Raw genomic sequence first — 144179 nt, forward strand, 5'->3', positions numbered from 1 at the left:
CTTGTTGATCTGGGAGCGCAGTGGGGAATGGGACTTGCTGGTCTGGGAGCACAGTGGGGACTGGGTCTTGCTGGTCAGTGAGCGCAGTGGGCAATGGGACTTGCTGGTCTGGGAGCTCAGCGGGGAATGGGACTTGCTGGTCAGTGAGCACCGTGGGAATGGGACTTGCTGGTCTGGGAGCACAGTGGGGAAATGGGACTTGCTAGACTGTGAGCGCAGTGGGCAATGGGACTTGCTGGTCTGGGAGCTCAGCGGGGAATGGGACTTGCTGGTCTGGGAGCACAGTGGGAAATGGGACTTGCTAGACTGTGAGCGCAGTGGGGAATGGGACTTGCTGGTCAGTGAGCACCGTGGGGAACGGGACTTGCTGGTCAGTGAGCACCGTGGGGAATGGGACTTGCTGGTCAGTGAGCGCAGTGGAGAATGGTTCTTGCTGGTCAGTGAGCGCAGTGGGGAATGGGACTTGCTGGTCAGTGAGCACAGTGGGGAATGGTTCTTGCTGGTCAGTGAGCGCAGTGGGGAATGGGACTTACTGGTCTGGAAGAGCTGTGGGGAATGGGACTTGGTGGTCCGGGAGTGCAGTCGGGAATGGGACTTGCTGGTCTGGGAGCTCAGTGGTGAATGGGACTTTCTGGTCTGGGAGCGCACTGGGGAATGGGGCTTGCTGGTCTGGGAGCGCAGTGGGGAATGGGACTTGCTGGTCAGTGAGTGCAGTGGGGAATGGGACTTGCTGGTCTGGGAGCTCAGTGGTGAATGGGACTTGCTGGTCTGGGAGTGCAGTGGGCAATGGAACTTGCTGGTCTGTGAGCGCAGTGGGGAATGGGACTTGCTGGTCAGTGAGCTCAGTGAGGAATGGGACTTGCTGGTCTGGGAGCTCAGTGGGGAATGGGACTTGCTGGTCTGGGAGTGCAGTGGGCAATGGAACTTGCTGGTCTGTGAGCGCAGTGGGGAATGGGACTTGCTGGTCAGTGAGCTCAGTGAGGAATGGGACTTGCTGGTCTGGGAGCTCAGTGGGGAATGGGACTTGCTGGTCAGTGAGCACAGTGGGGAATGGAACCAGCTGGTCTTGGAGCTCAGTGGGGAATGGGTTTTGATGGTCTGGGAGTGCTGTGGGGAATGGGACTTGCTGGTCAGGCAGCGCAGTGGTGAATGGAACCTGCTGGTAAGTGAGCTCAGTGGGGAATGGGACTTGCTGGTCAGGGAGCTCAGTGGGGAATGGGACTTGCTGGTCAGGGAGCTCAGTGGGGAATGGGACTTTCTGGTCTGGGAGCGCAGTGGGGAATGGGACTTACTGGTCAGTGAGCGCAGTGGGGAATGGGACTTTCTGGTCTGGGAGTGCAGTGGGGAATGGGACTTGCTGGTCAGTGAGCGCAGTGGGGAATGGGACTTGCTAGACTGTGAGCGCAGTGGGCAATGGGACTTGCTGGTCTGGGAGCTCAGTGGGGAATGGGACTTGCTGGTCTGGGAGCGCAGTGGAGAATGGAACTTTCTGGTCAGTGAGCGCAGTGGGGAATGGGACTTGCTAGACTGTGAGCGCAGTGGGCAATGGGACTTGCTGGTCTGGGAGCTCAGTGGGGAATGGGACTTGCTGGTCTGGGAGCTCAGCGGGGAATGGGACTTGCTGGTCTGGGAGCACCGTGGGGAATGGGACTTGCTGGTCAGTGAGCACCGTGGGGAATGGGACTTGCTGGTCAGTGAGCGCAGTGGAGAATGGAACTTTCTGGTCAGTGAGCGCAGTGGGGAATGGGCCTTGATGGTCAGTGAGTGCAGTGGGGAATGGTTCTTGCTGGTCAGTGAGCGCAGTGGGGAATGGGACTTACTGGTCTGGGAGAGCTGTGGGGAATGGGACTTGCTGGTCCGGGAGTGCAGTCGGGAATGGGACTTGCTGGTCTGGGAGCTCAGTGGTGAATGGGACTTTCTGGTCTGGGAGCGCACTGGGGAATGGGGCTTGCTGGTCTGGGAGTGCAGTGGGGAATGGGACTTGCTGGTCAGTGAGCACAGTGGGGAATGGCACTTGCTGGTCAGTGAGCACAGTGGGGAATGGCACTTGCTGGTCAGTGAGCACAGTGGGGAATGGGACTTGCTGGTCAGTGAGTGCAGTGGGGAATGGGACCTTCTGGTCTGGGAGCTCAGTGGGGAATGGGACATGCTTGTCTGGGAGCGCAGTGAGGAATGGGACTTGCTGGTCTGGGAGCACAGTGGGGAATGGGACTTGCTGGTCAGTGAGTGCAGTGGGGAATGGTCTTGCTGGTCAGTGAGCACAGTGGTGAATGGGATTTGCTGGTCTGTGAGCTCAGTGGGGAATGGGACTTGCTGGTCTGGGAGCGCGGTGGGGAACGGGACGTGCTGGTCAGTGAGCTCAGTGGGGAATGGGACTTGCTGGTCAGTGAGCGCAGTGGGGAATGGGACTTGCTGGTCAGTGAGCGCAGTGGGGAATGGGACTTGCTGGTCTGGGAGCGCAGTGGCGAATGGTACTTGCTGGTCTGGGAGCTCAGTGGGGAATGGGACTTGCTGGTCAGTGAGCACAGTGGGGAATGGGACTTGCTGGTCTGGGAGCTCAGTGGGGAATGGGACTTGCTGGTCTGGGTGTGCAGTGGGGAATGGGACTTTCTGGTCAGTGAGCGCAGTGGCGTATGGGACTTTCTGCTCTGGGAGTGCAGTGGGGAATGGGACTTGCTGGTCAGTGAGCGCAGTGGCGTATGGGACTTTCTGCTCTGGGAGTGCATTGGGGAATGGGACTTGCTGGTCTGGCAGCGCAGTGGGGAATGGAACTTGCTGGTATGTGAGCTGAGTGGGGAATGGGACTTCCTGGTGAGGGATCTCAGTGGGGAATGGGACTTTCTGGTCTGGGAGCGCAGTGCGGAATGGGACTTGCTGGTCAGTGAGCGCAGTGGGGAATGGGACTTGCTGGTCAGTGAGCGCAGTGGGGAATGGGACTTGCTGGTCTGGGAGCGCAGTGGGGAATGGGACTTGCTGGTCAGTGAGCGCAGTGGGGAATGGGACTTGCTGGTCAGTGAGCGCAGTGGGGAATGGGACTTGCTGGTCTGGGAGCTCAGTGGGGAATGGGACTTGCTGGTCAGTGAGCGCAGTGGGGAATGGAACCAGCTGGTCTAGGAGCTCAGTGGGTAATGGGACTTGCTGATCTGGGAGCGCAGTGGGGAATGGGTCTTGCTGGTCAGTGAGTGCAGTGGGGAATGGGACTTGCTGGTCTGGGAGCGCAGTGGGGAATGGTACTTGCTGGTAAGTGAGCTCAGTGGGGAATGGGACTTGCTGGTCAGTGAGCGCAGTTGGGAATGGGACTTACTGGTCTGGGAGTGCAGTGGGGAATGGGACTTGCTGGTCTGGGAGTGCAGTGGGGAATGGGACTTGCTGGTCTGGGAGCTCAGTGGGGAATGGGACTTGTTGGTCTGGGAGCGCAGTGGGGAATGGGACTTGCTGGTCAGTGAGCGCAGTGGGGAATGGGACTTGCTGGTCAGTGAGCGCAGTGGGCAATGGGACTTGCTGGTCTGGGAGCTCAGTGGGGAATGGGACTTGCTGGTCAGTTACCGCAGTGGAGAATGGGACTTGCTGGTCAGAGAGCGCAGTGGGGAATGGGACTTGCTGGTCCGGGAGTGCAGTCAGGAATGGGACTTACTGGTCTGGGAGCTCAGTGGGGAATGGGATTTGCTGGTCTGGGAGCTCAGTGGGGAATGGGACTTGCTGGTCTGGGAGCGCGGTGCGGAATGGGACATGCTGGTCAGTGAGCACCGTGGGGAATGGGACTTTCTGGTCTGGGAGCTCAGTGGGGAATGGGTCTTGCTGGTCTGGGAGCGCGGTGGGGAATGGGTCGTACTGGTCAGTGAACACAGTGGGGAATGGGACTTGCTGGTCTTGGAGTGCAGTGGGGAATGGGACTTGCTGGTCAGTGAGCACAGTGGGGAAATGGACTCGCTGGTCAGTGACCACAGTGGGGAATGGGACTTGCTGGTCTGGGAGTGCAGTGGGGAATGGGACTTGCTGGTCAGTGAGCGCAGTGGGGGATGGGACTTGCTGGTCAGCGAATGCAGTGGGGAATGGGACTTGCTGGTCTGTGAGCGCAGTGGGGAATGGGACTTGCTGGTCAGTGAGCTCAGTGGGGAATGGGACTTGCTGGTCAGTGAGCGCAGTGGGGAATGGGACTTGCTGGTCTGGGAGCGCAGTGGGGAATGGGACTTGCTGGTCAGTGAGCACAGTGGGGAAATGGACTCGCTGGTCAGTGAACACAGTGGGGAATGGGACTTGCTGGTCTGGGAACACAGTGGGGAATGGGACTTGCTGGTCTGGGAGTGCAGTGGGGAATGGGACTTGCTGGTCTGGGAGCGCAGTGGGGAATGGAACTTGCTGGTAAGTGAGCTCAGTGGGGAATGGGACTTGCTGGTCAGTGAGCGCAGTTGGGAATGGGACTTGCTGGTATGGGAGCTCAGTGGGGAATGGGACTTGCTGGTCAGTGAGCACAGTGGGGAATGGGACTCGCTGGTCAGTGAACACAGTGGGGAATGGGACTTGCTGGTCTGGGAGTGCAGTGGGGAATGGGACTTGCTGGTCTGTGAGCGCAGTGGGGAATGGGACTTGCTGGTCAGTGAGCTCAGTGGGGAATGGGACTTGCTGGTCTGGGAGCGCAGTGGGGAATGGGACTTGCTGGTCAGTGAGCGCAGTGGGGAATGGGACTTGCTGGTCAGTGAGCACAGTGGGGAATGGGACTTGCTGGTCAGTGAGCGCAGTGGGGAATGGGACTTGCTGGTCTGGGAGCTCAGTGGGGAATGGGACTTGCTGGTCTGGGAGCGCAATGGGGAATGGGGACTTGCTGGTCTGGGAGCTCAGTGGGGAATGGGACTTGCTGGTCTTGGAGTGCAGTGGGGAATGGGACGTGCTGGTCAGTGAACACAGTGGGGAATGGGACTTGCTGGTCAGTGAGCTCAGTGGGGAATGGGACTTGCAAGTCTGGGAGCGCTGTGGGGAATGGGACTTGCTGGTCTGGGAGCTCAGTGCGGAATGTGACTTGCTGGTCTGGGAGCTCAGTGGGGAATGGGACTTGCTGGTCTGGGAGCTCAGTGGGGAATGTGACTTGCTAGTCTGGTAGCGCAGTGGGGAATGGGACTTGCTGGTCTGGGAGCTCAGTGGGGAATAGGACTTGCTGGTCAGTGAGCTCAGTGGGGAATGGGACTTGCTAGTCTGGGAGCTGAGTGGGGAATGGGACTTGCTTGTCTGGGTGCGCAGTGGGGAATGGGACTTGCTGGTCTGGGAGCTCAGTCGGGAATGTGACTTGCTGGTCTGGGTGTGCAGTGGGGAATGGAACTTGCTGGTCTGGGAGCTCAGTCGGGAATGTGACTTGCTGGTCTGGGAGTGCAGTGGGGAATGGAACTTGCTGGTCTGTGAGCGCAGTGGGAAATGGAACTTACTGGTCAGTTCAGGTCGGCAGCAGAATTTTGGATGGCTTCATGTTTAAGGAGTGTAGAATGTGGTAGAGCAACCAAGAATGAATTGGAATGGGTGAGTCTAGAGTTTATACCAGCAGGAATGAGGGCTTTAGCACCAGTTGAACTGAGACATGGGCAGGGCCGGGCAACATGACAGAAATGGAAATCGGCAGTCTTCGCACTGACACGAATAGGACGTCAGGAGTACTTCTCAGGATCAAATGTGATCGCAGGGTTCTGAACAGGCTGGCTTCATCTCAGATGGCTGCTTGGGATTGTAATTGAGAGTGCGATCTAACCAAATTGGAACAGAGATCCTTGATTTTTAAAAAATTAATTTAGAATACCCAATTATTGTTTTTCCTAATTAAGGGGCAATTTAGCGTGGCCAATCCACCTACCCTGCACATCTTTTGGGTTATGGGGGTGAAACCCACACAGACATGGGGAGAATGTGCAAACTCCACAGAGGTAGAGACCCTTGATGAGCCCGTTTACCCGAGTGTTCCCCGACGTTCGCAGCACTGATAATCACCGCACTATCTATTGGGACTCTGTTTCAATTCTGGGCCTCAGCGGGGAACATACAGCCAAGGCGGCACTTAATCCCATTTCCTGCAGTGAGGAGCTCCCCTCGCTGGAAATCCTCAGTGCAAATGGTGTCCCGATCTCTCGACTCGCTGATGCCACCCCCAAACTCCCCCTACAAAGCTCCATCTAACCAAAAGGGGGCCCTTGATTTCCCCATCTCCCCCCTCCATACACCACCTCACACGCACAGGGCACCCCCAGGTCTGATCCCCAGTGTGGGGGAAATGCCAGCTTTGCACCTTGGCACTGCCAGCCAGGCAGTGCCCCTGCCATCTGACAGTGTCACCTGGGCAGTGATAGGTTGGCACCCAGGTGGCAGTGCCAAGGGTCCCAGGAGGCACCAGCATCTGGGAGACCTCCCGTTTGCGGGCACCAGCACTGAATGGCAGGTGCCCGAGATCTTTGAGATGAAGGGGTTCGATCACAATGCCTCTGGTAGATCAGGGGAGCGCATTTTAGAGTATAACTAACTGAATCGCTCTAGTATGCAACGGGATTCAGATCGCAATGTATCGCGGGGTTGCATTAGATCTCAGGAGGTGTGAGGAGGTGTGGTGAGCCGGGTAGATCCCGGAAGAGGGATATCCAAGCATCTTCCCGCCACATCGGCAATGCGGCCAGTAGATCGCACCCAGAGTCAGTACATAGGGAAGAGAGAGTTTGGATTGAGGGCTTCAGACTTCCCGATATTTAATTAGAGGAAAATACGGCTTTAGAACCTGGATTTTAGAAAAGCAGTCTGATAATGACAGGTGGCACGGTGGTGCAGTGATAAGTACTGCTGCCTCACGGCGGCAAGTACCTGGGTTCGATCCCGGCCGCAGGTCACTGTCCGCGTGAATTTGCACATTGTCCCCGTGTCTGCGTGGGTCTCATCCGCACAACCCAAAGGTGTGCAGGGTAGGTGGATTGGCCAAGTTAAATTTCCCCTTAATTGGAAAAAAATGATTGGCTATTCTAAATTTAATAAAAGAAAGAAAAGCAGTCTGATAATTTAGCAACAGTGGAAAAGTCAAGTGAGGTAGTGGTGAGGTAGAGCAGAGTGTCATCAGTGTACATGTGAAAATTAACACTGTGCCTTCAGATGATGTGGTTTCAGATGACACAGCTGAGAGGCAGCTAATAGTTGAGCAACATGAATAGATCCTTGGGGAAATTCAGAGATAACAGAATATGAAGGGGCAATTTTATCATGGCCAATCCACCTAACCTGCACATCCTTGGACTGTGGGAGGAAACTGGAGCACCCGGAGGAAACCCACGCACACAGGGGGAAAACATGCAGACTCCACACAGTCACCAAGGCCAGAATCGAATGTGGGTCCCCAGCGCTGTGAGGCAGCAGTGCTAACCACTGTGCTGACGTGCCACTATCCCTGAAGTATAGGTACACCCAAAGCACTGTTAGGGAGGGGGTTCCCAGATTTTGACTAAGATTAGATAGATAAGGATGGAACTAGGCAAGTTCCTTCCCACTTATACCTCATTATAATCTTGGTCCAAAATTGGACAAAAGAGCTCAATTCAAGAGATCACTGCTCTTGACATCGACGCCGCATTTGACCAAGGATAGCAAAAAGGAGCCCGAGGAAAACTGAAGTCAGTGAGAATCAGGGTGGAAAATCTTTACTGTAGGAGTAACACCTAGCACAAAGGAAAATGTCTGTGCTTGATAGACGTCATTTATCCCAGCTCCATGGCACTACTGCAGGTTTCTAAGTACAGTATCCTAGGCCCAACCATTTCAGCTACTTCATCAACATCCTTCCCTTCAACATACGGTCTGAAGTGGGGATGTTCGCTGATGATTACATAGTGTTCAGTCCCACTGTACAAAGCTGTCTGTGCCTGCATGCAGGAAGATTTGCATAGAATTCAGGCTCACGCTGATAAATGGCAAGTAACACTCACACCATGCAAATACAAGGCAAAGTCCATCCTCTACAACAGAGAAACTAACCACCTTTCTTGATGTTCTTCAACATTACCATCACTAATATCTTACCATCACCATCTTGGGTATTATCATTGACTAGGAACATAACTGGGCCGGCCATGCATTGTCTACGAGAGCAGGCCAGAGGCTGAAAATTCTCCTGATTCCCCCAACCCTGTCCACCATCTACAAAGCAAGGATCAGGAATACTCTCCGCTTAGCTGGATGAGTGCAGCTCCAACAACACTCACCGTCCTCACTTTAAAAAAAAATAAATTTAGAGTACCCACGTATTTTTTCCAATTAAGGGGCAATTTAGCATGGCCAATCCACCTACTCTGCACATTTTTTTGGGTTGTGGGGGCGGAACCCACGCAGACACGGGGAGAATGTGCAAACTCCACACGGACAGTGACCCAGAGCCGAGATCGAACCTGGAACCTCAGCGCCATGAGGCAGCTGTGCTAACCACTAGGCCACTGTGCTGCCCTCTCACTGTCCTCATTTGGAACGTCATTGCCATTCCTTCACTGTCACTGGGTAAAAATCCTGGAACACCCTCCCTTATAGCACTATGGGTGTACCTACACAATATGGACTGCAGCAGTTCAATAAGGCAGCTCACCACCACCTTCTTAAGGACATTTAAGGATGAGCAATAAATGCCTTGCCAGCAATGCTCACATGCCATCAATGAATATAGAAAAGTGGGCATTGGAAGGGGATGACGTAGTCAACCATGCCAAAGCCTTGTACAAGAAGACCAATTTATATTTATATAGTGCCTTTAACGTAATGAAACATCCCAAGGCCCATCATAGAAGCAACATAAAACAAAATACGGCACTGAGCCACAACAGGAGATATTCGGGCAGATAACCAAAGACTTGGTCAAAGTGACAGGTTTTAAGGATTGTCTTAAAGGAGGAAGTTAGTTCAGAAAGGCAAAGAGATGTCAGGAGGGAATTCCAGAGCTTAAGGCCGAGGCAACTAATCGCACATCCACCAATGGCACAGCGATTCAAATCAAGGATGCTCAAGAGGAAAGAGTGAGATAAGCGGAGATATCTGGGAGGGACGTGGGGCTGGAGAAGGTTACAGAGATAGGCAGAGGCAAGGCCAGGGAGGGATTTGAAAACAAAGATGAGAATTTTAAAATTAAGATGTTGCTTCACCAGGAGCTATTGTACATCAATAAACACAGGGATGGTATGTGAACAGGAAATGGTACATGTTAGTACATGGGCAGCAGAGTTTTGGATGACCTCAAATTTGCGGAGAGCAGACGTGGGAGACAACCAAGGGCACACTGGTCAAGTTTCGATGTAGCAAAGGAATGGATGAGGAACTGAGCAGTATATGAGCTGAGTTTGGGAGCAATGTACGAGGTGGAAATTGGCATCTGCTGCAGATGGATTGTGATGTGTGCTTCCCAACCATAGTCATGTAGGAGTTAGAAAAATGCAATCCTAACCCTCAGGAATCTGAGCTTTTGTTCTTATTTTAGCTTACTATTATTTAATAGCAGCATAGTTAACTCGGAGTTGGTGGCATTTTTATACGGTATCCTTTCTCAATAAGATCAATCTTAAGATCTTGAAACTTATGTTTTACTATTCTGGCCTCCTCGATGAGTAAGTAGTGATGTAATTGCAAAAGGAACATTTTTTGTTTTCTTTTGCCATTTTGCTTGCAAGTTATTCATTAGCAGTAAAACAAGAGGCGGGGGGAGGGGGTGTTCCGCTCCCGTTTGAGGCAGACGGGAATGGTGGAAGGGGGCGGAAAATCGAGCGGGAGATCCGAAACAGCTCTTCACCAGCGGGATTTCCTGTTTGATTGACCCCGCCCCCTGCCAATGACATAATGGGATTCCCATGACCAATGCAGAGGTGCTGGGTGTTCCGATACGTGGCGGGATGGCGAGGGGTTATTCAGTCGTGCGGTGGGGGCGGGTCCATGGTGATGGGGGGATTATTCTGTGATGGGGCAGGGGAATTACTTTTTTCTATTTTTATCTTTTTGACATTGGGGTGTCCCATCACCAGCCTGATGCCATTGCATCCTCCCCTTTGTTCTTTGCATCTTGGCATACCTATGGATAGGATAGGTATAGAAGAGTACGGCACAAGGAAGTGCTGAGGGTTTTGGCAAAGGTTGGTATCATGACCAGTACAGGCTTGGCGGGCCGAAAGGCCTGTTCCTGTGCTGTATTGTTCTTTGTTCATTTTTTTCCCCAAAGTGTCTAAAAATGTGGCGGGAGAAGCCAACACCGCAGATGGCAGGCTATACTCCACATTCCTGCACAACCAAGCTGGCACTCCGCAAAAAAATCGGAAAATTCCGGCCAAGGACTTTGCCTGTCCTGTTAATCCATTTCATCTTAAACGTGATACAGGTTTCACAGATAAGTCCCTCTGCACATTTGTGGGAGAGAGAAAACAGACCAGACCAGAAAAAAATGTTTTGCTGTCAATGTTTGCAGTTATAGTGATATACAAGGCAACATGATATTGCAAGATGTACGTTGTGCAGCAGAGCAGTATAATGTTGTTTCAGGTTCCTGATTCTCTGCACATGAGTCGCTGATTTCAGCCATGGTGTAACAAACCAAGGCAGACAATGGCTTTGAAAGCTCAGATTCGCAGAATGAGCTGGGTAATGTCTAGAATGCAAAACAATAGCTGATGAAATTTAATGCCAGCAAGTGTTAAGTGTGACGTGTAGGAAGGAAAAATAAGTAGCACATGTGTTCAATGAATGGTGCGAAAATAGCCTCGGGCAAAGCTGAAAGGTACCTATGAGGCTTAGCAGATCCAGCACTAAGAATTTCCAACAAGGCAGAGCAGTAACCAACTAAAGCCAAAAGAATTTTGAACTGTAAGGGCAGCACGGTGGCACAGTGGATTAGCCCTGTTGCCTCACGGCGCCGATGTTCCAGGTTCGATCCTGGCTCTGGGTCACTATCCGTGTGGAGTTTGCACATTCTCCCCGTGCTTGCGTGGGTTTCGCCCCCATAGCCCAAAACGATGTGCAGGCTAGGTGGATTGGCCACGCTAAATTGCCCTTTAATTGGAAAAAATGAATTGGGTACTCTGAATTTATTAAGAAGAAGAGAAAAATAATTTTTAACTGTAGAGGCAGAACATTAGAATATAAGCCAGAGGAAACTGTAACCAAAATCATATAATCATAGGACTATAGAGCACTGAGAGAGGCCATTCAGCCAATGGGTCCTGGGGTAGATTTTTGGTGGAGCTATCCAATTATTTCAACTCCCTTGTTTTTTCCCCATAACCTTTTGTTCACTTTATCCAACTGCTTTTTGAAAGTTCCCATTGAATCTTCCTCCACCACCCTTTCATGCATCGTATTCAAAGTCGTAACCACTTGCTGCACAAAAGGATGGGCAGGATGTTTCACTTATCGCAGGTGGCATGGGAACATTTGGAGAGCCATTTCCTCTGCCTTGGGTTCTTTTGCGAATTACTTTAAATTTCTGCGGCGGATTCTCCGTTGCCCGACGCCGATATTGTAATCGTCGATCAGGCGAATAATCCGATCCGACACCCAAATCAGGGCCGGCACCAGTTTGACGCCGGTCAACCATGCTCCGCCCCCACGGATGTGTCGTAATCGTGTTGCGCACCGTACGCCATTGGAGTGGTGTTGGCGCGTCACCAGAAGGCCCTCCCGCGATGCTCTGCCCCAGATGGCCCGAGTTCCCGACTGCACGGTTGACATGTGATCTGAGCAGTCGGGAACCCGCGTGACGGCTGTGGACTGTGTCCAGCGCCGCCACACTCAGCCGGGAGCTGTGCAGCTGGCCGGGGGCGGCTTCCACGAGGGCCAGGAGGAATGGTGGGGGGTAGCCAGGAGGTGGAATGTGGGGTCGCGGATGGCGGGTCGGGTCTGTGCACAGTCGGCACCGTGTTGTGCAGGTTGTCACCTTGTGCTGCCACGGACCCGGCCATTCTCTGGACATTTTCAGTGCTGGAGCCGGGAGTTTCACGCTGGCCACTGCTAGCCTCTCACTGGTTCCGGAATCGGTGAGGCTTCGCTGCCAATTTTGGCATCGTAAAACCCCTGCAAATTCTCCGTTTCAGCCAGCACTTAGCCCCTGAAACGGAGAATCCAGCCCTTGATCTCTTGTTACTGGCCTGCCTCACCATTCAATCTATCAAGGCCGTTCATGATTTTGAACCTCTTTCAAACCTCCTCCGGTCCTTCTCTGCTATAAGGCGAGCAATCCCAGCCTCTTCAGTCTCTTCATTTTGATGCACACTGCTCTGCTAGCCCATAGCTAGAGTATTGCATCTAATTCTCCCTGCTGAGACACAAGGGTGACGTTCAAGCTCGAGAGACATTGCAAAGAAAAAGTTTGAAAGCAATTCTTGCTGCCAAAGGGCTTTTTAAAATTCTTTCACGGGATGTGTGCATCGGCTGGCTAGTCCAGCATTAATTGCTGGTCCCTCATTTCCCTCGAGCAGATGGTGGTGAGCTGCCTTTCTTGAACCGCTGCAGTCCACATGGTGTTACACCCACAGTGCTGTTAGGGAGAGAGATCAAAGCTGAACTATGAGAAAGATTGGAGAGAATTGGGTGAAAATTTCATCAAAGCCCATTGGGCCAGAAACATTGGGATGGGACGACACAAAAGAGTGAGGAATTTTAATATTTTCAAAGGGCAGAACTTTTCGCACCCATGAAACTTCAGGCTTTCATACCTTTAGATAACTAAAGCAGCCAAAGATTTTGTTGTGGTCTCTACCAGTGGAAACCAATTAATAATGGACAACTGAAGTGTGATCCAGGGTGGAGAATTTGGACCCTGCCATCCATAGAATATGCGCACTCACTGTCATCATCAGATCCGAAAGGCCTGCAAATCACCAATTTGGGGAAGATGTGAGAATCGTTATTGGTTGAGACTAAAAGACTCAGAATGATACACTGAGGTAGGCCTTTAGCTTGCTGCTGGGAGGGTCGCTGGTCCTGTGGGTTGGGCGCCCATTGTAGAAACCATGAAATGTTTATGTCGATTGGGTCAACTGAAAAGACATTTTATTTTTCCTTCCTTCTTTTCTATTTCTGGAGGTTAACCTTCCATGTAAGTTTGTGCCCAAACAGCTAACTGAACATCTCGGTGTCATGCTGAACTGCGATTGTCTAATTAGAAATACTGAATAATATCACATTTGTATTGTGGAAGGAGAAAAGTCTTCTGCGTTTTATGCATTCAAAGTTCCGGCAGCAATATTTATTCTGATTTATTCAGTAACTTTCACATTTATTTTACACCATAGAGTGTGCCAAGTGACCGAGTTGGTGAGAAAAGGAAGTAAATTTAAAAAAAAAATTAAAACAAATTAACAAAGAATAAATACCATTGGGTTTCATTCTCCAGACTTTTCTTTCTCATTTTTTTGCAGACTTCATGTGATCATTTTCAGTCACGAGCAATTCTTTTCTAGGCACAGGCAGTGGATGTCAGCCTTTTGATCACTAACTTAAACCAGGAGGGCGATTACTCAGCCAGGAACAGCTGTGGATGAGTACATAATGTTTCTTTTTAAATAAAGCTCTTCTAACCCAAATCTCATGTCTCTTTCCCCTCTTCACTTCCCCTCCATCTCTCTCTGTACAACCACCTCTCCTATTCTCTTCCCCATATGTTGTTGCAATCCCGCAAACAAAGGGTAACAATCTGGCCCGAGTTAAATCTTGGGCATTGAGACCAAAGTCATGGAACGTGGGTGAGAACGTTAAATGTTTAAAGATTGCCATCTGAAGGGAAAGATGAAATAATTCAATTATTTCCCTTCCATTCTTAGCGGACTTTTACGCGGGTGAGATTTTCCAGTCCTCGTGAAGCCAATGGACTCTTGAACAGCTCGCCGCATTTTGCACCCCACCCTCAGGCCGCGATGGGGCTATAACAATCCTCCCCTTGAGCATGAATGTGCTCTCCAACAATTCATACATCGATCCTTCAGGATGCCAGCAAAAAGAGTGTATAAAAACTTTAAATATTAAGTGTACCCAATGTTTACAAACTTAACCCGCTGGAATGTGAGAATTGAAAGCCCATCCATATTTGAAGCATATAGGAAAAATATTCACCAAACATAAACATAAGCTTTATTAATAATTTCTCCTCACTTTCCTATCCAATTCCAACCAATGCGTCTCCAGTAAAGTCCTCTAGTTATTCCCACACATCTCCTGAGTAACCCCAAGGCTATGGATTCAGCCTTTTCTCTTCCTGATCTGTAGATTTCTCTTTGGTAACATATTCAGATGTTGAAAAGCAAAGATACGTATTGTATAGGGTACAGAATTTGCAGTGCAGAAGGAGGCCATTGGGCCCATCGAGTCTACACTGGCCCCTGAAAGAGCAACCTACCTAAGCCCACGCCTCCACCCTCTCCCCATAACCCAGCAATCCCACCTGACGTTTGGACACTACAGGGCAGTTTAGCATGACCAATCTTTGGACTGTGGGAGGAAACCGGAGCACCCGGAGGAAACTCACACAGAGACGGGGAGAACGTGCAGACTCCACACTGAAAGTGACCAAAGTTGGGACTCGAACCCAAGTCCCTGACGTTGTGAAGCAACAGTGCTACCATACCGCCCCATATTGTGATGGTACCCAGTGCTGTTACTTCACTTACTTGACTCTCTGTGCTGTGAGATTGTTCTTCTGCTATCAAATCTTTGATGAACCTTTCACCTTTTTCCAGCTTAATATCCATAGCACAAAAGCCATTGTCTTCAGCCCCATCACCTACTACCTTTCCTCATCAAAGATTCCATCTCCTTCCCTGAAAGCTCTCTCAGGCTCAATCGTATTTTTCAGAACTTTGCCTTCCTGTTTACCCTCGAGCCAGTCCATCACCAGGACCTCTGAATTCTGTGCCCAGATCATTGCCAATCCGTGCCACATCTCACACTTGGTCCCTCCTCCATAAAAACCTTTATTTTGCATGCCTTTACCATATCCTTGACCCCCCCAACACTGATTCATGCCTGAAATTGGCTGTAAAGATGTTACCATTAGGAGGTCACCTCGAAGGGCTCAGAGAAAAAGTCCCTGCCAACGTAAATGAAGATGTGAGAGGAGGGGGAATCAGACCATCCACAATCGCACAATCATCTTCTTCTCGCCCATAAGGAACCTGTGAAAGAAAACTTAAAATTAACTTACTTGGACCTCCTGAGCCCAGAATCTTGTTTGCCACCAGTTTTTGAAAGTAGGTTTGAGATTGTGTGGCCGTTAATCAAGCCGATGGGTAAAATGGAGTGCAAGACATGATGACTTCATCAGGGGCTTGTCACTGTGCAATGGGTGGTCTTTCCATTACCAAGTTCCGGCTAGTTCAAATGATTGGGGGTGGTATTGAAATGCAAACACCTCTCCCCCAACTTAAACAGGTTTATTCACACATCACCCCCGTCCTCATTGACCTTCGCTGGCTCCCATCCCACCATTAAATTTAAAATTCTCATCTTTAGTTCCCCACATCCTCGCTGTGATCTAACACTTCAACCTTCCCCAGCTCTATATCCCCCTCCCTGAATATTCCATTTCCGTGTCTCCGGCCCTTGTGTGTGCCCTCACTCTCATTTGACCCCCCCCCCCCCCCCCCAGTTGTCAGTTGTGCAGTCAACCACCAGAATGGATCCACACTCTGGGGTTTCCTCTCCATCACCTTCTCTGTCTTTTAAAAAAAATACATTTAAATACCCAATTTTTTCCAATTAAGGTCTAATTGTTTGGGTCTTGGGGTGAGACCCAAGCAGACACGGGGAGAATGTGCAAACTCCATACGGACAGTGACCCGGGGCTGGGGTCGAACCCGGGTCCTTGGCGGGGTGAGGCAACAGTGCTAACCATTGCCCCACCGTGCTGCCCTTCCCTCTCCTTCTTAAAACCTTCTAATAGCAATTATCTCTTTCTTTGGCTCTGCCTTCATTCCTTGATACACTTCTGCGAAGCACCTTGGGACAATTTTCTATATTAGAAGTTCTATTCCAATGCAAATCAATGTTGCTATAATGCAATTTGTGAGTATCAATGTGTGTTTGTGATTGTCGATGTGTGTTCGTATGGTATGGGAAAGACAAAAGACCAGACGTTAAGTCAACTCCTAACAATGACTATTCCTGTCGCTTAACCAATGGAAGTTTTGTGATGTCAGTAGATCTGGAAAAGAATAAAAATTATATATTCGGTGCACCACTTTGAAAAAATGTTTCAAAAATAAGGCAACAATCATGTTAAAATGTATCTAGAATGCTTGGAATTTCTCCGGTTACAAGGAGAGGATATCGGCATTTTGAAGTGAGGATATCTCCACAGGTCTCCCAAAGCGTCCATGAACATCTATTTTAGTTTGTAATCATCTCCAACTCCTTTTTTAAAAGAAATATTTTTATTAGCTTGCGTGTATTTGTAACATTGCAAGGAACGTCGCATGAGAATGAAGAGCAATCTACAAAATGGGAATATGAAAGAAAAATGAACAGGCATGCATGCAAAGGTAACATATATATACAGATGTTACCTAACTTTGGGGGGAGGTCCCTAACTTTGAGGCCCCAGTGATCGGATACCACAACCACACCATATTATTTATATACATGTTGCCTCCTGGGATGAAACCATACCAGGGGCGTGTTCGATACCACCCAGGCGTACCCTGGTGTTGTTGCAGTCGCACCCACGTGCTTCCTTTCAATTGGTTCTCTCTGGCTCGTCCACCCTTCTTAACCTGTATTCTGATTTGTGCTTGCCCTTGCCCCTTGCCCTCCCCTTCTCCTATCCCCCTCCTCCATTTCCCTTCTTTCATTATCCATTTTGGTCGGGCAGCCAATCTGCGGCCTTGGGTGGTGCTGCTAATACCCAGCTAAGCAGGAATCTCCAGCGGGCGATCACCTCCAACTCTTGATGGGCACACATTTATTCACACCCCATTTTTAGAAAATCATACATGGCACAGGTTTCGTTGAAAACTTTTTTTTCTTAGTCAAGGCACATTTAAATCCCGCTGTTAACAAAGCAGTTACACATTTTGAGACCAAGTGCTGTGGCGGAAGCAGGAACATGAAGTGCATCTCGCTGTGGAGGTAGGTGGGAAAACAGACCAAATTTCCCAGTCCCAACCTCATTAATTATGCACCCTGGTGTTTCACGCCATAGTCAGTGGTGGGCCAGGGCTGGATGTCGTGCAGTCCGCCATTATGTTGAGGTGCCATATTGTAAAGGTGCCCAACATCCATCAAATGTATCTCCAGGAGCACTCTGAGAATGGAAGGTGGATCACCAGCAACATTTAGAAGCTGGGCCTCCTCCAGGACATCTAACCTGGAAGTTCCACCAGCAAGATGTCCTCTTAATCCACTGCTGTGGTCTTCCAGGGTCCAGGCTGTGGGTAGTTTCCTTCCTGAATTCCGGAGACTGCTCCAGGCATTGTTCAGATGAGTCCCGACATCTGCATGCAAGCGTGTTTCACGCCAGCGTATTTTCCCGCCGGCATCATGGAGAATCTGGCGTGGGTCTTCACCTGCATCCCATTAACAGGATGCGAATGAGGTCCACGCCGGTCTTTGGCGTAGGTTTTCCGAGCTGCCATGCAGGTATAGAAACGTAGAAAATAGGAGTGAGAGGAGGCCATTCAGCTCTTCAAGCCTGCCCCACCATTCGTTATGGACATGGTTGATGATCCAACTCAGTAACCTGTTTCTGCCTTTCCTCATTTCCTTTGAACCCTTTAGCCCCACGAGCTGCATCTAACTCCTTCTTGAAAACATACAAAATTTTGGCCTCAACTGTTTTCTGTGGAAATTCCACAAACTCACCACTCTCTGGGTGAGGAAATTTCAGTCCCAAATGGTTTACCCCGTATCCTTAGACTGTGGTCCCTTGGTTCTGGACAGCTCCGGGAATATCCTTCCTGCTTCTACTCTGTCTAGTCGGGTTGGAATTCTATAGGTTTCTATGAGATACCCCCTCATTCTTCTAAACTCCAGTCAATATAATCCTAACCAACTCTATCTCTCTTCATATGTCAGTCCCACATTCCAGGAATCAGTCTGGTGAACCATCGCTGCATTCTTTCTATAGCAATAACTTCCTTCCTCAGATAAGATCAAAACTGCCCACAATATTCCAGTTCATGTCTCACCAAGGCCCTGTATAACTGCAGGAAGACATCCCTGCTCTTGTTCTCTGAGGACCAAAGGAAGGTGTGAAACCGATTTCTGGGCAGCCTGCCAAATTCTACCCCCATGCCCGCCATCAAACCCGACAGTTTGAGAATCCCGCCGGACACTTTTGTGGGATTTGAAATGCAGAGAATCTTAGCCTGGTTTGCAACATCTTCTTTGGGAGTTGTATCAAAAATGTGTACTGTTCTTAGACACATTATAGAGAGGATGTCCTGTAGGTCGGCCGATATAGGAATGGGCCAGTCATTTTTTTCCCCGCCGGGCATTATCTTGATTGTTGGTCCCATCTAAAAACGAGATACTTCAACAGAGAAAAGGAGGGCAAACTAGAGGGTGAGGTATCTTGGGCCTATTTTGTACCTATTTTTAGAAGGCTGATTAAGACCTAAAAGACATTTAGCAGCTCATCATATTTCTGGATAAAGATAAGTGATATTGCCAGGATGGGGTACAGAGACAATCATAGAATCATAGAATTTACAGTGCAGAAGGAGGCCATTCAGCACATTGAGTCTGCACTGACCCTTGGAAAGAGCACCCTACTTAAGCCCCACACCTCCACCCTATCCCCGTAACCCAAAAACCCCACCTAGCCTTTTTGGATACGAAGAGCAATTTAGAATAGCCAATCCAATTAACCTGCACATCTTTGGACGGTGGGAGGAAACTGGAGCACCTGGAGGAAACCCACGCAAACATGGGGAAAAAGTGCAGATTCCACATAAACAGTGACCCAAGTCGGGAATCGAACCTGGGACCCCGGAGCTGTGAAGCAACTGTGCTAACCACTATGCTACCGTGCTGCCCTACAAAAGCTGGCCTCAGTCAGAATCGAGATTTAGGATGAAAAAATAGAAGATCGACTCTGGATCTACTTAAACAAGAGAGTGAGATTCATTTCTGGGAAACATCAAAACAGGTTCTACCAGAAAAGAGTGAAACATGAAGTAAGTGATAATTGATAGGTCTGCCTCAGGGTTTCTGAGTGAACAAGGGTAAAAACAGTTGAGGTTTCTCACTGGGGAGCCAAGAAAATAAGTGTTACTTTTATTTCATTGCTTGCTAGAGGATGGGAACACATCTTTTCTGTAGTTTATTGGCATATTCCTGCTTACAAAGTCTCAACCAATTGGAACATTACTGTTCTGGCAATGAACACAATTCCTCGACATCTCCTTCTGTCATGAAAGCACTGGTTCCAATCGATGCGATAAGCCCTCCAGGTGCTTTGTCTATTATTATAATCGTTATTAGTGTCACAAATCGCTTACATTAACACTGCAATAAAGTCACTGTGAAAATCCCTCAGTCACCACACTCCAGCACCTGTGTGGGTACACTGAGGGAGAATTCAGAATGTCCAAATTACCTAACAAGCAAGCCTTTCGGGACTTGTGGGAGGAAACTGGAGCACCCGGAGGAAACCCACACAGACACGGGGCAAACGTGCAGACTCCGCGCAGATATGTTACCCAAGCTGGGAATCAAACCTGGGTCCCGGGCACTGTGAAGCAACAGTGCCAACCAGTGTACTACCGTGCCTTTGGTTTTCATGTGAAACCCTAGGTGGTAAATGCCAGTAGGTTATTCAACCATAGGTGGCATCATAGTTGACTTTAATCCAGTTATCATGGACATCCACACAAGCACCCTGCACACATTCACATAATTGTTGCAGTGCATTAGGAGGCCATTTGGCCCATCTTGTCTGGACCGACTCTCTGAATGAGTAATTCAATTTGCTCTATTCTCCCGCCTTCTCCGCTTAACCCTGTAAATCGTTCCTTTTCAGATACTCGTCTAATTCCCTTTTGAATGCTTCAATTCAACCTGCACACTCTCAGGCAGTGCATTCCTTAACCAATCTCTGCATGAAAAGGTTATCCTGCACAACACTTTTGTTTCTTTTACAAATTACTTTAAATCTGTGCCCCTTCTCATTCTGGATTATTTCGTGAATGGGAACAGTTTCTCCATACCTACTCTTTGAAAAGCTGTATCACTCTCCTCTCAACCTTCTTTTCTCCAAGGAACACATCCTAATTTCATCCCTGGAACCATTCTCATTTTAAAAATAAATTTAAAGCACCCAATTATTTTTTTTCAATTCAGGGGCAATTTAGCATGGCCAATCCACCTACGCTGCACATCTTTGGGTTGTGGGGTTGAAACCCATGCAAACATGGGGAGAACGTGCAAACTCCACATGGACAGTGACCCAGATCGAAACCTCGGCACCGTGAGACAGCAGTGCTAACCACTGCACCACCATTATCGGATGTTGCTAAGTCATTCACACTATTTAAAAATAAATAACCATTGAGTTATTTTTGATTCTGGAATAGGGATGGTCTTTTGCCCCGTTTTCTCCTACGAAAACAACCCACACTGAACGTGATGCCCGAATAACAATAATAGCTTATTGTCACAAATAAGCTTCAATGAAGTTACTGTGAAAAGCCCCTAGTCACCACATTCGGGCGACTGTTCGGGGAGGCTGGAATGGGAATTGAACCCGCGCTGCTGGTCTTGTTCTGCATTACAAGCCAGCTGTCTTAGACCCCTGTGCTAAACCAACCCCTACTGGAACCATTCTCATGAATCTTTTCTGCACTCAGTCCAATGCTTTCACATCCTTTCGAAAGTGCTCTTGTACACTCTGCCCTATTAATTAAGTCCAGGATACTATCCTTTGTTAACCGTTCTCTCAACCTGTCCTGCCACTTTCAATGACTTTTGCACATCTATTCCCAGGTACCTGTGCTACTGTACCTCCTTTAGAATCATACTCTTTCTTGTATATTGTCTCTCTATGTTCTTCCAACCAAAATAAATCACTTTATATTTCTCTGCATTGAACGTCATCTACCACTTGTCTGTCATTTTACCAACCTGTCATGTCCTTTCAAAGTTCAACACAATCGTCCTTACAGTTCACACTGCTTCCAAGTTTTTTAAAATAATAATCTTTATTGTCACAAGTAGGCTTACATTAACACTGCAATGAAGTTACTGTGAAAATCTCCTAGTCACCACATTCCGGTACCTGTTAGGGTACACAGGGAGAATTCAGAATGTCCAGTTCTCCTAACAACATGTCTTTCGGGACTTGTGGGAGGAAACCAGATCACTCGGAGAAAACCCACGCAGACACAGGGAGAATGTGCAGACTCCACACAAACAGTGACCCAAGCCGGGAATGGAACCCGGGACCTTGGAGCTGTGAAGCAACAGTGCTACTCACAGTGCTAGCATGCTCATATCATCCTCAAACTTTGGAACGGTGCCCTGTACACCAAGCCCTAGGTCATTAATGTATGTCAGGAAAAGCAAAGGTTCCAACACTGTCTCCTGGGGAACTCCACTATAAATCTTCTTCCAGCCCAAAACGGATCCATGAACCACTTATTTTTGTTTCCTGTCATTCAGCCAATCTTGTATCCATGTTGCTACTGACCATTTTATTCTGTGACCTATAACTTTATTTGTAAGTCTGTTATGTGGCACTGTATCAAATGCCTTTTGGAAATCCATGTACAGCACATCAACAGAACTTCCCTCATCAACCCTCTCTGTTCTCTTCAAAAAATCTCCAGCAAATTAGTTATACATGATTTTCCCTGAAGCAATCCATGTTAGCTTTCTTTAATTAAGCCACATTTGTCCAAGTGACTAATAATTTAGTCCTGAATTATTGTTTCTGGAAGTTTCACCACCACAGAAGTTAATTTGACTGACCTGTAGTTGCGGTGCTTATCTTAACACCCTTTTTTGGACAAGGCGTAACATTTGTAGTTGTCCAGTCCTCTGGTACTACCTTTGTGTCTGAGGAAGACTGAAGGAAGACTGAATAATTAAGGTCAGTACCTCTGCAATTTCCACTCTCAGGACAAGATGTTGGGCAGAAATCAACAATAGGATCTTTGGCCCATAATCTAGAAATGCTGGGGCCTATTGCATTGTCCAAGTGCTGCCTTGGCTGAGGACACCTCACATAGTACAGATCACAGCTTCTACCTGGAACCTTTCTTCTCCATGTGCCTCAATTCTATATCCAACTTGCCAAGTGATTGAATGGGAACTATTCCTTTCGATATAACAATGCTAACAGGAAAGCAAAGCAAAATACATAGGGCAGGATTGTCCAACTTGAAGGGAACAGTGACGTTTTACACCAGAAAAAACAGAGCACCCACGCAGCATAAAGCCCCCGGCTTTACCTGCGGATATGGCTGGACACAGTCCGCAGCCGCCACACCGGTTCTCGACAAAAAAAGGGTAAGTGTTCCACGCTGTCGGGAACTTGGTCCATCGGGGGCGGAGCATTGGGGGACGCCCTCAGGTGATGTCCTGAGGCCGTCCTGATGTCGTGCTTCGAGTATGCCATTTTTGAGAGGGCGGAGCATCACAAAAGTGGCACCGCCCCCCATTTCGGCGCAAACGGGGACTCTCCGGCCGATCGGCGAACGTGATTCCGATGTCGGCGACTGGGGAATCCCGCCCATTATCGTCTTAGCTATGGGGGTTACTAGTTGATCTTGCATCTAGGCTAGGCCAGAGAAATCAAATGAACTCCAGAGGTGACCATTATCGGATGTTTTATGTTAAATTTAGAGAACCCAATTAAATTTTCCCAATTAAAGGGCAATTTAGCGTGGCCAATCCACCTACCTTGCACATCTTTGGGTTGTGGATGCGAAACCCACGCAAACACAGGGAGAATACGCAAACTCCACACCGACAGTGTCACTTAACTGAATGGAATGGAACTGACCAAACTGAGCCAGTAATTATGAGCACGATTTGGAGATGAAGAGCCGGGATCGAAACCTCGGCACCGTGAGACAGCAGTGCTAACCACTGCGCCACCATTATCGGATGTTGCTAAGCCATTCACACTATTTAAAAATAAATAACCATTGAATTATTTTTGATTATGGAATAGGGATGGTCTTGTGCCCAGTTTTCTCCGACGAAAACAACCCACACTGCAGATGATGCGTTCTCGCTTCGCTTCAGACTCAGTGGATCCAGTGTAACCCTTGCTGACATTACCGCATGTTAAAGTTCAAAGGGAAGCCTCTTTCATCTCCCCATTAAACGCTTGCTGAGACTTTCAAAAACCCAGTTGAAATGAAGGTGAAATCTGCTGGTTTTCTTACAGTTCCCACATCTGTGCACGGCTCAGCTGCCTGTCTTTAGGTTGCTGCGTCATGTTGCCAGACTGCTGTCTGCGATGAACGAGGACGGGTTCCCCTCTATTCCACTTATTCCACTCCAGATATGGCATAATACCTTTCCACAAGCCTTGTGTCAACATAGGCTGGAATTCTGCTCGCAGTCTCTGCTACCTTCGTGGAATGCCAGGTTGACTAAAAAAGGAAAAGAATAGGGCATTCAGTGCTAAGATAATAAGAGGCAATGAATACCTATTCAATGTTATGATAATAGGAGATGAAATTAAAAATAACAGTGACTTAAAATCACATTATGCTTCAGCGCTGTGTGTCCTTGCAGTGGGTGAGCACGGTTGCCAAGCAGACTGATTGCAGCAACACAATGGCAGCTTTGATGACCTTCAGCAGCTTGCTGCTATGAATTCAGAAGGTACTGATAATCCACGCAGAGATTTTTTTTTCTCTTAATGATTTTTGCCATCAATCGTAAAGACTGGTGGTGGCTCTGAAACCTATCACATTCCTCTTTCAACAGGAGACTGCCTGTTTTCATTCATAATTAATGACTCAGTAAACCGTGATCCAAAAATTGCAGGGACCAGTAATACTGGAATGCAATTCCTGCAAACCAGATTCTGTGAGTGAGTCGGTAATTATGGAGAAAGCAGGCAATCTCCCGTCATCCCTGAATAGAGAAGTTTCATCTCCAAATCGTGCTCATAATTACCGGCTCAGTTTGGTCAGTTCCATTCCATTCAGATAAATGGTTCTCCTGCTCAACGAGAACTCCCTGTAATTAGTGCAGCCTCCAGCGCTTTGGGGAGCTTTCCAAAAGCACACCGCTCTCCTGAAGGAGCTCACTGTTTTCCGGGTGCAAACTTGGGAACTCGCAGTGCCTCTTGCACGCATCTGTTCTTCATGCGTGTGGACAAGCTATTCAACTTTAGATTACGGGCGTGATTTAATGGCCGTGTTGGGCTGAAGGGGGAGTGGGAGGAGTGGTGACTGACCGTGGCCTTGGCTGAGGGGTGGATGGGGGTGTGGACTGGATGTGTCACTGCCTGCGGGTCAACCATGCCAAGCCCTGGATTGCGTGGTGCCATTCCGGGAGCAACCCATGCCCAGCCAGCCTGTCCCACCGAACACCCATAACTCCCACTGACCATGGAGGCCTCTGGTCGCACGGCTGAAGGCTATTGCCAATTGGGTCTGGCAATGATAGTTTAGTGAGCACTTCACATCTCCCAAGTGGTATCCCGTGGATAGGCGATCCATGTCGCATGTGAGGGTTATCTCCCAGCATCGCAATCAGACCGTGCTGCTAGGATACTGTGCCTGGACACTGCAGGAAGTCGCATCATGGGCGCAGCCACCAACATCCGAACACACAGAAGCTGGGCCTCAGCACCAGGGACATCTCCATGTCCAGAGGGTGGGTGAGTGCACCGGGGAGGGTAACGTTACATGCAGGTGTCTAGGGTACAGGGTGTGGGGTTCGGTGACCAGAGCTGGGGAAGGGGTGGAGAGATGATCCTGGACCTCCATGACTGGGGAGGTGGGGGCATCAGATTGGTACGTAGCCAGTGGTGTTATATTGGTTGAAGTCAACAGACTTTAATCATTAACAGAAGTGTCCCCAACTGCCCCAGTCTCCCGATAGTGCTGCCCCACTCTCCCATAGCCTCTGGGACTCCTCCAATCGGCTATGAACCTGCTGGAGTGTTACTGACATCTCCCTCTGAATCTCACGCCTGCACCCTATCGTCTGTATCAAGCTCCGGGTAAACCTGGTCCAGAGGCTCAGGATCTGACTGGGATCCAGCTGGGTCCCGGGATGCAGCAGACCTCTGACTGCTGTCCTGCCTGAGCTTTCCTCCTCCACCTGATGTGCATCAGCAACTGTGTGGTACTCACCAGATTGTGCCCAGAGGCCTGTCCACTAATGTCGCCCACCGAGGTGTGTGTATCTGCGCTGGTGGAGGGTGGGGTTGATAGCTGTGCCGCGATAACAGTGGCATCCTCTGAGCTCTCATCCAAAGTGTTCTCTTGGGAAATGGGAGACGGGGAGTGCAGAGGGGGAGGTGGCACGCTGGATAGGCCCTGCAGGTCCTGCGGGAGAATGTGGTCAGTGGCAGGGATGAGTCTGTGTAAGATGAACAATTCACGTTTGACAGCTCATCTGGGTGGGGGCTGGTGGATCCTCACCTCTGCGGCGGTGCCGACCTCTACAGTGGTTGCTGATCTGTCCTCGGCCATCCCCGCGACCTCCAGGGCCCATTCCTCATAGCGGGTGAGGACTCTGATGTCCAGCACACCGCCGCCCGTCTGGATCTTCTTGCGTCAGTTGTCGGCCAAGTTCTCCTGCGGGGACACAGAGGGGGCTTCATGAACTTCATGCTTCAGTCATTGTGCGGATGAGGGTGGGGTGCTCAGAGTCTGGGGAGCAGGCTTGGTGCATGGGGAGATGGGCCCCATGGGGGGGGTGGGGTATGGTGAGTATGGGGGAGTTGGGGAGAGTGGGGGGGGGTGTTGGTGAGTATGGGAGGGGATGTGGAGTATGGGCGTGAGTATGGGACGGCCTGGGCGGCACTGCTGGACATATGTGGGCCGGGGCACGGAGCGGTGCGGGGCAGTGCCAGGCGCATTCTCTTATGGTGGGGGGGGGGGGGGGGGGGGTAGTTCAGTACCAACTCACCCGAGTGGCCTGGTGGAGGTCGTTGAACTTCTTGCGGCACTGGGTGCCGGTCCTCCAGGTCACGCTTCCCAAGCTGACGGCCGCTGCCACTTCCTCCCAGGTGGCACTGGCTGCCCCGTGGCTGACCCTCCAAGACCTTCAGGGAAACACGGCATCCCGTCTGGCCTTGACCGCTTCAAGTAGTCTTCCTAGGCCTGAATCGTGTGGCTGGTCGTCTCAGCAGAATGGCTGCGAGCTGACTGGGGCAGGCCATGCAGGATCGGCTTAAGTGCTGCTTTCCCTTGTTAGCAGGGACGTGGTGAGTGTGGTCCCGGCGAATCAGCCCCCGGGACAATGATTTGCGATGAAAAGCCCATGAGGGCCTCGTTAAGTGGATCAATTAACATTTTACCACGGTGACGGCCTCATCGGGCTGGGATGAATGTTGGGAAGCTTGGTGCCGTTCCTGCTTACTATCACAATTAGAAACTTTTCCGTTAGATCGCGCTCTACATAGCAGCTGAACCTGATCTTCTCCAAAACCCAAGCAAGGTGTTGCTGTCTGATGGTCCTGACTGAACTGCCCTCCTCTTTCCCCCTCGGTCTCTAAACCCCAGCACCCCAATATCCCATCACTAATGTGGCTGGAATTAACTCACACTGTATAGTTTGGTATCAGTTAGTTGAAGGCACAGCTCAGTTTCTTCCCTGGCCCTCCCAAGACTGCGTAATCACTCGCTTCCTGATCTATAACTTACCTGTGATGTGGAGATGCCGGCGTTGGACTGAGGTGAGCACAGTAAGAAGTCTTACAACACCAGATTAAAGTCCAACAGGTTTGTTTCAAATCACTAGCTTTCGGAGCACTGCTCCTTCCTCAGGTGAATGAAGAGATGGGTTCCAGAAACATATATATCGAAAAAGTCAAAGATGCAATACGATAATTTGAATGCGAGTCTTTGAAGGTAATCACGTCTTCAGGTACAGAACTTATCTGTTCGCAATATCATACACAGGCCAATATGTGGTGAAGATACCCAGTCTGTACCTCAATTTGAAATGCTGCTTATTTCATTTTGTGCAGACGAAGAGGGTAATTTATGGTGAATTGTTTCGGAACCGTTTCAGTCAGGTGAAGCACACATCTGACAGAGGGAGTTTTTAAACTGTTTCATCTCAGTTATTTTTTTCAAATTGGAAATTGCTACACAGGAGCGCTTTAAATCCTTGATCGGCACAGCAACACATGAATCCTGTGCTTAATAACCTTACTGGGCAGGCTATTGCTGAACTTGGCACAGATCACACCACTGTTTCCATGAGGACGAGTGACTTTACCCCAAATGGCGCGAGTGTTGTTTGGTTTACCACCAGCAGTGACAGTGTTCTTAACTTTGTAGACGTCTTTGAGTCACTTGTAACCTTTATCTGTTGAAAATTGCTGCTGTCAGAATTTAAAACAACATATTTAGCTACTGTTTTCCAATGCTCAAGAGCGGATCACAGACCAGCACAGCAGCCTTCTGCCAAGGGAGGTACCAAAAGAATTCTGAAAAGAATTCAATCAATATAAGGTATAAATAAAGTACACATTTGGAACACAATGATAACTTTGCAAAATGCAGACTTGTGCTTTATGCATAATGTGACAAGCAATAAACTGTCCAATACTATCTTATATCTCTATGTAATGTTTTATAGAAACAAATAAATTATATCAGAGAGCACGTCCTCCAATTGTTCTTATTCTGGTATTAAATTTTCAATCGGAACTATCTGCTAATCTAATCCCGAAACAATTCACCATACATTTCCCGCCCTTTCTCTTGCTATATCTTAGGGATGTGGCTGATCCGTTCTATAATGGAGATTTATATATACACAAGTAGATTTCCCATTTATGGTAAGTTGGGTGGAACAGTCTCTCTCTTATGTATCTTCTGCTTTTTCCATGTTAATCCTCTTCTAATTCAGTTTATCACTGGCTTTGTCTGTCCTCTTTCCCTGTCTTTCTTGCTTTATTCTCGATGCTCTTCTGCTTCTTTTTATTTCCTTGGTTGGCTTGGCCGGGAGAGTCGTGTGACTTTCCAGAGTATGTGGGGCTGCTGAGTCTCACTTTTATGGTGGTAGATGTGGGGGGGAAATGCAGTTTCAAGACTTCAACCAGTTCCTTCACACTACCAATGAAGTCCCATCACCTGGTCACACTTCAACCCATTCCCTCTTCCACCATCTGCTGCCATCCCTCCACCATTCTTGCCTTGAACGCACATGTCACTGAGCTCATCGGTCTTGTTTGGACATACCCTCCCATCGGCTCCCTCTCAACGGTCATTGAGATTCCTGGCTGGTTGCCTCTGAGTTCAATTGCCTGTAATTGTATTTGATGAGCCCACAACCCTTCATCCCCCTTTCCCTTCACTTCATTGCGCTCCCTTTACCATACAGCCTGATGCCAACGGCTCAAGTCTTGTCATTTTTCCCTCTCCTTTCCCTGATGAATTGCTTCTTCACCAGTTGCCCGGCACTGGGAACCTACTGAAATGTTCTTGTCGGATGGCCTGATTTATATTACAAGAACACTTGTAGCTAAAGAAATAAACAATTTATTAACATCAATTGTGGGTCGGGTAGCATGGTGGAGCAGTGGTTAGCACTGCTGCCTCACGGCGCCAAGGTCCCAGGTTCGATCCCGGCTCTGGGTCACTGTGCGTGTGGAGTTTGCACATTCTCTCCATGTTTGCGTGGGTTTCACCCCCACAACCCAAAGGATGTTCAGCGTAGGTGGATTGGCCATGCTAAATTGCCCCTTAATTGGAAAAAATGAATTAATTGGGTACTCTAAATTTATAAAAAAATATATTAATTGTGGGTCAACTATGTACAAAACAACAGATGAATAACAGTATGAACATGCACAAGCAACTTCTCTCTCAGCTCCCTAGTTGGTCTGAGGTCACCAGACTCTAACATCCACTTATATACTAATGAGTCTCCTAGTGGTCAGTCGGTAAATTACAACACAACCATGATATCACTACACCTACCAATTAATTTTGTAAAAGTCTTGTAATGCTGTAATTAGAATATAGTGCTATGTTCTATTTGTAGCGTGATGCGTACTTTTAAAAAAAACTGCTTGCTTCCTAATGTTGGAAAATTGGCAACGAAAAAGGAGTTAGCAGGGAATGGGAGCAACATGTTGGGGGGAAAAGTGAGGCCTAAACCACCAAAGGGATAGAATCATTGGTGAGACATGAGGAAGGGGCATAAAGAAGCACAGGAGGAGACACTGTGGCAGAAGCAGCCAGTGACAATGTTGAGGCATTAAGAAAAAAAGGGGCTGAATTTTACAGGGGGGGGAGTGCATTTTGCTCATCACCACCCTGCAGCCCATCCCAACAGTCAGCAATAACGCACTGACAGTGGGGTAGACAAGTTGAGAGTGGGATTTCTGCCCATCAGTGGGACGTAGTGCCATCCTCGAGGGATGCTGGTCAATCTGAATGCCCTGCATCGCTAGCAGTCCCAGCAGTGCCAGGACTAAATAGTGGGAGCGGTTGGGACTGCAAGCAGGAGTATGGAGAACTCCGATAGGTCCTAGAAACAGGTACGTTCCCGGCTTTTAGGGGCAGGAGGAATTAGGCAACCAAAGGCCGGTGGGGGGGGGGGGGGGGGGGGGGGGGGGGCGGGGGGGGGGGGGGGGGGGTGAGTGTGTGAGAGAGATGGTGGGGCCAGGTGGAGAAGGAACAAAGGGGATGACCTCGGTCCGCAAAAGGGAACCCCGAATGTTATACCACCCCCCCATCCACATTTCCAATTTTATTTTCAAAAGGGGGCTCCCCACTCCTACCCGCCTGCTAACGCCAACTGTTTTATGATATGGGCAGCGTGAAATATGGCTCAATTAGCTTGGTTCTGAGCTCAATTTGCCATTAATTTATCAATCGACAGCCAATATCAAATTATGGGGTCGAAGTGGGCAGGGGGGCAGTTGGCAGTTGGGGGGTGGGCGTTCCACCCCCATATTTCATGTGTGCCCACCACTGAAAGTCTAGCCCTAAAAGAGTGGAGTCTAATGTGACTCAGAGGCTACAGAAGTAAGAGGTGGACTTCATATGGTAGACAGGCGGTAGAAATGGGAGAAAGGACCAAAGCTATCCCCTGGAAGACTTACAGTTTGGTCGATGAGGGATTGGGAGCAGAGCACTATCAAACCAATTTTGCTGCCTTCTTGGTATTTCTTCATGGGTTGTTTGCATTCCCTCTTGCTACATGTTTATTCATAATTTCCAGAGATATATTTGCAAATTTTCACGGCCTCTTAGAACCAGTCTAGGTGTGAATGCAGGTGAGAGAACAAGGATGCAGTGTAACTGTGTGGTCTGCAACCTGCACTCACAGCTAGTGAGGCATCTCTCCATCACCTACTCTTTATTATATAAATGCCCTCCTCTTGAGCAACTGTGTAAATGAGTCTAAATTAGTTGGTTGTTGGATTATTAAGGGTTGCTGGGTTGAGGAAGGTAAACATAAGGTTATGGTTTCTCTGGACAGGTGTACGAGCTTAGCAAGTGGCACTCAATTGTAACGGGGGGGGCAGCAACACATGGAGGTCTCAGTTCTCTCTCTTCCCAGGTCGGAATAGCAAACCAGACAGTGCAAGAGTGTCCATAGAAACATAGAATCTACAGTGCAGTAGGAGGCCATTCAGCCTATCGAGTCTGCACCAGCTCTTGGAAAGAGCATCCCAGTTAAGTCGACACCTCCACCCTATCCCTGTAAACTAGTAACCCAACCTAACTCAAGGGCAATTTAGCATGGCCAATCCACCTAACCTGCACATCTTTGGACTGTGGGAGGAAACCGGAGCACCCGGAGGAAACCCACGCACACACGGGGAGGACGTGCAGACTCCGCACAGACAGTGACCCAAGCCGGGAATCGAACCTGGGATCCTGGAGCTGTGAAGCAACTGTGCAAACCACTGTGCTACCGTGGTGTCCAGAAACATGCCTTGTCTTGTTTGTCCTTCAAGGCGAAGGTCACCATGTTCATTTTCAGTTTGGTAGGGTTTCAGTGGCTATGAATGTGACTGCAAGGCCGATCTGTGTTTGAAACGTTCTGCTGCAAATAGGGCAACATATCGCAGACAATTGTGTTTTGGACATTTTGCTGGATTGTGATTTCCTTGGCTTGCATTTTCTCACTGTTTCTAATATCCTCTGGCTTTCGAAGGAGGCTGCGCCACTTTTTATTTGGTTGCGACAGGTGCAGAGATCCTGGGTGATCTCCACTCAGGACTTGAAGTTGATTTCAAACGAAATGAAGCCTTTAGAATGCCATTGCAGCACTTCCTTTGACTGCCCTGAGAGCACACTCCAGCATTAAGCTACCCATGGAAGATTCGCTTTGGCAAGAGAGTGTTAGGCATTCTGGCTACATGAACAAGCCATGACTGCCTCATTATGGTGGGGGTTCTTGGCATGTCATCAAGGGGTTTGAGCATTTCAGTGTCTGGTGTTTTGTCCTAACGTCTGATCTTCAGCTCTAGTGAGAGGGGCTGAGCTTCTTGGCATGGCGCTGGTACCCAGTCCAAGTTTTGCTTGGCATAAGGTAGGTGTGGGCAGAGCGGGCAGCTCCATAGACTTTCAGTTTGGTCGACAGACTTACCCCTGATGTCGAGGCTACACTTGCTTTTGGCAATCCTTGCACGTGTCTCATCGTCAGCACAGGCAGCTCAAGAGAGTGGGCTGAAGTAAAAAGTCAGCTTATCCACTGCTGACATGCAGAATATGTGTAAAGACACAAGAGAACTAAGAAAACATTTCTGCAGCTCAAATAGAAACAGCATATAGTTTTTGGGTTGCTTGAAATTGTCCCCCATCAACTTTTTTTAAAAAGCGAGCTTAACTCTGTTTTGCTGGCTTCCTCCAACAGCCCCTCCCCCTATTGGGAAGGGACATTCTGCTGTGTTTTAAACACAGCATACAGAGAATTCAGCGAAAGATAGGTCGACCGTGAGCACAAATACTTTCTTTCACGGTCCACGATCTGAAATGAAAGGAACAAATGAAACTTGCCGTTGTCATGGCAGCTGCTTTTATCTCCCTCCCTGTTTGGCATGCATAATAAATACGAATACCGTAATTCTTTCTCCTACTGCAGCTCTTATGTAAGCCAGTGCCTATTCCAGCACCCTCAGATAACTGCTTCTATTTAGCGGCTGCTGAACATCTGAAGGGATCATTTCAGATCCAGGAGAAGATTCTGAAATTTTTCCAAGGAACGCTTCCTAAAATATCCAGTGCTCATTTCCCGAATCACAATTTTTATGCGGCAAGTTCCCTGTCTCCTGAGCTGAAGCTTAAATGTAACATTTTTCCTTTTTCTCCCTCACCAATTTTCTGCTTGGCCCACCAACACCCCATCATCTGAGGGTATTAACCCTTTATTGGAGTAGAGTCCGCCCGCACATGCTGCCCTTGCATTTTTTTTTTTTAAATTTAGATTACCCAATTATTTTTTCCAATTAAGGGGCAATTTAGTGTGGCCAATCCACCTACTCTGCACATTTTTGGGTTGTGGGGGCGAAACCCACGCAGACACGGGGAGAATGAGCAAACTCCACACGGACAGTGACCCAGAGCCGGGATCGAACCTGGGACCTCAGCGCCGTGAGGCGGTTGTGCTAATCACTAGGCCACCGTGCTGCCCCTGCTGCCCTTGCATAACTTACCCAAATGCCCCATTGCCCAGGTGTTGACAAGTTAATAATAATCTTTATTGTCACAAGTAGACTTATATTAACACTGCAATGAAATTACTGTGAAAAGCCCCTCGTCACCACACTCCGGCGCCTGTTTGGGTACACAGAGGGAGAATTCAGAATGTCCAATTCACCTAATAGCTCGTCTTTCGGGACTTGTGGGCAGATACCGGAGCACCCGGAGGATACCCACGCAGACACGGGGAGAACGTGCAGACTCCACACAGACAGTGACCCAAGCCAGGAATTTAACCTGGGACCCTGGCGCTGTGAAGCAGATGCACCCAGTCCAGCCCTCTCACGGTGAGCAAACATGTATGTGTGTGATAAAAAGATAAAAAGAGCAAGCTTGAGCCAGTTTCCCTTTGATTTCATTGAGATTTCCCCCCCCCCCCCCCGCCTCCCAAAAATAAACTTTATACATAAAATATCGAAAAGAACATTTCAAAATGGCCGTTACAGATAGTGTAATGAAGTTCAAATTTTCCCCATGCAGCACCTTACATTCTGAGGCGTCTCAATACAATTGCGATACTTACTATGTAAATTCAATGTCCAGGGACTTTATAAAGTTTCCAACCCCTCAGTGCAGTATAGCTGAAAGGCATTAGATAGTGGCCTTTTCCCTTTCATTTCACAGCTCTTTTCCAGTTCGGTATCCATTAAATTTTAATTTGTCATTTTCTATTTTTTACTTTGAACCTCACTAAGTTGTGGCCACTACAAAATTAGTGCAGCTGCAACATTACATACGCTGTGACATATAGCATAAATGCTACACTCATGGGCCAATGATACATTCCTGCTGCAGACTGTAAGTGAGCAAGAAATCTGCTGGTCTTAGGACGATTGCCAAGGTAACTTCTGTTTCATTTTGCAATGTTGATTTCCAGTGTCTGGCGATAACACTCCATTGTAAGCTTGTGGAGAAACACACACGGAAGAACGCATCCCATTCTGGCCACCGTTCACGCCCTTCCCAAATACACGGGCAAATTGCTGGCATCCCCCCACAATCTGCATTCCCACCATTACAATGAGGTTCACTTTGTGCCAATAGAAAGGTGTGAAAACTTTATGAGGATTTAACGGAATTTCTAGAGGGTAATTAGTGGAGCCACCATGGATTTCAGCAACCAGGTACATGTGATGAAAACTGACCATTCTGCCAATACACAGTGGGCTAGTCAGCAGCTGTGGCAACAGGTTATGATGTTCACTTTCATCAGAACTGAAGACAGGATGGCAAACGTCATTTATGTAGAGCTGGCAAAAAAAAAAGCTGAGAGAAAAGGTGGGCAATGGTAAGAAAAATGCAGATGTCCCAATTACAGAGAGGCTGCTAATTGGTCAAATGAAGTGCAAGCTGCTCAATAAGACTTTGACGATAAGTTCATGCAGAGGCAAAAGAATGTGCAAGTGGAATCTGAAAAGGCATGGAAAAGGTTTGCACCAATGAAAACATGAGAACATGAGGAAAAATTGGGAGAGGAAGTTGTTACAAATGAGTTGACCTGAAATTAAAACTGAAAGCAGAGGTAAAATATGATTGATCCATCAGTTGCAAGGAGGCAATAATATCAGGTCCAATGTGGTCAGACTCCTACCAGAATTACACTTTGACAGAAAGTCCACATCACAAATGTCAACCTGCCCCAATCTAGGGGCTGGTTTAGCACACTGGGCTAAATCGCTGGCTTTTAAAGCAGACCAAGGCAGGCCAGCAGCATGGTTCAATTCCTGTACCAGTCTCCCCGAACAGGTGCCGGAATGTGGTGACTAGGGGCTTTTCACAGTAACTTCATTTGAAGCCTACTTGTGACAATAAGTGATTTTCATTTCATTTCATTGCAGCAGACTGCCCTCCCAATGGCATAAGAACGTCCTCTTTGAATGTGAAAATAGGCTCTTAACCTGGTCCAAGATTGAATTGCTGGAAAACAAGATATTCAACAAGGTATATATCTAATAAATGCTTATCTGTATGTTGAGCTGGGAGGAGGGGAATTCTGTTTCTCTCGGTATTTTAAAAGAGTAAAGGCTGCGCCCTTTATCATTCATTTCCACTCATCCCAGCCTTAAGGCACATTCATACGACCAGCCCTCCTTGCCCTGCCACTGACCAATGCTCTTTGCCCCCCCCACCCCATCCCACCTCCATCCACAAATCCCCAACCTCTCTGCACCCAACAACTGCTCCCTCCCACCATGATATCGAAAGCGCCCATAACCACAATCTCCACCTGGCCTACGATCACACCCGGCCTTCCCCCAGCCACAACTCCATCTCAACACAGTCCTCAGCACACCCTCACCTGCAACCCCACACCTAACTGAGGACTGGAACAGCTTTTTCATTATCCTCCGCCAGAAGCTCTGTGAAACCCGCCTGCGTGTGGACCATTATTGACGATGCCTCGGGCCTCACCATTCAGGCACAAGGAAAGTACCAACACAACCCATCATCTCCAAAATGGGAATACCAGAAATTCTTGGCCAATGTGCGTACACCTGTAAAATACACAAATTTGCACATATACCTGTATGTATGCCCGTGTATGCGTGCGAGTGTATGCGTGTGTGCATGATGTAAAAGGAAACAACTGAAACAATTAGGTTCAGAAGACTCGCAAATATTTACACATTCATTATGAGACAAAGCCTGAAGTCTGGGTCGGAGAATCGGCGCGGCGTGGCGCGAATCATGCCACGCCACCCTGACGCCAGGACGGCATTCTTCGCAGTGCGGAGAATCGGCGCGCCATCGGCGCCGGCATGGTCGCCGCCGGTTGGGGTATGCGGCGACTCTCCGGCCTGGGTGCCGATTCTCCGGCCGGATGGGCTGAGCGGCTGTCATCAAAAAGCCGAGTCCCGCCAGCGCCATTCTAACATCCTCTGAGCCGACGGGACCTCGGAATTGAGGGGTCGGGGTCGGCCTGTGGGGGAGGGGGGGGGGTGTCCGATGCCGGGGTGGGCCTCTGTAGTGGCTTGGCCCGCGATCGGGGCCCACCAATCGGCAGGCCGGCCTCGCTGCCCCCTGGCCTCCTTTCCTCCGTGCCGGCTCCTGTAGCCCTGCACCATTTGACGTTGGGGCCGGCGCAGGGAAGAAGGCCACTGTGCATGCGCCAGTTGGTGCCGGCCCAACTGCACATGCAGGGACCCCGCGGCACCGGGTTCAGGCCAGGATCGGCAGCTGGAGCCGCATAGGCCGCTCCAGCGCCGTCCTAGCCCCTTGTAGGCCGCAGAACGGGGTCCCGGAATGGGCGTCGACGCCGGAGTAAAACGCTCCCGTTTTTGCTCCGGTGTCGGCACTTGGCCGCCCGATGTTAGAATCTTGCCCAGTGTTGGAAAAAAAACTGCGTTTTGTGGCATTTGATTAAATATTTATTTCCAAAGACAGGCTTCCCGTACAAATCTGCTCATCCCAGACCTTTTTAACAAATTATTTATTTTCCTCATTGTAGACCAGTTCAGGGTCTCATTGTTCGCCTCTTACTAATTATGTTTTTTTTTTAAATCCCTGAAAACTGCCATCTTTTTCTGATGGATCATTTCATGAATACAGAACTGGAGCAGCTGGTGTTGATTTAGGGATTTGTTAAGTGATTTTTCCAAGATGTGATCATTTTTGCCAGGATAAATTGATTTGGATGTTGGCACACAGAGTGCAGTGCAGTGCGCTGCCACACAAATTGCAGCTTTCTTTCCATAAAAATCTTTTAACATCTCCACGCATTGAACTCGTTAACGGGATAGTTTACAAAGATGTGAATTTTCCAATCTATTCAGCTGGAAATATTCAAGTGGCATTCCTTAGTTCTGATGTCTATTTCCTCAGCATTAAATGATTGGACTAATAATTGCTTTAAAATAAGTGACACTTTAAAAAATATTTGGGAGGTTTTTATTTAAAGCTTTTTTTTTTGCTGAGGGCAGCAACTTTCTCAGAGAAGTTTCTGAAAAGGTTTCTCAACCGCCCCGGCTGAAGCTGCCTCCGTCTTGGGAGGTCAAGAGGTCACACGTACTTCTTCCTGCACTCAGTTAGTGAAAAGGCATTCAAAGCATTTTAAACACTGTCGTGATATTGAATTAGAGTGAGCCTTAATTCCAGCACTCTAAGGGCCTGTGGGAAGCTGGTCTCTGGACAGGGGGATGATGGGGGCTCCTCGATTATTAATCAGTGATGAAAAACAGGCCCTGTTGGTGTAACTCAAGGATAGGCCCTTCTGTTTCATGCCGCTTCGGTTGGCTCAAATGAAAAAAAAAACAGCTCAATGAATAGTGTTGCTTGCTGTGCTTTTGTGCCTTTATGGCCGTTGCTGGCCACAAAAGGTGTTATGTAACAACCGACTATCGAAAACGTTTAGTTCGAATAAGAAGTGGACAGTTTCACACTAACGGTTTTCCTTCTTTTAGTGACTTAAAAAGTATTTCCAAATTGCCTGCGTGAATTGGCAAAAATAAAATCAACCTGTCAGTTTTCCTTCCCATTTGTGCCGATCTGCATTGTTCTTGCTCGTACAATCAAGCAGGATTCTTAGTCACAAGCTCTTTTTATTGCCCTTGCCATTTTTTTTCAACAGAACCATTGCAACTCATTAAACACAGAATGAAACACGGTTGTGTTGACACTAAAACCGACATTTGCCACGATACATAGCAAATGAAACTTCGTTCAAAGCAGCTCTCATATTGGCAAGAATCAGCGATTCCACAGAACACAGACTGCTTAATGTTTCTCCGGGTACTGAGTAACAAAATGCTTTCCTGAAATAATTTGCCCAGTGATTCAAACAATGCAAGCTGCCCTAATTGATGAAAAGTTATCAGTTTGAGTTGTGGTCAGCGAGTGAATAGGGGAGACAATGCAAACAGCAAAACAATTCAGTTTTGTTTCTACCCTAACCCCCCAACCCCCTCCCTGCTCCCTTCCACTGGCAACCCCCCCCGCCTCCCTGCTCCCCTCCACTGGCTTTTTCTTCTCCACAGTTTGTGGGTTACAATTCCACAGACTTTGGCAGCAGCTCCTGCCTCCCACGAGTGGGAGCCCAGACATTGTCTGTCAGTGGGGGTTTTTTTTGACCCTGGGAAGGCAGAACAGTTAACCTTGATCCCATTCTCTGCCAACATCTGCACATAGCAACCAGGCACACTGGGTAACTATCAGGAAAAACCCTGGCTGCTTTCGCCCTCCAAGGCCTCCTTACAGCACGGAGGCTGGCTGCAGTTCCGGCTGCTTGCTTGACTGATATCAGCAAACTCAGCAGAGACTTGGAAATCATGGGGCCACACATGTTACATGGGGTAGCACTTGTGTTCACAGTTCAAAATGCATTTGATACATATATCATATCATATTCATACTTCCCAGAGATAGTTAAGTCATAGTTTTAGCCAGCTAACAAGTAAATACAATCCCATCGAGTGATAGTTGTTAAATCTGTCACTTTATGCTGGAGTGTTAACAAGGGCCTCAATTTTAACGTGAATCAGCCTGTGAGAATTGGCCTGGTTCTGGCTCCCAAGCAGCGGAAAGAATAGTTTCGCTCTTCCTATCAAATGCTTTAAACACATCAGTTAGATCATTCCTGAACAGTTTATACTTAAGGAAATATGAAGCTGATCTCTGCAAACTTTCCTCATTACGTAACCTTTCTGGTTCCAGTGTTATTCTGTAAATATGTGATGAATTTCCTCCGTGACCAATATATCCTCTCTGGGGTGTGGGGATGAATTTTAAAAACATTCATTCATGTGATGTGGGTATCATTTTATTGCCAATCACTAATTACCTGTGAGAAGGTGGTGGTGAGCTGCCTTCTTGAACCGCTGAAGTCCATACGGTGTAGGTACATCCACAGTGCTGAAAGGGAGGGAATTGCAGGAATTTGGCCCAGTGACAGTGAAGGAACGGTGATATGTTTCCAAGTCAGGATGGTGAGTAACTTGGAGGGGAACGTCCGGTGGTGGTGTTCTCCTGTGCCTGCTACCCTTGCACTTCTGGATGGTAGTGGTCATGGGCTTGGAAGGCCCTGCCTAACGAGCCTTGGTGAGTTCTTATGGTGAATCTTGTAGATAGTACACACTCCTGCCAGTGTCTGTTGGTGGTCAAGGGAGTGAATCTTTGTGGGTGGGGTGCCAATCAAGTGCTTTGCCCTGGATGGTGTCGAGCTTCTTGAGTGTTGTTGGTTTGGAGCTGCACTCATCCAGGCTAGTGGGGAGTATTTCTTCACACTCCTGACTTGTCCTTTGTAGATTAAGGACAAGCTTTGAGGAGTCAGAAGGTGAGATACTAACTGTAGGATTCCTGGCCTATGATCTGTTTTTGTAGCCACAGTATTTATATGGCTAGTGAGTCCAGTTCAGTTTCTGGTCAATGGTAACCCCCAGGATGTTGATAGTTGGTTTTCAGTGACAGTAATGCCATTGAATGTCAAGTGGTGATGGTTGGATTCTGGCTTGGTGGAGATGGTCATTGCCTACCATTTGAGTGGCACAAATGTTACTTGCCACTTGTCAGTTCAAGCCTGGATATTATCTAGGTCTTACTGCATTTGCTACTGGACTGCTTCAGTGTCTGAGGAGTTGTAAATTGTGCTGAACATTGTGTAATCATCAGCGAATAGCCCCACTTCTGACCTTATGATGGAAGGGAGGTCATTGATAAAGCAGCTGAAGATGTCTGGGCCGAGGACACTTCCCTGAGGAACACCTGCACTCAGTCCTGGAACTGAGATAATTGGCTTCCAACCACCACAACAATCTTCCTTTGTGCCAGGTTGTCCAACCAACGGCGAGTTTACCCCCTGATTCCCATTGACTCCAGTTTAGCTCGGGTTCCTTGAAGGCACACTGGGCCAAATTCTGCCTTGATGTGAAGGGCAGTCGCCTCTTGAGTACAGCTCATTTATGCATGTTTGAATCAAGGCTGTAATGTGGTCAAGAGCTGAGTGACCCTGGCAGAACCCAAACTGAGCGTGAGTGATATTATTGTTAAGCAAGTGCTGCTTGATAGCACTGTTGATAACCCCTTCCATCACTTTACTGATGATTGAAAGTAGATTGATAGGGCGTTAAGTGGCTGGGTTGGATTTGTCCTGCTTTGTGTCTACAGGACATACCTGGGCAATTATTCACACTGCCGGGTAGATGCCAGTGTTGAAGCTGTATTGGAGCAGATTGGTTAGGGGTGTGGCAAGTTCTGGAGCTCAAGTCTTCTGTACTACAGGGCAGCACGGTGGCCTAGTGGTTAGCACAGCTGCCTCACGGCGCTGAGGTCCCAGGTTCGATCCCCGCTCTGGGTCACTGTCTTGTGTGGAGTTTGCACATTCTCCCCGTGTCTGCGTGGGTTTCACCCCCACAACCCAAAAATGTGCAGAGTAGGTGGATTGGCCACGCTAAATTGCCCCTTAATTGGAAAAAATAATTGGGTAATCTAAATTTTAAAAAGAAGTCTTCTGTACTATTGCCGGGATATAGTCAGGGCCTAGAACCTTTGCAGTATCCAGTGCCTTCAGCTGTTCCTTGATATTACTTGGTGTGAATCAAACTGGCTAAAGTCTGGCATCTGTGATACTGGGGACCTCTTGAGGAGGCCAAGATGGATCATCCACTTATTGCAAATGTTTCAGCCTTGTCTTTTGCACAGATGTACTTGGCTCCCTTATCATCGAGGATGATATTTATGGAACCTTCTCCTCCAGTGAGATGTTTAATTGTCCACCACCATTCATTACTGGATGGGGCAGGACTGCAGAGCTAAGATATCCTGGGCAGCAGGGTAGCATGGTGGTTAGCATAAATGCTTCACAGCTCCAGGGTCCCAGGTTCGATTCCTGGCTGGATCACTGTCTGTGTGGAGTCTGCACGTCCTCCCCCTGTGTGCGTGGGTTTCCTCCGGGTGCTCCGGTTTCCTCCCACAGTCCAAAGATGTGCGGGTTAGGTGGATTGGCCATGCTAAATTGCCCGTAGTGTCCTAATAAAAGTAAGGATAAGGGGGTGGGGTTGTTGGGTTACGGGTATAGGGTGGATACGTGGGTTTGGGTAGGGTGATCATGGCTCGCCACAACATTGAGGGCCGAAGGGCCTGTTCTGTGCTGTACTGTTCTATATGATCTTTCGATTGTGGAATCGGTGTCTACGTTGAAGCCTAATTTTTCGGTATGCCTGGTGTTGCTCCTGCCCTCCTGCACTCTTCATTGAACCAAGGTTAATCCACTGGCTTGGTGGTAATGGTTTATTGGGGGATATGCTGGGCCATGAGGTGACAGACTATGGTTGAGAACAATTCTGCAATTCTGCTGCTGCTGACCCTCAACACCTCATGGATGTCTATTCTTGAGTTGCTAGATCTGTTCAAAATCTGCACCTTCAGCACAGTGATAATGCCACACAACATTACAGAGGGTATCCTCAATGTGGAGACAGGACTTTATCTCCACAAGGACCATGCGATGGTATCTCTTATTGATATGGACAGGCAGATTGGTGAAGATGAGGTCAAGTTTATTTTTAGTCTCGTGGCAGCTCGGGGGCGGGTGTGGGGGTTGGGGGGGACGAACGGGGGGAGGGGAGAGCATTATTTGGTAATCAGCTAGCGGTGTTCTTGCCCATGTTTGACCTGATGCCATGAGACATCATGGGGTTCACAGTGGATATTGTGGACTCCCAGGGCAGCTCCCTCCCAACGGCATACCACTAAGCAGCCTCCTCTGCTCGACCTGTCCTGCTGATGGGGGGGGGGGGGGAGGTAGGACACACCCAGGGATGGTGATGGTGGTGTGTGGGACATTATCTGCAAGGTATGATTCCGTCAATAGGACTATGTTAGGATGTTCCTTGACTAGTCTGCCAGATAGCTCCCCAAATTCTGGCCACATGCTCCCGGATTTTAGTAAGGAAGGATTTGCAGGGTGATAAGGCGGAGCCATTTCCAGGTGAAACCAGAGGCGGACGGCTCCGCGCTTTTCCACCACTGGCTCGCATGCCGGTCTACCACCATGTTCCTGCCTCCTGGCCATTTTTGCTCCGGGAGGAATTGTGGGTATGTGATGATTACCCACCCACAATCACCAGGTAATCTATTAGGTTAATTAAAAGGCCTACTAAAGCCAATCTCCCACAAGCTGAATGGAATTTTTCAAGTTGGCATCTCCCTCCGCCCCTACTGAGGCTGAAACACAACACAGTGGCACAATGATTAGCACTGCTGCCTCATAGTGCCAGGGTCCCGGCCTTGGATAACTGTGTCAATTTTGTACGTTCTCCCTGCATCCGCATGAGTTTCCTCCAGGTGCTCGGTTTTCTCCCACATTCTAAAGATATTTAGGTTAGATGTGGTTACGGGGATAGAGCATGGGAGTGGGCCTTGGGGGGGGGGTTGCTCTTTCAGAGGGTCAGTGCAGACTCAATGGGCTGAATGGCCTCCCTCTCCACTGTCGGGATTCTATCCTATGAACTAAATGAAATGAAACCGGGGATTGAGGAGACCTCCGATCCATGCGGTAGATGAGAGAAGGAACCAGCGTTGCATCCAGCTATAGGAACTCAGCCTGACTCATTCACAAAGGCTGTTGCGCCATTGCTGTGGCCTTAGACATCCAGTTGAGAGAATATCCCTCCACAATCATGGCCTGGCAGCTCAAGGCCTTTTGAATGGTAATATATATATATTTTAAATCCCCCCACTTCTCTCTCTCTCTCATTCTCTATCTTTCATCGACGTCAGCAGCTTCCATCTTTGAAGGTGGACGACCAAGCTGTAAGTGATGGGATGCACCCTATTGTACAGCGAGCATGCACCTTGGCCACTAATTGACCTGCTTATCAAAAGAAAACCTCAGGCGCGTGATGTTGGGACCCAGAAATTCACCTGATGTCAGCGTTCAAACTCCGGAACAACATTTCAGCCTGTGGTTTCCGGAATTGAACATAGTTTTCCAGGTGAGGTCTGACTGGAGATTTACATAGTTGGGCTTTGTAAAATTCAAAATGCAACCCGAGCACCTCCCCATCACCTCAAGATTGGGAACCCTGCAGTATTATTTCCTTCGCTAGGCCAGGCATGCTTAATTTAAGTTAAGAAAGTCAGCAATCAGCACTTAAGTAGCATTGAGCCTGGAAACGGCCTAGTCTGTGTAGCTCAGTACCACGCAGCACGGAACGACTATAAGTGAGCCCATTGCAATTTACTTTCAGTAACGTGACAAGGTGATCTTTGACATAGTGCCATCAAATATATTTGAAAATGTTATGACCTCGTAGCAGAGGGCAGTCGTTTTTCAGTAGAAAACTTATCATCCCTGTGAAACCTCGTAATCTTGCAAAATAATTCTTGTTTATAATTCAGCAGTCAAGGAAGGTGGGTGGGGAATGGTAGCACCAGTCAAGGGGGAATTAGTCATATTCGTGGAACATATATAACTTTTATCCTTGCTAACTGTATTGCATAATCTAGCAGTATAGTTGTGCTCTATTCCTTTGTTTACTAAGTGGGTCAAAAGTCATTCCTGGAGCAATTTTGTTTAGTTCTGTTTATGACAGAAAATACCATGAAGTAAGACAGAAACGTGACAAATCTGTCTTGCAGCTTGTCTGCCTTGAATGAGTGAAGTTGAAGTTTTCAAAAGCAAAGCAGCCATACCCTTACATTTGCATTAGTTTATAGATTCATTTAAAAATCTTCCTCAATTCGCAACACATTTTTGCACTCAGATTTGTTCATGCAGGTGCTCAGGATGGGTTGCTTGCAGAAGAATTGAGTTCAGCAAGCTGCTGGGGTGGGTCAGCATGTTTTTGCAGACAATAACTGAACCTTTTTACTTCTTAGGCAGTTCCTTGGGATGAAGGATGTCTCTCTTCCACTCTGATGAGTCAGATGAGCTCTCAGATGGCTGATAAGACCAGTGTCTGCAGACGTGTAGGACAGGGGGTTCTTGAAGGGTCAGGCAGGTGAGATATTTGGAGATTTGCGCACTCTCTCTCACACCACAGTTCTGGCTCTCTGTGCCCCGATGAAGACTCTCAGTGTGTCCATTGTCTTCGCAAATACAACTTCTTTATTTTGGACAGTCCCAAGCCAGTGACTCCCCTGAGTCAATGGGGATGTTTGACCTCTTAGGGGATGTTTTGAGAACATTCTTAATGCATTCCCACTGCCCTCCTGGGAGTCTCCTGCCAAGTCTCCTCTGCAACCAAGTTCTGAATATAACTTCGGGAATCCGGTGTCAGCTGGTATTTGGCCTTGCAGCTCAGTGACGTTGGCTGGCTTCAGGCGGAATTCAGAGCTATTCAGTTGCTATCAACGTCAAGGCAGTTTCTAAGATGTAGACAAATGATTTACCTGTTTTTGTGGAGACAAAGAGCAGGCAGTGGATTGGGTTCTTTTTAATATCTCTGTGTGGCACATTGGTAGTCAAAATCAGCAGAAAGTGTTCAAAAACCTACAAGTTGGATGGAGAGAGAGACAAAAGGAACCCCCTCAGGGTCTCATTCCTTCAGCATCTCAGTTGCCTGCCCAATTCTGCAGAGTAAGCAGTGCTTAAAACACACAAAAGAGTTGGCTTGCTACATGACATCTCTGCAATTACCCAATGATCCAAATATGGTCAAGTCTAGTACCGCATAATTATAACTTGATTAGATTAAGGCTGGAAATTCCTCCCAACCATTGTCCACGTGATGAAGTCTCCACCCAGTTGAGTACCTAGATGATTGTCCAGATGCTTTACTAATAGGATAGGGGGTAACCCCACATTCTTCCCGTTCAGCTTTTCAGACACTTTGCCTCCATTTCAATAAATGTTTGGACTATAGAAGATATAGAGGTACAAAAGTGCAGTCATCTTTAACTGTGACCCCCAAGTCACCGAAATGTGGTTTTGCTCTTTATTTTAAAAATCAATGATCAATTATCAACCAAAAATCAACCTGCCAGTGAATTCAAAGATCAAAATGTTTTTTATTTTTGAGCATGGTTTCACAACAAGAGAAAGATCAATGGTTCCTCTTGCTGGAAAAGCACATGCGATGATAGGTTCAGGCTCAGATTGGCTTTTTAAAGCTGTTTGACATGATGTGAAGCAAATAGAAATATCGATACCTGTGTTAAACGTAAGTTGATATATAAGATTAATGATGCACCATTCATCAAAGTGAGAAACGTCAATGACGGAGAATTGGAGTCTCTTCCATTTGGGTACATTTTTTAAACATTTGTCTCTGGGATGTGGTTGTTGCTGACACTGTCAGCATTTATTACCTACCCTGAGTTGCCTTGGGAATCTGTTGGTGAGCTGCCTCCATGCAATGGTGCAACCCACATGGTGAAGGTGGTGAATCCCAAGACCTTGACCCAGCGACATCGAAGGAATATCGTTTATTTCCAAGTCAGGATAATAAGTGACTTGGATGGGAACCTGGAGCTAGTGGTGTTCCTATCTTTGCCTTGTAGATGTTGGGAAGCCTCTGGTGAGTCCGGCTGTGTTACATGTCACACCCTACCCGGCCTCTGACCTGCTCTTGTCACAAAGTGGCTGATCCAGTTTAGTTTACGGTCAATGCTGAACCCCAGGATATGCCAAAATTCCCACATAAAGTATGGCGTTGATGCATAAAACCCCTGCTATTCTTCCCCCATAAAAGTAACAACTCAACTATACCACCACCCGCCCGCCAGACCTCTTCTACCCCAACTCCAACCGGTGAAGAATGTCATAAGGAGATCTTATCTTCACCCCTCCATCATGGGTGATTTGCCAGGCTATTCAGCAAATGTGCTGTTAAAGGCTGACGCAGAACTCGTGCTAGCTGAAAACGGCCGTGATTCCTTCCGTCGGCTTCGAGAGGCCCTTAACCTGCACGAGTAAAGGATAATTTGTCATGGAGGGGCTTGATTATCTTCTTCAAGATGCCTCACTTGCTCAGTTCAGGGCAGAATGAGTGAAGAACCACAGTTACTTCATAAATCTACACAGCAGAAGAGCTGCTTCACCATTCTAACATTCTTCAACATCAAGGAAGCAGCCTTGCACATAGAAACACAGACACATAGGAAATGGGAGCAGGAAGAAGCCATTCAGCCCATTCAACCTGCTCCGCCATTCATTATGATCATGGCTGATCATCCAACTCAATAGCCTAATCCCGCTTTCCCCCCCCCCATATCCTTTGATCCCCTTCACCCTAAATGCTATGGATAACTGCTTCTTGGAAACATGCAATGTTTTGGCCTCAACTACTTCCTGTGGTAACAAATTCCGCAGGCCGACCACTCTCTGGGTGAAGAAATTTCTCCTCATCTCACATGCAGTGATGCTCACCCCACACCGGCCATGCAAATGATCTAGCCTCAGGATTGTTATCCCTGGCCACAGGCGTGTGGGAGGTAAGAGAGTAGGGGTTCCAACCTGTCACATTTGCACCTGCAGAGCATGAATCCTCATGGATTTTAGGGCCATAGTTTACGTTGCTGCCTGCATATCACACTGACGTTCTGAGGTAGCACAAAGTGAATCTGAATACTGAAGCACACATTTATCATTAGTTTTTCATTCATCACTCGACAGTCAAAAATCCTTTGTGCACCTCAGATGTCTACTTTCTGTCAGGAGCCTATCAGTTATACTATCTGTCGGTGGTCAAACCATCTCTTTCCTTCCTGTACCTTAAAACAAAACAGGTGTTGTGAATTCAGAGATCCATATCAAGGAAAGGAATTCCTGCAGTCTTCAGGACTTTCTGAGGCAGCTACATATATGTTGTTTTGCTAGGTTCTGCAGGATTATCCAAGATGATACTTCCCTCTTTCTTTCGAGTGGTTTTCCTCCCTCATCAAAAAAAAAAATGTTTGTGCTGAGCAATCGAACAACGCTCAGGTTTTCGCCGTCAAATAAGTCAGATTTACCACAGATGGGTGCAACACACTCTCTTTCAGCTGGACCTTAACCCCAGCATTAGTAAAATGCCTTCCATTGCACCAGTTGCCTATGCTTTAATTAAGCACAACAGCCATCCTTGCAGCTTCTGTGTGAGATTGCCAATTTATGCTGCATTATATCTATGGATTTGTGCTGAATATTGCTTACTGTTCAAACTCAATCCGCGTGACACTTTCAGAAATAAAAGCTGCAGCTCTTTGTGGTCACAAAGATGTTCAAAAGGTTTTTGTCAGCATAATGAGAGCCTGACCCTTGAGTTAGGGGTCACTTACATCTCCACTTTGCTGTAATTTAAGACAGTTTTCCCCCAAAAAAACTGTTTGGCTAATATGTTTCATATTAAATGTTGTGTATTATTCTTTTGGAGCAACTTACAACCCTGCCGTCAGCTGGGTTTCTACGCATAAATGAAGCTAACATTGAGAATTGAATTCATGCGAAGTATGAAGACTGGCCTTGCAGTGCTCCGGCAGGCCTGGTGATAGATTTACATAACTGCTTCAAACCCAACATTTTGTCTTTTCTTTCTTCCTCGAAGGTGGCAGGTTTTGCTGCATTACAATTCCACGGACATTTAAAGCCCTACAGTAACTTTCCAAAGTGCCCATTCTTCAGTGAATGAAACTATTCAAGCCATAAAAGGCAGCATAACTAACTCCGAGGTTGTCCTCACTTGACACCCACATGCAACGCAATAGTCATTGGGAGTAAACAAAGAGGGAAACCAGGATAGATTTTCCCTTCCCAGGGGAATATGTGCTGATCTATGAAACGGGCTGTAATCAATTACAATTGTACCATGCAAAACTTATTCATTGCTGCATGTTTGTACTTACTGCTTCCCGTCTATACTCCGTGTAACGCTCAGTTTAATTCCCAAGCCCCGGTTTTATTCCGATTTGCTATGTGGTTATACTGCCTGGGGTAAGCTCTGAGCATTATCTTTCTGTCTGTAAGCAATGCAGTTCCAACTTAAGATAAAGCAAAGAAAGAGGTGGGAGAAATAAGTACAAATAGCCGGCTTTTGATGAATGTCATGATGGTGATTTGTGTAACAAATCATTGACAGGATAATCTGTTATGGTCCCCTTCGCAGTCTTTTCATTAATGACCGCAACTGCTGTTAATAATCATTCAAGAAACTAGCCAACAGAAACCAAAAACTATTTTAATCTCATGATTCGAAGGTGCAAATATGAGTTTGATCGGTCAATCATGGGCGAGTGATTTTACTGTAAGCTTTTCAACAGGGGGAAATCACTTCTTAAAGAAACAAAGGCAGATTCAATTACTTTAGTTATAAGATTTCCCTCAGGACTTGAAACGTACACCCAAGCTGATAAATATCCATGTACAGGGGGGGAAAATAAATACTTTTAATCCATAGAGGGATTAGTTGAAGTAAAGTATGGAGTTCATTCTCGCCTTAGTCAGATTACTTAGTCAATGTCTAGAATGGGAACGGCAAATGATCTAGATTTTAACGAAACTATGCAGTTTTTTTGTGAAGGTGGCGTAGACTCCTGGTTTATGTTTCGTGTGGGAAAGATAATTTATTGAAAACGAAGAACAGTGGTATTTCTTTTTATTCAAGGGACAACCTGATTTGATTTCTAGTTTTTAACCGAGTGCGCTGATTTTACCTGGCTAAAGTTGGGTGCCTGTTCGTGGTTGGGGAGTGATTCCCCCATTGCCCCCTCAATACCCCTGATTGGGGAGGGGAAAAGCAGCCGGCATTCACATTCCTGATTTCTTCCAAGGTGTTCTTGCCGGACAGCACACATCCAAGGTTTTGGGTCAGGCGTTACTTTGATGTTAATTAGAAATGCCTATGTTCTCCTCTTAGGCTCCCACATGTGGAACGACCACAGGAGCAATGTACTGAAGGCATCCTGTACGTGTGACATCATGTACCAGCAGAGCCAACACCTTTAGGAGCAGAAAGGGGGAGGCAGGTTGGTGGGGCGGATGAATAGGGAACAATCAAGCACAGAAGAAGACAATTGAGCCCATTGTGACCATCCTAGCCCTCTGCAAAAGCAACTCACCGAGCCTCACTTCGCTACCTTTATTTCATAGGCCTCCAATCCTTATTCCTTCAGATAATTGTCTAATACCTGAACCCCTTTGACAGCCACAATTGAATTTGCCTCTGCCATACTATCAGGGATTGCATTCCAGATCCTAACCACTCAGTGCGTAAAGCAGATTTTGCTCATATCACCTCTGGTTCTTTTGCCATTCACCTCAAATCTTTGGTTCCTGACCCTTTTGCCAATGAGGTTGGCTTTGCTCCATCTGCACCGTTCCAGATGCTTCATGAGTTAAATGCCTCTGTCAAATCTGAGCTCAAACTACTTTTCTCTAAGAAGAGCAGAGCCAGCTCCGTCAATCTATGCAGTGGTTAGCACTGCTGCCTCACAGCGCCGAGGTCCCAGGTTCGACCCCGACCCAGGGTCACTGCCGTGTGGAGTTTATACATTCTCCCCGTGTCTGCATGGGTTTCACCCCCACAACCCAAAGATGTGCAGGATAAGTGGATTGGCCATACTCAATTGCCCCTTAATTGGAAAAAATGAATTGGGCACTCTAAATTTATGAAACCAAAAAAAACTCATCCAGTAGGGACTCCAGCTCAGAGACGTCCATGGTGGAAGGAAGGAGCTGAAATGTGAGGTCCAGTTGACCCTACAATTAGGTAAATTAAGCATCTTTCAGTTATATTTCTGCTGGAAGCCTCCAGTCAGCCTTCTGTCTGTTGCTTGAGCTCCTGTTTACCTGAGATAATTGACCATTACAGTAGGCACGGAGGGTGATTGTGGTGCTGTGGTGATTCACAAGCATAGTTCATGAAAGGGCCTGAAATGGATATTAAGATCCAATATGCATAGGCAGAGAACCTAACAGATGGTTTAAACAAGCTACCAGAATGACCACAACCCACCCTAACCAACGTACTACACACATGCCGCTAACCATATTAGACCCTTTCCCAACTGTTTTAGATGTGCAAAACGTGCACTGCACAATCCAATTCCTAGGCTTGGATGACAGGATGTTTACTTACAGCAACTTACTTTCATCAACACGGTTTTAAGTGGTAAAATACTCCAAGACATTTCACAGATCAGAGGCTGCACAGTAACGAAAGAATTAGAAGTGTCCAAAAAGATTGCGTTCAACAACCTCATCAATGCCTGAGAGAAAAACTGGCATGGAGGAAATGCGAAGGAATACAGCAAAGATGGCTAAAGGCATTGCCATCAATGGTGGGGTGCAAGGAGAGTGTGAGGCACAAGGCTGGAGTTGTAAATTATAAGGGTATATGTAAGCGGGAGGAGATTACAAAAGTAGGGAAGGCAAAAGCCACAGAGGAAACAAAGCTGAAGGTTTTGAATTCAATATATTAAAGAGCAGGTGTCGAGTGGAGGTCAGTGATGACAGGAGTTATAGGAAATTCTAGCAAGATGGAATGCAGGCAATCATGCTTTGGACAGTTTGGAGTCAATGTAGGTGGCAATTGAGAGGCCGGTGTGGGGTCTTTGAAGAAATGAAGTCTGGAAGTAACATAAAACAGCGATACATTTTTCTGCAGTTGTGGAGATAAGGCAGTTGAAGTGGGATAGGTTGTATATTTGTATTGATACTAATATACATAATGCTGCATGTGAGAAAGTAAAGTTCCACTCCAAGTCGCACAATATGGGCGCGATTTAACTAAATGGGAAAAAAGTCCCATCGCAGGCACGTTTAGCTGCATGTTTCCCAGCGCTCGCAGAACCGAGAAACACACTATCAAACGTCTCTCGGATTAGATACAGGGCCTCAACGGGGAACACCTGGCCAAGGCCGCACATTGCCCCATTTTCTACACTGAGGGGTTCCGCTCGCCGGAACTCTTCAGCGTAGTGAGAGATCATGGCTTGATATTGCATCTTGGATGTCACTTATAAAAAGCAGAAACAAGTGTGGGCCCAGGGCGGTACGTTGGGGCAGTCCGTTTAAGACAGGTTTCCAGTTTGAGGCTTCACTGACCTTGTTCGGTTTGTTATAAAATGTTCTCATCCATTGCCTCCGGACTCCATAATGATCTGGTTTGTCCAATTTTGAATGTGGCACATGATTGAAAGCCTTGGGAAAGTCTGGAAAAGTTAAATCTGATAAAAATAAAAATATCATATCAAGTAAAGGCGGTAAAATGCCCCTTGGAAAATGTGTAGTTAAATATTAAGGAAGTTAAATTGGTGACACATTGTTTCATGGCTATTTACATCCTCATTGATTAAAATGCTCAACCATACCATCTCCTGTGGTATGACACATAATTGTGTTGACAAGCTACAGCATGGAGTGCTCTGACTGAGTCTCCATCCCCTCGACTCACAATATTGTGTGTCTCCAATTTTAGCAGTGGCTGTCAGCAGAGGTGTTGAATGGAAGAGAAACATTCGCAAATATCCCACTGGTGCCAGATGTCGTTTGTATTTCGGGGAGGCAGTGGCGGAATGGTATTGTCGCTGGACTGGTACGCCAGAGTCCCAGGGTAATTCTCTGGGGACATGGGGTCGAATCCCACCACGGCAGAAGGCGAATTCAATCAAAACCTGGAATTAAAAGTCTAATGATGACCACAAAATCGTTGTCGATTGTGGTGAAAACCCATCTGGCTCACTAATGTCCTTTAAGAAAGGAAATCTGCCGCCCTTACCTGGTCTGGCCTACATGTGGCTCCAGATCCACAACAATGTGCTTGACTCTTAAGTACCCTCAGTGTTGGTCAATAAATGCTGGCCTGGCCAGTGACGCTCACACCCCTGCATTAAATATGGTGATAAATGTTCTGAAACGCAGTGCCTGCTTCACACGTCTATTGTTCTGTACCTTGAATTAATAATTATTCTTTTAAGCAGTAATAAAAGCACATAGGGAAGACGGATTTGGATTAGTCGAATGGCCACCTGCGAAGGGCCTATGTGAAAAAAGTTTTCCCCAAATCAGCTTGTAAATGATAATAGTCAAGGTTACTGACTCACAACTATTTAAAACTTTTCAATTGGTGCTTTTTTTTTCATTCTTACTTTGCTTTCAGGCTTTACCGAGGCTTCCCCTCTGATTTAAATGAGGAGTATTTCAGTTCCAGGGTCTGCTCTTTTCTTTAATCACAAGGAGGGGGTTCCTAATTCTGGGCTTTAAACTGTGTTCTGCAAAGCATAATGAATCTGCCTTCATATAAGCTCAGACAATGGGCTCTTTCAAGGCTCAAGCCCTTCCTCCTGAGATATTGTTATAACTAATAACTCCTGCCAGCTGTGCTGAAGGGAACCTCAACTCTGTGGGAGAATGGACAAACTCCAGCCCTCAGAGGATTTGAAGTAACTCTGAGCCCAAATTGGATTATGAAGGGGGAAAGGTCATTCTGCACTCACGACGTATCATTTATGTTACACCAAATGAGTGAGCATATTTATCCCATTACCCATGAATTAGTCGGAAGAGAAATTTGGACAAACAACTCGAAATATCTCAGAGTAAACGGAAGAGAGCAAGGGAAACAAATACCTCGGTCACAATACCAAACACAGGTAATGGCTGCGAGCAGTTTAGCTTTCATCAGATAAAGTAATGCACCCTGCAGTATTATTCCCTAAGCCGACCGACCGGCTTCTTTTACGAGCTTTGCGTAGAATGTTCTTCCCGGCTCGTGGATATCACACCGTGCAACAAAAAAAAAGAAACCTGTTGCTTCCTCAGTCCAAGTGTTGATCTGGAAAGAAAACTTTCCATGGTAACAGGTCAATGTGTTTGTATCCTAGCTCTGTGAAATGTGAGAAGATACAAGCCTGACACCATATTTCACTTTTTGTGCCATCGTTATGTTTGCATCTCACTGTAAATTATAAAGTGGAGGTGACCGCTTGTGGCGGATGGAATGTAGTGGGCATGATAAAGAATAAAGATTGAAAAAGTCTAGTTTTAAATGGAATGATTGAACAAGGAAGCAAGATTTAACAGACGAAGCACCCTGCCTCTAAATCACTCCAACGTGTATCTACCCCTCCCCCCCCACCCCTAAGCTTCATTCCCTTTAAATTCAATTTGAAGTTATTTCCTTAAGCCGTACCACCCTCTGCGGTGACACCATTTAAAGAACAAGAAAGGGGACAAGAGATCTTGAAAAATTAAAAGGGGACACAAATAACAAATAAACTAGTTGATATATTGTTCATGAGAGTCCAGATTCTGAAACACAGTCGTGATGTTTAGCTGCTAAAATAGAGTGGTGTTAAATCTAGCTCATCCCTTTCGGGGAGATCGTGTGGGGCAGTGGGTGGTGTCCCTGCCTCTGATCCAGAAATATGAGGCGGGATTCTCCGAGCCCGCGCCGGGACGGAATATCGGCTGGGGGGCGGGGCGGATCCTGCCATGCCACTGCGACTTCGGGCCGCTGATTCTCCGGCGACTGAAGAATCACTGCCAATCGCGCTGGCACATTCGCAGTGGCGCGGGTCAGGGGCCGCTGCGATTCTCCATGCTCGACAGGTCGAGTTCCGGCGAGTCCCGCTGGCACTGTTTGCGTGTGGTCTTTCCTGACAGGACCTTGGCGTTCTGGCTGGGGGGGCAGGGGGGGAGCCGACTCCGGGGGGGGGGGGCCTTCACGGTGGCCAGGCCCTCGATCGGGGGCAACCGATCGGCGGGCGCACTCATTCCGGGGGGGGTGCCTATGTTCCTCAGCAGCGGGCCCCTGTAGTGCTCCACCATGATGCCCAGGGGGCCGGCTCGGAGATGGCCGTGGCACGCATGCGTGGGTGCGCCTGCCATGTAGGGCCGGCTTTCTGTACCAAAGCAGCACACGGCACTCCGGCGCCATGATAGCCACTGAGGAAGGGGAGAATGACTGAGTCTGGAAGCCCGTTGACATCGACGTCGCTCACGCCGGATTTGACGCCGGCGTCAACACTTGGCCGGGATTTCGGAGAATCCCGGCCATGCTGTTCAATTTCCACCCCACAATATGTTGGCCAAGGAAGGTGTATTCATAATGACATGGCTACATAGGTTGATTGTCAACCTGTAAATCTTTCCAACACATGTCAAAGGCAAAAACCACAAGAGAAAATGCTGCACATTCTCAGCAGATCTGGCAGCATCTGTAGGGAGAGAAAAGAGCTAACATTTTGAGTCCAGATGACCCTTTGCCAAAGCTTTGCCAAAGTCGATGGCATGTGGTCAAAGTCAATGACATGTCAATGGCAGGTGGTAAGAGTAGCAGAGATTCTTGCTCAGCCATGTTCTGGAATGAAAGCTGGAGTCTCTCCCATCTCTCTCCAAAGGATGCAGACTACAAATATGTCTGTAAAAGTGCAATTCGCCCCAACAACTCAGACTCCATGCGTGAACTGTAACACACCACCATTCCTTTAAAACCATGCTGCAGCAAGGTGGTCTCAATTCGCCAAACCCAGCTTGAAAACAAATTCCTCCTTGTGAACTCCTTTGGACTCTTAGCCGTTAATTCTAACTATTTATACATATCTAACCACTAGGTAAGAAAAACCCATCCTTGCATAGCTGGGCTTTTGTTAAAAAGAGTCCCGTTTTGGGCGTGAATAGTGGGCTGTTTCTTGGAGACCGCAGGGCCAAGAACGACCCAGCTATTAATTTTTTGGGGGGCCTCTGCAGGAAGTGCCCCACCGAGGACACACCTACCTCGCTTTTAAATGCCGGCCCGATCACGCAACCTCAACCATGGCTTCCAGACCTCCCCAACTTACTGCTTAGGGGATCCTCGAGCCCCCCCTCACCCCACCTCATAAGACCAGGACATCCCCCCCCCCCCCCCCCCCCCCCGGTCTCAATCCCCAGCACGGGCAACCTGCCACCCAGCCCCTTGGCATTGCTAGCCTGACAGACTGGCAGTGCCCCTGTCAGTTTGGCAGTACCAACTGGCAACCCTGGCAATGCAAGGGTGACAGTGTCATGGTGCTAGGCTGGCAGCGCCAAGGTGTCCAGGTAGCATTGATGTTGCTAGGCTGCCACCCTGCCCAGAACCTGACCACCAAGGGGCCTCGGATCACCTGGGAGATCCTTCATCCTCCAAGTGCAATTGCGCCCAGTCCACATTAGTGAAAACCAGTGCTAAACGGCGCCATGGCGAGGTATTTTGTTTACCTTAGATTGGGGCATCATCACTAAAGGGTGCCCCCGATCTAAGTTAAAAATATACTTCCCCGCACCCCTCTACCCCCCACAAGCATCTGGGCAATCCCTCAACCACGCAAGAATCGGGGCACACCCCACCACGACAAAGGTACCAGGGCACTCCCCACCCCCCACCACCATGCATATATCGGGCGCTCTCCTCATAAGCATCAGCCTTCCCCTCTCATGCCACACATACTCCCCTGTTGCACTGCCCCAGGTTGGCCATGCCAGGGTTCCAGGTGTATCTCACCATCCAAGGGCTGTACCCACGTGTCCACCCCTGGCACGGTCATCATGACCGGTTTTATTTTTGAAAACCTGCAGTGATTCGCACCAGTGCGACATCACAGCGGCTGGGTGGGAAGATGCGGTGAGGGCAGATGGAACGCGGTCAAGCCCGATGATTACATTCAAATTTATTACAAAATGATGTTCTTCAGGCTCATGCTCTTCATAGACGTGAATCTGCGTGCGTCATTTGAGGGAAAGAGCGGGGAAAATTGCAAACTGAAACCTCTCGTGAGATTTAACGGCCATTACATTATTTTCCCCCATGCCTAGCGCAGCCGCTAGATCATGACCAGTATCTTTAAAAATGATTCACCAGCCTCACACATTGTTCCATTCACTCTCCATCACATCGCCATTCACTCACCTACCAACAATCTCCATCAACCTCGACTCACATTCATATCTTCATCTCACCCTCGCATGAATGTCATTGGTGTAAGCTTACACCCATATCTCACAGTGTGTACACACTGCCAACAATTCAACTACGACAGGCACTCCACCGGAAGACAATGCACCATACTCATTGATACACTTGCCTCATTTGACAGTGGTAGCACTGTTGCTTCACAGCACCAGGGTCCCAGGTTCGATTCCCGCCTTTGGTCACTGTGTGTGCAGAGTCTGAGCGTTCTCCCCGTGTCTGCGTGGGTTTCTTCCGAGTGCTCCGGTTTCCATCCGCAAGTCCGAAAGACGTGCTGTTAGGTAATTTGGACACTATGAATTCTCCCTCTGTACCCGAACAGGTGCCAGAACGTGACGACTGGGGGATTTTCACAGTAACTTCTTTGCAGTGTTAATGCAAGCCTATTTGGTACAATGAAGATTATTATTATTTCTGCAGGTCAAAGGGGCACATACCCAGAGGTAGCAGCAGAAAACTGCAGGATCCAAGCATGGCTGTCTCCCCCTCACCCTGACGGAGCAGATAATGGCAGCCATTGTTGGAGTGGCCACGACTGAAGCCATGGCTAGCAGTGAGAAGGTGATGTTATGTTCCTGATTCACATCTTACTTCACCTTATCGCACAGATTTATCGGAACTCTTCTGATTTAGAAACTGCAGATAGTGTAAGCATAGACCCCTTACTTTCCCCAACTCCTTACCACAACCTTACCTTTTGCCTTTCAAATCCCAAGAGCTGCTACCTGGTCAGGCCATGGTGCAGGCCCATGAAGGCTAAAAGACCGATGAAAGTGAAACACTGCCACCCAATCTCACACTCAGAGCCATCTGAATCTAATATTTTATTTTATTTTATTTGATTTATTGTCACATGTAGCGAAGTACAGTGAAAAGTATTTTTCTAATACTGATATAATATGAACTTTACAGAGTACAGGATCATCCTGGAATGCAAAGATAGTCTAGGCTTCTTATCTCTACTAAAAACCATCTTCTTAAACCCCTCTCTCCTTAACCCTCATGTCCAACAATAAGTGTGAGGAGCTCATAGGTTTATTTTCCATTAAGATCAAGACAATTCAAGTTTCAGTCTCTGCTGCTTCCTTCCCTTCCACTAGCCCACCAAGACAAACTAGCCCAGGCACGGCCATTAGGGCAGCACGGTAGCATTGCGGATAGCATAATTGCTTCACAGCTCCAGGGTCCTAGGTTCGATTCCGGCTTGGGTCACTGTCTGTGCGGAGTCTGCACATCCTCCCCGTGTGTGCGTGGGTTTCCTCCGGGTGTTCCGGTTTCCTCACACAGTCCAAAGATGTGCAGGTTAGGTGGATTGGCCATGCTAAATTGCCCTTGGTGTCCAAAATTGCCCTTAGTGTTGGGTGGGGTTACTGGGTTATGGGGATAGGGTGGAGGTGTTGACCTTGGGTAGGGTGCTCTTTCCAGGAGCCGGTGCAGACTCGATGGGGCAAATGGCTTCCTTCTGCACTGTAAATTCTATGGTAAATTTGTTCCCTGGCCTTGGGATAATCCAGCCCTGACATATTAAAGTGAGCCTAAGTGCTCACTTAAATGAGTAAAATCTGGATCGTGCCCGGCAAAGGTGAGATCCAGATCCCGACGTCTAGCGAGATCGCGTTAGATCCAGCAATGCAGTCCAAGCATTGCAAATCTCTCAAGTGGCCTCTCACAAGATTTAACAGCCTCATCACGCCACCAGGTCAGGTGGAATGGGGCCTTTCAATTGCACCCAATAGTTACATTCATTTACAGATAGGCTTGGGAGAGATCAGTTTTGCTCAATATTTGGCTGTCTGAGAGGCCTGCAAAAAGATCTTTGATACGTGGTCGAGGGTACTGATCAACACCTGATACAGGGTTGATATTTATCTTTAAATCCACACATATTTGTACTGAACCATCTTTCTTTAAGACGGGGATGACTGGGGTTGCCCAGTCACTGGTGGTGACAGGTTCAACGACTCCTGTCTTCAGTAACCTCTCAAATTCTTCTTTCACTTTAGGTTGAATGGCATAGGATAAGGCATTGCTTTCAAACACTTAGGAACGCTATCTGCTTTTATCTTGAGTTTCACTTCGGCCCCAGTTCATGGATCCAAGTGACTTCTCGAATTTCTTTGCATATTTTTTCAGAAATGGTTGAAGACCGTTCATAGAATTGATAAGGTGGTTCATGAGGGTCCACTTTAGCTTAATCTTCCTTACCCAAGTCTCCCAAACAATTCTAGAAAGTTTCTTTGAACAATGTGAAGAGGCAACTCCACTTTCTGCTTGTTAACTTCCAGTCACATTGATGACACCCTTCAGCGGCACAATGTCCTCAGTATATGTCCTGAAGATCACATCAGATGGTCGCAATAGCAAATACTTCAATCTCTGATGGTACATCGATTCAGGTGTAAATGACACTGCTGCGCCCACATCCACTTCCATCTTAATAGTGTTCCCATTTAATTTTGGATCGGCGCAAACAAATCTGTTGCTGATCTCCTTGTACTGCTAGAACAACAAGCTTAAATCCTTTAAGCTGACTTGACACTTTGGTTCTCGGTGAATGTTCATTAGGATCATTTAACTGGTAAACTCGCCCTGTAGCCTTTGCAGTATTTGTCTTGGCACATGCTTTTTGTGCTGATGAAGGTTGGCATGACCAACATGCCTTTACAATGTGACCAACTTTACCACAATTTTTTCATTTGTTCTCCTTGCTCCAACAATCTCAGGCCAAATGTCTCACATGGTTGCAGAGATGACATGGTAGGCTTCTGGTGGACCTGCTTCTCTCAGACTCATTTTATGGACTTTAGCTCGAACTCCAAATAACAAAACCTCCCCCACAGCAAGTTTCACAGATGTTGTGATTTCAAGGGTTAATGCACCTTCAGTCAACAATTTCCTTTGGTTGGCTTCATTCCTGAGGCCCCTAACTAATCGGTCACAAAGTACATAATCTAACTTTAAGGAACGACTGGAACCTTTCCTCATAAGTTTTCCATGTCTCCTCCCCCTCATCAAACGCGTCCATGGTGCCTTTTCATCCTGCCATTTTTGGATTGCAGTTCTGTGACCTGTGTTACTCAGCTTTCAGCCTGACTTCCCTACTGTTTCCCGATGGTGTATGGGCCTGGATCTCCATCGATGATCCCTTCTTCTGGCTCACAAGATCCTTGTCAAAAGCTTTTTTTCCTCCTGTTTTTTTAATGGCTGCGATCTCGTCGCCAGTTTGTCTTTTCATTTCATTTTTTTTGTTTTTTGTTATGTTTTTTGTTGTAGCCGCAAAGAGAAAGAACCAGAGGTGCTACACATCGAGTTTGTACAACACAGTGTAAGGGGTTTATTTACAAGATGCTGCTCAAACACGGTACAATGGTGAACTCCACAAAAGCTCGCAAAATGCTCCCTAAATCTCTCCACCCCGCTCTCTTCATTTAAAACTGTTGGACAACGGCGAGTTGCTAAGTTTTTGACCAAGCTTTTGGGCATCTGTCCTAGCATCGCCTTATGTGGCTCAGTTTTATATGTGTGCTTTATAACACCCTTGTCAAGCATTTTGTGATGTTTCATTATGTTAAAGGCACTATATAAATGTAAGTTGTTTTTGTCACTGTGCACAAGGGGCTCTCAGCCATTGGAAAATGGTCATCAGCTCCTCAGATGGCACGGCCACACACAGATTCTGCTGCAAAGGACTCAGGTGAGGACTCTGATGGATCAACGTGCAGACAGAAGCTGATGGGCACAAAAATGAAATGCTTAGTGCACTGGGAAGCCTGCTGGAAAGTGGAAAGCCATAACTGATCCAATGCTCACAATGCTATGATCACCTTTCCTGAGATATCAGGCCAAACCTCTGTGAGGGAAATGAACATCAGGAGTCAGAGAAGTTGACTCCTCAATGACATCTACATTAAGGAAATCCACCATGTTTTATTTCCCATGAGGCAGGATGGATTCAAACCATCGCCTACAGAGCCAGACGTCAGATGGGCTGATTGCAAGATTGTTAGCCTGGAATGCCCAATTCTGTCTACAGGGACATTGACCTAGCCAAATGTCAGGCCCTCAAACCATCGCCTCTCACCAGCTCCCCCCCCCCCCCTCCACCACTCAACCTGCATGTCCTCTCACTACATCCATGTTCCCATGATCCTTCCATGCCCATTCATAACCCCATGTCGTATCATATCTCCCAAGACCTTCATATCTCTCATTCCCTCTCCATGCACCCTCATACACCATGCTGCTTCCATTACCCACATGCATCTCGATACCCACTCGCCTCGTATACACTGTGTACAGAACCAGGAAGCCATTGGAAATTCTGGAAAGTCTTTGAAATGATCCTGATACTGAAGTGTTTAAATTTATACAAGCGCTTCCAAAATTTGAGGAAAATATGTGGAACCTGGGCTGTTCCCGGGAAACAGGCCGGGAGCTGCAAAAGCGTAGGGGCTGGTTTAGCTCACTGAGCTAAATCGCTGGCTTTTAAAGCAGACCAAGCAGGCCAGCAGCACGGTTCGATTCCCGTACCAGCCTCCCCGGACAGGCGGCGGAATGTGGCAACTAGGGGAGGCTGGTACGGGAATCGAACTTCATTGAAGCCGACTCGTGACAATAAGCGATTTTCATTTCATTTATTTCATTTGAAGCTATTTAGAGCGAGCGATCTGTATGCACCATTATCGGAAGAGGTATCTGTAGATTATGATGTAATAAAGAAAATTATCCTCAATGCGTATGAGTTGGTTCCTGAACCATACAGATAGAAATTTTGAAATGCAAGAAAACAACCTGGACAAACTCATATGGAATTTGAGAGGCTAAAGCAAATAATTTTGACCATTGGATATGGGCATTAATGATAGAGAGAACACATGAAGCCCTTAGAGCGGTGATCCTTAGTCTCCCAATATCATTACTCGATGGTCCTTGCACCTCTCAGTAATTTCTTCCCAAATTTCCTTCTTTATCTCCTTCCCACTATTTGGTGGTTTATAAAATGTACCATTAGCAAAATTGCTCCTTTATTGTTTTGCAATTCTAACCAATAGATTCTGTTTTAGAAAGGACGTTTCCCTTTCTCGCACTGTAATATCTTGCTCAATCAAAATTGTTCCCTCTCCTCCTTCGATTCCTTCCTTATCTTTCCCAAATATCTTTGAATCCAGGAATATGAGGCATGTAATCCTTCCTTTTCTAAGCCAGGTTTTCACCACTATATTATATTCCTACATGGCTATTTGTGTCTTCAACTCATCAGCTTTATTAAGCACACTTCATGCATTTGCATGCATGCATTCCAAGCATACTCCTATTTATATTTTCTATGATCCCGCTTAACTCTCCATTATTTCTGACTCTATCACTGCCGGTCCTCTGTGTACCTTGTTTCTACTTTTTAATACTACATTCTGATGCCCATCTAGCCACCTAATTAGTTTAAACCCTCCTCCACAGCGCAAGTTAACCTTTCGGCAAGAATTTGGTCCCAGCTTTTTCAGGTGCAGCCATCCATCTTGAACAGGTCCCTCCTACCACAGAACATGTGGCAATGTGCCAGCAATCTGGAGGACCCCAAACATCACCCCCATGTCTAGCCGCACATTCACCTCTTCTAATTTGTGCTCACAGTATGTCATGACACTGGGATCAATCCAGATTTGGCTACCTTTGGAGTGGCTGCTTTTAGCTCCCTTCCTAATGCCTTAAACTCTGACTGTAAGGCCTCAACCCTGCTATATTAGCAGAACTTTAATGTGCATCTGGCTCAATAAAAGTCCAACATGAAAATGCTCGATGTTGACAGTGGAAATTGCACGTTTTACTGCCCTCTTCTCAAAAAAGCACATTTATACGAAAACAAAATTTGAATATGCTCAGTGTTTTGTCCTGATTTTCCCTTTAGGTAAACAATATAATTTTAAGACGCATAGATAATGGCCTTTAAACATTTTCCTTTCAGGACTACTGAACTCCGATCCTCATAATATGGCAGAAACGGACAGCAGTCTTGCATGGGAGTGGGATTCGGTGGCCCGACAGACATTAACTGCCTGCCCCTCAGTTGTAACCCACCGGTCAGCTGCCCAGCCATTTTAGGTGGGACACAGCAGCTGGCATGGGGATGGATGGAGAGGAAAACTGGTCAGCCAGTTGAAATCACAGATCAACGGGGACACAATGTGATGGAGCCATTCCACCTAAACAGCTCTGCCTATCTTTTCCTGCCAACTGAGGGGAATTAAAATCATCCCTTGATATGAAAAGAATGAGGTGGAGACATTTTCTCATAACCGTTTTGATAATATCCAAAGGCAGAAAGTGTTCTTAATATCCTGTTAATGAGCTTGTTCATACACTTGAAGTACTGGAAGGCGCAGCACCAGAGTTTTGGGTTACACAATTCAGATGCCAGTCTTGACACAGCCATAAGCTCAAATGTCCTCATCATGAGAGTCTCACAAGCTAGACTTTAGGCTGTGTAAAGGAAATGAAGACATGTGGGCTTAATGGCAGAGATTAATCACAGTGGCCTAGATTTGACAAGAGGAGAAAATGCAATAGCAGGAGGTGCTACTGAGGGAGTTAAAAGGGGAACATATACAATGGGAACATGGAATGAGCAGTTTAGTGGCCACATAAGAATCCAAATGATAGGTGAAAAGAAAACTGTTTTATTGTAAAATAAACTATAAACATACCTAACTTCATGTCCCACCTGTGTCTATCCATGCTCGGCTCTCACCTGGGGCGGTTTTTATGCTCGTGTCCATTTACTCCATTAATGGGCCCCTGCCCCTCAGCGGCGGAGTTTGTATTCAACAAGGCTCATGGGGACGGTAGTTGGTCCACTCCAGTCAGTCTCATGCTGGTTATAACATTCCTCCCTCCCTAAGTCTAAAGGCCAATCGGAGGAAGGTGGAGCAGGAGGGCGCCTGCTCTTTTTCGCCTGTGGCTGTGCCTCTTGTGCCGAGGCCAGGTCAGGGGGTGTGCATCTAGATGGCGAACACCGTTTCGTTACCGATCGATTGCCGGGGTGCGGAGGTGTGTGTGTGTGGAGGGTGGCGGGGCGGCACCATTGGTAGTTGTTTGCTGGCAGGCTCATCATCGGAAACATCCGATGCCTGGGTCTCCATATTGGAGTATGGGCCCTTGACCTCCCATATCCCTGCGTCGGGTCCTCCAGGGTGAAATGCCCTTGGATTCATTGGTACCATGGCTGTCTGACGTGAAACTGGCCCCCTGAAGAGCTTCATATTGAGCTGGTCTCCTGCATCTGAGGTGGTCTACGTGATTTTTCATCACTCTGTCCTGAGCTCGAACCTGGTGTGAAACTGGCCCTGTCTGTTGAACTACCGTTCTTGGGATCATTTGACACCATCCCCAAAGTTTCTCATGTAAACTGCGTCACCTGGTCCAAACAATCTGGCCCACTTCTGCCTGTCTGGGCAACGCCCCTGCTGCTCCTGACTGCGGCATATTTTCCTGCCTATATCTGGGAATGCGAGGCTGAGGCGGGACTGGTGTCTTCGGCCCATTAAAAGCTCAGCCGATGGTACGCCGGTTGCAGCATGTGGGGTAGTACGGTAACAAAGTAAAAATCTGGCCAGTCATGTGTCGAGAGACCCCGAGATCTGCTTCTTCAGGCCACTTTTAAACATTTTCACTGCCTTCTCAACCAGCCCATTCAAAGCCAGGTGGCACGGGGCCGGACGGATGTGCTGCACCCTGTACGCCTTCATGAATCCCCCCGGAACACTTCGCTAGTAAAAGGCCTGTCTTTGTCAGTGACCGACACCTCCGAGATACTGTGTGTACTGAATGAGAGTCGCAGTTTTTCAATCGTCGCCTTCGAAGTAGTGGACGACATCCTGCTGACCTCCAGCCACTTTGGAAGTGTATCCACAACAACTAAAAATATGGAGCCCTGGAAAAGACCGGCAAAGTCGGCATGAAGCCGCACCCAAGACCACCCGGCCATTCCCATGGGTGAAAGGGTGCGGCAGGCGGGAGCTTCGGCTGCTCCTGGCAAACGTCTCACTGCTGAGCCAACAACTCTATCTCTGCATCCAGGCCTGGTCACAAATGCAGCCTCGGGCGAGCATGCTGGGTGCCTGGGTGCATGCTGTGCAGATCCCGCAGTATAAAGTCCCAACACTTGTATGGGACCACAACACAAGTGCCCCATAAAAGAATGCCGTCTTCAATGTTGAATTCTGATACTTTTGTCAAAAAAGCCTTTAACTCATTGGGCAGTTTCTGGTGCGGAGCACCTTACAGAAAAATATGGTGACGTTTAGAAAATAAAAGATCTGTTTGTAACTTCTTACGCATTTGGGCCGCCGTGACAAGCAACGTATCCATGAACTTCAACATGGCTACCACTTTGTTGCCTCTGGAGGTAGTCGAGAATCATGCTAGCAGCAGAAGTCTACTCAGTGCATCTTCGTTCGTGATCTGTGTGCCCAGTTGGCGCTGAAACTCATATTCATACATTGCCAACAAAATGACCCATCTCTGATATAGGCGGATGTGATGGGCAGGATAGTCTAATCCTCCTTGAAGAGTCCCAACAACGGTTTGTGGTCAGTCGGTATCGTTTCATCCTTACTTCAGTGAACGCCTCTTCCTGTGATGCTCTCCATGTCCAGGGCTGGTTTTCCTTTAGCAGGATGTGCGGGGGAGTGAGCAAGCTTGCACGTCAAGGGGCGAATTTGCCGTGTTAATTCACGAGCCCCAGAAACAAGCACAGCTCAGTTGTGTTCTCTGGTGTGGGGTCTATGGGATAACTCGTACCTTCTCTTCCACTGGGTATAGTCCATCCCGGTCTACGCGGGAGCCTAAATATATTACCTCACTGGCGAGGAAAACGCACTTCTCTCTTTTGAGATGATTCTGAAAAGCAGCAGATTACCTCATTGAAGTTGCTCAACTGTTCTCACTCCATCACTCGTGACCAATAGTGGACAGCACGGTGGCACAGTGGTTAGCTGCCTCACAGAACCGAGGTCCCAGGTTCGATTCCGGCTCTAGTCACTGTCCATGTGGAATTTGCACATTCTCCCCCTGTCTGTGTGGGTTTCGCCCCCCCAACCCAAAAGATGTGCAGAGTAGGTGGATTGGCCACGCTAAATTGCCCCTTAATTGGAAAAAATGAATTGGGTACTCTAAATTTTAAAAAAAATAGTCGTGACCAATATGTCATCCAAATGAGCTGCCACACGTGGCAGGCCTCTCCAAATATTTAGCATCACGCGCTGGAAAATGGTGCAGGCCAACGATACACTGAAGGACAATCTAATATACTCTTAAAGGCTCCTGTGGGTACTTATGGTCACATATTGTCTGGACACGGGGCCCAAACCGAGCTGAAGATAGGCATGACTCATATCAAGCTTTGTAAATGCATGCCAATATTGCATACAGTCCTTTATGTGTGACATCGGATATCTATCCAATCGGGAGGCCTTATTTACCGTCAATTTATAATCGCTATAAACTCGAACAGTTTTATCCGGTTTAAGGACAGGGACTACTGGAGCTGCCCAATCAACGGATTTTACCGGCCAAATGATCCCAAGGCCCTCTAATCGGTTGAGCTTTGTTTCAACCTCTGCCAGTAGCGCGTAGGGGATCGGGCGGGGCCAAAAATATTTAGGCTGTGCTTCAGGGTCGACATGAATTTTTGCCATGGCTCCCATGATTTTCCCCAGCCAGTTTGGAAAACGTCAGGGTATTTCCCGAACACCTCAAAGAGGCCTCCAGTATTCATCTGAATAATCTGCTGCCAATCTCAGCGAAGCCGTTGTAGACAATCGCGGCCTAACAGACCAGGGTCTTGTCCTTTTATCACAAACAATGCTAGTCTTACAAATTGTTGCCTGTAAATCACTGGGGGCAGTGATTGGTTTCCAATTTTGCCTCTGTTTCACGTAAGGTCAACTGTGTACACCTGACTGAATTTTGTCAAACGTTTGTTTGCCTATGACCGAGACTGCGGCTCTTGTGTCCATTTCCATTACGAAAGGGTGGCCATTTACTTAGACAGTGATCCAAATGGGGGAATCTTTGGATGCCGCAATGCAGTTCAGCCATATGTGTTCAGCGTCAGGCTGCTCCAAATGAAAAGTGCGGGCTTTGGGTTGGCGCCTACCCTGGGTGGGATACTGGGTTTGCTAGCAGCCCAGGGGTTTTTGCTTCCTGCGATTTCCCCGGCCATACACCCCACATCGTCTGAGGTCTTCCTCGAAGGATTTAGGGAAAGTGTCTGGCCTAGTCACTGTGGTCCGAGATTCCCGGCTGATGCCTTGGAGGTGTTCACCTCAAGGCAGAGTTCCAGGAATTCCTAATCTGGGGGAGGGCGGGCGCTGAATGCCCAGAGGGGGTACATCCCAAACTGTTCACTTTCATCCCTCGGAGTTCCTGCACTCCCTTTTCTGCACTTTCTATTGACAGCGAAACTTCTACGGCCTTCTTATGGTCTAACAATGACTCGGTCAGCAACTTCCATATTATTTATGCCACAAACCAAATGGTCATGCAGCGTCTTGAGAAGGGAAGAGCCTCAATCGCAAAATTCCACCAATTTCCTCAAAGTATTAAGAACTTGGTACAGATCCCTTGGTGCCCTCTCAGCTGCTTTAAATCAGTAACGTTGCACAATAATGACCGACGGCTTGGGGTCACAATGGTTTTCCATTAGTGCTACCAGCTCTTCATAGGTCCAGGGCTGCAGGCTACATGAGGCTTTTTATCAGACTAATGGTGATGGCTCCACTGGTAGTCACCTGTCTGTTGTTCATCACCAGTTCTAGCATTAGCCTTGAAAAGGTGTCACGTACACTCTGAATACTCAGTCTAATCCTCCAAGCTAGCATCAAACACATCCAAAGTGGGATCCCTGCTTCGCCGGCAGTGCACTCTTGCTCGAGGATTTCCTGACGGCATGGGAGTGGCCACAATGAGAAATCCCATTGGCTGGCTGCCGGGATGGAGGATCCCGCTGCCGGCAGGGACACGCCGCGCTAGAGAACGGGTCTGGCGGGACGGAGAATCCCACATCCAGTCTTCCAAGGAGCAGCATATTGAAATGAGTGGAAATCTTATTCTGGTAGAGCGGTAGGAGGTGATCTTTCTCTCAACGGTTAGCAACACCAACTGTAGCTCCACTTTGATCCTCGTCGCCAATTTAGTGGCCACAGAAGAGTCCAAATGAGAGGCATAAAGAAATCTGTTGTATTGTAAAGTAGTCTATGAACATAGCACCCTTAAGGTCCTAGCCAGGACTGTCCATGCTCAACTCTCATCTGTGCCGGCTTTTATGCCCCAGTCCATTTACTCCGCTGATGGGCCCCTGCCCCTCAGTTGGGAAGTTTGTATTCAACGCGGCTCATGGGGAGGATAATTGGTCCATCCCCTTGGCTCCTGTGTCGACTATAACAAACAGTAGCACAAATAAACCCGAGTGAGAATGCTCAGCTTCCATTTCACACTTCGGCAAAACTGTTTCCTGCAATCTCTTTGTTAAATTTATACCAGATCTACTAAAATTGGGCTCAAACATTTTTACTCTCTCCATGCCAAAGCCATAACTGAATGATGTGGGTAGGTCTTGAAGCAGAGGTCATGCATGAGAAAGTTCACAATTTCAATGAGTCGTCAATGGTTATCTATCATAGAGAATTGACTGAAACTCAACAACCTGACCGCCAGGTCTCTTAAGAGGTGAAGCTAAAAGCTTTGCAGCAATCACAAATTCCAGCTTCATAAACTAAAAAATATGTACCTGACAGGCATCAAATATCTGAAACTAATATGTTAGTTCCCTTCATGACAGGTAACTGACGTAATAATAGAATTTTCATCCTTAATGGGTCACGATTTACTGTCAGGTAATGGGGAGGCTAATGGAACTCATTCACTGTGGAACTTCTGACGTGGACAATTACTGTTCAATATGCACAGAAACCCTGCTATCTTCCTGAAAATGGTATCTTGCTGCCTTAATTGCCACTCAACTATATTGGACAGTGTGAGGCACATATACAAACCAAACTCTTTTTTTTAAAACAAATTTAGAGTACCCAATTCAATTTTTCCAATTAAGGGGCAATTTAGCCTGGCCAATCCATCTAACCTGCATCTCTTTGGGTTGTGGGGGTGAAACCCATGCAGACACAGGGAGAATGTGCAAACTCCACACGGATAGTGACCCAGGGCCGGGATTCGAACCCAGGTCCTCAGCACCGCAGTCCAAGTGCTATCCACTGCACCACATGCCACCCCTTCCAAACCAAACTCAATGGAGAAAACTAGATAGCGCTCATTTCAGTCTGAGGACCCATCTAAGAACAGCATGACAATTCTTGATTACTGGAGAAGAGCCATCTCTCACACTACAAATGAACTGTTATAAGTCACATCATTTCCATGCCACTTTGTTCAATGGTTTGATCAGTATTGTCTCAGGGCCTTCACACTTCCACACCCGCTGCCCAAGTTGGCCAGTGATCGGATCAACTTCAAGGATAGCCCAGGAACCAAAACTCAATTAAGAATTATGCACTTACGAGCAGCACGGTGGCGCAGTGGGTTAGCCCGGCTGCCTCATGGCACCAAGGTCCCAGGTTCGATCCCAGCTCTGGGTCACTGTCCGTGTGGAGTTTGCACATTCTCCCCCTGTTTGCGTGGGTTTAGCCCCACAACCCAAAAGATGTGCAGGGTAGGTGGATTGAACACGCTAAACACACTTAATTGGAAAAAATGAATTGGGTACGCTAAATTTATTTTAAAAATGAAAAAAAAAGAATTATGATTTAACCACAATTTTAAATAATCTTCAAAAAAGAAAAGTAATCAGGTATAATGACTACAGTGAGCATGGTACACTGCCCCTCATTCTTCTTGACCTCCTTCCATACAGTCTTTAAAATGACCCCTACTCCGTTCCATTGGCCAGTTGAGTGAGATCACCTCATCAGGTTCCATTTTTACTTATCCGATTATTGCCAGAAGTCATCTGCAATTACATCTCTTTGCTCTCCAGCGCCATTTCCTTTGGAGTCCTCCGAGAAACTATACTTGAACTCATCTGATTTCACAACTATATACTGCCATTCATTGACGTTATCCAAAGACATGGGGGGGGGGGGAATTTTCCCCCAAAATGGTAAAGTGCCACCAGGGTCTGACTGAAAACCAGCTTGTTTCTCCCCAGATGCACAGCTGAGTCTTCAGAGAACGCTTTCTGGCACTCAGTGCCCAGAAAATCTGGGGACGTGGCTTAGGCCATTACTTTGGCACGGCAGGGCATAAAGAGCTGCTAACACCAGCCCCACAGAGATCGGGGTGCCATCTTTAAAGGGCGCCTTGAGCTGCATTTAAAATAAGTTCTCCCACCCACTCCACAGACACGGAGGAACACCCCCACAAGCTTTGCGGCAAACCCCCCACCACCACGGAAGTATCGGGGGCTACAGGCCTCCCTTTTGCCCCCCCCCCCCTTCAATGGAGGTATCGGGAGCAATATCCCCCCTCTCCTCCACCCCCATGCTGTAATTGGGGCTCGTCCCTCTCTCTGCCCCACCACACATAAGGGGAAACCCCGATACAACGGAGGAGGTTTGGCCTCTGTCAGAGCCCACTTGGCAGTTGTCACAGATACAGATGTGCCATCGAGAGCATCTTATCCGGCTGCATCACAGCCTGATATGGCAACTGCTCGGTTCAAGTTCACAAGAAACTGCAGAATGTGGTGAACTCAGCCCAACGCATCACTCAAGCTTGCCACCCGCGCATTGATTCTGTCTACACCTCCCACTGCCTCAGGAAGGCAGACAGCATTGTCAGAGACCCCTCATACCCAGGCATTGCCTTCTTCCAGACCCTTCCATCAGGCAGGAGGTACAGAAGTCTGAAGACCCGCACATCCAGACATAGGAATAGCTTCTTCCCCACAGCTAGAAGACTCCTCAACGACTCCCCCTCGGACTGTTCCTGTAAGAGCACTATTCGCGACACCCTATGCTGCTATTGCTCATGTATTTGCTTTGTTTGGCTGATGTACCATTTGTCAAAGTACTCTGATGATTATTCTTTTTGTCTACTTTGTCTGTACTGTGTTCATCCCCTCGGCCGCAGAAAAATACTTTTCACTGTACTTCGGTACATGTGACAATAAATCAAATTTTAAAAAAAGTCAGGAGCAGTGCCAGGCGAGTGATCGAATATGTCCCTCACTACCAGGGGGCTTTACTCACCCACCATCCTTGGGGTGGTCATCCTGACTGATTCTCATTTTTGAAAACCAGCACTGATTCGCTGTGGCGTGACCTCGCGTCCACTGGATGGGAGGGTGAGGCATGGGAGGACGTTATGGCATCAAGTAAGAATATGTTTACATTTTATACTGTATGGAAATCAGGTGCATGCCTTTCTGGGTGAGAACATCATCATGTCATTGGTGAGGGGTGGCGAAGATCTCGCACTGAGATCTCGCCAGCGCAAATCCTGTTATGGCCCTCTCGCGAGATTTAGAAGCCATAATGGGATTTGCGCTGGTAGTGAATGGGCACAAAAAATCCTGCCCATGATTTTAGGTTTCACATGTATACTGACAGAAACCTACCTCATTACCAATCCTTCTCAACCGCTTCACTGTGTCTGCATTGTCAGCCTATTTGTTTAACATCTAGTCCTAGATAATTTAAGCCATAATTTCCTCCAATAAACAAGAGAATGGAAGCCATTGCTTTTTGCCCCTTGCCACAAACTCTGTATTATCACCATCCTCCATGACAACCATCTCAGACTGAACAAGTCTGTTCGCTACATGAGCATTCTATTTGATGCTGAGCCAACATTCTAGCCCGCATCCTCTCCAACACCTTGTCTGCTTACTTCCACTTCCATAACATCAGCAGATCCCACTCCTGCCTCAGCCTATCTATTGCTAAAATCCTCATTCCTCCTTCTATTATTTCCAGCCATGACTAATCCAATGCTCTCCTGGCCAGCCTCCCATCCTCTATAAACGTGAGCTCATTCAAAACTCTGTTGCCCATACCTTATCCCGCAGCACGTTCTGCCCGTCGATCACCTCTGTGCTCACCAACTACGTTGGCTTCTGCTGCACAAACACCTCAGATTTAAAATTCTTATCTTCAAATACCTTCATGGACTCGCCCGACCCTATCATTGTAGTCTCCAACCCTCTAACAGCTCGATGTTCCTCCAACACCAGTCTAATACACATTCCCCATTCCCTCACCCTACCATTGGCCGGCATGATTTAAGACACCTTAAGCCATCAGCTCTGAAATTGCCTCCCTAAATCTCTGCCCCTCCACCTCTCCATCTTAAAGCATACCTCTTTGAATAAGCTTTTAGTTAATCACTGCTTCTAATATCTCCTTCCTTGGATGGCAATTTTGTATGATTACTCTACTCTAAAGTGATTTGAGGCATCTTGCTCTCAGTAAAGACAAATATGAGTTCTTGTTTCTTAGAGAGATCCCACAGAAAAACTGTCAATCGATCAACACATAAAATATGAGGCCAACCGATATTTTTGAACGGTTCTATTTCGATAGGAAAGGCTGGGGGTGGGGTGGCGGCTTCTTTATCCTTTCCAGTTCCAATAGGAAAGAATGGATGATGCGTACAAATGCTGTCAAACATTGCTGGATGTGGCTCCAGCTGTTCGGAGACATCACATAACCTTGTATCTAAAGATTCAGTGCCGGGGCAGCCCCAACAGGCCTGCACCACCCAACAGCAATCTGACACCACAGTTGTTTCTCCCATTCAGGGAGCACTTTGACACAGGCCGAGAATGCAGAATAGACAAACATACTTTATGATCTATGTCAATGCAAAGGTATGGCGTTGAGCCAAGAGCACATTTGCAATCCAATGCACAAAATAAATGTTGATCTTTTAATTTATCCTATATGCAGTGCTTGTTTGATGTGGCTTTTGAAAATAGCCAGAATACTGGGAAGAAGTTCAAAGATGGCAGTTAGCTTGCATCGTCTGACATGGTCTTGGAGCCTCTGTTCTCCAGGCAAAAAAAACAGAATTGCCCATTGACAAAAGATGGCCATTACTGGATATGGTTCTCAGCAGTTCAATCTAATTATCCTATATGGATATCCTATATGGGAGGTGGTGGTGTAATGATATTGCCACTGGACTAGTAATCCAGAGACCCGAGGTTCAAATCCCACCGCAGCAGGCATCAATAAACATCTGGAATTAAGAGTCTAATGGTGATTGTTTTAAAAACCCATCTGGCTCATTAATGTCCGTTAATTCCTTCTGTTAGCGAAGGAAATCTGCCATCCTTGTCTGGCCTACACATGACTTCAAACCCACAGCAATGTGGTTGACTCTTAAATTGCCCTCTGAAATACACTCAAATTAAGGACAAGGTCCACATCCATTGAAATATTTTTTTTTAAAATTCATTCATGTTGTCCTCCTCTTCCTCAATCACTTTCTGTGGCCTCCATGGATCTCCTCCATGTTCCATGGCGCAGATAGTGATGGTTTCGGAGGGACCAGCAGCCCACATGAAGGGTGGAAATTTTCCCCAGTGGGCCACGATTTCCAAGTCAGGAACCCAGCAGTGGTCATGTTGGGACTGATAAAAGAGCCCCGTTGATTTTGGGACGGTGGCCTGGGTTCTAGAACTGTGAGGGCCAAACAGCCCTACTTTATGGGTAGGGCCACCATCAACCTTCACAGTGTGGGTAATGCCAAGCCATCAGCAGGAATATCAGCAATGCTATGAAGGCACATTCAGTGAGAAGGAAGTGGCTGCCATTGAAACAGAGCATGAAGCATTAGTGGAGACTTTGATCTCCGTGAAGTGGCCACGAGGGCGCATCCACTGCCTGGGGATTGATTCCCTTTGTGCCTTACTGCCAGCAAATAAATCTATGCCTTGAAATGAATCACAGCTTGGACCGCCCGCTGTGAAGCCACCTCTGATCTATTTTTGTGCTGAGGGCCCTTGTGCCTTTGCCAAAATTGCACATCTGTGGCAAAATATGCCTCAGTTTGCTGCTTAATGAACTTAATTGACTGCTTGCCTCTTCTAGGAAGGTAGCCATCATCCAACGCCTGACACCATTTCCAGAAAAGTTACATGGAGGCAGCAAAACATTGAATTAAATTGACAGCACACCAACCTATCTCTGCCTCCATATCCCTGATAGAACTCGGTGCATAGTGCATGGCCGGGGATTCATTGTATTAGCTGGGAGCAGGGCCTAGATAGGGTGCTCTTTCAGAGGGTCGGTGCAGACTTGGGGCCGAATGGCCTCCTTCTGCACTGTAATATTTCTATGATATCTTCATTCTGATGCTTTGTAAGGGATTCTGATTGGGTTCATTGGGTTAACAAATGATAGTCTTGGACTCTGACATCCAAGCACTAATTTCCCTGAGACCTTCCAACTACTTGTGCATCCAGGATTGATGCAGAATAAAGACATTAGGCAGGGAGATTATGGGCGGAATTCTCCGTTGCCCGACGCTGATATCGTAATTGGCAATCAGGCGGAGAATCCATTCCAACGTCCAAATCGGGACGGCGGCGGAACAGCCTTGGCACGTCATCGGAAGTCCCTCCCGTGATGCTGCGCGCCCGATGGGCCGAGTTCCCGACCGCGCAGTTGACGTGTGGTCTGAGTGGTCGGGAACCCAGCATGGTGGCTGCAGACTGTGTCCAGCGCCGCCACACTTGGCTGGGATCCGTGCTACTGGTCGGAGAGGCTTCTGCGAGGGCTGGGGGGACTGGTGGGGTGCCCAGGCAGTAGCCTGAGGGGTCTCGTACGGCGGGTTGGGTCCGCGCTCGGCCGGCGCCATGTTGTACGGCGCAACCGCTGCAGGTCATCGCCATGTGTATGCGCGGCCAAGGACCCGGCCATTCACTGGCTCTTTTTGGCGCGGGAGCCGGGGTTTCACCCGGCGCTGCTGCCAGCCCCTCACCGGTCCCGGAATCGGTGAGGGTTCGGCTCTGATTTCGGCATCGTAAAACACCCGCAAATTCTCCATTTCAGCCGGGCCTTACCTGCTGAAACAGAGAATCCAGCCCAATGTTCTCCCGCCAGAGCTGAATTGCACCTGATTTGCGCTCCTGCTGGGAGCACAAATAAGGAAACGATTTCCAATCCATAGCCATGCAGATCTTTGCACGGCGAGGATTATGAGGGATTCCCGACGGATTCAGTTATTGAGCAGCCATTTTGAGTGCACCCCCGCATCGCAAATCCCCCGACACCCCACAGCATAATTCAGCCCCCCTCAGCACAATCGAGACCCTCTGCAGCACAATCCAGCCCCCCCGCAGCACAATCCAGCCCCGCTCAGCACAATCCAGCCCCTCCGCAGCACAATCCAGCCCCCCCTCAGCACAATCCAGCCCCCCCTCAGCACAATCGAGACCCTCTGCAGCACAATTCAGCCCCTCCATAGCACAATCCAGCCCCCACTCAACACAATCCAGCCCTCCCGCAGAACAATTCAGCCCCCCCACAGCACAATCCAGCCCCGCTCAGCACAATCCAGCCCCGCTCAGCACAATCCAACCCCACTCAGCACAATCCAACCCCACTCAGCACAATCCAGTCCCTCCGCAGCACAATCCAGCCCCTCCGCAGCACAATCCAACCCCACTCAGCACAATCCAGCCCCGCTCAGCACAATCCAACCCCACTCAGCACAATCCAGCCCCGCTCAGCACAATCCAGCCCCGCTCAGCACAATCCAGCCCCGCTCAGCACAACCCAACCCCACTCAGCACAATCCAACCCCACTCAGCACAATCCAGTCCCTCCGCAGCACAATCCAGCCCCTCCGCAGCACAATCCAGCCCCTCCGCAGCACAATCCAGCCCCTCCCCTCAGCACAATCCAGCCCCGCTCAGCACAATCCAGCCCCGCTCAGCGCAATCCAGCCCCGCTCAGCACAATCCAGCCCCGCTCAGCACAATCCAGCCCCGCTCAGCACAATCCAGCCCCGCTCAGCACAATCCAGCCCCGCTCAGCACAATCCAACCCCATTCAGCACAATCCAGCCCCGCTCAGCACAATCCAGCCCCGCTCAGCACAATCCAGCCCCGCTCAGCACAATCCAGCCCCGCTCAGCACAATCCAGCCCCGCTCAGCACAATCCAGCCCCGCTCAGCACAATCCAGCCCCGCTCAGCACAATCCAGCCCCGCTCAGCACAATCCAGCCCCGCTCAGCACAATCCAGCCCCGCTCAGCACAATCCAGCCCCGCTCAGCACAATCCAGCCCCGCTCAGCACAATCCAGCCCCTCCGCAGCACAATCCAGCCCCCCCTCAGCACAATCGAGACCCTCTGCAGCACAATTCAGCCCCTCCATAGCACAATCCAGCCCCCACTCAACACAATCCAGACCTCCCGCAGAACAATTCAGCCCCCCCACAGCACAATCCAGCCCCGCTCAGCACAATCCAGCCCCGCTCAGCACAATCCAGCCCCTCCGCAGCACAATCCAACCCCACTCAGCACAATCCAGCCCCGCTCAGCACAATCCAACCCCACTCAGCACAATCCAGCCCCGCTCAGCACAATCCAGCCCCGCTCAGCACAATCCAGCCCCGCTCAGCACAATCCAGCCACGCTCAGCACAATCCAGCCCCGCCCTCAGCACAATCCAGCCCCGCTCAGCACAATCCAGCCCCGCCCTCAGCACAATCCAGCCACGCTCAGCACAATCCAGCCCCGCTCAGCACAATCCAGCCCCGCTCAGCACAATCCAGCCCCTCCGCAGCACAATCCAGCCCCGCTCAGCACAATCCAGCCCCTCCGCAGCACAATCCAGCCCCCCCTCAGCACAATCCAGCCCCTCCGCAGCACAATCCAACCCCGCTCAGCACAATCCAGCCCCGCTCAGCACAATCCAACCCCACTCAGCACAATCCAACCCCACTCAGCACAATCCAGTCCCTCCGCAGCACAATCCAGCCCCTCCGCAGCACAATCCAGCCCCTCCGCAGCACAATCCAGCCCCGCTCAGCACAATCCAACCCCATTCAGCACAATCCAGCCCCACTCAGCACAATCCAGCCCCGCTCAGCACAATCCAGCCACGCTCAGCACAATCCAGCCCCGCTCAGCACAATCCAGCCCCTCCGCAGCACAATCCAGCCCCGCTCAGCACAATCCAACCCCATTCAGCACAATCCAGCCCCACTCAGCACAATCCAGCCCCGCTCAGCACAATCCAGCCCCGCTCAGCACAATCCAGCCCCGCTCAGCACAATCCAGCCCCGCTCAGCACAATCTAGCCCCGCTCAGCACAATCCAGCCCCTCCGCAGCACAATCCAGCCCCTCCGCAGCACAATCCAGCCCCGCTCAGCACAATCCAGCCCCTCCGCAGCACAATCCAGCATCTCCCTCAGCAAAATCCAGCCCCCCCTCAGCACAATTCAGCCCCTCAGCAGCACAATCCAGCCCCGCTCAGCACAATCCAGCCCCTCCGCAGCATAATTCACCTCCCCTCAGCACAATTCAGTCCTTCCGCAGCACAATCTAGCCCCCTGCAGTGCAATTCAGCGCCCCCCGCAGTTCAATTCACCTCCCGACAGCACAATTCAGCCCCCTCCTGTGGTTTTCTGGATTATCCCTCGTTTCCCCCTCCTCCGAATACAGAAGTGAGCTGACTCCGCCCCCCCCCCCTCCACCCACCACAGACCACCTAAATAAAGAGACCACCCACAGGGACTCTCTAAATAGAAAGACCGCTCCCCCCAGGGCGGCACGGTGGCGCAGTGGTTAGCATTGCTGCCTCACGGCGCAGAGGAGCCGGGTTCGATCCCGGCTCTGGGTCACTGTCCGTGTGGAGTTTTGTACATTCTCCCCATGTCTGCATGGGTCTCACCCCCACAACCCAAAGATGTGCTGGGTAGGCGGATCAGCCATGTTAAAATTTCCCCTTAAATGGAAAAACATGAATTGGGTACTCTAAATTTATATTAAAAAATAAAGTGACCCCCCCACAGAGACCCCTGAAATAAGAAGACACCCTCCAGAGATCCCTTAAATAAGGAGACCATCCCACTGACGCTCCAGAAAAGAGCTTCCTTTCAGGAAGTACCCCAGAAGTGAGACCCTTGTCAGGAAGCCCCCCAGAAGAGAGATTCCTGTCAGGAAGCCCCCGGGAAGAGAAATTCCTGTCAGGAAGCCCCCCAGAAGAGAGATTCCTGTCAGGAAGCCCCCCAGAAGAGAGATTCCTATCAGGAACCCCCCCCCCCCGCCCCCAGAAGAGAGACCCTTGCCTGGAAGCTGGAGAGCCGTCCAGACAGAGACAGTGAAAACAATCACTGCTTTAGCACTCAACTGGGCAATACACCTGCTGGCTCAGGAAGCTGTCAATTCCTGGAAAGAGGAAACCAGTCAGCTGGGTTTAAAACACTTCAGATCGTTGTCCTGCAAGCCACTCATTCATTTCTCTTTAATATTGATTTTACTGGGCTGTAATTGACAGCTTCTACACCCTGCCAGCTGGTAGCATTGTTCCATTCAACTTGCTTCAGGGTTGAGTAACTTTGAAGTGGTCAGCTGTGAAACTAACCGCAATGTTTATATTGGTCAGTTGTGAAACTAACCCGGCGGATCGGAGAATCACAAAGGCCCGGAGAATGTGCCCGGCCCAGTAATTTGATGCCAATGGGCCTTAGTGATGCCAGCGGAGGACTGGAGCGTTGGAAATGGGTCGGCGCCCGACACTGGATTCTCTGCCGCATCGGGAAATCCGCCACCTGCGCCGTGAGTCGGTGAATCGATCCGCTTCTGAAACCATCCGCACATTAATGAAGAGGCACTTCTTCTTGTGGTGCCTCTTCCTGTTCATGTATGAATTTCAATTGGCACGTGAAGCTCAAATAGCACCACCGATAATGCTCAGTGAACTCTGCCAGGTGGTAAATATTCTCCACCTTTCGGCAGATCTTCTTTCCACTGGGAAAGAAGTAGCAGGAAATATTCAGGTGAACATGATTTTTTCAGGTTGTTGGACGTATTCAGGTGCAAGCATCAGACTGGCACATCTGACAAATGTTCACTGTGGCAACCTGGACGGGTCGTGTAACAGAGACCTAATGGCCACCTGACCTTCACATTTATGGAAAAAGCTGCACCACGTCGCAGATTGTAAATAAGTTCGACTGCATACCGTGGCATATCTCTGTGTCTGCACCAGAACAGGGCAGGTCTCTGCTGATATATCCACGTCCTTCAAAGTTGGGGGTATTGATAGGAATAAACATAACACCTGAATCGGTGGTAAGTGAACAATGTTTTTGCATGCTATTTTCAGAAACCCAGTTAGCATTGTGGCCCTGATATAAGGACACATACTAGATTTATAATGCTATTATGTGAATGGTAATTTGAAGGCCCTGTCTGAAATCTTTTTGGATTCCGAACTCCACTGTTAATAGCATCAAGGGCAGGCACAGGCAAGTGGTGACACAGAGCATAAATCAGCAGAACGGTTTAATTTCTGACAGTAGTATGTTTCAAAGTCATCATGGTGCCCTTTGAATAACAACCCAGCTCTGGCCTTTGCCTCTTTCCATGAATTTGTGACCGCCTCCTCTATTCTCTGTACCCTGTTCCTCACACTTCTGATTGTGTTGAAGTCAATGTAAAGATGCATGCAATTACAATGGATTTCCATTGCTCAAAACCTTTTCCAAGTCAACAATATTTTCAGAATAATTGATTTTTGCCCTCCGCTGCCCATCGGCAGATCTGTTGTATTTGGATTTAGATTTATTGTCACGTGTACTGAGGTGCAGTGAAAAGTATTGTTCTGAGTATAGTCCAGCAGATCATTCCATACATGAAAAATATAGGACATACGATAAATACACAATGTAAATACATATACATAGAAACCGGGTGAAGCATACTGAGTGTAGTGCTACACAGTAGAGAAGATGCGGAGAGAGATCAGTTCAGTCCATATGAGGGCCATTCACGAGTTTGGTAACAGCGGGGAAGAAGCTGTTTTTAAGCCTGTTAGTGCGTGTTCTCAGACTTCTGTATCTCCTGCCTAATGGAAGAGGTTGGAAGAGAGAATAACCTGGGTGGGAGGGGTCTTTGATTATGCTGCCCACTTTCCCAAGGCAGAGGGAGGTGTAGACAGAGTCAATGGATGGGAGACGGGTTCGCGTGATGGACTGGGCTGTGTTCACGACTCCCTGTAGTTTCTTACAGCCTTGGGCTGAGAAGTTGCCAGTCCAACACAAGATGTTGTCGCCAGTCATGGCCCAGTAGACTTAGTGCAGGGCCCCACGCTATTATTAGCGGCCGAGGAATGGCTGTCCATAAGTAACTGGGGTCATCGTTGTGTCTTACTCCGTATAGGTTGCCAGCCTGGCCTCGGTGTCCCACAAACGCACTGTTGAACTCCAGTCCTGATTTTCTTGAAGGTCCACCTCACAATTACTGAGATTACAGCTTCTGTTTGGGGCAGAGTTTGTAAGGAGCATCCAGGAGGGCTTCTTAAAACAATATGGAGATAGTCCAACTAGGGAAGGGGCTATACTGGACCTGTTATTGGAGAATGAGCCAGGCCAGCTGGGAGAAGTTTCAGTAGGGGAGCATTTCGGGAACAGTGACCACAATTCAGTAATTTTTAAAGTGCTGTTGGACAAGGATAAGTGTGGACCTAGGGTGAATGTGCTAAATTGGGGGAAGGCTAATTATAACAATATTAGGTGGGAACTGAAGAACCAAGATTGGGGCGGATGTTTGAGGGTAAATCAACATCTGACATGTGGGAGGCTTTCAAATGTCAGTTGAAAGGAATTCAGGACCGGCGGAATCCTGTGCGGAAGAAGGATAAATATGGCAAATTGCGGGAACCTTGTATAACGAAAGATATTGTAGGTCTCGACAAAAAGATAAAGGAGGCATTTGTCAGGGCTAGAAGGCTGGGAACAGACAAAGCCTGTGTGGAATATAAGGAAAGTGGGAAGGAACTTAAGCAAGGAGTCAGGAGGGCTAGAAGGGGTCACGAAAAGTTATTGGCAAATAGGGTTAAGGAAAATCCCAAGGCTTTTTACATGTACATAAAAAGCAAGAGGGTAGCCAGGGAAAAGATTGGGCCACTGAAAAACAGGGGAAGGAATCTATGTGTGGAGCCAGAGGAAATGGGCACGGTACTTTGCCACCAGTATTCACCAAAGAGAAGGAATTGGTGGATGTTGAGTCTGGAGAAGGGAGCGTAGATAGCCTGGGTCACATTAAGATCCAAAAAGATGAGGTGTTGGGCGTCGTGAAAAATATTACGGTGGATAAGTCCCCAGGACCTGATGGGATCTATCCCAGAATACTGAAGGAGGCAAGAGAGGAAATTGCTGAGGCCTTGATGGAAATCTTTGGATCCTCACTGTCTTCAGGTGATGTCCCAGAGGACTGGAGAACAGTCAATGTTGTTCCTTTGTTTAAGAAGGGTAGCAAAGATAATGCAGGGAACTAAAGGCCGGTGAGCCTTACTCCAATGGTAGAGGTGAGCTTGGCACTGGAGAAACCCACGCCGCTCCAGCTGCTGATCTCGGCATCAAATGGGCACTGTGGGATCCATGGCACCGGCGCCAACGGACGCATGCGCAGTGGCTCCCTTTTCCGCGCCGACCCCGACGCAACATGGCATAGGGCCAAAGGGGCCGGCATGGAAGAAAGGAGGCCCCCAGCCCGAGAGGCCAGCCCACCAATTGGTGGGCCCCGATCGCAGGTTAGAACGGCGCTGGCAGGACTCGGGTTTTTTGTTACGACCGCTCGGCCTATCCCGGATCGAGAATCGCCGGTGGGGGGCCGCGTAGTGTAGCCCTTGGCCGGCGCTGCGCCAACCGTGCCGGCGCCAATGGCGCCGCTTCTGCGCTCTGTGGAGAGTCGCGTCCCGGCGGCCTGGCGCGAATCATACCGGCCGCGGCTATTCTCTGACCCGGCCCCGGGCTGACAAATTCCCGCCCAATATTCTTTCATGAAGAGGGATGGCAGTGCTCCAAATGGTTAACAGCGCCGACTGTAGTTCCACTTTCTCCTCATCGCCAATTTAGTAGTCATGGAGGAGTCCGGACAGGAGAGTCAAAAAATTGTTTATTTCCAAAAGAAATTATTTAGGAGTAACAGTCCCAGTCCGGACTACACTGCAGTTCAGCTCCTACCTGGGCCGACTTTTATGGCAATGAAATAATGAGGCTGCTGGGGGCCTTCGCCCCTCTGCAGGGGAGCCGGTACTCCATGAGGCTCATGGGGAGATTAATTGGGTCATCCGTGTGGGTCTCGTGGGAGTTATACCAGATTGCTAGACAGAAAGGCAAAAGCTAAGGAAATGAGTCAGTCTGTCAGAGGGAGGTCAAAGGTTATGCTGGCATGGGCAATGGAAGCATTTTACCACTGTCGTAGAGGCCAATGCATTAACGATGATGCTGAGATAAATTGTTCAGGGTGAACATAGAGACCTTGGATTCACACCTGGACTGGGCCACAGATTGCAGGACTGTTCTTGATGCTGACAATCGGTTCAAATTCTGTAATTACAAAAGCAGAGATTTTAATTATGACAATCTAATATGTGATAGGATGGCCATCCGGAATATGAGAGCTGTTATGTTGAAGGCCCGGCTGCCAATGGCAGGACAGCGAAAGGCGAGTCCATAAGGCATCGCAACCAGAGGAGTAAAGAGTACGGGGCAGGGTTATGGCACAATCAGAAGATAATGTAAATTAGCAAGACTGGATTTGAAAGGGAGACGAGAGTTGGTGCAGAAAGGGAGATGGGTGGCAGAGATTAGATTCAGCTGCAGTGAGGTAGGGCAAGAGTATCAGAGATTGCACATATGGAAGCTGACACCACCTGGACAATGGTGATGAGATGCAGCATTCTAGATGAGGACAGAAGAGGTCCCATAGGTGACAGTGTATGGTGGGAAAAACAGTCATTGCCAGAGAAACCTGGTGCATGATCAGAAAGCAATGTTTTTCTCTCTCTACATAGATGCTGCCAGACCTGCTGAGTATTTTGCCACATTTTCTGTCATTAGTTCAGGTAGTTCCTTAGAGTTGGAGAAGCACTAAATGAAGATGGTTGACTTATTAAGGGGCAATTTAGCGTGGCCAATCCACCTCCCCTGCACATCTTTGGGTTATGGGGGCGAAGCCCACGCAGACACGGGTAGAACGTACAAACTCCACACGGAGAGTGACCCAGAGCTGGGATCGAACCTGGGTCTTCAGCGCCGTGAGGCAGCAGTGCTAACCACTGTGCCATCGTGCCGCCCAGAACAACCCTATTTTGTTTATGACATTGTAATAACCCAATGATACACATTAATTGTACTCACACTTAAACACAGTTGATAATTATTTCCCAGCTCTATTCCTCTATGAGCAGCACTGACAGATTTATTTTTACCATGCTCTTCACAAACCCAACATGCAGCTGCCAAAGCCATTTTTAAGTTGGTTACTTTCTTGATCGAATCTGTTCTTAAGCGAACAAGCAGAGTAGAGGGAAACCCATAAGTGAGAAACAAAAAGCTCCAATTTTGTCAATGCTTTATTTCAGTAAGTCAACTGGAAATTGCTCGACTGTTTAATAGAAGGAAACATGAACACTATATTAGGTAAGCAATAAATGATTGGGTGTGCACTAAATATCTGGATGTGTCTAAGCTATACAATTAATTGTGTCACAAACTTCAACAGTTACTGGGAACTGCTGGTACGCCTTTCTAATTTACCTTATTAGACAGCATCAAAACCCCACAGAATGGGTGGGAGAGGGGTTGGCGGCCAAAAAACGCATTCCCACCCCACCTCACATAAGCTTCAAAGCTTATGCTTTTTAACATACCTGGATGAGCACTTGGCAAGTCATAATATTCAAAGAACGTGCCGGCAAATGGGATTAAATTGGTAAGTTTTTGTGTTGGTGCAGGTGCGATGGGCTGAAGGGCCTCTTCTGCCCCATATTTTCTATGATTCTATGTGATGACCGCCACCATTTTTTTATTTTTTTTTTATTATAAATTTAGAGTACCCAATTATTTTTTCCAATTAAGGGGCAATTTAGCGTAGCCAATCCACCTATCCTGCACATCTTTGGGTTGTGGGGGTGAAACCCACGCAGACACGGGGAGAATGTGCAAACTCCTCACAGACAGTGACCCAGGGCCGGGATTCGAACCCGGGTCCTCAGCGCCGTAGGCAGCAATGCTAACCACTGTGCCACCGTGCCGCCCTACCGCCACCATTTTTATGGGGCAGATACTGTATAGGGATGTCCGAGTGATCCATGGAGAAGGGGGATGCTGATTAATTTAATCAGCATGGATTGTAATTTAATGCGATCCAGAGATGTCTGGCCTTAAAGCAAAGCATTTGACTTTGTAGATAATGGCGACAGCAGCTATCAATTGGTTGGATTACCTTGTAGTTTCAGAAACTTTGCATAATGGCACAACTGCCCATTGTGGAAAAATCATGAACTCATTCCGATGAGTTGAATTCCTTTGGAACATTAACAATGACCCAGCAAATTCTGGCTCCGAATCCTGTGGTTTTGGGTTGGTTTTCATTGAAGCAACTTGAACAAGGTCGCATTCAGTTATCTCAGTTTTTACGTTCCAAATTCATATGCTTTACGATGTGCACTACAGGAGATTGCTTAATATGTAAATGAATCAATTATTTTCTTTCTTGCTATCACAAGCAATTTTAGAAACATTTATGCCGAGGAATTTTCAGGCAATATACACAGACCGTATTAACAGCCCGCTGCCAGATAACCTCTGAACTTTGGGCCTGATCGTGAAGCAGGTTTCACTGCAAGCGGAATCCTCACAAAAGGTTGCTGCATAAGATAAAGATGCATGGCATTAAGGGTAAAATAGTAGCATGGATAGAGGATTGGTTAATTAATAGAAAGCAAAGAGTTGGGATAAATGGGTGTTTCTCTGGTTGGCAATCAGTAGCTAGTGGTGTCCCTCAGGGATCCGTGTTGGGCCCACAATTGTTCACAATTTACATTGATGATTTGGAGTTGGGGACCAAGGGCAATGTGTCCAAGTTTGCAGATGACACTAAGATGAGTGGTAAAGCGAAAAGTGCAGAGGATACTGGAAGTCTGCAGAGGGATTTGGATAGGTTAAGTGAATGGGCTCGGGTCTGGCAGATGGAATACAATGTTGACAAATGTGAGGTTATCCATTTTGGTAGGAATAACAGCAAACGGGATTATTATTTAAACAATAAAATATTAAAGCATGCCACTGTTCAGAGAGACTTGGGTGTGCTAGTGCATGAGTCACAGAAGGTTGGTTTACAAGTGCAACAGGTGATTAAGAAGGCAAATGGAATTTTGTCCTTCATTGCTAGAGGGATGGAGTTTAAGACTAGGGAGGTTATGTTGCAATTGTATAAGGTGTTAGTGCGGCCACACCTGGAGTATTGTGTTCAGTTTTGGTCTCCTTACTTGAGAAAGGACGTACTGGCGCTGGAGGGTGTGCAGAGGAGATTCACTAGGTTAATCCCAGAGCTGAAGGGGTTGGATTATGAGGAGAGGTTGAGTAGACTGGGACTGTACTCGTTGGAATTTAGAAGGATGAGGGGGGATCTTATAGAAACATTTAAAATTATGAAGGGAATAGATAGGATAGATGCGGGCAGGTTGTTTCCACTGGCGGGTGACAGCAGAACTAGGGGGCATAGCCTCAAAATAAGGGGAAGTAGATTTAGGACTGAGTTTAGGAGGAACTTCTTCACCCAAAGGGTTGTGAATCTATGGAATTCCTTGCCCAGTGAAGCAGTTGAGGCTCCTTTATTACATGTTTTTAAGGTAAAGGTAGATAGTTTTTTGAAGAATGAAGGGATTAAGGGTTATGGTGTTCGGGCCGGAAAGTGGAGCTGAGTCCACAAAAGATCAGCCATGATCTAATTGAATGGCGGAGCAGGCTCGAGGGGCCAGATGGCATACTCCTGCTCCTAGTTCTTATGTTCTTATGTTCTAAGTTAGTGTTCCATATTCCAGCAAAGACATTAGGCACGATCTAACAAAAAAAAATAGAGTCCGTTCTTAGTGGGATTAGCTGTGTCGTTCCTGGCACGACGCCATTCTGTATTTAATGCCCCGGTGGGGAATGAAACCCCAACCTCCCCCCCCCCACCCCCCGCCCCCGCCCCCGCCCCCACCCCACACACCCCCTCGCCACCCCTCAAAGCCGCACTCAGTGACATTTCCTGCATCGAGGAGCTCTGCCGAACGGAGCTCCTCGATGCAGGAAGAGGTCAGGATATCGTCTTTAAATGCCGCCTCGATTTCCCAAACTCTGACGCAACCCCCGGACCACCACCCTCCCCCCACCAAAGCCCCAACTCACCTGAAAGGGATATGAGGGCGGCACAATAGCACATTGGTTAGCACTGTTGCTTCACAGCGGCAAGAACCCGGGTTCAAATCCTGACTTGGATCACTGTCTGTATGAAGTCTGCACATTCTCCCTGTGCCTGTGTGGGTTTCCTCCATTCGCTCCAGTTTCCTCCGACAAGTCCCGAAAGACGTGCTTGTTAGGTGAATTGGCCATTCTGAATTCTCCCTCTGTGTACCCGAACAGGCGCTGTAGTGTGGCGACTGGGGGATTTTCACAGTAACTTCATTGCAGTGTTAATGTAAGCCTACTTGTGACACTAATAAAGATTTTAAAAAAAAAATTTAGAGTACCCAATTATTTTTTCCAATTAAGGGGCAATTTAGAGTGGCCAATCTACCTACCCTGCACATCTTTGGGTTGTGGGGGTGAAACCCACGCAGACACAGGGAGAATGTGCAAACCCCACACGGACAGTGACCCAGGGTCGGGATTCGAACCTGGGTCCTCAGCGCCGTAGGCAGCAATGCTAACCACTGTGCCACCGTGCTGCCTTTGACGCTAATAAAGATTATATATTATATCGAACCCTTCCGCACCCCACCTCACATGGGCAGGGCGCCCTCAGGTCCGATTCTGCTATGGGCAATGTGCCAGCCAGGCACCCTGGTACTGCCATCCTGGAACCCTGCCAGTGCCCCCTGAGCATATTGGCAGTGCCAGGTTGGCACCCGAGTGGCACTGCCAGGTTGGCACTGCCTGGGTGTAAGGCTGGTGATGCCAAGGTACCCAGGTGGCACTAGCAGTGCCAAGTGCCATCCTATCCGGAGGTCGACCACCCAGGAGCTTCCAAACACCTGGGAGACCCCCTGTTACTGTTCCACCTGGTCCCTATCTGTGGGAGCCAAAACTGAACAGTGCCCAGCTGGGGCCTCCTTGACAAGACCAATGGGTTCCAGGTGGCCATTAGATCCGGCACGAGCACGGCTAAGTGGGTTCTTAAACTCACTTAGCCATACGAGACTGTGTCCTGGTCAAAGTGGGCGGGACCCAGATCACAATATCTTATGAGATTTGGTTCGATCTCGCTAGGTGTAACAGCCATTGGAAATCCCAGGAGAGGGTCTCCCGGTATCTACCGGCAGCATCGCGCCCCGGGTCCGCCAGGACATTGCCAGTAGATCACGGTCACAGTTGGCCTTTGGGGGCCTGAAGTCGGCCCAAGAGTGCATTTGATTGGGGTATGGTTGGCGGATCAGATTGGATGATGGCAGCCCTTGGGTGCACCCTTTGCGTTTCCTGAGTTCTGTTGGCAGGGGTTAGATTAGGTCAGGTCCAAGGCTGGAGGGAGATCAGTCCAGGAACCCAGAGGTTGGAGTCGGGAATGACTTTGAAAATCTCTTGTGGGACTGAAGATGGGAGTGGTTGTAATTATGACAAGCGCTTTACATTTTTTAAATTCTGTGTTGTTTAGAGTGGGTTTCTCCAGCAGCTATCTGCACCGCATGGCATTGGCTGTCTCAGTGCAACCCAAAGTTGGAGTGAGAAGCAGAAACAGATACCAGGCCCCCTTATTTACATATGCAAATAGTCTAATGTCTGTTTCAAAGCGAGTAAAGGTCACCCCTTTGTTTATTGCTTACCAAAATGGCGTGCTACAGAAGTGTGCATGTATCAATCGGATGCTATTTTGGGTCCAAAACACCAAACATAGTGCTCGACAACGGGATCCACCAACCCCAATTTCACACCGTGCAACCGCCTTCCCACAAACCCCCAGGTTTACAAAATAAGCATTATTTCCTCAAGGAAAATAGAAAGAGGTGAGAATGACCCTCACAGCAGAGAACATCGAAATATCTTTACTTTTATCAAGTGTCCATTCCCCGGAGCACTCTCTCATCTGCACATTTCATGCTGCACAGTCATCCATCCTGTCCCTCAAAGACGGCTCCACCTTTCCACACAGAGAACAATAATCCTATTTATTTTCATGAATGTATGTGTATTTAGTTACATCTTTGGATTTGCATCAATCCAAGTTTAGAGCTAGATTGTAATGCTCTCTCCCAACGCAGTGAGCTTCCTTTCTCTGTGATGAGTTATAGCAGCCAGCACAGAGCTTCTGTAAACAAATTATATTGAATTTTTAAAAAAATGTCTCAAAGCGGTACTGTCCTCTGACAGAATATTTTGCTCAGCGCTTTATTAGCATTGGAACACAGGTATGTGCAATGCCTTGAAATTCCTCGAGTCACTAAATACGTTCATCACTAATTCTTTTACATAGCCTAGTTTTTTCCTTAATTCCCACTCAAATGCTAATCAGAAGAGTGTCAAAAGATCTTTCAATGATGCTGCAAGTCCTGGCTTTAATGTTAGGCCCGACTGAGTGAGCTGCTTGAGCTGTGGAGCAATAAGGGTCCTCTTTGTGCCCGCAGATTAAATCGGGGAAAATTAACCAGGCTTCCTGCTCCAGGATATTAACCAAGGGCTGCAGATGGCAGGTTTGGACAAGATCTGTCTCAGCTGTAATATCTGTCCCGTGGTTGAATGTGCTTCCAAGCTTTCAGTGCCAAGGTTCACACGTGGATAATTGCGTCGTGGGCAAGATATAATAGGCTGAATTTCAAATGCCAGTGGGGGCAAGAGCGTGTGTGGTGTGCATTGAATACCACATTCCTTGGATCCTGACACCTCCAGAATGCAATGCGGTTTTAAAAAGGAGGGTGGAATTGGGGAGATGGGAATCCAGCCGCAGGTCGCCAATTTTCTGCTTTTTGGGCTCATTAACATGCCTCAAAGGGGCACATTTTCAGCCAGGAGGCATAAGAAATGCACAGTATCTGCAACACACCAGGGGCAAGTGGGGATTGTTGTCAAGAACACAATGGGGAGCCATGAGGATGATAATAGATGCAGTGGTCAACATACTGAAGAAAAGGTTGAGGGACCTGTTTGTGGAGGGGAGGTTCGCGAGCTTGGGGGAGTTAGAGGGGAAGTTTGGGCTCCCCCGGGGAACATGTTTCGGTACATGCAGGTTAGGGCGTTTGCCAGGCGGCAGATGGAGGGGTTCCCCTTGTTGCCCCCACGTGGGGTACGGGACAGGGTGCTCTCGGGGGTGTGGGTTGGAGGAGGGAGGATTTCGGACATATACCGGGTAATGCAGGAGGTAGACGAGGCCTCGGTGGAGGAACTGATGGGTAAATGGGAAGAGGAGCTGGGTGAGGAGATTGAGGAGGGGACGTGGCGGATGCCCTGGAGAGAGTGAATTCCTCCTCTTCCTGTGCGAGGCTTAGCCTCATACAGTTCAAGGTGCTGCATAGGGCCCACATGACTGGGACGAGGATGAGTAGGTTTTTCGGGGGCGAGGACAGGTGTGCTAGGTGCTCAGGGAGCCCAGCGAACCACGCCCATATGTTTTGGGCGTGCCCAGCGTTGGAGGAGTTTTGGAAGGGGGTAGCAAGGACGGTGTCGAGGGTGGTGGGATCCAGGGTCGAGCCAGGCTGGGAACTCGCAATTTTTGGGGTGGCAGTGGAGCCGGGAGTCCAGGAGGCGATAGAGGCCGGTGTTCTGGCCTTTGTGTCCCTACTAGCCCGGCGGAGGATCTTGCTCCAGTGGAAGGATGCGAAGCCCCCAAGCGTGGAGGCCTGGATCAATGATATGGCGGGGTTCATTAAATTGGAGAAGGTGAAATTTGCCCTGAGGGGATCAGTACAAGGGTTTTTCAGGCGGTGGCAGCCTTTCCTGGACTTCCTGGCAGAACGGTAGGGAAATAGGCCGACAGCAGCAGCAGCCCGGGAGGGGAGGGGGGGAGGGAGGGAGGGAGGGGGGGGGTCTGGATTGGGGGGAGGAAGAACTGTGTACATGGGTCTGTGGGATGTGGCGGGTGCTATCTCTTTCCCTTTTGTTGTTTGGGTGCTCTTTTGTTTTTTTTCTTTTTCCTTTTGTTTGAAGTTGCTCTTGAAGTTGGGGGGGGGTATTGTTCTTGGGGTGTTACCGCGGTTGTTTGTTAATAGAGTTAAGATGTTTATATTTTGTAAAAATTTCAATAAAAATTATTTTTTAAAAAACATACTGAAGAAAAGGAAAATAATGTTCAGCTGCTCAACTAATGGAGCAAATTTGCCATTACTGGTGCTGAGAGGCTTGTATTTTGGAACATCAAATATATGCTGAGAGGGGCATGAGGGTGCTGGCTCCACTTGGGCATCAGAGGTTGGCAGAGGAAGCCCCCACCCCCATGAAGGAATGACCAAATGCTGTGGAAGTTGAAATGGAGGCAGGTTACTCTGACATTGGACAGATCAGTGACAGATTAGCAGATGCATCCTCCTGGTCAGGTGGAAGACAGAGGATCATAGTTAGGGGCTGGAGTAGAAGATGCTACCCAAGACATAGAGTTTACCACAAAAGAGTCATATACCTCAAATTGACAGGGTGGAGGCAGCCATACCAGCTGTGCTCTGGTCCACAATGACCTGAGGCCTCATGGACTCCATGTCATTTCTCTACCTGAAGCCGTCAAGGTCGCTATGGCAGTGATTCTTTACGCTTCCATGTCACGACAGGGATATGCTGTGGACCTGGGTTGTACCTCACACTCAGCAGTTCATTAAGCCATCAGGCAGGTCATGGATACTTTATTTCAGAGGCCAGGGGAATACATCCATTTTGGGAAGAATGGGTCTGGCTTGGCACTGAGAGTGTTGGGGTTTGCTGCCACTAATGGGTTCCCTCAAGTCCTAGCGTCATCAATACTACCCATGTAGCCATCACGATACCAGCATTTCAGCCAACCAAATTTCTGAACAGAAAAGTCCTTCAGTCTCTGAAACTCCATCTGGACAATGTCGCCAGTAAGCCCACCCTGAAGATTTGAGCTTGGTTCCTGGGCAGCTGTCACAATTCCTTCCTCCTCTGAGAGTCCCAAGTGTTAACTCTTTCAGGCCAACATAGACAATTGGGGTGGCTTCTGGGGGATAAGGAGGTGACTTGAGGAAGTGGCTCAGAATACCTACCTGGTGCCCAGACATGGTGCAGAGGGGCATTGTAACCAGAGCCATCTCCGAACACTATTCTGCATTGACACCTTGAAGAGATGACTCCATTGCTTTGACCAGTTAGGCAATACGCTCCAGTATGAACCAGTCAGGGTATCTCGTATTATGGTCATTTGCTGCATGCTGAGCAACATGACCATACAAAGAGGCCTGGAACAGAATGAAGAGGAAGATCTAGAATGCCATTCTTCCTTGGTGGATGACAGGGAGGAGGAAGAAGAGATCGAAAGGAGCGCTGCAGAGGTGCCTAGTGCCCACGCATTGGGGGAAGTCTGCCAAGGCCATCTAAGGCCATATAAGTGACGCAAAGATGACATCTCCATCAAGCAGAGCATGGCTGTGTTTGTCCTCTGTCCTTTAACGGGAGCCGACCTTGGGTCATTGAATCTTTTACAACACTAGATCCATGTCCACCTGGTCACTCCTCTACCACTAACCAACATTGGCATCTCCATCCAACCTCTTTATATCTCTCTGGGTGGACATATTCTGCCAATTACTGGGAAAAAATCCTTTGCCTTGAGGGAAGCATTGGAAAATCTTGGTGCGGCCCATGGACATCTGTCGATGCCAGTGCTGGCCTTCTGAGCACCATGCTCCACCATCTCATCAGCAAATGGCAGGGCTGGTCATAGCTTCCGTTCACCCTTTCAAAGGTCCCTCAGTTACTGGATCTCACGTCTAGGCCATTTCTGGCCCTGCTAATTGGGTGCCAAACCTGCTCTGCATTTGAAAATTACTGACGCTGACAAACCATGTGATAGGTGCGGAAGTGATCCGACAATGGGACCCGAAGGAAAGGGAAACGGTTCCTCACCCTGTATTAGAAATCCAGCCTAAAATCTCAATTGAAGCCAACGAAATCGTATCTGACCTCAGCGTGAATGTCTGGCAGAGAGGAGAGACGTTTGACGGATTTGTTTTAAGTAAGCCTGAGTCAGGAGTAAAATACTTAATTCCCAAACAGGGCTTTGATGGAACTAATACATTGGGGGGGGTTTAATTGCACTTGTGTGAAAAAAATATATACCTTCACTCTGTAGATATATTCGGGTGTGCTAAAAATAATGCACAACTGTAGCCAATCCCAAAAATACCTGTAAGAATGCGAAACATTTAGCTAAGCAGTGCCTTAAGAGATATAAATAGCAGCCAGTGAGCTAACACATTCGTGGACTGCAATTCCTAGGTGAAATGGAGGCCTTGCACAGACAGCAGAAAGCATGCTTTACAAACATCTGCAAATTAGTCAACTACATGAGGGAAACAACTCTTTTGTACAATATAAAGGTGAAAACCACAAATAGCCAGATAGTACAACAGGCTTTAGTGGCCATTGACCTGCCCAGTTCATGTGACAGTGGGATAACTGGAAGAAGGTGTTTAACTTAAATGAAAACGTCAAGGCAAGAAATTAAGATGACTATGAAAACATCTAGCCTTCCGTATATATTGATAGTCATTGATGTGTTATCTGAGTTTGCTTGCATACCTTAAACTGAATCACAGAATCATGGAATGATAGATTACAAAAGGGGGCCATTCAGCCTACACCCCTGCTCTTTCCACATCGCCCATCAAATTTCCCCCCTTCAAGAATTTATCGGATATCCTTTTTTAAAGTTGCTATTTAAAGTAAAGTCACCATAGCCCCAGATGACTACAGGCTGCTTTCTCCTTTGGCAGGGCGAGCTGACTGGTGGTGATTTAACCTGAGTATCACCACACCTCAGGCGAGGTTGAGAAGGTGGGACCTTCTTGAATAACCACAGCTGGTACAGGAATTGAACCTATGCTGCTGGTCTTGCCCTGCATCACAAACCAGCTGTCCAGCCAACTGAGCTAAGCCAGCCCCCGGTTACCGTTTGATGTACTTCCACCACCTTTTCAGGCAGTGCTTTCCAGATCAGTGCCAGTGACCCATGTTCAATTGCAGCCTTGGGTGACTGTTTGGAGGTTCCCCGTATTTGCGTGGGCTTCCTCCGGGTGCTCTGGTTTCCTCCCACAATCCAAAGATATGCTGGAAAGGTGGATTGGCCATGCTAAATTGTCCCTTAGTGTACAAAAAGGTAAGGTGGGGTTACTGGGTTAGGGGATAGGGTGGGGGCATGCATCTAATGCTCTTTCAAAGGGTCGGTGCAGACCCGATTGGCCGAATGGCTTCGTCTGTACTGTAGTGGTTCTTTGATTCTAAGATAAAGACACATTTCACAATAAAAATTGTCATCTATGATTTGGTCCTTTTTACCTTTAACCTGTATCCTTTGGTTACTGGTCCTCCTGCTGGAGTAAACAGTTTCTCCATATTTGCTTAATTGCCTCATTATGATGAAGGCCCCTACTAAATCTGATGTTCTCTGTTCTAAAGTCACCAAGGGGCTGTTTAGCACACTGGGCTAAATTGCTGGCTTTGAAAGCAGACCAAGGCAGGCCAACAGCACGGTTCGATTCCTGTAACAGCCTCCCCGAACAGGTGCTGGAATGTGGTGACTAGGGGCTTTTCACAGTAACTTAATTGAAGCCTACTTGTGACAATAAGCGATTTTCATTTCAATTCGCAACTTCTCTAATCTCCCTTTAGTCGCTCGCCTTGTGACAGTCTGATCAGTCTCCTGTGAACCCTCTCCAAGGCCTTTCTAAAAATTAATCCGGTGATTGGTAGGACGGCAACACAAAGCTAAGTTATGAAGATAGTCAAAAATTATTGTAAGAGACCAAAAGAGATCATCTACGTTCGTGCAGCTGTGAAAGACTGACAACTGACTGCAATCATTCACGCAATCCATTCCTGCCATTGCCAAGAAGGGGTCAAATGTTAAACAGGTCAAATGTCATCTCTGACACAGGCAGCAACAGCAAGGATCTAGCAGCACAATCACAATTTGCAGAATTAGGCCTGAAGTGGTTAAATGCCCATGTTCAGAATGTGTTTATTACACAATGTGTAACAGGATAAAGCTTTTGGATGAAAGAGGGTTTGCAGGCTATCAATTATGCAATTCTATGTGTGCACAATATAATTTTTATGTTGACCTAAAAAGTCCCAGCATCAGTTCCAGAAATTGAACTGAGCTCGAAATTCCAGGAAAATCCACACTTATATAATTTCTGGCTCTCTGCAGACATGCTACATTACCCTCAACCAGGAGCACATTGGGAAGGATTATTGCATGGTACACTAAGGTGAATTTAGTAATATCATCTGGGTCTCACTGCTGCCAAGGCCTTAAACAATGTAGATTTTGATCTTCTCATAGAACAGAACTCTCCTTAGCTGCTTAATTACCAGATCAATCAATGTTCCCTGTATTCCTGTAGCCGACCCCACTGCAGTCTCCACTTTGAAGTTTAGTAAGGGAAGACAGCTTCTGTTTTAACACTAGCTGTTCCAAAAGAATCATAAGATAAATCACACAAATGTTCCCTATTTGAATGAAGCGTGATAGTTTGCTTTTGTTGTTGTAGATTCCTGGGGTATTTCCCTTCAGTGAGCTCCTGCTAGTTCACTGTTAACTATTTAAACATCACCTTGAGTAATACCTGCCGTGGACTTCAGCAGGTTTCTCCCAGGGGCTTGTTTACCTCCTATTTCTCACTTACACTGTAATCAGAACTATGCTGCTCTTGTCCACCCATTGTTCCTTTCAATGTCTCCTCCTCTGCTCTCTTGCTGGGTCCCTGCCAATTACCTCCACTTTCTTAATATCACCTTTTATAGTAAGTATCACAAGCAGGATGTAGGCTGGATGGAAAGCGCAAGTAAATCTGACATTTAATTTGTGTTTAATAAGCCAAAAAGAAAAACCCTTAATGCTGAGAAATTGCATTGATGGGTGTGCTAAGCCGGTTCGGTTCAGAGAGGAATTTTAGGAGTGTGGGAAAAATAACTCAAAGCTCTGCCAGTGTTAATGCCAAAATTGCTATGTATTGATGCACACCTCATGGCCTGCATTTTACAGAGGGAGGCTCGCCCCCTCCCCCAGAAGGAAAGCCGGCTGCAGGCTGACTGGGCGAGCTTGCTCCCTAGACATAATACTCTGCAGGTGGGCTAAATTGCCTCACAGTGGGGCATCTGCCACTCACGGAGGAGAAAGTCCTGCTCCCAGGAGCTGCCAGCCAATTCGATTCCCCACAACTCCAGCCACTCCAGCAACACCACGAGCCCAATGGGTGCTGCTGGGACTGCAGGAAGTCCCAATAAGAAAACCCAATGGATACTGGTGTTCAGGTAAGTCTGGAGTATTGAATAAGAAGACTGCTGATTTTAGCATCTTCCCACTTACTGCATTATGGAGGTGAGCTCGGGGGTGAGTGGGAAGGTGTTAGGCTGGGTTTCTGCCCTATTTTCCATGTCCTCCCCCCCACCCCACCAAATACATGCCCAGCAGGGGTGCATAAAATCCAGCCCAAAATGTATCAGATCAAATGCACAAAGGAATTTGACCCATGAGTGTAAGTAGGCCTGTTGACCAATGAGGCAACTGCATCTATATCCAATGGATGTCCTGACTTACTGTCAGAAACGGACTTTCTTGTGTAGGGCACAGGATAGGGGTTAGGAGTAGGAGCCCGGAATAAAGTAGCTGTGGAGCGGATGCTTCCTCTTATGGGACATTTCAGAATGAGAGGTTATAGTCTTAGGATAAGAGGGAGAAAATTGAAAACAGAGTTGAGGAGAAATCTCCTCAAGGGTTGTCAATCTGTGGAATTCGACCCCCCACAGAGTGTGGCGACAGTGAGTAAATTTAAGGAGGAATTAGACAGATTTTAATTTTTTTTAATAAAAAATAAATAAATTTAGAGTGCCCAATTCATTTTTTCCAATTAAGGGGCAATTTAGCATGGCCAATCCACCTAGCCTGCACATCTTTGGGTTGTGGGGGCGAAACCCATGCAAACGCAGAGAGATTGTGCGAACTCCACACGGACAGGGACCCAGAGCCTGGATCGAACCTGGCGCCTTGGTGCCATGAGGCAGCAGTGCTACTCACTGCACCACCGTGTTTCCCTGAGTTAGACAGATTTTTTATTGGAAATGGGTTGAAGGGTTATGGAGAACAGGCGAGAGGGTGGAGTTAAGGCCAGGATAAGATCAGCCAATGATCGAATGGCGGAGCAGACTTGATGGGCCAAATGGCCTAATTCTGCTCCTATATCTTATGAATTTATGATTATTTTTATCATCTGAACCCATGGGTGCGGAAGCCAATTTGAATGTCTCTGCTGCCGTTTAAGTGAGATGAACTCACGCAGCAAGTACAAGCAAGATCGCAGCTGGCAACTCTCTGCTGTGTATTGCTCCGCATCACATTGTTGAAGGAGATTTCCCCTAAAAATTTTATACCAGGCTTTCAAATCAAATAGAGCAATAAAGAGCAAAGTCTGGGCTTGGCTCTGCTCCCAGCATTAAATTGGTGCGGGGCAGTATCAGGATCGTGATCAGGCTCTCCCATTGATTTTTAAACCTGGGAGGGCAGGGACCACAGCATCCCATAATATCCAGCCAATTAACTCTGTTTCTCTCCCCATAAGTCTCCCCGTTAAGTATTTCCAGCATCTTCTCCTTTTATTTCAGATCTCCAGAAGCTGCCACTCTTTTGTGACAGGTTTAATTTTATCAGACAACTTTAATAAAATTACTGAAAATATTCTTTGCAATCATTCGATAATTGAACTGCCTTACAATCATATTCACACTATCAAAGTAAAACCTCATATAAAATGCATCCCTGTATAAATGTGGTGTTCCCATGTTTAACACAATGATACCATATTATCTCTGGAAGCCAGTCAGGTCACAGGTTGAACAGAAATTGTCAAGCAGGTTTCAAATGCAGTCAAAAGCAAACAGCTGAACAGAAAACACGGTTGGATTAGGAGGTCTATTTTTCAAGTCATAAAAATCTGCGACTAAGCAAGAGCCGTACAGGAGAGAAAAGGAAATAGAAAGTTCTGCTGAAAGGCTGTGGTGAGGTAGATGGAATGGGAGAACGACAGTTGACATACAAGGGACACGCCAGATTATTTGGGCCGAATAGTCTGCTTTTATGTATACTCTGTACAACTTTATCTAAAATAGTAATACATAATATATGTAATAGTAATACATAATAGGGGCAGCACGATGGCAGTGGTTAGCACCGCTGCCTTACACCGACAGGGACCCGGTTCGATTCCGGCCTTGGATGACTGTCTGTGCGGAGTTTGCACTTTCTCCCTGTGTCTGCGTTAGTTTCATCTGGGTGCTCTGGTTTCCTCCCACAATCCAAAGATGTACAGGTTAGGTGGATTGGCCATGATAAATTGTCCCTTAGTGTCCAGGGATGTGCAGGCTAGGTTACGGGGTTTATGGGGTAGGGCAGGGTGGGTGGGGAGTGGACTAGGTCGAGTGTTCCTTCAGAAGGTCGGTGCAGATCTGATTGGCTGAACGGTCTCTTTCTGCACTATCTGGATTCTATGGCTAACAGCTGCAATAATATATAGGGCTGGATTTTCTGTTCCTGAGACTAAGTGTTGATGCCCCCCCCCCCCCCCCCCCCCCCCCCCACCCCCTCCACTCGCTGTACACAAACCGAGGAGGTGGACCCCTGGACGACAGACATTATCCACTGTGGTCATCCGACGAAGAGGATGTGGGGGAGGGAGGAAATGGGCAGGGCATGGGGCCCAGGCAGGCTTGGGAATCTCTGATCGCCTCCAGGTTCACTGTCTGGGAGAGGTGGAAACTGGCCAGCGGCACCGCATCCTACCCACTCTCTCCTCTGCGCCTCCCCATGCCTGCAACTCCCTCCGTGATATATATCTACCGCACTACGGGGTGTGGGCCTTGGGTTGGCAGTAATATCGGGTCTGGTCCATGGGATAGAGGATGATGGCTGTTACATTTTAAATAATGACTTATCTAAAATATATATATTACTCTTGAATCCACCAGGATGATAAAATGACCAATAGTCTTCCTGTTGAAAGACGAACCATTTAATGAGTAATAAAATAATAAACTGTGAGCCCTTTTACTCAATACTAAACTAAATATAAAGAAATAAAGTATAATACAGATAACCATGTAACTGTACACTATTATGACAAACTAGTTCTAACTTCTATCACTCTAGCTATTCTACGTCTTGCTTGTTTACTGTTCTGGATCACACTCTCTAACTAACAAAAGAGCGGGAATGCATGTTTTACGATGGTGGTGGGCTGCCCGCAATTGGCCGGCAGTGGGATCCTCTGGGCCCGCCGCTTTTCCTGTTGTTTGAACCCATGGCGAAAGGTGTTGTCACTATCAGCGGTATTGGAAGATCCTGCAGGTGGGAAGGGCTGGAAAATCCTGGCTGCTCTGTTTTCTACGTTTCAGCAGCAACAACGCTTCGGGAAGTACTTCATTGGCTGCAAAATGCTTTGCAATGTCCAATGGTCATGAAAAGCATTACATAAATGAAAGTCTTTCTTTCCATCAATGATGGTTGAAGAATAAGTATTGACTAGGATTCTGAGTGAACACCTCAATCCTTCTTTGAATTGTGCGATTAGATCTTTTGTGCCCAAATGAGAAGTCAAATGGAGCCTTGGTTTAACTCATCATTTGAAAGTATGCATCACCCCCTCAGTAATTTCAATGAATTAAATGGAAAGAAAATCTGGCAGGTTCTACAATGGACTGATGTTCAGCGCCATATGATAGCCAGATGAAGAAGTCAAAATCCATCACAACCTACAAACCCTTTGCATCGACAACTTCAGCCCACAATCCCCTGGTCTTCTTTGGTTTATAAAATGATGCAGTCAATGTGGTGCTTCATTATTAAAGTCACACTCTGATATATCCCGGTACCAATCATACATTCTCACTCAGCTGGGAGGGAGGTTCAGTTAGAACTGCAGATGTTTCCAATGTTGATCAGTTGACAGAAAGCACATTTCCAAAGCGTAGACCTCCCCCTGGGCTGTTTCTCCCCCACCCGCTCTCTTCGTCTTCCTTCAGTCTCTTCCACTATGATTTTGATGAATATTTGGTTATAATTCTGAACCTCAAACTTCCCACATTCATTTTGGCATGAAAGATAATCAAATCCAGACACGCTCAATTAAAAGATTGCCCTGAACAGGAAAGAAGAGAAATGGAACCAGGCCAAGTAATCAAAATGCTGTGATGATATATAATTTACTCGCACATGCTTACTTCAAACTCAAAGCCCAGATAATTTTAAATTTACACCCTGAAAATCATTAAGATCAATTACCGTATTCTGATGATGTGATCTCCACGCTGCTATCATAAGATGTGGAGATTTCCCAAAACATGATTGAAAAAAAGTTATACTGATCTCTGAGAAATTTGCAAACTGCTTCCTATCTCAGGTGCCACAAAGAATGACATGAGCAGCAATATCATGTCTGTGCGCAATGTTGGGGCCGGTTTAGCTCGGTTGGCTGGACAGCTGGTTCATGATGCAGAGCAAAGTCAACAGTGCAGGTTCAGTTTCTGTACCAACTGAGGTTCTTGATGAAGGCCTCACCTTCTCAATCTTGCTCCGTGCCTGAGGTGTGGTGACCATCAGGTTAAATCACCACCAGTCAGCTCTCCACCTCAAAGGGCATTTGATTTGATTTGTTTATTGTCACGTGTACCGAGGTACAGTGAAAAGTATTTTTCTGCAAGCAGCTCAACAGATCATTAAGTACATGGAAGAAAAGGGAATAAAAGAAATACATAATAGGGCAACACAAGATATACAATGTAACTACATAAGCACCGGCATCAGATGAAGCATACAGGGGGTAGTGTTAATGAGGTCAGTCCATAAGAGGGTCATTTAGGAGTCTGGTAACAGCGGGGAAGAAGCTGTTTTTGAGTCTGTTCGTGGGTGTTCTCAGACTTCTGTATCTCCTGCCCGATGGAAGAAGATGGAAGAGTGAGTAAGCCAGTTGGGAGGGATCTTTGATTATGCAGTCCGCTTTTCCCAGGCAGTGGGAGGTGTAGATAGAGTCAAAGGATGGGAGGCAGGTTCGTGTGATGGACTGAGCGGTATTCACAACTCTCTGAATTTCCTTGCGGTCCTGGGCCGGGCAGTTGCCATACCAGGCTGTGATGCAGCCCGATAGGATGCTTTCTATGGTGTATCTGAAAAAGTTGGTAAGGGTTAATGTGGACATGCCGAATTTCCTTAGTTTCCTGAGGAAATATAGGCATTATTGTGCTTTCTTGGTGATAATGTCGACGTGGGTGGACCAGGACAGATTTTTGGTGATGTGCACCCCTAGGAATTTGAAACTGCTAACCATCTCCACCTCAGTCCCGTTGATGCTGACAGGGGTGTGTACAGTACTTTGCTTCCTGAAGTCAATGACCAGCTCTTTAGTTTTGTTGGCATTGAGGGAGAGATTGTTGTCGCTACACCACTCCACTAGGTTCTCTATCTCCCTCCTGTATTCTGACTCGTCGTTATTCGAGATCCGTCCCACTATGGTCGTATCGTCAGCAAACTTGTAGATGGAGTTGGAACCAAATTTTGCCACGCAAAAATTGGGACTAGAGTAGGGGGCTAGGTACGCAGCCTTGCGGGGCCCCGGTATTGAGGACTATTGTGGAGGAGGTTTTGTGTTCATTCTTACTGATTGCGGTCTGTGGTCAACCTGCAGCCTGTAGTCAACTCTAGCGACTTTACATTTAGTTGGCTTCATTATTGAAAATCGCTTATTGTCACAAGTAGGCTTCAAATGAAGTTACCGTGAAAAGCCCATAGTCGCCACATTCCGGTGCCTGTCCGGGGAGGCTGGTACAGGAATTGAACCACGCTGCTGGCCTCTCTTGGTCTGCTTTAAAACCCAGCTATTTAGCCCTGTGCTAAACCATTGTGCTAAAACATTGAAGTGTCATCTGGACAACTAGCTGACAAGCTAGAGAACTAGTTTTGTTGTTTTAACGTATAAACTCAAATATTCTGTGATGAGGTACAAAGAATACAGAACAACGCACCCTTCTCCAGACTCAACATCCACCAATTCCTTCTCTTTGGTGAATACTGATGCAAAGGATTAATTTAGTACCTCACCCATTTCCTCTGGCTCCACACATAGATTCTCTTACCTATCCTTCCGTGGACCAACCCTTTCCCTGGCTACCCTCTTGCTTTTTATGTACGTGTAAAAAGCCTTGGGATTTTCTTTAACCCTATTTGCCAATGACTTTTTGTGACCCCTTTTAGCCCTCCTGACTCCAGGTAGGCGGAGATAGCTGTTTGCCAATTTGATAGCATTGGCCAATATTAATCTCCCAGGAGTAAGCATGATAGAATTATATGATAAATTCTGTCTGATTCTATTTTCTTATTTTGGCTGTTGAAATAGGCTTCCAATTGTGACAGTGCCATACTCGTAATACACTGCTGGCCACTGATGAGCTGCACACCATCATTGCAGAACATGCCGCGGCAGGGGAGGAAAATCCCGCCAATAATGTCTGCAATAGTCACTTAGAAATGTATTTTATCTCAGTGTGGCTCCTGAGGTCTGCTCATCGTGGATACTGGGTGATTCGGTGTGGAAGGTGCCAGGGTGATGGGTGGGAAACAAGTTGACACTAAGTTGGCAGAGGTGCTATAAAAGGGCCATGGGGGTGAGTCATAGATTGGCATGGAGGGCGAGTAGAGAGGCATCATTGACATGGGTTGGCATAGATGGGATACAGGAGGTTTGTGGGGAATGAGGGGTTCTGAGAGTGTTGGCATTTCTTAAAATGCTTTTAAAAAATCTTCGAAAAATGCCAGTGCACCAAGACAGGCCTTCTCCCCAGCTGCCTCCTCGCCTGGAAACCTCAGCACTCGCTCAAGGATCACCTCACTCGACTTCCCAAGAGGCTTGCCACCCGGGAATGAAATTTCTAACTCCCAGCACTTACCCCCAGGTCAGGTGAGTGGAGCTGGAAATTATCCCAAATCTGTGCTCTCAACCCAGGAGTGAAATTTCCAGCCTCTCAACGCTGCCTCCTTAGGCTTTGCATCCCCAACTTTCCCATCTTCCTCTCTTGTCATGCTTCCCACCCAGCATGCTCGCTGGGCCTAAACTTCCTTGCCCATTTATCCATTGCACCGCTGACCCTGTGGATTCTGCTAGTGGATCAATGATCACCGTTCTTCTCTGAATCTCTTTCCATAATATCAGTCATCCATAATCTTATTGTGGATGATTAAATTGGCATCATGGTCTTGAAGAAAATGTGGCTCTGGGATGATGATACCTTACCCCATATTGAAGCCTCCTTGCCCAGCCATACCTTCCATCGCCTGTAGTTCCAAACCATTATCACCACATCCTGCCTTGGTTTGACCTCCAGTCCTTTGGTTCTTTCCCATTCATTGAGCATTTTACCTTGATCCAGCCCTCTCATCTCTGCTGTGAAATCATTGTTATCTATTGCCTACCCCAAGCTTCTCACTGAGATACCCTTGCTCATTTCTTCTCTCAGCCTCTAATCCGGATGATTTCATATCCTTGGTCATTTCGACCTCCATCTTTCTAAGTTTGCCTTCAATTCACTAGGTTCTCTGCCCTTGTGCCACTCATTAATCTCCCCCTTCACAAATCTCTCTTGCCCATGTTCAGATTCATCCCTTGACCTTGACATCTCGTGTGATCTTTCTAGTCCTATCATCTCAATCAAAGGAAAATGTGCTCCCCTAAATTTTTGGAATTCCCATCGTCCAGCCTTTGAGCCCCTTTATCGGCACAATACTTCTGTAGCTATTGAACTTTTCAATCACAACCTCGCCTCCCCATTTACTGCCTTTTCCCCTGGCAAAACCGTTAAGATCTGTCGTCCTGGTCATTCTGCCTGGTATAACTCCTCTATCTTTGTTCCATTATGTTCAATGGCTGGGTGCAGGCTTGAAAGTATATGGCACGCAACTGATGTAGTCATTCATCACCATATCTCGCTAGACCATTACAAACACCATCGGGCCTTGCTCTGCTATGTCAGAATTATTTACTACTCTCGGATCATTCTTGAATATAAAGATAACCTCACATACCTTTACCAACCACAAATCATCTCCTTGAACCTTGTTTCTCTACCCATTTCTACTTTACCCCCAACAACAAGTATAAGGAGACTTTGTCACTAAAGTCGAGACAGTCCATTGAGCTGCCTCAGCAATACATCTCCCTTCCATGCCAAGATTTGCTCTTGCCTTTTTTCATGAACTTACATCTATCCCTAGTTTTTATGCTACCTCCCTTCTCTGAGCTCATCTTGTCCATGAGATCCACCTCCAGCTCCCATAATCCTATTCCTACTAAATGGTTAATAACCTAACTTCCCTTCCAGAATCCCACGTTAGCTGATTTATAAAAAGCTCCCTCTCCTCATAAGCTGTCACCCTCCTTTTCAAGTGTGCCATCCACCCCTCATTAAAAATCACCCTTGATCTCTCTGCCTTTGTAAACTACCACCCCATTCCCAACCTCTATTTCCTCTCCAAAGTCCTTAAAAGAGACTAGCCAATTCTTAAACCTTTACCCGTCTTTCTCGGAACTGATCCTTGTGTTCAAATTGTTCCCTTGCCTCATCCCTCCTTAATATGTAGCCACTTACAGTCCTACAATGCTCAAAGAGCTCTGCATTTCTGTAATTCTGGTCTTTTGTGTAACATGACTTCTCTTGCCTGACTATTATTGGCTTGGCTCCCAGTCATCTAAGCTGTAAGCTCTGGAGTTCCTCCCTCAACCTTCACTAACCTCCTTCAGTAACTCCATAACTTACCTTTTTGACCAAGCTTTTATTAAACTGTCATCTGTCAACATCACAGGCAGCAAGGTAGCACAAGTGGCTAGCACTGTGGCTTCACAGCGCCAGAGTCCCAGGTTCGATTCCCCACTGGGTCACTGTCTGTGAGGAGTCTGCACGTTCTCCCTGTGTCTGTGTGGGTTTCCTCCGGGTGCTCTGGTTTCCTCGCACAGTCCAAAGACGTGCAGATTAGGTGGATTGGCCATGCTAAATTGCCCTTAGTGTCCAAAACAGTTAGGAGGGGTTATTGGGTTAAGGGGATCGGGTGGAAATGAGGGCGTAAGTGGGTCGGTGCAGACTCGATGGGCCGAATGGCCTCCTTCTGCACTGTATGTTCTATCTTCTATGTGTTGTATCTCCTTCTTTGGCCTGCTTTCAATTGTTAATCCCCCATGAAGCACATTGGAATGGTTAAGTGCTAGATAAATGCAAGTTGCTGTTGTTATTCATAGGTAACACAAATAAGTTGACACAGCTATCTCCAGAGTCCCAATGACCTGTTTTTGAGGGCAATCCTTAGTGGAAACAGCCGTAAGCTGCCTTTCCGTGGCTGGAAGGACAACCTGCCCAAACAGGCTAACAATGCGTTTGCTTTGACACATTGGGCGCGATTCTCCGCAAATGCGGAGAGTCGTAAAGGCTGCCGTGAAACCGGCCGTGTTTCACAGCAGCCTCCGCGCCCCCTCCCAGGACCCGCATGCGCGGTCCATCATGCCCCTCAGCCGCCCCGCGGACTGATCCTGCGGGGCGGCGGAGGGACAAAAAGTGCACAGGAATCGGACCCGCTGTCCTCGATCAGTGGGCACCGATCGTGGGCCCATGCCACCCTTGGTGGCATGGTTGTGCAGAACGGCACTTTGTGGCCGTTTTCACGAACTGTGATAGCAGGTGTGTTTAAATTCGTGAAAACGGCCGTAAAGGCCTGGGAAATCGGCCCATCGGATAGAGAAGAATCGCTGCTCGCCGTAAAAAAACGGCGAGCAGCGATTTGTGTCGTGGGGCGGCCGTGGGGAGGGGAGAATAGCAGGAGGTCGGGAAAAATGTCGGGAAGGCCCTCCCGCTATTCTCCGACCCGTCGTGTGGGGCGGAGAATCGCGCCCATTGTTTGGTCTATACAAACTCCCCTCACCATCACAGACGGCCCGTTTCCAGAAAATTAAAGTTGCAGGTATAGAATTTAATCATGCTATCACCGGGGTCACGACGGTAATTTGTCCATTAGTGAGTTAGCTGAAAATAATGCATGTTACATCAGAAAACCTCATTGTGCCAAAGAAAAAACACTGACGTGAGAAACAAATACCTTTTGGAGGAATAAAGATTCACTTCGTACAACTCGCCACAAGGAAAAGAATGAAGAAAATGCCCCCGCCCCCCTCCCAAAACTGTTGTTCATTTCTTTGCTTTCTCTCAGAGTAGTACATATAAACATCCCTGTGAATAATGGACACCACATCCTGTTTATCAGCAGACACGCTGAAGATATTTCTTAACAGCGAACATGATCCTGGTGAAATGTGAGCTGTACCCAAGAGGAGAGCATGTCAGGGCTTGGTGAAGCTGCAATGTCTAGAATAGCTCTAATGACTGTTATGCAGTCAACCTATCTTACATTACAGAGATAATTACAGTTGAAGGACTTACCCTGGGTCATGCTTTAACCCTTTTGCATTGGGTTCGTTGCCATAAACATTCCATGGAGGTTTAGATGAGATAGAAGTCTACTGTTTTTTTCTGCTTTCCAAACCAGCTCTCTATGTTATAGGGTCTGAAGTCTGGGGTGTTAAGATGCCTGACAGCAAAAATAACTTTAGCTAAAAGCTACTTGGATCACCACAGAACTGGAAAACAGATGCATCTGATCATAGCCGTAAAAATAAATCACAGGCTGTTTCCCAGGAGCTGTTATTTGTTTATTTTTCAATGACTATCATATTGCTATCTTTTGATAAGACAAGCTGCAATTTATCCTCAAGAAAAATGAATTCTAAAAACTTAAACACAAACATCATCTTTTTTTATTCATTTACGGGATGTGGCCGTCGCTGGCTAGACCAGCATTTATTGCCCATCCCTAGTTGGGTGGTGGCGAGCTGCGTTCTTGAATCACTGCAGTCCCCGGTGTGTATGTACAGCCACAGTGCTGTTAGGGAGGGACCCAGCGACAGTGAAGGAACAGCAATATATTCTGAAGTCAGGGTGGTGAGTGACTTGGAGGGGAACGTCCAGGTGGCGGGGTTCCCAGGTATCTGCTGCTCCTGCTTATTCCAACTGCCACTGCCCAAAAAATGGATTCTCAAATCAAAGGGAGGCACAGTTGTTTGTTATATGTAGAGTTATGGGTGGGCAGGTGAAGAAGGGAAGTAAGAACCTGCAGTCTTAAGGTGCCCTTTACAGTCTCAAGCATCCCAAAATACTTCACAACCCATACCGTACTTTTCAACAGTTGTAATGTGGGTACATATGGCAGCCAATTTGAGCACTGCAAGATCCCACACACAGCAGTGAGATATCTGACAAGGCAACTTGTTTTAGTTTGTGTTTCTTCACAGATAAATGTTGGTCAGGACACTGGAAGAAATCCCCTGCTCTTAAATTAGTGTCACGGGATCCTATGCCTGCACCTGAGAGGGCAAATTGCAGTGTTAATGTAAGCCTACTGGTGACAATAAATATTATTATAAAATGAAGCCTCAGGTTAACATCTCCTCTGTAAGTCTGCACCTTTGACATTTGTGCCATTCAGTCAGTATTGCCAAAGTATCTGTGTGATCCCCACCTTGCTCATTGAAAGTCTCACACTAATAATAGTGATAATCTTTATTATCGTCACAAGTAGGCTTACATTAACACTGCAATGAAGTTACTGTGAAAAGCCCCCAGTTGCCACATTCCGGTGCCTGTTGGGGTACACTGAGGGAGAATTCAGAATGTCCAATTCACCCAACAAGCACGTCTTTTGGGACTTGTGGGAGGAAACCGGAGCAGCCAGAGGAAACCCATGCAGACACAGGGAGAACGTGCAGACTCTGCACAGATAGTGACCCAAGCCGGAATCGAACTTGGGACCCTGGTGCTGTGAAGCAACAGTGCCAACCACTGTGCTACCATGCCATATAGTGCTGGCACATATTCTTCATCTGTCATAATAGCCCTCCTCCACTCTATACATTATATTCCTACCTCACTGGCTTCATTGGCAGTGGAATGACTTGAGAGTAGGAAAAGATGCTATATAAATACAACGTTTGCTGTATTTTATCACTTCCTTCAAATCCAGTGTCAATTATCCCACTTGTAATGAATTCCCTGGCCATACCCCCCCCCCCCCCCCCCCCCCCCCCCCGCCCCGCCTGGAACCCAGCGATGGTGGTGGTGGGATAAATAACGGGAAACCTCATTGACAGTGGTAGGATAGGACAATCCCAACCCCAGTTAATGGTGTGTCACCTTCTCCGCCGCAAACATGCCACAGTGTGAGGAGGGGGCGGGCGTGGAAAGTCCTGCCCATAAAGTGTATCTTTTAAAATTTCTTTCATTTGTAAAACTAAGTGGAGGTACATGCTGATCAGTGGGTAACTGCATGTCAATTGTTGGGAGATGTCGCATATTGGAGACCCAAAGATGCAGAATGTTAATAGTCTTCAATTCACAAAAGTAAATCTAATTTACAATTAATATCCAGTTTTAAGAAACACCAGGAAGTGTATTTTTGCGAGCGCTGACAAGTTTCTGAATCATTGTGAGCCACAAAGAAATTATGTAATTGTGATTAATAGCAACTACATAGGATCAAATCTATGTGTGATAATTGTAGCTTAAAATATGCGTGTGATTTTCTTTCTGAGTACATTTCTCAGATGAGAATCCTTTCTCGATTCTTCTGTGAAGAATAGAATAACCAATTAGAGAATCAAGTGAAAACTCTGATTAAAAATTGGACAATGAAAGAAAGAAGTATTTTAATTGCAGCATAATTTATGAGCCTGTCATTTCCTTTCTGACTCCAGAATAAATCAATGGCAAAAGTACAATCTTCCAGTGTATTAAATTCCTGCAAGTTCTGATATGAAAGCACAAGGCTGTAGATGCTTAAATCTGAAATAGAAACAGCGTATGCTGAAAATTCTCAGAGAAACAGACTTAATGTTTCAGGTCAATGGTCTTTCATCAGAGCGAGTAATAGGCTGAATCATTGGGTCGAATTTTACCAGCCTTCTGGAACTCAGCTTAGAGATGGGACAAGTGGTAAAATGCTGGTATAAAGTGTTGGGAAGAAAGGCCGATTTGTTCCTGCCACCATGGGATATTACCAAAATGAGGAACGGCAGAAGCTCAGCCGCTCACTGAGGCAGGTGATCATTTAAGGAAATGTCGCCAGGCTGCCAACATTTTACAAGCCTCATAAAAGCGCTCCACTGCCTGGTGAGTCCAGCAGCTCCATCGAGGCGATTTCTCAGCAGGTTCCCAAGGAAGTGGGTGGTGTTTCCTTTGCGGAGGCTCCATAGCTCCACAGGCAGCATTGGCCAGCCATGCAACCCAATGCCACTTGGTGGAAGCATCCCCCCTCCAATTGTCAATGTCAGGCACAGTCTTCTCCTCCTCTTTATAACCTCAGCAATGGCCATCTCTATTGACCCAGAAGCTCAAAGAGGTCGGGCCCTGACGGCAACCTCTCGGTTGTCCATCGCCATTAAAATTTCCCATGCAGGTTTGGGATCCCCATTTGGCCCCACTGGTGGGACACACAGCATACTGTCAAAATTCCAGTCATTAACTCGCTTTCTCTCTCCTTAAAATTGCCTGTCCTGATCAGTTTCTCTGGCATCTTCTGTTTTATGCCTTGTAAGCAACAGCTCCACCCTACTGGAAGGAAAATGGCAGACTTTCTAAATTTAAAACAAATCAGAAGTTTAGCAACTTTGGCTTATGCACAAATAGGGGTTAAAAAGCCACTGCAAAATAAGCTTTCACACCACTCAAATTGTGATTTCAACGTCCGAGAAACCACTTACATTAAAACACATCTTTAAATAACTAACTGCTCTATATCCTGCCATGACGTATTCAGGCATTCTGGCACAAAGTCAATGTTATAATTTCCACTGCACTGCATGTTCATTTACCGCCAGCGATATGTTAAACTATCCAGTAGTAAAATAGTTGGAATAATTTTCATACAGTTTTCTAATAACAGGAAATGAGCCACTTAACCTTTTCATTTGAGTCTAGCTAACGGTACCTTTGGTGATATCAGTGAGTACAACCAAGAGCACGATTAAAAATGAATGCTCTTTGGTGAATAGGAGCTGCATATATTACTGAGGTTTTTCATATAAAGAAGGAAGAGCATCCTTGGCTCAAGCAGTGCCAACTTCTATTGAATGTAACCTCAAACATTGATGGACATGTAAAATTGGCAAGGAGATTTCATAAAACTGGATAGGATGAAAGTGGTCCATATCGAGAAGATTGCCAGCAAAGAGCTGGTATGCCATCAAAAACAATGGACTGGATTCTCCGATTTTGAGGCTATGTCCGGAGTATGTATCTAGTCTTACGGCCAAAACGTCGGCACCTCCCCGCACCGATGCTCCGCCCGGTGGGGGGCTAGCAGCCGCGCCACGTAAAGCCCCCTGCCTTCCCCGCAAATATGGGTGGAGAATTGCTGGGTCTGTGGCCGCGCATGCGTACGGCGGCGACCTGCAGCCATCGCGCCGTACAACATGGCGCTGGCCACACGCGGACCTGGCCTGCCTGATGGTGCCCCCTGTAACCTCTTCGCCACCCCCGGATCAGTCCCCACCAGTCCCCCCAGCCCTTGCCGAAGCCCCCTCAGCCAGCGGAACAGCTCCCCCCCCCCCCCGACTGTGGCGGTGCTGGTCTCAGTCCGCAGCCGCCACGCGAGGTCCCCGAAAGCAGTGAGCACACGCGCCCCACGCCGTCGGGAAGTCGGACCATCGGGGGTGGAGCATCGGGGGAGGGCCAATGGCGTGCAGCGTACTCAGCTATTACGCCATTTTGAGGGGCAGAGCATCCGATTCTTCAGCCAAATCAAATTCTCCAGCCAATCGCCAAATGCGATTTTGGCGTCGGCAATCGGAGAATCCAGCCCAATATCTTCTAATATAGGTTACAATGAAATAAACTGATGAGAGAGGACGACCAATGATCTCATGACACCTCTGGCTCCATAAACAGATATTTGTACATCATCCCAGCATCTTCATCACATATTGATCAATATTGTGTAACTTTCTATACATTTGATGAAGTATGTTGCATAATTGAACAATATTGTGCAATTATATAGAAGCATACATGTTTTCTCTTGTTTCTGTTCTATGATTTTCAATATTAAAAGTTATTTTTTAAGTCTGTTAGGCTGGAAAGATTCCTGTGATTTTGGGCCCAGTTTATTCCTCAGGCTTTTGTTGAAACAATTAGAAGGAATCTGAAGCAGAGCTAGGAATTCCCTCTTCTTCTTCATGAATATTTTCAAATTAGATCCTAACTTACTGCAGATGCCGGCCCAAGTACACTATTTTGGATGATTGCAGGCCATCTGGGGCCTACATTGTGGCCATGATGGAATAGGTAACTGAACATTTAACAAGTGCAACAAAGAGAGAAGTCCCATGTATTTTCTTCTCCCAAAATTCCGATTTATCTTTTGGCAAAACTATACAGTAAGTTGCAACATCTTCTCCTGCTAAAATCAATGGGTAAAGTCAGCCAGCCGCTCTAATGGATGGGTGGTTCATTCCACTAATTTATAGCCCAGGCGGCAAGGTTGAAAACTCCCTCCAAGGCAACTGAGCAAATAGCCAGGGCAGCACGGTGGCACAGTGGTTAGCATTGCTGCCTACGGCGCTGAGGACCCGGGTTCGAATCCCGGCTCTGGGTCACTGTCCGTGAGGAGTTTGCACATTCTCCCCGTGTCTGCGTGGGTTTCACCCCCACAACCCAAAAAGATGTGCAGGATAGGTGGATTGGCCACGTTAAATTGCCCCTTAATTGGAAAAAATAATTGGGTACTCTAAAGCGATTAAAAAAAAGAAAAAACTGAGCAAATAGTTTGTCCACATTCATCACGTCAAGTGGAACGTTGGTATAGCCATAGGTCTCTCCTCTGAGGTGGAGGATGTCAATGATAAGGATAAAGAATGGGTTATTGAAGGGCGGCACGGTGGCACAGTGGTTACCATTGCTGCCTACGGCGCTGAGGACCCGGGTTCGAATCCCGGCCCTGGGTCACTGTCTGTGAGGAGTTTGCACATTCTCCCCGTGTCTGCGTGGGTTTCACCCCCACAACCCAAAGATGTGCAGGTTAGGTGGATTGGACACGTTAAATTGCCCCTTAATTGGAAAAAAAAAAATTGGATATTCTAAATTTATAAAAAAAAAAAGAATGGGTTATTGATAAGGAAGGCATTTAGGAAATTTTAGCAACACCCAAAGATTAATGAAGAGTGGCAGTGGGTCAGTTTTGCCCCCCTTGCATGGTGAGTAGTATGGTAGCCTCGGAAAAGGTTCAGATGAAAAAAATGACAACCACTACTAAATTGTCATAAGAGGAGAGGTTGGGTGGACTGGGCCTGTATTCACTGGATGTCAGAAGAATGACAGGATCGAATTGAAACAGAAATTTCTGACAGGGTTGGACAGACTGGATGCAGGGATGTAGTTTCCTCTGGCTGGGGGCTCTAGAACAAAGAGTCACAGTCTCAGGATATGGGGTAGGCCATTTAGAACTGAGGGTGGTGAACCTGTGCAATTCTCTGCTACAGACTGTGGAGGCTAAATCTCTGAATATATTTAAGAAGCAAATAGATTTCTTACTCTAACGATGTCAAGAGGTATGGGGAAAGCTCTGGAGTATGGCATTGAGTAAGAGGATCAGCCATGATCATACCGAATGGCAGGGCGAAGAACCCAGTGGCCTACTCCTATTTTCTATTTTTTGATCTTTCTAAACCATACTGATCGTACAAAGTGACAGTTGAAAAAGACCAGGGGCGCGATTCTCCGACCCCCACGCCAGGTGGGAGAATCACGGGAGTGCCGGGCGATTCCCGCCACGATGCCCTGGCACCCGCACACGATTCTCCCACCCCCCCCCACCCCCCAAAACGGCGTGCCGAGTTTTACGACAGGCCGCTCGGAGAATCGCTGCTCGCTGTTTCTAACGATCGAGCGGCGATTCTCCGGCCCGGATGGGCCAAGCGGCCTGCCCAATCCGACCGGTTCACATTGGTGCCAACCACACCTGGTCGTTGCCGACGTGAACAGCGCGCGACGCTGCGTGTGCGGCCTGCGGTGGGGGGGAAGGAGGATCGAGCACCAGGGGGGTACTCAGTGAGAGTCTCTAAATGACGCACTCTTTTTCCTCCGCCGCCCCGTAAGATCACTCCGACATGTCTTGCGGGGCGCCCGTGGGGAGGACGGCAACGCCAGCCGCGTCATTTACGCGGTGCTGCTTTGACGCGGCGTCAAGGCCCGGCGCACAAAATTGACACGGCGCGCTCCTAGCCCCCTAGGGGTGGGAGAATAGGGGGCGAGGAGCGGCCTCCAATGCCGGAGTGAAACACTCCGGTTTTCACTCTGGCGTCGGCACTTTTGTCTCCCGTTGGGAGAATTGCGCCCCAGTTGTCCCATTAAGACTGTCCTTTGAGTTGTAGTTCACTGGAACAATATAATCCTCAATGTTGTTGTTGTTGTCCTGTCAGCCTTGCACCCCTCTCCCCCCATTCCCAATCACATAATTTCCCAAGAAAAGGAAAAGGTGATTTAAAAAGAAATCTTGGGACAGCTTGATGGAAAGAAATCTGGCAAATTTCTCTCAAACCCTTAAATGTGGTCAAAATAGGTACCAAGAAACCACAATGACCCTGAGACACATCACCCAACAGCACGGTTGCCTATTGGGCTGGATTCTCCGATTCCCAGATTAAGTGCTGACGCCGGCGTGGGAACAGTGGCGTTTTACGCCAGAAAACTAGCGCAACAGCTGCACCGATTCGGAGACCATTGGGGGAGCTAGCAGCCATGTCGGGTAAAGCTCCCGGCTCCCACGCTAAATTGCCCCTTAGTTAAGATATGGGATTGTGTGGATAGCGTGGGAAATGTGGGGGTGGGCCGAGATGAGGTGCTCTTTCGGAGGGTTGGTGCAGACCTGATGGGCCGAGTGGCCTCCTTCTACACTGTAGGATTCTATGATCAGGGACATGGGCTTAGATATGAATAGTGAATAGGCAGCGTATTGTGTGGCAATAGGTGCCTATGGAACTATATCCCAGAAAGAGACGGCACCAAGGGAGCGGGGGGTGGGGGGTCGGGGTTGGGGGGGGGGGGGGGGGGGGGGAGAGATTAAAAATCTTTCAAAACAAATGTAATTTATATTTCCAAAATTAGTTTCCTTCACCCAAAGACTGATTTGTGACAGTAAATGACAGCTGTTACTTTGAGGGCAGAGAGGAGAAAATTGGGTGGGTGGGGGAGGAGCAGGGCAGGCTGAACCATTGGCATTAACCTTACTGAGTGTGGGAAAAAGATCCCTATGCATGTGTTAAGCTGGACTTAAAAAGGGGTCAAGTCACTTTTACTGCATTGCAGTTCATCCCATGAAAGTGATTTAGTTCTAGTGCAAAAACATTTTATATTGAGCCATTGTTGTGTTCAGCTTTTTGTCTCCATTTAATGAAAAATGACATGCAATGTGATATAGATGTATAGAATAATCTTTGCTATATAGTCAGCTGCAGGTAAACACTGCTTCAATGTACTCAGCCGTATCCCATTCACTCCCATGTTATAGAATTTCTGGACTGAGTACTTTAGACATTTAATCACTTTTGTTTAAAATGTAGGTTCCTGCTCACTGTTTCCTGTTGTTTTTGTTGGAATTGAATTTCTAAATCAGTGATTAAATGGGTGTGATGAGATTCACAAAGTGTCCAATTTTACTCCAGTCCTATTGTTTGTAAAATACCCCCACACACCTTCCCCCAACCATGTCCTGCTCTCTTCTCCTCAAGGTATGCATGGGGAGAATTCCATGGGAGCTCTTCTATCTGCAAGTGGCAAGTCTTCATGAAAGAGTCAAAGCAGTTTTGTTATGGTCAGCAATTAGATTGTAGAGGGCTTTGCAAACAAGGTCATAAGACCATAAGACATAGAAGCAGAATTAGGCCACTCGGCCCATTGAGTCTGCTCTGCCATTCAATCTTGGCTGATATTTTTCTCATCCCCATTCTCCTCCCTTCTCTCAATAACCCTCGATCCCCTTATTAATCAATTTTGTCCTTATGGAGACGTACATTTCTTCAGCTTATTAATATTAACAAAAAGAGATTTGAGTATAAATTAATATTCTTCGCCTTTTCACATAGTGACAGAATCTTTGCAATGCTGAACAAGGCCATTCGGCCCATCTGGCACTGGCTCTCTGAAAGAGCATTCTATCCAGTCCAACTCCACTGTTTTATCCCTTTAAATTTACACATTCTTTCTTTTCAGATAGCAATCCAATTTCCTTTTGAATACCTCAATCAAACTTGCCTCCACCACCCTCTCAGGAAGTTCATTCCAGACTTCAACCACCTTCTGGGTAAAAGAAAATCTTTACTCATATCACTTCAATTCCTTTTGCCCATTATTTTGAATCTGTACCCTCTAGTTCTTCATATTGTCTTGAATGGGAACCATTTCTCACTATTTACGTTGCACATATCCCTCAGGATCTTGAATAACTCAATCAAGTCTCATCACAGCTTTCTTTCCTTTAGAAAATCTCTCCACTTTATCCTCACAGCTACGGTTCTTTATCCCTGGAATAATTCTTGTCAAATCTCCTCTGTATTCTCTCCAATACCTTCAGATCCTTCCGCAAGTATTGTGCCCAGAACTGGGTGCATGGCTCCAGATGAGACCTAACACGTGTCTTATACAAGTGCAACATGATCTCCTCACTCTTCTACTCATATTATTCATATAACTTTCTGGGTGGCATGTGGCGCAGAGGATAGTACTGGGACTGCGGCGCTGAGGACCCGGGTTCAAGTCCCGGCCCTGGGTCGCTGTCCGTGTGGAGTTTGCGCTTTCTCCCCGTGTCTGCGTGGGTTTCGCCCCCACAACCCAGGGATGTGCAGGTTGGGTGGATTGGCCACACTAAAGTGCCCCTTAATTGGAAAAAAATAATTGTGTACTCTAAATTTAAATTATAAAATAAAATAAAAAAATTCATATAACTTTCAATCTCCAGAGAGTCATACCCCAGGGTGGGGGAGGGGGGTATCCAAAAGATGCACTATCCGTGCTCCCCACACCTCCCCCACCCCAACCCACCTCCAAACAGCCCCCTTAGAGCGCCTGGAAGTCCCCATGTAAGGTTTGCACAGCAATTACCATGGACTGGGAACCATCCGATACTCCGATTTAAATCAGAGATTTTGGATGGTTTTGACTGTCTTACAGGAATAGTTACCCAGGGAACGCAGAAGAATTAAAACCACTGGATTGGGTTGGATTGGATTTTGTTTATTGTCATGTGTACCGAGGTACAGTGACAAGGATTTTTCTGAGAGCAGCTCAAACAGATCATTTAGTACATGAAAAGAAAAGAAAATACATAATAGGGCAACACAAGGTACACAGTGTAAATACACAGACACCAGCATTGGGTGAAGCATTGGGGAGTGTAGTATTAATCAGGTCGGTCCATAAGAGTCATTTCGGGTCTGGTAACAGCGGGGAAGAAGCTGTTTTTGAACGTGTTCGTACGTGTTCTCAAACTTTTGTATCTCCTGCCCGACGGAAGAGGTTAGAAGAGGGAGCAAGCCGGGTGGGAGGGGTCTTTGATTTGTGGTGAATGTATTACGGCAACCATTCACCACTGTATTACATTGTACTATGTTGTTGCCCTCGTGGGCCCCACCTATGGACCATTATATCACATTACACCGCACTGTATCATGTTGGTGTCCTTGTGGACTCCGACCCCCTTGGGGGAGGTATATAGATCTGCTGCCCTGTAGGCGGCTCTCAGTGCCGAGCAGTCGCAGGCAGGCACAGTTCTAGCTGATTAAAACCACTGTTCACTTCAACTCTTCGTCTCGTGTGAATTGATGGTCGCATCATGATTATGCTGCCTGCTTTCCTAAGGCAGCGGGAGGTGTAAATAGAGTCAATGGATGGGTATTGGGTTCTAACTCCATATACCCACCTTTGGCTCATATCCCTCAATAACTTTGCTTAACAAAAATGTATATCTCAGATTTAAAGTTACCAACTGATCTAATATCAATTGCCATTTGTGGAAGAGAGTTTGTCGGGAAGGCCTACAATGATCTTTAAATTTATTTAAATTTATTGAACTGAGGTTCCCTTCCTTACTGGAGCCTTGTTATGTCATGGGCAAGGGGCATGGGAAATTGGTAAACAACATCTTGCTGGTGAGATTCCTGTTTTCCCAGTCTCTCAAGACTTTGGGCCCACATCACCATTCACGCTGATGACTAACGCTGACTCAAATCATCGCCATAGGCCTGAATCATCGCCAAAGGCCCAACAGATAAGGTTAGTGCTGAAACATCAATGTGCTCTGTTGCTAATTGTGTTGTCTCTTTAATTGGCTCTGTTTATGGCGGTTAATATGGTCGCCTTCCTTAATTCTAATTACGTTTGCTCAAGAGTCGCCAGGTATCTTTCGATACCGCCACAAGGTTCAAAACCGAATACTGATCAAAGGCTCTATACACCAGTTAGTAAGTTCGAAATCAATGCTCATTTATTTACACACATTGTCAAATACGCTCATACACAAAACTCTACCATCTAAACTATCACTACTACAAAAGCCTATACTTTGCTTCAGGCGGCCACTCAGTGAGAAGAATAATGGCCGTTGTCCGGTTCTGAGGCTGCTGGGGTTGAGCTGGTACGGAATAGCAGCAAAGAACGTCTGTCTCGTAGCGTGCGTTGACTTTGGACTATGTTCTGGTGCAGCTGCTAGGCAGGTCTCTCCTCGCTGAGAGCCAAGGCCAAGAGAGCAATTCTCTCTTGGGGGCTTCTTCTTATACCCAAAGGGGCTTTGCGCGCTTTTGGGTGGGCCTTGAACTTGGCCCCAATTAATTGGACCGCATCTTGATCATTCCTATCGATTTCCTCCAATAAAGGGGTGGGTGCCCTGATTGCTGGGCGGGTGGCTGTTGGCCTGCTTTGTTCTAGTCTCCTCTGGTGCCGGGGTGTCTGCTTTAGTATCGATTACCTAAATGTTACTCTTTTGTCCCCGGAGATGGCTCATTAGTATGGTAATGGCTTTGCAGTATCGGTCTTGTCTGGGAGCTACGGCAATCAACAGACAAACCTTGCTCCTGCTTGCTTTCTTAGTATTGTCCATTTTCCCTGCATTCTTTGCAAAGTGTTACTTTTGTAATCGGAACGGGGCCATCCCAGATGGCTACAGCCCCAAGATTAGCATAATCATTCTGTTAACCTTTTATATACTACAGTGGGAACTTTGGTTGATCTCCCTCTCCCTACGACAGGGTCACTGGAGTCGATGGATGGGATTTTACACGCAACCCGTCACATGTTTCATGGCGGCCAAGGCGGCCTGCCATTGGCCACTGGGGGATCCTCTGGTCCCACCGTGGACAACGAGATTTCCCATTGAATCCACCCCTCTCGGCTTGGAAACCTGCGGTGGGAATACACCCTCGGCAGGACTGGTAGATCCCACTGGTGTGAACGGCTGGAAAGTTCTAGCCTATAGCTCTTCGGCTGAAATCAGCAAACACAGTTTCTGGATCATGGCCGTTGATGGTGTGTACGCAAGCATCTCTAGAAATTTGGGTTGTACCTGTCAATTATGGGCAAGTTGAAAGATCTGTTTCAGGACAATTTACTTGCAGGCCAAAACCACTACCCGCTGGCTACGCAGGCCAAGTACCCACCCCTCAACAACAAAAGTGACCAGGCCAGGAGAAACACAACTGAATGAAAATAGGCTTCGATGCGTAGTGCTGATTTATGTCATCACAATGTTGGGACCAATGGAAAGGAAAATTAGGAAGAAAATTGTTTTTCCACGTGAAAGTTTTGGTGAAATATTGCTCACAAATCATTTAAGAACATATTTCAAAGCTACATCTGGAGTGAACCTGACCAATAACAGAGAAAATGTGGGCCGAAGAAGGAGGTATTTTTGCAGATAAGGGAAAGCTAATTAAAGTATCCAAAATAGAGGGATAACTTCAATGCAATACCATCATGTTTTGGAAAGTATTACAAGTACTGCATCTTAAAATTCCATAGTCCTTCTGATACACTCTTCCACTGCCATTATATGCTGGGCCATGTAAAAGGTGGGACCTCTGCCAGGCTCTTAACCTCCCACAGTGGTACAGGCACCCACTGACCCAAAGGTAATTAAATGTACTTTGCCTGACCATGTATACCCTTGCTGGATTGGAACCCGTGGGCATGGTCCTTGAGTATGGAAGGTTGCGACCAGTGTCTTCACAGCCTGAAAAGACTAGCCTAGAAATTATTTTCTTGATACTATATATTGCTCATTCGTATCACATTTTCCCTGCCAACTGCTTTGGCAGAGGCATTTAAGTCAAACGGGTGAACATTTGGCGTAAGATGATGTGCAGAAGGGTTATATAAAAGAACAGCATTGCAGTAAGAATCGGAATAAAAATGGATCTTCCCAGTGTATAACTAAAATTCATTAACCTGAGATGTAGGCGGGAATTTTACCAGCCTTTAGTGGCAGGCTGGAAGACAGGAAGACTGGGGGGTGTGGGGGTGTTGCCCAGCAGTGAGGAAGGTGGCAGATCAGCCAGGAGGCGAATTGAATTAAGTGGCCAATTAAAAGCCACTTCCTGCCTCCGCAGGTATTTGGGCCACATCAGGAGAGCCTGTCTCCACTTGGGGAGAACACCCAATGAAACGTGGTAACCTCCCGGCAGGCTGCAGAGGACAGGGGCCTCTTTTTAGGGGACCCCCACGGCCTATGGAAAGGCTCCAGCCCCCACCACCGCAGTGTCAATGACCAGCCCTCTCACAACCACTTGCGCTTAATGGCAGTCTTCCTCCTAACCTCCCACTATCCTCGCAGTGGGAGGCCCTAGATGTGGGAAATAGGTCCTAAGACAATGTAGATCTTGGGGGCAACAAGATTAAATGGAAAAGGCTGTACTGATTGAATGACAGAAAGGTTAGAAAGGAAAGCAACTGTGGAAATTAAAGTTTCAGGGAGGGGACTCAAATAAATCATTTGAAAGCTTATCTTGGAAGCAGGTGCTGACTGGAGTTGGGCCCGTTGACCCAGGAAACATTACGGAGGCAGCCACAGGGGATGTTGGGTGCCAAGGTGGGACGGGGTGTTTAAAAGATCCACCTCGTGCTCCAGGACATTTTCCCAGTTATTATAAAAACAGTAAAACAAAGAACAGCTCGCTAGCCCCCACTCCTCACATTCCCTCACCTCCCACACACTCCATGCGATCTGTGCCAAATCATGCCCTTCATTCACTCGCATGACCCCTCATAACCTCCATGCCAACACATGAAATGAGAAAACTCTGAAAACCAAACTCAGGGCAAAGTGCCTCAAATGGTCTGATTTTTGTTCCGGGGATGCGTGCTGAGTGGAGTTAGGCCCTGCGACACTGGAAGGAGTTCAGAGTCAGCCACAAGGACTGCTGGATGCTGGGATGGGCTGATTAACAACATGGAGGTCTGGAACTTATTCCCAATTATAATAAAAACGATTAAACAAAAAACGACTCTCTTGCCTGCTCATCCCTTACACTGCCCTGCCTCCCAGTCACAATCCATGCCACGTCATGTCTCCACCATGCTCCCATGGCTCTGTATACCCTCCATGCAAACCCACTTACTTCCCAAGCTCCCACTTGCCCCATGGATCTTTATAACCCCTATGTAAACTCATCCAGTACCATTGGCAGACCTCTAGAACCATGGTGAGATTAAGTAAAATAAATGTCGAAGGGTGGAGTTTTCCACTTCCACCAGAGGCAGGAATTCAAGAGGGAAGGGCTACATACAGTTCAATGATTGGTGACGTGCAAAACATGCACAAGAGACTCGGTGGAGGAGGAAAGGCTGGTATGTTGAGTCCTGAAGGAAATGGGGGATTGTGTGACAGGCAGTCATAGTCATAAGACTGAGGCCAAAAGGTCAGGTTGAGGGAGAAAAGGCAGCCCTGAGGCTTTATGCACAATGCTACAGGGCTACACAGGTCACACATGGTGTTGTCCCACTCCAGGGAGGGGCAGGACCTGTGTACTCAATAGGGCTGATGAACAGCTTAGTATGCATTGTGTGGTCAGTGCCTCACATGTGTTGATCCTTGGGATAGTTGGCTCAATACTGGGCTGCAGATGGAAAAGGTATGGTCAGAGGAGGCACCTGTAAATGGGGAAATGGTAATAACATTGGGGGTACTCAAAGCTCTTGTTCCAGGAGGAGGGAACCACCACATGATCATTCAAAAAGCCTCAAGATGGGGAGGGGTGAAGTCCACGTGGAACGTAGGGCATCTACTGTGGTGGGTTCATTGTGGAGGACAGGAATGTCCACAGCAATTACTATGGGTTCCAGGGTTACTCAGGGAAATTGAAGAATTAGCGGACAGTGGTGTACCCCATTGTGGGGTTCCAGGACGATCGGAGGGACGTGAACAGTGACAAGGGGAGGTTTAAAGTTTGTCCGGAAGTAGAAGTACAGCACCACCATCTTGAGATCCCGAATCATTGACGCAGCTTAAAAATGAAACTGAAACAAAGGATGCGATCAAACCAAATTCATTCCAAGTGTGGCAGCAAGCGGGAAATGCTGGGTGTTTCCCGAGAGCCAACCCAGTGACTCCAGCACTGGTATCTAAAGCTAATTAGCCCACTAAGCCCCATGGACTTCACATCGCAAATGACTGTCCCACCGGCTGATTGGCCAGGACCGGGCTCTGCAGCTCCTCTTTAACGAAGGGGAGCAGTACTTAAATCGATCCCACAGAGCAAACCCTAGATAGCATGCAGACATTCCACCATGCAGACCAGCTCCAAGATTCGGATATGCCAACCTGGCCAGACTGATAGACACAGTCGAGTCCAGACAAGATAACCTGTTCCCCGAGAGACTCGGAGGGTCAGCCACAGGGCAACCAGTGACACTTGGAGGCAGTGGCAGGGGCCATCAGCCCAGAGTGTGTGATAAGGAGGACCACCACCCAGTGTTACAAAAGTTCAATGACCTCCACTGGGCTGCACAGGTGAGTTGGCATTGTCCGCCTGGCACAGGGTCCTGCCAGCTACTTCCGTGGGCCCCCGAACGAGACTGCGCCTGCGCCCTTTTCTCCAGCACAATACTGCCATGTGCTCCAGCACACCCTGGCATCCACCAGCACACCCCAACCATGACCAGCATCAGTGGCCACGCCTTTCACCCGCCGTCCCTCCGCCCATGATGCATGAAACATGCGGCTTACAATGCCCTCTCTCTGTCCCCACAGGAAAAGTTGCCCCCCTATCCCCACTTTCCAAGAGAACACCTATGAGGAAATAGATAGACAGGAGTGAGATAGATAGGTTCTTGATATAAGGGGATCAGAGGTTATGGGGAGCAGGCAGAAGAATGAGGATGAGAAAATATCAGCCATGATTGAATGGCGGAGGAGACTCGATGGGCCGAGTGGCCTAATTCTGCTCCTATGTCTTATGGAGAGCTCCGAGGATGCTACCATCACCGCGTCATGGCTGTCATCCCCACCCTCCATCAGCGCAGAGACACACCTCGGTGGGTGATGTTAGTGGACAGGCTTCTGGGCACAATCTGGGCACCACACAGTTGCAGGAATGTCCAGGGGGGACAGTTGTAAATCAGGACCGAGCTGAGTCCCAGTCAGATGTCGAGCCTCTGGACCAGGCTATCCCAAAACTGATGCAGTCGATAGGGTGCGGCCGTGAGTTTCAGAGGGAGATGTCAGCAACACTTCAGTGGATCCAAACCCCTTTGGAGGAGTCCCAAAGGCTACGGGCGCAGGAGTGCCGGCCATGTGTGGCAACGAGGCCAATACTGCTAGGGTGGCGACCGCAGTGGGGAGTCTGGAGCACGTTAGCACCATGAGTGGTGGTGTCCAAGGCGTAGCTCAGTCAGTGACAACCATGTCTGAGTGCCTCAATAGCATGTCCGAGTTATTGTGTGAAACTTAATGGGTTACTATCATTTCCTGTTTGGTAATTTATGGACTTATGACCTTTAATTAATTAATGCTTCTGTTAAAATAGCAGAGGGAGGAGAATTTCTCCGAACTCTCCATTCACTGCTCACAGTAATTTTCAGACTTGTCTTCCGTGCTCAGTAATTTATGCTTTGCCCGGATAACTGAATTCTTGGGAGAATTCTTGAATGGTTACTTAGATGTTAGAGAAAAGAAATAGGCCTTAGCACTGACATTGACTGAAGGTGAGTGTCATATCTGGCCAAACTGAGTCGGAAGGGCAGGTGAGGTAGGACTGGGTTAGGGTTAGGTTTGTAATCTGATGTGACACTCATTGCCCTACAAGGAGGTTATGGCCCAACAAGTACAAGATACATTGATAGCTGATATCAGGACGCCACATCCTTTATGAATAAACTGATCAACAGAATGAACTCTCACGGTAAAACAGTGGAATCATATGGGAAATAATCTGATGTTGAACTGGAAGGACCATAGGGTTTCTCTGGATGGATGAATTCAAATGAGTGGCTGGCTTCCATCATCTGTAAATATCTTACGATATTGAAATTATGTGAGGCTATTAATGTGTATTTACCTGCCTTTGAAAAAAAAATTATAGTACCCAATTCATTTTGTCCAATTAAGGAACAATTTTAGCGTGGCCAATCCACCTACCCTGCACATCTTTTGGGTTGTGGGGGTGAAACCCACGCAGACACGGGGAGAATATGCAAACTCCACACGGACAGTGTCCCAGAGCCGGGATCGAACCTGGGACCTCGCCGCCATGAGGCAGCAGTGCTAACCACTTGCATCACCATGCTGCCCTTTACCTGCTTTTTAAGGAAGGATTTCAACATCTATTTACATAAGCCTTTGTCATCCAGGTAAAATTGTTCAGAAATCATTTTACGAGGTTTGTGAAATAATGAAATTGAAATGCTGTTGTCCTGGTCCTTATGTATGGCAGTATTGCAAACGCACACAGAGAGGATTTCCTCTTGTTTGTATCCTCCTGAGAATAGAAACACGTCAAAAAGAACAAATTTGTTCCCCGGCAACATATCCCCTAGCCAATCTGCCCCTCTTAGTTGACATGACCGTAACCTTGTCAGATCGTTTAAGCTTTTCTAGTTGGCAGGATGAGAGATGAGAAATTGAGATTTTTTTGGAACTAATCCTTTCCTGAAGTTTTCCAAGTACACCGCAGTACATTTTAACAAACATGACAACGTGATACCGCACGATGATTCATCTGTTCCTAAATGGTCAAGCAACCCGAGTGAGAAAAGCAATTTACAACAGGCTGCGCCTGTTTAGGTGGTGCAAACAGGACCTGGAAACCAATCTTGCCTGCTGATGCTCGATCAATGACTCCAGAAGGGAGATTGGATGACAATTGAAGGCTTTATTGGACGAGATGTTTCCCCCAGCAACGCAGGTAGCACGGTAGCATGGTGGTTAGCATAAATGCTTCACAGCTCCAGGGTCCCAGGTTCGATTCCCGGCTGGGTCACTGTCTGTGCGGAGTCTGCACGTCCTCCCCGTGTGTGCGTGGGTTTCCTCCGGGTGCTCCGGTTTCCTCCCACAGTCCAAAGATGTGCGTGTTAGGTGGATTGGCCATGCTAAATTGCCCGTAGTGTCCCAAAAAGTAAGGTTAAGGGGGGGGGGGGGTGTTGTTGGGTTACGGGTACAGGGTGGATACGTGGGTTTGAGTAGGGTGATCATTGCTCGGCACAACATCGAGGGCCGAAGGGCCTGTTCTGTGCTGTACTGTTCTATGTTCTATGTTCTAGGTACAGAATGCAGCTGCTAGGGAGACACAGGCTCTTATACTCCACCTTACTGGGCAGAACCAGCAGGCAGGCTTCACCAATGATATTGCTGTTGCATGTACCATCAAAATCGTCCGCATCCTCGATGAGGGTGTAGATCTCTGGGCTCACCCTCAAGTGAATAACTTGCATCTTCTGGTCCTCCATGGGTGTAGTTGTGGCCGTCCTGAGATACCCGTTCAAGCACTCCAGCCAATGTTTGAAGGTTGCCACTGCGTTTGCCATGTGGGGGCTGAGTTGCAAATCCAGCTTGATTCGGAGCTCCATTCTTTAAAAACTAGTCCAATAAATTGATGCTCGATCAATGACTCCAGAAGCGAGATTGGATGACAATTGAAGGCTTTATTGGACTAGATGTTTCCCGCAGCAGCGCAGGTACAGAATGCAGCTGCTAGGGAGACACAGGCTCTTATACTCTGCCTTACTGGGCAGAACCAGCAGGCAGGCTTCACCAATGACCTTGCTGTCTTAGGTACCTCCCACACCAATGGTCTCACAGCATCAACCTCGGTACCGTAATACCCCGAATACCGACTGCCACACCTGCAATCACTGTTTTCCAAGAAATGATCTACCTTCATGCTCTACCAATTTACCTCCACTACAGCTGCTGGGATGTTCAAAATTTGTCACCGACTTTGAAATCTGTTAATATAAACAAAATATTCACTTGTATCAGCCGACCAACGGGGATATCAATTTTATTAAATTTTAAAAACATTTAAATCTTTATTTATTTCTAACTTTGTGAAATAGTGAAGGAGGTTCAACTGAATAATGATATCATGAGGAAGCTTTGTAATATCAGTGCAATTGCAATAATATTTTATACCCCCAAGAAAAAATTGGACACGTCCCCTGAGCTTTGAGCACTTAACACTAAGCACCTCCTCACTGCTTCTGAGATAGCTATCAGGTTTTATGTCAAAATGACTTGCTCAGTTTAAAAAACAACAAAGTAATCATTGATCCATCTCAGTACTGCTAACCCATGGTCATTACTATGACTTCAAGTCTGGCCTGTCACCTGTTATGGTAGAGGAGAGCTCCTCGTCTTTATTTTTTTTAACAGAAATGGTACAAAACCAATAGCATCCATTGTTTGATGCCATGTTGCAATGGTTGAGAAACTTTTCGCTCACTGAATTTCGAGTCAATCTCAGCCAATGTAGCACAAAGAACTTAAAACATAACATCATTAAATATCAATAAATAAATAATAATCTTTATTGTCACATTAACAATGAAGTTACTATGAAAAGCCCCGAGTCGCCACATTCTGGCGCTTGTTCGGGTACACAGAGGGAGACTCCAGAATGTGCAAATTACCTAAAAGCACGTCTTTCGGGACTTTTGGGAGGAAAACGGAGCACCTGGAGGAAGCCCACGCAGACACAGGGAGAACATGCAGACTTCACACAGACGGTGACCCAGGCTGGGAATCGAACCTGGGACTCTGGAGCTGTGAACCAACAGTGCTAACCACTGTGCTACCGTGCCGCCCATGCTTAGGACCCAGAAGCTGAATGGCCTGGATGAAAGGCTGCATGTGCAAATGGTCAGATCTTTGGGGAGCATTTGTGTCCCAGATGTCATAATATACACACAAATGATGGTGCACAGACAGGCATTGATTGACACACAGGATGACCAATGAACACACAGAACACAGCAGCCAATCACCAGACAGGACACGACCACTACAAAGCCAGAGGGCACTAGTTTTCCCGCTCTCTTGGGATCCAACCTCTGAGACAGTCAGAGCCCGTGAGCAACAGCCAGAACATACACCATGTGGTAGTAAGATAGTCTGGTCAGGTTAGCCTCAGGTCTCCAGTCAACTCAACATAGTGTCAACCCACAGTTTAAGTATGTATGATAGTTAAGAGTTCAATAAAGTAGAGTTGCATTTCTTCAAGTGTTGGAAGCTTGTCTCTCTCACTACTGCAGTAAACGCAGTCCTCGCAGACCCAGCTTACCCAACACATCACCAGACATGTGGGATGTGGCATGAATAAGTCTTTGGATTTATATGTTTGTAGCATGATCTCGCTCTATGACATCTAGCCCACCCTCACTTTATGTTCTTTCCTCTGATACTTTTCAGAATAGTTGGCACAGCAAGCTTCTCCATCATCAGTGCTTTTTATGACTATTATGTGGTGAAACATCCTCCCCAAAGTACTTCACGGTGTGGTGTTCTTTGTTTGCTTCATTCAGGATGGTTGGCGTAATGTTCACAAAGACCACAAAATTGCTTGAACTTAAACAAAGCTATAAATTTGTTAACACTACTAACTTGGATTTGACTCGTACTCCTAAAGAATGCACAGTTGATTCTTAACATTTAAACTATACTCATCTACAGCTAATCTGAATACTGATATAAACTATGATCTGCTCTCACTCACACTATTTGTACTTCAGACTCTCTCTAGCTAATTCCTGCAAACACTCTCCCGCAAGGCTTATGATACTACACACACAGGACTGTTAGCCAAACAGTGGCACTGCCAAGGTGCTCAGGTAGCCTGAAAAGGGGAGCCCTCAGCGACGCCATAGCAGGGTGTCATCACTTGGAGGGTGTGGAGTAATGCCCATATGTGTGGGGGTGACATTGCCCATGGGTGGGGAGTGAGGGGGACCCAGAAGCTCACTTGGAGATCAGAGAACTTTTTCAAAATGGCGGCCTGATCTCTGAGAAGCATGTCTGGCCCGCGGGTTCAGCTCCCTAGTGATGAAAATAATTCTGAGCAGGATTTACCGGCTGTTCACGCCGGTGGGAAATTCCAGTCCCACACCAGCGCACGGGTTTCCCGACAACAAGGGGTGCTGTCAACGGGAAATCATTTTTAAAATTAAACTTAGAGTACCCAATTATTTTTCCAATTAAGGGGCAATTTTAGCATGGCCAATCCACCTATCCTGCAGATCTTCGGGATGTGGGGGTGAAACCCACGCAGACACGGGGAGAATGTGAAAACTCCTCACGGACCGTGACCCAGGGCCAGGATTTGAACCCGGGTCCTCAGCGCCGTAGGCAGCAATGCTAACCACTGTGCCACGGTGCTGCCCTTTCAACGGGAAATCATGTTGACAATGGCGGGATCGGCAGATCCCACAGGCGGGCGACCACCCCACCGAAAAACATGTGGTGGGATGGTCAGTAAGCCCCGCCCTCTAAATGTGGGCTTGACTGGGGAGAAACTCCCCAATACCCAAAGAAGTCACAAGCGTGATTAGATAGCGGTGGGAAACTCGCCGACAGAGCGGACAGGAAACTCCCAGCACAACTCGCCCGCCACAAATGGCACTTAGAAACCTTTCCGCTAGATCGCCCCCATTGTTTTCTCTTTTTAAAGAAAAATACTCTAGACTTTTCAGTCTTTTCCAATATCTGTAATTTTGCATTTCTGATATCACACCTGTAAATATATTTGACAATTTCTCCAGTGTTTCTATTTCCTTTTTATAATATGGACACCAAAACTATGAAAATAATTGAAGTGCAGCCTGAGCAGTGTTTGAGATAAATTTAACTTAATTTCAATTCTAGACCCCCAGCAGTAAAATACAGTACTTTGCTAGCATTTTTAATTGTTTTGTTGATCTGTGAAGCTGTTTTTTAATGTTTGGTTCACTTGCATCCATAGATCCATTTGGAAGAAGACTATTGTGGAGTATAAATGCTAGTTGGACAGAAGGGCCTGTTTCTGTGCCAAAATATACATGTTTATGTGTGACTATTGATTTTTCAATGTAATGTTTTAAAATTAATCCCATATTACAGTTAGCATGCACTGTTTTCACCATGTAGCCAAGCATTACTTAAAGGAACAGGATGTGTCGTTAACTCACCATCCCAAATATACATTAGTCTATTGCATGTCTTTCAATTGGCAGATGAGGCTTCATAGGCAATTAGTGCATTCACATGAAAGACCAAAAACACGTAAAAAATGTCCTTGCTCAAGATGCCTTGATCACTTCTAAGTATTGAAAAAGCCGAATGCAGTATGTAACTGAATAACACAATGTTACATAACTGTGAACTGTTGTTCATTAGAACAGGTTGCAAAAGACCAAATTGAACAAGGCAGGCTTTCGGTATTCATCTTTCACCCTCACTTTGCTGAAAGAAAGGACAGTCCAAATGGTTAACTAGTTTTTGGAAAAGAAAACCTGCTTTCAGATACTATGGGTCAAATGTTACGGCCCTGCCCAGAGGTGGAACCTCTGGTCCTGCCAAAGTCAAGGGTCTGTTGAAAGGCTCACCACATTTTCCAGCCCCACCCCCATTGCAACTAGGCCGTAAAATTCCACCCTATCCTTTATGAACTCAGTGCATTCCAAAACACTTTTGAAGTGTGGCCTCTGTCGCAATGTTGAAAAGCATGCAAGTAAACTTATACAGAGCATTGTCCCAAATTAACAATCAGGCAATTGCTGAAGGGTAAGTATTAGCTAGGAATATTTGCTCTTCTTTGATGATGCTTGGATATTTTATATCCACCTAAGAGGGCAAATAGAACCTTAGTGTAAAATCTCCACCAGAATGTGGCTTCTCCAACAATGCAGCACTTACTCTGTATTGCACAGTAGTGTCTGTCCGACCAATCACCTGAAATCTGTGGAGTTTTCTGACTCAGATTTGCAAGATTTTTTAAACATCCATTCTTGGGATATGGGGGTTACTGGCGAGGCCTTGAGAAGGTGGTGGTGAGTTTCCCCCTTCAACTGCTGCAGTTCATGTGGTGTAGTTACACCACAGTGCTGGTTGGGAGGGAGTTGAATTTGACCCAGCGACAGCGAAGATGTTCCCATGATTGGAGGGGAACTTCCAGTTGGTGCTGTTCCCATGTCCTTTTAGATGGTAGTGGGTGTGGATTTGGAAGATGCTGTCTAAGGAGCCCTGGTGAGTTCCTGCAGTGCATCATGTATGGGCAGCACGGTAGCACAGTGGGTAGCACAGTTGCTTCACAGCTCCAGGGTCCCAAGTTCAATTTCCGGCTTAGGTCACTGTCTGTGCGGACTTTGCACGTTCTCCCCGTGTCTGCATGGGTTTCGTCCGGGTGCTCCGGTTTCCTCCCACAGTCCAAAGAAGTGCAGATTAGGTGAATTGGCCATGCTAAATTGCCCCTTAAGGAGCAAAAGGGTAGGTGGAGTTACTGGGTTAGAGAAGAGAGAGAAATACAGCACAGAACAGGTGCTTCGGCCCACGATGTTGTGCCGAACTTTTATCCTAGGTTAATCATAGAATTTTGGACACTAAGGGCAATTTATCATGGCCAATCCACCCAACCTGCACATCTTTGGTCTGTGGGAGGAAACCGGAGCACCCCGAGGAAACCCACGCACACAAGGGGAGGATGTGCAGACTCCACACAGACAGTGACCCAAGTCGAAATCGAACTTGGGACCCTGGAGCTGTGAAGCAATTGTGCTATCCACAATGCTACCGTGCTGCCCTTAATTAGAAATTAATCTACACTCCATTATTCTACCCTAATCCATGTACCTATCCAATAGCCACTTGAAGGTCCCTAACGTTTCCGACTCAACTACTTCCACAGGCAGTGCATTCCATACCCCCACTACTCTCTGGATAAAGAACCTACCTCTGACATCCCCCCTATATCTTCCACCATTTATCTTAAATTTATGTCCCCTTGTAATGGTGTGTTCCACCCGGGGAAAAAGTCTCTGACTGTCTACTCTATCTATTCCCCTGATCATCTTATAAACCTCTATCAAGTCGCCCCTCATCCTTCTCCATTCTAATGAGAAAAGGCCTAGCACCCTCAACCTTTCCTCGTAAGACCTACTCTCCATTCCAGGCAACATCCTGGTAAATTTCCTTTGCACCTTTTCCAAAGCTTCCACATCCTTCCTAAAAACGGGATAGGGTGGAGGCTTGGGCTTAAATAGGGCTGGTGTAGATTTGATGGACCGAATGGCCTCCTTCTGCACTGTAAATTCTATGATTACAGCTTCCCAGGATATCTAATTGCAAGCTCACCTTTGAGGGATGTAATAAAACGTTGCATATTTCTAAGCACTACATAATTCCCCAAATATACATGGGGAAGAAACAAGTCCTACATGAGGAAGAAATAAGTCCTAAAATGTTTAATGCCGTTGTCTTTTCATAAACTCTATTCAGTGGAAACTAAACTAAATTATGAAGTACTGGGATAAACATTTTGGCAAAACTAATCACAAAACTAGTGCAATCCAGACAAACTTTGCAGGTACGTGCAGTTTCTCCCACTACAAGAACTTCAATGGGAATGTAACAGGAACCCCTATGTCTTGAAGTGTAAGTGCACAAAAACAAACAGAACGAAAGAAGCTAAATCAGCTGTCTTTCACCTGCACCAAAACTGGCCACAGACCCTTTGTATATTCTGAAGGAAAATAATTCTTATTCCACCTTTATCAACATCTCTTGGACAAAAGACAGGAATGCAGCAACCATATATAATCTTTCTCCATCTACATAATAAATAATAGCTTGGAATCCACTTCTCTAATTAGCTGTCAATTGTTCCTAGTTGTTCTAAATCAAATATTGCTCTTGGATTTGGATTTTGTTTATTGTCACGTGTACCGAGGTACAGTGAAAAGAGTTTTTCTGCGAGCAGCTCAACAGATCATTAAGTACATGAAAATAAAATAAAATAAAACACATAATAGGGCAACACAAGGTACACAATGTAACTACATAAACACCGGCATCAGGTGAAGCATCCATGGATGTAGTGTTAATCTGGCCAGTCCATAAGAGGGTAATCTAGGAGTCTGGTGACAGCGGGGAAGAATCTGTTTTTGAGTCTGTTTGTGCATGTTATCAGACTTTTGTATCTCCTGCCCGATGGAAGAAGTTGGAAGAGTGAGTAAGCCAGGTAGTAGGGGTCTTTGATTATGCTGCCCGCTTTCCCAAGGCAGAGGGAGGTGTAGATGGAGTCAATGGATGGGAGGCAGGTTCATGATGGACTGGGCTGTGTTCACGACTCTGAAGTTTCTTGCGGACTTGGGCCGAACAGTTGCCATACCAGGCTGTGATGAAGCTAGAGAGGATGCTTTCTATGGTGCATCTGTACAAGTTGGTAAGAGTTAATGTGGATATGCTGAATTTCCTTAGTTTCCTGAGGAAGTATGGGCGTTGTTGTGCTTTCTTGGTGGTAGCATCGATGTGGGTGGACCAGGACAGATTTTTGGAGATGTGTACCCCTAGGAATTTGAAACTGATAACCGCTTGTGTCAGTTTCTCATCTTCAAATGCAACACTTCAAATGCAAACATCAAGGTTGAAACTTGGTTCTCCTGAGTTGAACTCAATCAATTTGCTGACTGACTAGGTCACAGTGCAAGAGGAGGTAGTTCAGACACTTAAACAGTTGGAAATTGATAAGGAGGTGTTATTGGATGTACTGTATTTAAAATTGTTAAGTTACTAGGGCTGGAGAAGATACATCCAAGGATTCCAAGAGAAGTGATAATTGAAATTGCTGAGGCACAATAATTTTCCAATCTTCCTTAGACTCAGGGTGCTTTCAGAGGACTGAAGGATAATGTTACATAATAAAGTGTTCAAAAGTGTTCACCCTTGTTTCAAAAAGGGTGCAAAGCCAAAACAGTCTAACCTCACTGGTGGAAAAATGTTTAGAAATGATAATTCGGGACAAAATTGGGAGTCACTTGGGAAAATGTGGGTTAATTAAGGAAAACCAGCATGGATTTGTTAAGGGAAAATTGTGTTCAACTAACTAGCTGGAGTTTTTTTGATGAGGTAACAGGGAGGATTGATGAAGGTAATGCTGTTGATGTAGTGTACATGGGACATCCAAATGTCACACAACAGACTTGTGAGTAAAGTTAGAGCTCATGGAATAAAAGGAACTCGATCAACATGGATACAAAATTAGCTGAGTAAGAAGTCTTACAACACCAGGTTAAAGGTGAAACCATTCACCTGAGGAAGGAGCAGCGCTCCGAAAGCTAGTGTTTGAAACAAACATGTTGGACTTTAACTTGGTGTTGTAAAACATCTTACTGTGCTCACCCCAATCCAACGCCGGCATCTCCACATCGTGAAATCAGCTGAGTGAGAGGGAAAAGATAGTAGTGGCAAATTATTTCAGACTGGAGGACGGTCTATAATGGACCAAAACAGAAAATGCTGGACAATCTCAGCAGGTCTGACAGCATCTGTGGAGAGAGAAAGGAGCTAATGTTTTGAGTCTGGATGACTCTTTGTGACCAGAGCTTGGTGTACTGTACAGCGCACATTTTTTTTTTTAAGTACCCAATTTATTTTTTTCCAATTAAGGGGCAATTTAGCGTCGTCAATCCACTCAGCCTGCACATCTTTGAGTTGTGGGGGCGAAACCCACGCAAACACGGGGAGAATGTGCAAATTCCACACGGACACTGATCCAGAGCCGGGATCAAACCTGGGACCTCGGTGCCATGAGGCAGCAGGGCTAACCCACTACACCACTGTGCTGCCCTAATAGTGAAGAACTTTAAGAAGGCACAGACGGTTGATGGAATGGGCGGACAACTGACAGATGAAATTTAATGCATGGAAGAAAGCAGATAGACAATACAATATAAAGGTTCCAATTCTAACTGGAGTACAGGAGCAGAGGAACTAGAGTGTACATGTGCGTAAATCATTGAAGGTTGCAGGACAGGTTGAGAGAGAGGTTAACAAATCTTTGGCATCCTGGGTTTTCGCTACAAGGGCATAGAGTACAAAGGCAGGAATGTTAAGTTAAACCTGTACAAAACATTGATTCAATCTCAATTGGAGTATTGCGTCCAGTTCTGGGCACCATCTCCTTAAGAAAGATGTGAAGGCTTTCGAGAATGCTTTTCCTGAATGGGGACCTTCAGTTACGTATATCGATTGAAGAAGTTGGGACTGTTTTTCTCGGAGAAGAGGAGATTAAAGGTGAATTTGATGGAGTTTTTCAAAACCATGATGGGTCTGGGCAGAGTAGATGGGGAGAAACTGTTCCTATTGATGGAAGGATCAAGAACCTGAGGTAACATGGGCGAAATTCTCCGACCCCCACGACGGGTCGGAGAATAGCGGGAGGGCCTTCCCGACATTTTTCCCGCCCTCCCGCTATTCTCCCCCCCCCCCCCCCCCCCGCCCAACTCCCGACACGAATCGCTGCCGCCGTTTTTTTACGGCCGGCAGCGATTCACAGCTGTTCGATGGGCCGAAGTCCCAGCCCTTTACGCTGTTTTTACGAACGGCAAACAGACCTGGTCTGGCCGTTCGTTAAAACGGCGGGAACAACTCGCTTTTTATAACCATGGCACCGATTGGTACGGCAGTACCACGGCCGTGCCAAGGGTGCCATGGGCCCGCGATCGGTGGGCACCGATCGCGGGCAGCGGGCCCGATGCCCGCGCACTATTTGTCCTTCCGCCGCCCCGCAGTATCCATTCGCGGGGCGGCTGAGGGGCATCCCGGCCCGCGCATGCGCGGGTTTCGCGCAAATACGCGATGATGTCATCCGCGCATGCGCGGGTTGGAGTCTTCCAATCCGCGCATGCGCGGCTGACGTCATATGACGCGTCAGCCGGCGCTAACTCCGGCAAGCGGGCTTAACGAAATTCATTAAGCCCGTGATGCCAGAGCTTGCGGCGTCGGGCTGCTAGCCCCGACCAGGGACCAGAATCGGTTCCCGGTCGGGAAGGGGTGCGCTGGCGTCAAACCCGCCCGGGTTTGACGCCAACCTTACGATTTCTCCCGTTTTGGGAAAACGTTTTTATGCAATGAATCTGGAATATACTGTCTGAGAGTGTGGTGGAAGTAGAGTCAATTGAGGTATTCAAAAGGGAATTGGATTATCTGAAAAGGAAGAATGTGTAGGGCTGTGGGGAAAAGATGGGGGTAGTAGAATGTAATAATTTGCTCCTTCAGAGAGTCAGTGCAGACACAACAGGCCTGATGCTGACCTTCTCTACTCTAAATGTTCTATGATTCTATGAACTTACGCTTCATTATCCCTTTTCTTGCAGTCTTCTCATGTCTCACTGAAAATTATGCCACTGCCGGTGGTTATTTTTGGATTGGAAATTCACAATCCTGGCAAACTAAAGATGCTATAAATGGGGTACTCAGAAATGATAGTGGTATGCAGACGTACAAGAAGTGATTATGTGATTCAGGGCTTTCAAGTGCACCTAGATGTAACTGAGGCTATCACGATGCAATTAAGCATACTGCTTGGATGTAATCGAGAATCTACAGATGTAGCTGAGTGAATCATATATTGACAAGGTACATAAAAATATAAGAAATAGGAGCAAGTGTAGTAATCCCGAGGACCAGCTCCACCATCAATTTCATGTTCTACCCAAGGGCAGCATGGTGGCACAGTGGTTAGCATTGCTGCCTACGGCACTGAGGACCTGGGTTCGAATCCCGGCCCTGGGTCACTGTCCATGTGGAGTTTGCACATTCTCCCCATGTCTGCGTGGGTTTCACCCCCACAACCCAAAGATGTGCAGGATAGGTAGATTGGCCACTCTAAATTGCCCCTTAATTGGAAAAAATAATTGGGTACTCTAAAATTATTTTTTTTTTTTAAATTTCACTTTCTACCCGATTCTCAGCACATGCATTGAATGGTTTGTATTGTGAAGCTATATGGTCGTCTGTTTACCAAAGACATTTTAAAACTTTCTGAAGTGATGGCTTTATGGCATCTGATCAGTAGTATGCTATGAATACTAAGGTTAGAATAGTCAATTGAAGAGAAAGGTTGCGGTGCTCATCCTTCAGTAGGCCTAATTTAAGTTTATGATGTGGCATATAATGTGTGTACGTTTCTGCTGTATTTTTAGACAGTAATTTTCACATTTAATGTTCTGTTACATCTGCCCCAAACTTCAGTAATTAATTCCTTTTTCTGCAATTATTATTGTATTTAGTTTTTTTTAAAAGTCAGTCAGGCAGCAGGAGTTAAGATTACATGAAGAATTCAAAACATCATTTATTCTCATTAGAGTTCCCCACATTCCCCACCCCACCGTCTTCACATGTGAAGGTATAGAGTCAGCGTTGGGATGGCTATTAAACCGCTGGTACTTTCAACATTATGAGTCTTATAATGAACAGCAGCAACCCATTTAGCTTTAAGAAGCATCAAAGCTGAAATTGAATCTATCACAGATAGAACGATTGGTTTAGCCATTTACCAGCAGATTTAGTTGGTCCACTATAAGCAAAATCGGATCCTGTCTGCCAAAACAGGTCATCCGAGAAAGCAATGATAAACCCCAGCTTCTTACTGCACTGCATATTGCCTTCTTAAATCCCTCTTCCCAATCTCTCTGTCTTCACCGTCAAACAACATGAGCAAGGAGCTCATGGATTTCTTTATCACCACCTGGCACTTCCCCCCCCCCCCCCCCCCCCCCCCCATCCCCTCACCTGCCCCTCATTTCTCTAGCCCACCAGGCTTCTGTTAGGGCTCTCTCACCTCCCCCACCTCCTGTACCTTTTGCATTATTGTAATTATATAATCCTTGAGTTTATTTATTGTACAAGGCTCGATGGGCTGATTGGTCTCCTTCTGCATTGTAGGGATTCTAAGGCAGAAGGCATCAAACACTCATAAGGAATTTGGTAAACACTTTGTGGGATCATTTATTGAGACTAGGCACAACAAAACATCTACACTTAGGTATATATCTTGAAGACATCAGAGCTGTGTGTATGTGCTCTGCTCAAAGTAAAAGTGAAACTAAGACTGGACCACTTGACACATTTTCCTTCTGGTGATGTTATTCCCTTAAAGGCATATTACTACATCCCCTTTTTTTTTGTAAAGATGCCTCCTCACACACAGACACCTCTCACCAAAGAAGTATAGCTACTTACAATAACTCTTCAAGTTTAGTTACCATTACATGGGTGCATTGAACTTGATGAATCTATGAACAGGATTTGCTAGCTCCATCATAGTGGGACCCACAGTGGGAGTTTCGGCAGCCCAGCCAAAAGCCCATTGATTTTCGGTTTGACTGGACACCTGGCAGCAAGTGGACCCAATGGTAGAGGTAATCTAATGGTACACACACATTGTGATGGGATTTTTGTTTGGAAATTTTTTCAATTGTTCACAGTGATCTGCGGGGTTGTCATTCTTGGATATTGTTCCTGGTTGTAGTTGGGATCTTGTCTTGATGTAATAGGACTGGACAGTGGTTGAGTAGCTGGAATGAATCTGATTTGTCCTCAGTCATGCCTCACCATTGAACCTTTGTGTGTAGTGACTGCATAGGATCTTGGTTCTGAATAAATCCTTGTCACCTCGGCTGGTTGCCACATACCTTCTGTGGGAGCTTGAATGTGAACTTCTTGTCCTAACTTGAAACTTGGCAATTCTCTACCTGTATTTTTATGGTGCATGTTGGTTATTTTCTCTCGTAGTTTTAAAAATTGCTTCAATTACTTCACTGTCATTATTCATACCTGGCCAATGAACGGTTTCTCTGGTAAGTCTTTTCATCCAATCTATGCCCATGTGTGAGTGATGAAGTTATTTGGTTTCTTTTTATAAATTAAAGCTCTAGGCTTCTGCCTCAGAGACCCATGTGTTGTGTCCACCTCAGAGGCCTTATCCAGCACCCCCTCCGCCACCAGACCCGCCAGCATCCTCAAAACCTACCTTGTGACACTCACACCTTCCACTCCTTCAGGCAGGCCTACTGTTTGCAAGTTCTGCCTCCTCGAACTGTTCTCCTACTCCTCCATCTTTGCCCTCAACATCTTGCAAAGGTCTCCGAAGAGCCCCACTTCCGTATCCAATGCCACCACTTGGTCGCTGTGATCTGACATCACCCTTTCAAACTCTCAGATCTGCGACCTCTACCCTCCAAACATTTCTCCACCTTCTTCATCAAGCTCTTCAGGGGTGCCGCAGCCCCTTCGATGGCCTTCAAGCAATCCTCCCTCATACCTTTCCTTTGCTGGCAGAACTCATCTGGGGCTTTCCGACTTGCTCGAGCCCTCCCCCGCAGCCATCCTCACACTGGCTGCTGAGCCATAGGTTTCCTCCAACTCTTTGGCCAGATCTCTCACCATCGTCTGCTGGGTTTGATAACCAGCAGACATTCCACTCCCGGGGGAAACTACTCCGACCTTCAACTGCACCTTTTTGTCAAAATTACACCCAATATCGGGCAAAAAGAGCTCTTTCCAATGCCTTTGAGCAGGTGTTGCCCTGTGTGCAACCACTCACACCATGGCCGCCTCTGTAAGTCCCTGAGCCAACATTCTACCTCCACATCCCCATCCAAGTAATGAACACCAACCCTTCATTATGTGCCTCTTGCATCAATAAATGTAGATTATGGTCTTGTTCCTGCTTTGTTCTTTCAACAACAGCTATGCCATCTGTGATGCAGATGCATCCTGATACAATGCATGTAATGTGGTCCATATGAGCTTGAAAGGAATCCTGATTAACAGATAGCCCAAAAGGAATTCACTGAAAACAATATCGTCTGAATGGGTACGAAAATGTAGTAAACTCTTGGGATTTCTCCTCAAGTGTATGGACCAGTAACCATGCTTAGCATAAGGCTTCAAGAAGAATTTTGTGCCTGAAAATCTCTGACAGACCCTTCTAATGTAAGGACATTTTGTAAGGACGTTTCAAAGCTGAATTTAAATGTCTTGTGCCGTGGCATACTCTCAATGATCAGTCCTTCGTTATGACACATGTGATTGAGCTACACCAATCTGTGCGCTCTTGTACTCTTCTAAACATGCTGTCTTTCTCTATTATGTTCAGTTCAATCTTCAATTTGTCTTGTATGTGGATGCTGTACTTATGTGGCGGATCAAATAATGGACTTGTATTCTTCTGCAAATATAATGTTGCAGCTCCCATGAAACTGCCAATTTTGTCCCTATATTATGGATATTTTGATGTTTGATCGTGAGTTAAGGTGATGGGAGTAATTTCTGAGGGTGACTTGTCTTGTGTGATGGCTGACTGATTCCATGGATTGTGATTAGAGTGAGGTAACACGTCAGTAAGACCTGCAATCGCTGGGCCTTTAATTTCCACTCTGTAGAACATCTGTGACATCCATAAGGATTGATTATACTTGCACTCTAGGGTAATGGAGCCTGTGCATGGAATTAGTGAACTGTTGTATGCTGAAAGTTTCACAGTTGTAGGATTCGCTGAGGCCTTCCATATCTGTGAATACAACTTTTAGAATTTGCAGGGGTTGTATGTTGCCCTTGTGTCAATTTTGGCCAATAACAAATAGTTACCAACTTTTTTGGGGCAAATAGTTCAAATCTTGGCAAACACTTTGGACGGTGTAATTGCACCAATGCTTCCCACAAGATTGCTAGCGTGGAATATGTGTTCACTGCTCTTTGTCTTGTTGTGCACATCACTGTCATTTCTGTTTTATCAATCACCTCATGTATATGTTTCAGGTGGGATACCAGATGGTCATTCTTATCGCATAAGGTACCTGTTTGGATCAGTGCATGGCCCTTTGTAGCTGCATCAGTGTTTGCTCTAATGCACTACCGCTGCCAATAGCCCTTTCTGCCACATGCCTGGCAGAGCTGATGGAAAGCTGGGCATTTCTTTGGTACATGCAGAAGACCAGGCTTTCCACATGTCTTGCTAGCTTGGATGTCCCAGTGAGTTTCGCCAACAATTGGAAGGACCTGACAGATTCCTGACCTACAAGGATCACTATTTACCTCCATCCTTGATTAACTCTTTGCTGGGCTTGCTAACATTTGCTGGCTGTCTAGCAGATCTTTCTGGAAGCTTTCCATTGGAGTGCAGGAGTAGATGCAATCTCAAACTCAACAATTCTGTCTGCTAGTTCTGCGATTGAAAAATTATCGTACACATCTTTTTCGCTGCATTTGCTGATGAAGTGGCCTGTGAATTCCGTAGGCTGTTGGCAGAGCCACATGAACTCTTGCCAATGATTCTGAACCGATCTTCCAATGTAATCCACATCTTTTGGGGATCCTTTAGTTCTTCTGTTATGCTGATGTGCTCAGCCGGTGTAGACTTTCATTTCCAATTGCTAGGTGAGTTTTCATTGCTTGCTTGTCTGGTTTAGACACACCTGAATCAAGGATACATGGCACGATTTAACAAAACAATAACAGAGTCCCGTTTTGGATATGTTTAGCGGGATGTTTCTTGCCACCTGCAGCGCCAAGAACTTGTCCGTGCAGGAAGAGATCTGGCCCCATTTTTAAATGCCACCCCAATCTCTGGACCCACACTGTGGCAGCCCAATTTACCAATTAGAAGCTCTTCACTCAACCCCCATCTCAAAAGGGCAAGGTACCCCTGTGCCCGATCCCCGGCATGAGCAACCTGGCACCAAAGAACTTTGCTGGCAGTGCCAACTGGGCACCCTGGCATTGCCAGACTGGTACTGCCAGGGTGCCATGGTAACACAGCCAGGGTTCCAAGTTGGCAGTGCCAAGGTTACTAAGTGGCATCAGGGTTGCCAGAGCATCACCGTGCCCAGAGCCCGACAGCCCCCGGGCCTCTGATCACCTGGGAGACCCCCCCCCCCCCCAAGTGCCGTTACGCCCGGTCCATGTTTGTGAAAACCAATGCTCAACACCACCATGGTGGGATCTCCCAGGTGCGGGCGGTCAATCCCACGTCTTGGGACACTAGGCCACAAACATATTCAAAAAAAGCTAACTGAATATGCAAACCTGGATCCCACCCAGTGATGGCGAGATCCAGATTGCGACATCTCGTGAGATGTAACAAGATCAAACGAGATCTCACGAGGCATCCCGAGTGTCGTAAAACATTTACCTGCCTCGCCGCGTCACCAAGTCAGGTGCGACTAGGCCGTACAACCGCGGCCCATAGCTTTGTATGCTGTTTCAAAATTTGAATTTGGATAGTAAGTCAGCTGCATTCCAATTCATTTTGGAAATCTTGTGGACTTTCTGACAATATCCCTTCTCCAGTGAGACCTGGGATGAGTGTCACTGTAGCCGCTTTTGTGCGCTCTTCCTAAGCTCCACCCGCACAGACGGGTCGTGGCGAGAATGCGCCCCAGAGTAATGGCGGCATTGCTTTTTATTCAATTTACTGTTCAGCAACTCCCAAAGCCACCCGTCATAATCACAACCATCTCTGGCCCAATTTTCATGAGGGATTTATTTCTTATTTTTTGTTTGACTCTCCCTTGCTCGCTATGCATGTGGTCCTCACCCTGGCCACTTACCTTTCGTGACAGCGCTAACCCTTTCCTGGTCCTCTCAATGCGTGCTCCCACTCATGGAACTGACAGGCTATGCATTGCAATCTCATCATGAGGGATCCATCTGCTCTTCACCAGAGCACTAGCTTGGAGCTTTGTGTCTCCAATGTTTGTTTTGTAGCCACCCCTGACCGAAACGTCAGTGATCTTCTCATGCCATGTAGCATGCCGGACTGTTGTTCACCATGTCATGCCTGTGTTTAATCTTGCCGTCACGTGTTTTGCTACTGTTTTTGGTCGCGTTGACTCTGCTCAACGTGTCCACCCATAAGCCATCCTTCATCTCACTCCCAAGCTCCTCCTCCCAGTTACGCTTCAGCTCCTCGGTCTGTGTCTCCTCCGCCCCCATTAGTTCTTTGTAGATGTCCGAGACGCTGTCCTCTCCCACCCATCCCCTGGACACTACCCTATCCTGGGGCTCCCTGGGGCAAACCGGTGGTTGTCACATATTGGGGACCAGACCGATGCTCCGACTGCTCCAACGTATCTCATCCACTGATCCCAGATCCTCAAGGCCGCCACCACCACGGGACTGGTAGAATATCTCGCCAGTGGGAACAGCAGAGGTGCTGTTATCAGCTCCCCCAAGCTGGTGCCCCACATGAAGCTGTCTCCATCCACTCCCAAACCGACCCCGCCCCCACCACCCACTTCCTTATCATGGCTATGTTAGCCGCCCGGTAGTAATTACTGAAGTTTGACAGGGCAAGCCCCCCCCCCCCCCCCCCCCCCCCCCCCCCGATTCCTCTCGAGAATCACCTTCTTCACCCGTGGGGACTTACCCACCCAGAGAAAGCCCAAAATGATTTTGTTAACCCTCTTTAAAAAGGACCGCGGGATGAAAATTGGGAGGCATTGGAACACAAATAAAAATCTCGGTAGGGCCGTCATCTTAACCGTCTGCACCCTCCCAGCCAGCGACAGCGGTAGCGCACCACACCTCCGGAACTCAACCCTCATCTGCTCGACCTACCGGGACAAGTTCAACTTATGTAACCGGCCCCAGTCGTGCGCCACTTGTATCCCTCGGTACCTAATACTGTCCCCCATGACCCTAAACGGCAGCTCCCCCAACCAACCCTCCTGACCTCTTGCCTGGACTACAAACATCTCGCTCTTTGTCATATTCAGTTTATATCCCGAAAACCGGCCAAATTCCCCCAACGTCGCCATGATCTCACCCATCCCTGCCCCTGGATCTGCCACATATAAGAATAGGTCATCCGCGCACAGCGAGACCCTATGTTCCACGCCCCCCCCCCCCCCCCCCAACCAGTCCCTTCCAACTCCCTGAAGCTCTCAGAGCAATTGCCAGCGGCTTTCTAGCTAATGCAAACAGCAGTGGGGAGAGGGGGCATCCCTGTCTTGACCCCGATGTAGTCTAAAACAGTCCGAGGTCGCCCTATTCGTCCTTACACTAGCCTCCAGGGCCTGGTACAACAGCCTAACCCAGTCAATAAAGCCACTACTGAACCCAATCCGTCCCAACACCTTCCATAGATAGTCCCACTCCACCCGGTCGAACACCTTCTCCGCATCCATGCCCACCACTACCTCAATCTCCCTACTCTCCAGGGGCATCATAATCACGTTGAACAGCCTTCTTATATTGGTCACCAACTGCCTGCCCTTGACAAATCTGGTTTGATCCTCCATAACCACATCCGGTACATAATCTTCAATCCTGGAGGCCAAAACTTTGGCCAGCAACTTGGCGTCCACATTAAGCAGTGAGATCGGCCTATAAGACCCACATAGCTCCGGGTTCTTGTCCCGCTTCAATATTAACAAAATAGTGGCCTGTGACATCGTTTGGGGAAGCACCCCTCTATCCCTTGCCTCATTGACAACCTTGACCAGCAAGGGCCCTAATATCCCCGAGGATTTCTTGTAGAATTCCACCGGATACCCGTCCGGCCTCGGGGCTTTACCCGACTGCAATGCCTTCAAGCCCACAGCTATTTCTTCGGCCCTGATCGGAGTCCCCAGCCTGTCCACCAGCTCCCTGCCCACACTTGGGAAGGTCAGTCCATCCAAAAAATGTCTCATCCCCTCGAGCCCCGTGGGGGGTTGCGAACGACAGAGTCTGCTGTAAAAGTCCCTGAATGCCCTGTTTAGCCCAGCCAAGTTCCCTACCAGATTCCCATCCCCATCAACCACCTTTTCTATTTCCCTGGCCGCCTCCCTCTCCCTAAGCCGCTGTGCCAGCATTCTGCTGGCCTTCTCACCATTTTCATAAAACGCCCCCCTCGCCTTTCTAAGCTGCTCCACTGCCTTACCTGTGGACAACACCCCAACGCAGCCTGCAGCCTCCAATGTTCCCTTAACAGCTCCACCCCCGGGGTCGCCACATACCTCCTATCTATCCGTAAGATCTCCTTAGCCAGTTGGTCCGTCTCTGCCCTATCCGTCCTGTCCCTATGAGCCCAGATCAAAATCAGGTCCCCTCTCAACACAGCTTTCAGCACCTTCCAGACCACCGCTGCTGAGACTTCCCCCGTATCGCTGACCTGCAGGTAGTTCTGCATGCACTTCCTCACCCTCTCGCACACCGCCTCGTCCGCCAACAAGCCCACGTCCAATTTCCATTGCGGTCGCTGGAAGCTCTCCTCACTAACCTGCAGTTCCACCCAATGTGGGGCATGATCCAAAATAGTGATGGCCGAATACCCCACCACCACGTGTCCACCACCCCCGCCAGCAAATCCCTGCTCAAAATGAAAAAAATCAATCCGGGAGTAAACCTTATGCACATGCGAATAAAAAGAAAACTCCCTCCCCATCTTCTGCCTAAACCTACATGGATCGATCCCCCCCACCTGCTCCATGAACCCTATCAGTTCCTTTGCCATTGCTGGCACCCTCCCCGTTTTCGAACACTACCGGTCCAGGCTAGGGTCGATGTCCGTATTAAAATCCCCTCCAATCACCAACTTGTGCGAATCCAGGTCAGGTATCTTCCCCAGTACCCTCTTTATGAATTCTACATCATCCCAATTTGGCACGTACACGTTAACCAAAACTACCTTTCTCCCCTCCAGCTTACCGTTCACCATGACATACCGGCCCCCCCCATCCAAGACTATACTGCCCACCTGGAATTGCACTCGCTTATTGATTAAAATCGCCATCCCTCTAGTCTTGGTGTCCATCCCCGAATGAAAGACCTGACTGACCCAGCCCTTCCTTAGCCTAACTTGATCCGTTACTTTCAGGTGTGTCTCCTGCAACATCACCATGTCCGTCTTCAGAGAACCTCAGATGCGCGAACACACGTGACCTCTTGACTGGTCCATTCAACCCTTTAACATTCCAGGTAATCAGCCTGGTTGGGGGGCACCGCGCCCCCCCTTCTGCCGATCAGCCATCCCCTTTCCTGGGCCCGCCCCCAACCCATGCGCCACGCCTCCATCGGCCTGCCTCCTGGCAGCCCCCACCCCCGACCTCCACTCTGCCCCAAAACCTAAGTCCCTCCCTCATCAGCAGAGTAACTCCCCCCTCCTCCCCAGCAACACCATCTTGTAACCTAACCCCTGCCCCATATTGAACATATACACACCCCCCCCCCCCACTGTTCTTCCGCAGACTAGCTCACCCAGATAGCCTGGTGGCCTTCGCCTCCAGCGCCAAGAGGTCTCCCACCTATTGTTCCCTACTCCCCTCCCCCCGCCCATCGAAACCACTTCCCTCATCAAACCAACCCCAAACAATCTCCCAATTACCATAGGAGACAACCCAAAATGAAAAACCCACAAAGAACCCCCCGAATAGTGCAAATCAAAGTAATAAAAAGTATAAAACCCCCACTAGCCACCCCCACCAGCCACCCCCACCAAAACACCGAAAACCCATTGAAACCGAATAACTTTTACTTCCCCATCTTCACCCAAACTTAAAAGCAAAAGATAAACGACAGTCAAAACATTTACACATCACTCAGAAAAGTTACAACTTAAAACCAAAAAGCTCTCAGTTCTGCGCCAGCCTCTTCTTCTTGGCAGAGCCCATCGCGTCTTCAGGTGACTCAAAATAATGGCACTGGTCCTCGTGCGTAACCCAAAGACGCGCCGGGTAAAGCAGCCCAAATTTCCCTTCTTCTTAAACAGGATCTCATTCACTTGCCTGAAGCCTGCCCTCCTTCTGGCCACTTCCACACTCAGGTCCTGATAGACCCGCAGTAAGCTTTTGTCCCATTTGCAGCTCCTAGTATGCTTGGCCCACTGGAGAACACACTCCTTATCCAGAAATCTGTGGAACCGGACCACTATCGCCCTTGGGCGGTCCCCCCATCGCGGCTTCCTCGCCATCGCCCTGTATGCCCTGTCCACCCCGAACGGTCGGGGAAAAGCCCCTCCCCCAGAAACTTCTGGAACATACTCGTCACAAACGCGCCAGCATCAGCCCCCTCAGCCCCTTCGGGAAGACTGATAATTCTTAAATTCTGCCGGCGAGCTCTGTTCTCCAGATCTTCCACCTTCTCCAGCAGCCTCTTTTGCCGATCCTTCAGCATCCCCACCTCTTGTTCGACCACCGTTTGGTGCTCCTCCTGATCCACCAGCGCTTTCTCCAACTTCTTAATCGTCCGATCCTGGGCATCCAACCTGCGCTCCAGCCGCCCGATCGACTCCTTTATCGGGTCAAGGCAGTCCCGTTTCTGTCTGGCAAAGCCGCCTTGGTTGACCTGCATCAGCTCCTCCGTCGATGGCTGGCCCTTCGCAGCAGGGGTCCGAACATCAGCCATGTTGTCTTCAGCTGCCACCTCCACACAGCCCTTGCTTTTCTTTTTATTTCTTCCTTTTCGGTCCCTTGGGATTCTCCATTCCATGCACCACTGTGTGGGTCC

At 47.6% G+C, this 144179-nt stretch overlaps 2 long non-coding RNA genes across 3 annotated transcripts; one reads left to right on the plus strand and one right to left on the minus strand.

Annotated features, from left to right (window-relative positions):
* The first annotated feature begins 32980 nt into the window (after positions 1-32980).
* LOC119974174 lies at positions 32981-59852 on the plus strand. 2 transcript variants are annotated; one of them, XR_005462472.1, is made up of 4 exons: positions 32981-33115; positions 34667-34769; positions 56087-56227; positions 58940-59852. It is a non-coding gene; the product is annotated as an uncharacterized LOC119974174 (long non-coding RNA). The 2 variants fall into 2 exon arrangements; XR_005462471.1 differs by lacking the exons at positions 32981-33115; positions 34667-34769 and adding an exon at positions 52047-52331.
* LOC119974185 lies at positions 48007-104710 on the minus strand. The gene is made up of 3 exons (XR_005462479.1): positions 104579-104710; positions 50785-50906; positions 48007-48678 (listed from the first exon to the last, which is right to left on the minus strand). It is a non-coding gene; the product is annotated as an uncharacterized LOC119974185 (long non-coding RNA).
* Between the last annotated feature and the right edge of the window lie 39469 nt (positions 104711-144179).

The sequence above is a fragment of the Scyliorhinus canicula genome, chromosome 1, assembly GCF_902713615.1.
Source record: "Scyliorhinus canicula chromosome 1, sScyCan1.1, whole genome shotgun sequence".
NCBI classification, from domain to species: Eukaryota; Metazoa; Chordata; class Chondrichthyes; order Carcharhiniformes; family Scyliorhinidae; genus Scyliorhinus; species Scyliorhinus canicula.